Source organism: Callorhinus ursinus, unplaced genomic scaffold (genome assembly GCF_003265705.2).
Source record: "Callorhinus ursinus isolate GAN/ISIS: 27379988/994484 unplaced genomic scaffold, GSC_fseal_2.0 scaffold62, whole genome shotgun sequence".
NCBI lineage: Eukaryota > Metazoa > Chordata > Mammalia > Carnivora > Otariidae > Callorhinus > Callorhinus ursinus.
In genome coordinates this window covers 7579480-7701964 of record NW_027397124.1, presented here as the reverse complement: position 1 = coordinate 7701964, position 122485 = coordinate 7579480, and the positions used below count along the sequence as shown (strand labels likewise).

The 122485-nt window shown below is 38.5% G+C and overlaps 1 protein-coding gene across 7 annotated transcripts; it reads left to right on the top strand.

Moving 5' to 3' along the window:
- Positions 1–7802: 7802 nt before the first annotated feature.
- Positions 7803–92464, top strand: WAC (WW domain containing adaptor with coiled-coil). 7 transcript variants are annotated; one of them, XM_025885874.2, is made up of 14 exons: positions 7803–7825; positions 9509–9545; positions 11164–11359; positions 56013–56119; positions 62331–62446; positions 63035–63147; positions 67760–68068; positions 80583–80828; positions 82174–82296; positions 83186–83334; positions 86181–86299; positions 87772–87958; positions 88985–89112; positions 91002–92464. In XM_025885874.2, exons 3-14 carry the CDS (start codon positions 11221–11223, stop codon positions 91069–91071), a joined length of 1806 nt encoding a protein of 601 aa, XP_025741659.1. In that variant the 5' UTR covers positions 7803–7825; positions 9509–9545; positions 11164–11220; the 3' UTR covers positions 91072–92464. The 7 variants fall into 7 exon arrangements, with proteins under 7 accessions (XP_025741659.1, XP_025741657.1, XP_025741655.1 ...); XM_025885872.2 differs by lacking the exon at positions 7803–7825 and adding an exon at positions 8356–8489; XM_025885870.2 differs by lacking the exon at positions 7803–7825 and adding an exon at positions 8959–9097.
- Positions 92465–122485: the final 30021 nt, after the last annotated feature.

Below are 122485 nucleotides of genomic sequence, written 5' to 3'. Positions count from 1 at the left end.
AGACTATCCTACAGATTGCAGTATGTTAGGTATCCCTGACCTCTGACAACTAATCACCAGTAGCACCCTTGACCCTTAAGTCATAACCAGAAATATACAAATCAAAACCAAAAAGTACTGCCACATATCTCAAAATGTCCCCTGGAGAATTAGCACTATCTCTTGAAGAACCACTACTTTAGGAATCTCTATTTTGGTGATATTAAAGGGGCAGATGTCAGATGATAGTAACATGGAATATGAATAAAGGGGTGAACAATGAAACCAGTGAGATGCCAGAGACGAGGCTTACTGGAAATTTGGCTGAAGTGAGGAATGTGACAGGGCAGCAAATGGGGTCAAGGAAGTGTTTTTTTGACATAGGATTCAGATCTGTTTAAAAATAATGGATATGATCCAGGTTAAAGGGAGAGTTTATACAAAGAAAGGGATACTTGTTAGTCTAAAGTAACTCAAGAGTGGGAGGAAAGTATATGTTAAGGAAGTGGCCTTAAAGAGGAAGTTTAACTCCTGTTTTTGAAACAGTGACCTTAGGACAATGCAGTAGCATCCTAGGTAGTTTCCCTGCTTCCTTCCTTACCATATAGACTATTCTTAACACAGTAGCCAGCATCACTTTTCTGCTTTTAACTCTCCAATGGCTTCTCATCTCACTTAGAATAAAAGCCAAACTTCTTACAATGGCCTATTAGATCCTTCATGATCTGCCCCTTCATTCCCTCCTTTAACCTATTTGATCTCATTTCCTGAAACTTTTCCCCTCAGTGACATTTCACCCCACAGCTTTCCTTATTATTCTTACACACTGGGCACATTCCTGCCTCTAGACATTTGCTCTTGCTGTTCCCTTTGCTAGGAATACTCCCCTCCAAACACCCATACAGCTTGCTCTCTCACCACCTTCAAGTGTTTGCTCAAATGTCATCTGCTCAATGACTACTCTATTTAAAATATTACTCCTTAATCCCGCTCCTTCCCATAACCTTTCATTCTTCTCCATAGTACTTCCTACTTTCTAGATCATCATATCACTTATTTTATTCCTGTCTTTCCCCACTAAAATATAAGCTCAAAGCCCAGGGGGAAGTAAAGATTTTTCTTTGTATGGTTCATTGATGTATCCCCAGCACATAGTGGGTACTCTATACATTGTTGAGTAAATAGGGAGAAGGATGACTGTAGGTAGATTTGCATATTTGGAAGCAGGAAGAAATTTCCCTTTGGTGGCTTCAGTTTGGGAGGAAAGTGGTGATGTTATCTGCTGAGAGTAAAGGGGAGGTAGTAAAGTGAGGGGGACAGATTTGAGGAGAGTGGAAGTTTGAAAACCTTGTTAAAGTGGCGAGATAGTTGAAGAGAGAAATAAAAGATTGCCTAGATGTACTGGGGGTTCATTTGATTTTGGTGATCATGAGATTTTAGTGGAATCAGTCTACTGTACTGTCCAATAGTCTTCAGCAGTGTGCAATTGCTCAGAGGCATTGAGAAAGTGAATGATTGGGTTAATTCAGGCTGCAGTTTTGCCAGACAGAGGCAAAGGGTTTAGGGTATAGTTCTCCATCTTGGCTGTACTTTACTATCTATCAGTTGGTAGGACTTTAAAAAGTAGCCAATTTGGGGGGGGAAAAAAGTGGCCAGTTTGTAAATCCAGAGCTTACCTCTACTGCCTCTACATGAGTAAATAAGGAACTCTGGATCTGTCAACTATTTACATTGTTATCTCTGCTTAAAAAGATACATCATATACTGATATGGTGCTGTCCTGGAGATTTTTACTCCTCATTTCTAAATAGCAATTTTTGGGGCAGTTTTCCTATTTTTCCACATACTTGAATGAAAGCCTCACATCACAACTCTGAGAACTCAAATGATCTCCTTTTAAGTTATATATTAAAATATAAACTCCATAGAAGCAGAAACCAAGTGAATTTGCTTAATACTGTGTTCCCAAGACATGATACTGAGGTCAATAATGTTTTTTGAATGAATGAATGATAACCGCCGGCAGTGGGGGCATGTATGTGCCAGGTGCTGCACATTTACGTAAAGTGATTTCATTTACTTCTGACAAACAGCCCTATACCCTATCAAGCCAATTTTAGAGAGTAGGAAGTATAATCTCTGAAATTTCGGTAATTTGCCCAACATCACACTGCCTGTCAGTCAATAATGTAGTCAGAGCTCTACATTGTCATTCTGATTCCAAAAGCCGTGTTTTTAACCACTATACTATCCTGTTTGAGAGGAAGTCAAGGACAGAGAAAAAAGAGAAATGCAAAGATTAGGTAGAGATCCCTGGGTGGCTTAGATGGTTAAGCATCTGCCTTCAGCTCCAGTCAGGATCCCAGGGTCTTGGGATCAAGTCCCACATCAGAGCTCCTTGCTCAGCAGGGAGCCTGCTTCTCCCTCTGTCTGCTGCTCCCCCAGCTTGTGTGCACTCTCTCTGATAAATTAAATAAATAAAAGAGTAGGTAAAAATTTCAGAGAATACATTTATTATTTTGTGATCTTTTAGAAATTCTAGCAAAACCTCTTTTAACCCCTTTTACAACCAGAAACATGAGAACTTCACTTTTTGATTTGCCGTGAATAGGATCACATTAAAATCATGGTCACCTATAGTCTATGGGCTGATAGTTCTCCCCCTCTATTAGTTGATATGTGTTAATCTGTTGGTTGAAATATGGGTCTTTTGGGGTGCCTGGGTGGCTCAGTTGGTTAAGCAACTGCCTTCAGCTCAGGTCATGATCCTGGAGTCCCAGGATCGAGCCCCGCGTCGGGCTCCCTGCTCAGCAGGGAGTCTGCCTCTCCCTCTGACCCTCCTCCCTTTCATGCTGTCTCTCATTCTCTCTCTCAAATAAATAAATAAAATCTAAAAGAAAAAAAAGAAATATGGGTCTTTTGTGCACTTACAAAATTGTAACCTCTCAAAAGAGAGGAATGCTAATAGTTTAAGATTTGCTATACAGGCAGTTATGTAAATTTTCAAATGCTATCTAATACAGTATTTTATTGGTATTAGTTATAAGCCAGCTTTTCCTTATTTATGACAGCAGGACTGGATCTTATAACCACGTCTTTTCCTCTTAGGAATGAACAATATTTTTCTATTTTCTTTGTAATTTTGTAGGCAACAAAATTTGTATTATATGGCAAATAGTAAAATAAAAATAGAGCAGGATGAGAGATAGTAGTGGAGTACCATTTATATAGCGTTCTCAGAGGGAAGATCCTTCTGATGAGATTTAAGTAGAGACCTAAAGAAGTGATACAGTGTGAATCAAGTAGGACCAAAGGGGAAGAACATTCTAGGCAGGATAGTAGGGCAAAGGTCCTCAGACATGCTTGGTATATTGGAGAAAAAGGGAAGAGAGTGATGGGGGAAAAATGAGCAAGTAAAAAAGTCATTGGATATGAAACCAGAGGCAATATGGAGGGGGTAGTTCACTTATAGACCATGGTAAGAACTTTGCCTTTTATTCTGAGATGGGAAGCCATCGCTGGGTTTTAAGATAGAAATAATACTGACTTGTAAAGAGATCATTCTGACTGCTGTGTGAGCTAGTAAACCTAGGTATAGAAAGTAGGTGTAGAAGTAGGAGATGAGTTAGGAGGCCTTTGCTATGACCTAGGGATAAGATGGTGACTTGGACCAGAGTGAATGTGATGGAGGTAGTGAACAAAGATCAGACTCTGAGTATATTTTGAAGACAATACTTGTGGCATTTGCTGATGGAGTGGATCAGGTATGAAAGAATCAAGGACTCCAAAGACTCTAGTCTCAACTAGAAGAACGGAGTTACCATTTCATGAAATAGGGAAGACCTAATCAGAATTTATTTAGGGGTGGGGGGAATTAAGAGTTTGGTTGTGGGTATATTAGGTTTGTGATACCTGGACATTTGAGCAGTACTGTAGAGTAGGCAGGTGGTTGATTGTGAGCCTAGTGTTTAGGGGAAAGATACAGGCTAGAGATTCAAACGCGGGTTTCATTTAGCCAGACACATGGATAGGATTGCCTAGTGAGGGAGAGCAAAGATCAGAGAAGCAGTCCAAGTTGTGAGATTTGAATCTTGGGGCCCTCCAGCATTTTGAAGCTAGAAAATTAGGAGGAACCAGCAAGAAGACTAAGCAACAATCATTTAGGAAGAGAAGAGAAGACAGAATGGAATCCCGGCAGGCCAGATAAAGATCTTCAGGAAGAGAGTAATTCATCAGCTATGTCAAATGCTGCTGACAGGTGAAATGAGATGAAGATAAAGAAATAAAATTGGATTTGAGAACACAGAGGTTACTGATGATATTGAGCAGTTTCACAGTGGAGTGTGGAGATCAAGTCTGATTTGTGGATTTAAGAGACAGCAGCAGAAGTGGACAAGTTTGTACAGAAGAGCAAATCAAAGAGGTGGTGGGTATTTGGAGGGAGATACAGGTCGTTTTTTTTGTTTGTTTTTTAAATGATGGTAGCTATTAAGACATGTTTTTAAGTTGACAGAAGTGATCAAGTTGAGAGGAAAAAAAATTGTAAGGAAAGCATACAATTCCAAGAGTAAAATGGAACTCAAGGAAAAGGTGGCAACTTTGATCTTAGGAATTTTGACAGTTTATCCATAGTTACAGGAGTGTAGCAGTGTATTCAGATGTAGGAAGGTTGGTAGTTGCAAGGGTGAGTAGGAGGGAGCTGTTATTGATTTATAATTTTTTTCTATTTCCCTAGAGAGTTAAGAAGCAAGATAATGCCTTATTCAGAATGAGTGGGGGATGTCTTCCTAGTTTAAAAGATTTGTTAAACAGCCTTTTAGGGGCGCCTGGGTGGCTCAGTTGGTTAAGCGACTGCCTTTGGCTCAGGTCATGATCCTGGAGTCCTGGGATCGAGTCCTGCATCGGGCTCCCGGCTCAGCAGGGAGCCTGCTTCTTCCTCTGACCCTCTCCCCTCTCATGCTGTTTCTTTCTCTCTCTCTAATAAATAAATAAAACCTTTAAAAAAAATAAAAAATAAACAGCCTTTTAAGAGTGCTGGGTAAATGGATTAGGGAAATTAGCCTGGGGGGAGGGTGATGAATACAAGGAGCTCAATCCAGAGTTAGCATTGCTGTTTTTCTCCAGCCAAATTCAACTGGAAGCACACAGTGATAACCAGGATTGTGGTATAGACAGGTAAAATGGAGGAAGAGAGAAGAAAAGAATTGAAGGTATTTGTAAAGGATTTATAACAATGTGATAATGGAATTTAAAATAGGCGATGAGGGGCACCTGGGTGGCTCAGTCGTTAAGCGTTGGCCTTTGGCTCAGGTCATGATCCCAGGGTTCCGGGATCGAGCCCCGCATCAGGCTCCCTGCTCCGGAGCAGGAAGCCTGCTTATCCCTCTGCCTCTGCCCGCGCTTGTGTTCCCTCTCGCTGTGTCTGTCAAATAAGTAAATAAAATCTTAAAAAAAAAAAAAATAGGTGATGAGTTTTTTAAAATTGGGTATAACGTTTAGATGGGTCCTTTAGTAAGTAGTTGATTCTTATTTGAGGTAGTTCTTTTAAAGCTTTTATTTGACAGAGAGAGACACAGCAAGAGAGGGAACACAAGCAGGGGGAGTGGGAGAGGGAGAAGCAGCCTTCCCGCGGAGCAGGACCCTAGGATCATGACCTGAGTTGAAGGCAGATGCTTAACGACTGAGCCACCCAGGCGCCCCTAAGGTAGTTCTATTAAGTCACTGTGAACACTGACCCACTCCTATGGAAAACAGGGTTAGGTTCCTGAACGACTTAGGTCACATTTTCATCAATGTGTTTCTATTTAGACAGCTTATATATATATACTGTTGATTCCTTAACACTGAACTCATCATGGCCAAGGGCAGTAATAAGCCTGAAAGTTTATCTAGGACCTGTGTTTTCTCCACCAGGCACACCACATCTTGTGCTTAGGATTACTAGACAACACTTAAGCACTATGCTTGGAGGGGCATTTAAAAAAGCAAAACCACGTATAAGCATGAAAAGTGCAAAAACACTGAAAGTATTTATATTGTAAAAAGCACATCTATTTACAGTATGAGAGCAGAATTAACCAGTGCTGTCTTGTTAAATTCAGCTGGGAATGTTAAACTTTTCACCACTTTGGGGCGCCCGGGTGGCTCAGTTGGTTAAGCAACTGCCTTCGGCTCAGATCCTGGAGTCCCAGATCGAGTCCCGCATCGGGCTCCCTGCTCGGCAGGGAGTCTGCTTCTCCCTCTGACCTTCCCCCCTTCATGTATTCTCTCTCTCAAATAAATAAACAAAATCTTTAAGAAAAAAAACAAAAAAGTTTTCACCACTCTGTGCATGTCCATGACTGCTGTGCATACTGATTTGGCGATCTCAAATTTTAATGAGTAGGCAAATTTGCAAATATAGAATCTATGAATTGAGTAAGCAACTTTGCAAATATAGGATCTATGAATAATGAAGACTACACTGCCTTGAACAGTTTCCTCCAGTTTGCTGCTTTTCATCAAATGGTATTTATCAAAATTTCAGCACACCATTACCATCAAAAAATTAGTAATAAATTTTGCTGCCAGTTTTCAAAAAGTTTCTACATAAGAGATACTACTTTGTGTACTCTGCAAATCTATCTTCGGTCTTCAATGCTTCTGCCTTTGGCTCAGGTCATGATCCTAGGGTCCTGGGATCGAGCCCCGCATCGGGCTCCCTGCTCAGGGGGAAGCCTGCTTCTCCCTCTCCCACTCCCTCTGCTTGTGTTCCCTTTCTCACTTTGTCTCTGTCAAATAAATAAAATCTTAAAAAAAAAAAGTTCAACTCTTGGTTTCAGCTCTGGTAGTGACCTCAGGGTCATGGTATCCAGCCCTGGGTGGGGCTCCGAGCTCAGCTGGAATATGCTTGAGATTCTTTCCCCTTCCCTCTTCCTCCCCTTGCCCCATGCTCTCCCTAAAATAAATAATCTTTAAAAAAAAGAAATTGCACATAAGACTCCAGGTTTTTTAAAAGAATTTTTCCCCATTTCAGTCATTGGCAGTCTTTTTAATTACTGATAGCTTATGGGGCATCAAGTAGCTTTCACTGGTTCTGGAAAACAGCAATAATCCTGACACCTGGCAGGCATATGTGACGTGTAATCATTTCTTTCAATCAGTTGTGATTTCAGGGCCTCTTCCCCACATCATTCCTTCTCTTCATTAGGCCCAGCAGTAACGTTAACTTGTTAGATACCAAGTCAGTCAGTTACTTTTTGATACTGGTTTTTGGTGGGGCCTTATTTCTTCTCGTTTCCTCTTTTACCCTTTTCTTCTGTTGAAATATATATTTAGTTTATGTTTATTACAATCTTTTCGTTAAATTAATGCTGCCTTATAAGGAGTTTAGAGCAAGGGAAAAAAACCCCACCTGAGTATCAACCACTACCCTCAAGTAAAACTTAATTTTGGGGGGTATACTCGACTTTTCCCCCCTCCCAATATGCCAATGCTGGTATTGCGCCTGCAGCGGCCTATAAAATCCAATTCGTCGCAGCTTCATTCAGCACACCCTATGTCTTTATTCACATGCAGAACCTCCGAATGAATGAATGAATGTTCTCACACCAAAAAACTTCAGCGAGGAAGAGAAACTAGAAGAGAAAAATGGGAAATTAAAAAAAGGAGAGGCTGGGGAGGACACCGCGGGGGGGGGGGGCGGAAAACAGGAAACAAGGAAGAGGCGGTTCAACACTTTCCCCCAGTAACGCATTCCCGCTCTCTGTCAGCCTCGGTTTCCATTCACCGCCCAGAGCGGCGCTCCCTCCTCCAACTGGGCACGTCCACCTTACAGCCGCACCCGCGCACGGCTTTCCCGCATTCGGTACGACAGCCCTTAACTCCTGAGTCTTTCCTCGCTCGGCAAGCTCGCTTTCCTGCATGCTTCTGGGGGTGAGACTTACTTCTAACGTGCCAACCGGCAAGCTCCAGGCAGCCCCGGCCCACCGAAGGCCCGGCGCGCGCCGGGTCTGAGACAGGTGCCCAGGCCCGGGTTCCGGCTCCCGGGAGCGGGCCGCAGGGAGCAGCGGCACGCTCCCCACCTCCCCGAGGGCAGCTGCCGTCGCTGCCGACCGAGGAAGCCCCTTGGTAACCGCCCGCCAGCCGCCTAACGGTGGGGGGGGGGGGCGTTCCGACCACCCCGCCGGAGCCCGAAGGGGCGGGGGCCGGCGGCCAGAGAGCTCACCCAAGGGCACCCTCCCATCCCCGCGCCTCTGGGCGCACGCGCAGCAGCCGCAGCCTCCTTTATTTAGTCCGCGATGGCTCCTCTCGCGCCCCACCGTCCTCCTCCCGAAGGCGGCTCCCACCCCGCGCACCCCGGAGCCCCTGGGACCAGCCTCGAGCAGGTCCCCGAGCGGGACTGTCCCTAAACTGGAACGGCAGCGGCCGGACTTGCGCGTGAAGAAAAGAAGCGACAACCGGAAAGAGCTGACGGGTCGCGAGGAGGCGAGCCAGGCCTCAGAGGAAGAGGAAGGCCGGGGCGAGCCGAGGTTTGCCGAAGGCGGCGTTCCGGAGCCGCGCGGGGCGGGGAGGAAGACCGAGGGTGGGAAAGGAGGGGCGCGGCGGAAACTGCCGAGGTTTTCCGAAGGCCGCGGCGTCCGAGTTGCCCGGATGTAGTTGGTGGAGCGGCAGCGGCGGCACCAGCGGCGGCGGCGGCGGCGGCGGCGGCAGGAGGCGGAGAAGGACCAGGCAGCGGCGGCTACGGGGGGAGGAGGGGAGGAGGCGGCGGAGCAGGAGGAAGAGAAGGCGGAGGAGGCAGTAGGTCTCCGCGGGGCTGAGCCGGACGCGTCTTCTTGCCCCCCTCCCCCCGGTTCGCCGCTGCCGCCGTGTAGTTGGCGCGGCTGCCTGGGCTGAGAGTGAGCGTGGTGTCGGCGGAGGGAGATGGCCCGGGAACGCCGGCGCCAGTAACGGGGAGGTGCTGAGAGTCGCCGAGGGCGCGCCGGGCCCTGGTGCCGGTCCTGCCGCCCGCCCGCCGCCTGCGCGCCCGCCCGCCCGCCCGCCCGCTTCTCGCGGCCGCTCTCCCCCTCCCCCGACACACACTCACAGGCCGGGCATTGATGGTAATGTATGCGAGGAAACAGCAGAGACTCAGTGATGGGTAAATTGTCTTTTCGTTTCGGGCCGGGCCGCAGCGCGGGCGGGGGGCGGTGGCGGCGGCGGCGCGGGGAGGGGGGGGCTGTTCCTCCTTATCTGGTGCTGGCCGAGCCGCCATTTTTGTTGTTAACCCTGATCCGGATCGGGCTGGGAGGAGGAGCAGCCGCGCGAGCGGGCGAGGACGGAGTGAGTGTGGAGGCAGCGGAGGGCCGGGTTCTCGGCGTTTCGCCCTGGTTACCGCCTTTCAGCCGGGTGTGTGTGTGTGTGTGTGTGTGTTGTGTGTGTGTTGTGTGTGGGCTCATTGCCGGTAGGTTTGGTAGGTCTCCCGCGGGGAGAGGCGCTGGGGGGGGGGGACCCGTTTTCTTCCTCCCCCGCCGAGGTGTCTCATATCGCCGTCTCTCTTCCTGTTTTTCAGCTGTCACGACCGGAGGGGGGACTCGCAGCCTTACCAGGTACCAGCCGAGGCCGGGGTGGAGGGGTGGGTGGGGGGACGGAGGGGGGAAGGGAGGAACTGCTACTCGAGCGCAGGCTTCAGAAGTCGCTACAGGCCCTTCGGTGCAACAAATCTGAAACTAGCACCGCCGGTCCCCTTAAAATTTTGTGTTTGGTTCTATTAGCGCTCTCCAGCAACGTTTGGTGACTTATTTTGACAGGTGACTGGAAGAAGTTCAGGGTTTTGTTTTTGTTTTTTTTTTTAGGAAAAAAAAATCATTCCTAGCCAGGAAGAACCTAACTCGATTATTTCGGTGTGAAGGAATCGATGGGATGAGACGATAGGTGACTTCTGAGCCATATTTACTGTATTTGGGAACCAAAAGTTAACGTAATGATACTTGAATTAGATGGAAAGCTTGGGAAGAAACAACTAATTGATTTGCAACTTTTATGTGTGTCCTAAACTATCCCTTCCCCATTTTAATTGTTTTTGGTGCAAATAGTTGAGTTACTAGTGAAAGATAGTGCTTTTTCTCTTTGTAAGAATTGAGATCTTTGGATACTTGGATAATTCGTTCTATGGCCAGAAGTCTTTTTATGGATAATTCTAATATAGATGGTTCTAGGTATGTAGGTTCCTTTTTGTTATTGCGGTTTCTGCATGTAAAGGTTTTTTAAAATTGTGATAGAAGTGGGCCCTGTTTTGAGGGGGAGATCTCATACGTGGTTGGTAACTATCAGATGACACCAGAAATAAACACTTCCCACTTTCTATACTTAATCACTTAAAGGAGTTTCTAGGCTGATAGTACTGTTACTGGCTAGCATAAGTTGTTAAAGCTCAAGTTAAAAACTCTCGGTCCCTTGGTGTGTATAATCATTATCTTTGGATAGTCAAAAGATTAAACATAGTTGAATCTGCCCTTCTGAAACATACTAATTACACATAGTAAAAGACTGGTTTATTAATGGTTGTCTTAAGTGTGTGTTAAAATAAAACTAAACCATTGTGAGGGAGTTCCATTAAATTATGTTAGAAATATCCACCAACATTTTTATACCTTGAAATTATTTTCCATACCTGCAAGAGTAGGTAAGTTAGGTATGAAATGGTTTTTTTTGGATCAGAAAATTCGAGCAACTGATGCTTTCTTTTTTTGTGTTTGCAGAAACATGCTTATGTATACTTGTGTCTATGCATATCAGTTGTAGAACACAAGATTATTAAATTAGCACTCAAGATGAAATTAGTACACTAGTTTCTACTTTGGAGTAAATTTTGTAATTCCCAGAAAAATTTATTAAGGAATTAATGTACCGAGGTGTTTGATTTTTTGTAGTTACGAGATATTTAACAAAAAAAAAAATTTTTTTTAAACATGATTTGTACAAGAGTCTTAGGTAACTAGGTGTTGTCTGAATAACTTAAAGGCAGAATTGAATATAGAAATTTTAATTTAGGTACTTAGGTGTTGTCTGAATAACTTAAAGGCAGAATTGAAAATAGAAATTTTAATTTTATTGATATAAGTTCATAAACAAGTTAATATGCCAAATTTTATGATAAAATCATTTAAGAAGTTAAGTTTAAAGTTTCAATTCTTTCTTTCTTTTTTGGGGGGTGATGTTTTACAGGCACTTAAGTATTCATCGAAGAGTCACCCCAGTAGCGGTGATCACAGACATGAAAAAATGCGAGACGCCGCAGATCCTTCACCACCAAATAAAATGTTGCGGAGATCTGATAGTCCTGAAAACAAATATAGTGACAGCACAGGTCACAGTAAGGCCAAAAATGTGCATATTCACAGAGTTAGAGAGAGGGATGGTGGTGAGTAGCTTTTTTGATGAAACTTCCACATATACTTAACAATAGCTCTCTGTAAAACAATAGGTGGCAGTGATATTTCCAGCTTGGGGACATTACCATATGGTTATGTCATCAAAATATTTTATTTCTATTAATTTCCTTAATTCCTAAACAAGTCACTGTAGAAATAAGGTATTGAGCTGAGCATCTTAAAATGGATACCAGTGGCTTATAATAAGAGAATGTGTTTATGAATATGCTTTATTGAGAGAAATGCAGGACATTTTTCTAAGAAAAGAACTTTCACCTTTTCAAGTAAAGTCTTCAGTTTATTTGACTCAGTTTAAGATTCTTGTTGCTGCTTAAATTTATTTTTATAAGGAGTTCAAATGTGTTTCCTACTGATAAATTATGAATTTAAAAGCTTAATACAGTTTTTGAGATTGTTTACAAGTTAAAAAAAAACCACCTGTGATAAAAATTCTTTTGGGTTTTGGTTAGCATTTAAAAATACTATTTTCCAGATTCTCCAGGATTTTATTAATGTAATTTTTATACCGTTTTCATACAAATATTCAACTTTTTTAAAGTTAGCCTCATTTCTTTTGTACGGTGCTGATACCCTTCAGTTATAACCCTCCCTCAGGCTCTTTGTGGTAGGAGGCTAAGAAAAAGTAAATCCGTAACTATTTTCAGATTTAATTTGCCCAGATTTTACCAAAAAATCAGATTTCATGTTTAAAGCACGTATTGAGGCACAAACCATTTTCACTAGAGTAATTAAAACATCTGGTTTTTCCCACTGTAAGATCTTCTATTTAATAGATAACGTGTTTGAGATACATATATACAACAGTGATTGCGCTTTCAGAAGCTTCTAAGGAAACTCAAATGAGTGCCATGTGGCTTTCTGTCCATGAACTTCTCAATACTTTGCTCACTTTTTAAAAATATCCTTCATCTTCTGGTCTTCTTTTTCCGCCTCTTAGGGTGATCAGCTTTATTCAGTGTGATCAGATAATCAGAAACATGGGTGTTCTCTGTCCATAGTTACTGGGTTGAGGAAATTAATGGTTAGAAGATTGCATTGAAATGGAAGGATTTAGACACTGGATGAAAGGAGAATACAGTTCTGTTGAATATAGCTATAGCATTGTCCTACTTATGCAGATAAACTTTATTTTATTTGTATGTAACCAGTAGGAGGTGGGTTTCGTTATTAAGTGTTACAAGTCCTTTGATGGCAAAACTACTTAAACTATTAATATTTTTAATTTTGTGGGTCGATTTTCCAGTGTTAGATATGGTTTGAGATGATACTATTTTCGGTTACTCTTCTATAGTGGATTTCATTTTAAATGTTAGCTCTTGGAAGGCAGGTCTTATTTTGTGTTGTACTGTGCTTTATTATTAAAATTTCGGTGATTGTGACAAAATAGGATGTGGTACAGATGAGTATCTTAGATTTTCTTTTAGTGATTGTGGTCTGGTTAATGTATCCTCTATCTCCAAATCCAGGAAGAAGTCAGTTTAGGCACTCTGGGAAAGTTCTGTAAATGTTTTTGAACATTCACAGTTAACCATACCTGATAATTCCTTTATAGGTGAATTAATCCCAAGACCATTCTGTTGCTTATTCATTCAACAAACATGGGGCAACAGTTGTGTGGTATTCCTGGAAGTAAAGATAAAATGTGATCCTTGCCTTGAAAAACTAGTTTGAAAGGCTTTGACTTTTGGCAGCTAGTAGTGGTTGCAGCTGCTAACTTTATCTGTACTCCTTTTTTCTTCATTTCGATTTTAATTTTGCTTCTTATGTGAACTCCAGATACTTCTAGGGTTTTAGTTTTCTTTTTATTTGCATCTGGTTGCTGATGCTTCTTACGAAACTTCTAATTTTTCTCATCTAGTCATTTGCTAAGTTAAGCCCCACTTTCTGATTTGCTTTTTAGCTGTTTATCTGTCTTTTTCTGGTGCCTTTTAATTAATAAAATAGCTCCATTTCTATCTACCATTTCTAATATGCCTGGCTGCCATATTCCTTTATACTATATATGAATAATAATTATCATAAAATATGAGATCTCCATTCTGAAGTTCGGAATGTCTCTTTGATGTTAATTCTCTTAAAGATGTGAAGTGGTTGTTCTTTTCTCATTAATACTTAGATATTTAGTCCTTATACACTGACTGCTGGTATTTTATTGCTGATATGTGTTTGAAACTTGAGTTTTATAAAGTGCATAAGTATGATTTTTTTTTACAGCCATTTGTATTCTTTTAGATTTTTATTTTTAAGTAAATGTAAGTTATATATATGTAAGTATTCATAGATGTAAAGTCAAAACCATTTCCCAATGTTAACTGCAGTGATCTGTGCACCTGTGTAAGTAACTTAATTTAAGAACAGGTTAGGGGGCACCTGGGTGGCTAAGTTGGTTTAAGCATCTGACTCTTGATTTCAGCTCAGGTCATGATCTCAGGGTTGTGAGAGCCAGTCCCACATCTGGTTACACACTGGGTGTGGAGCCTGCTTAAGACTCTCTCCCTTCCCCCCTCCCTCCCTCCCCCTCTCCCTCCCTCCCCCTCTCCTTCTTAAAAAAAAAAAAAAACACTTTTAAGAACATGTTAGTATATTGTTTATTGATCTAATATTAGTATGTTATTTTCATTTTCATTTTAGGTTTTTAAAAAAAACATAGACTTTAATAAATATCTACTAACTTAAGAGCCTATGTGATATGATTTGTAATTTGCATTTTAGAAAGCAGGTTAAACAAATGTGGAACTTACAAAATCAAGGTTGGGCTTTACTGGCATCTGTCTACATCACAATGTATTTTTTACAGTGATTACTAGATTTCTTTTATGACACCTTGGATTTCCTTGGAAAGTGCCAGTTCGAAAGTAATGTATAAAAGGACTTTAAGTAATTTACTAGGAAAAGTAAAAGCAAGGAGAAGGATTGTCAGTTGTAGAAATCTAAAAAAGACTTACTGTAGCATAATATGTACAGTTAAGAGAGTTAGATTTTGTCCTTTTCGGATTTATTAAAGGGAGTGTAGATTATTGTAAATTAAGGGCCGTTGAGAGTATAATTAAAGATTCTTTAACTTGGTGAATCAAGTTATTTATATTCTGTGATTTATTTGCAAAACAGTCTTTTGTTTAAAAATAACCAAAAGCAAGAATCTTAAGGTACAGTCATTAGATTTGTTTTTATAACTTAAACATGTTTTGAAAAGTGCGGCTGACATCCAAACCGCAGAAGTATGAGCATACAGTACATGTTGAATTTGTATTTTCGTGGAATTGTAAAAACACTTTCTCTTTAGTTATTAAAGTATGTTTTTCTTGAGACTTGTTTTAAATGATTATTTTACCAATTAACCTCAAGAATGATAGTGCAGATGAGTATAGGATGAAAGGTATCTTAAGGATTCTGGAAAGATGTTCCATAAAACTTCAACCTCTTGGGGGTTGTCCTATTTTTCACATCCCTCTCAGAATTATTTGTAAGAAACTTATTAGAAGATATATTTGGAATACTTGTTAGAAACCTCTTTTTTGGGGATAGCTTAACTCAGTTGACTAATTGAAAAATATTCTTCATCGGTTTCCTGAGCATTTAGATATCTTTGAGTACAAAGTAAAGTTGCCTTTAGTGGTTTTGGTAACCATTGTTTCTAAAGATTTGAAAAACTTTTAGCTACATAGTGGCTATGTTGTTTTGTCATGTAGCCATGTTTGGAGATATTTGGAAATGTATATTCATTTAATTTTCAAACAAAGGATACTATAACATTTGAAGAAATTGTTCAGTAGGGACTATTTGGGGATAATTGGTGTTTTTATAGTTTTTTTAAAATATAATTTAGTAATGTTTGAATCTTTTCACATTGGCTGATAGACTGATACTTGGGTAACACGCACGGCCTTATGGTTATTCAGGTAACTATGTTTTAAATAAAATGTGCTTTGCATTTGTAATGCTAGAAACTTATAAAAGTGAACAGTCTCCTTTGATCCTCCTATTGCTCTTGGAAGGTAGAACAGATAGCATCCGTTTTACAGTTTTACAAATGAGAAAATTTACTTGTATAAAATTGAACAAATAGTGGCAGAGCTGACTCTAGAAATTGGTCCTCTCTATTCTGGTAAATTGTTTACACTGTCAGAGAGGAAACATTTAGGCATATTGATAGCTTATTTGGTGGGTGTTTACTATAGCACAAACTTAAATTTTTAAGTCATATCCTCTTGTGTCTTAAAGCTTTCACCCAGCGTCCTCAGTGGTTACACCTAATTTAGTCCTTATCAAAGCCACGGCATTGACATTGGCACAATATATGTGTGTAGTTCTAGACCAAGATAGCACATCAGTGTTTTACTTTTTAAAAGAGTTTTAACATGAAAGTTTGCCAAACTTTTCGTTTGGAAGCAGCCATTTTTCTCACGGCCTCATATTCAGGTACTTTGTTTCCAAAGCAACTTAGAAATTTCATACAGAATCTAAAGTTTACTAATAACTTGGATTTCAGTCCAGTGAAAGAGATAAATATTACCTATTTTTATTGATCCATGCTTTATAATAAGATAGTAAAGTAGGCAGGTATATTTGCATTGGATCTCCATAGGTCAGTTAAAAACCACAGGAAATAGGTATTCCATTTCAAGAGAAACAGAATAAGCTTGGCAGGTTAGTAGTCCTAATATTTCAGTTCTTCAGTGTTTTTTTTTTTTTTTAATTTTAGGAAATATATATACCCTAGACACGTGTGCATGTATTTGAACACATCCATGTCATTTGTCTTAAAACATCACTTTTTAACATTTCTGTTCTTAAAGGGATGGTTATATATTGTTAATGATATAATGGTATTTCTGTTTCACATCAAAAATATTTTGGAATGGTTCACTTTGATCTTTTTAAGGCAGTTTTAATTGAACTGTTCTTTAGTTGTGCAAGATGTAAAGTTTCTGGTACAGGATTTTTGGTCCATAATTCATAGAAAACTAGATTGTCTCTGTTAAGTGTCTGCTTATTGTCTTCTGTTGTGCTAGAATGGTTGTGGTGTATGTAGTTTATCATTTTGTTATGATGCTGGAAAGAGTGAAGGTAGCAGTGAGCTGGGGCATCTTTACAGGGCTTCTGTAAGTGGGACCACATCTGTAACTACTCTGCTTCTGGGACTCTGTACTTATCAGAGATACTATTTGTTAATCATTTCAAAAGCAGTTATTTAGGTGTTGCAAATGTCTCCTAAGAGAAGAGTCTTTTTTCTACTTATTTATCTGATACTTTATCATTTTGAAATCCCTTTTACACTGTTTCTCATCTGATCCCACAACCCTTTGAAATAGACTGATGAAGATTATTCCTGTTTAAGTGGGAATACTTGGGAATATAATATGAAGGTAGAGCTAGGGTGTTACATATAGCTAAGAGACTGGCTTTCCAGTTTTAAGAATTAATAGCTTAAATATTTCACTTGGATTGTAGTTATAACCACTTCCCAGTTCTTAAAATTCAACCATTATACTCCTGGCTACCACCTTCTCTTACCAGGACTCTGCAAAAGCCTCTGAATGGTGTTCTTTTTGCATCACACAATTATTTCCCACACAAGTGGTCCAGTTAAAATGCCACTCAGCTCACATCACTCTCTTTCTGAAAACCCTCCAGTGGCTCTCTGTTACTTAAAAGGCCTATAAAAGACCCTGTGTAATCTGGTGTCTGGGTATTTCTTCAGCTTCCTCACCTACCATTCTTGCCCTTGTTTGTGCTGCTCTGTCCATTCTGGCCTTACAGGAAGAAGTTTGTTCTTGTCTCAAGAGTACTGCATTTTATGCTCCTTTCTAGGATGTTCATCTTTGTGTGTGTCCTCCTGGTGCACTCTCCACTTAAGTAATGTGCTTAAATGTCACCATCTCCCCAAGGCCTTCCCTACCCTTCCCGATCACTCTGAAACCGCCATCCCCGTCATTGTCTATCCTTTTCACTGAGTGTTCTTCCTTGTACTTCACATAACTTGATGTTACTTACTTAGAGTCATTCTGCTATAACATGACTTGTGTGTCCCTGAAAGTTGTCATGCTATGCAAAATCCCACCACAGGATTTATGGGAAAAATGAAGTTAGGGGCACATTAAAGAGATAGGAACCCAACAAAAATCATAGCATGACATATTAAATGGTTAAGGAGTACATTAACAGTACAATAAATATGGTACTTTACCTTCATAAACACCTGAAATTAGCTTGTGGGAGGTGGGCATCTTTTGAAAGGGCTGCAGCTTGTGAGTTATTGTGAAGTGATGGAAGGAGGGTTATCTGAAATAACCCTCGGAAAGTTGTAACACTAATTGTGGATGGATATAATTCATAACTCATAGGTTGAATTGAGGTAGCTTGAAGATGTTTGGGGTGTGTGCTTTGTGAATTCCTGTGTAGCTTGGTTCATCTGGGTACAGCTAATGTTTTTCACAGGTGAAACTGCTCATAAGTGGGAAATTTGTGTTATGCTCAAATAATTTCTTGATTTGCCAATAGTGCTGGAACAAATGTGCATTTTCAAATACAAGTGTTAATAGCAGAACTAACTATATTATAGCTTTTCTTTGCTTGCCTTCTGTGGAATATATTCCACCAGAACAGGGAGTGAATTTTTGTTAACTTGTATTTCTCTTGCGTAGAACAGTGCCTGATACCTTGTAGCATTTCAGTAAATGGGTGGCTAGAATAATATTGGAATTGTTATTACATGTAAGGTAAATGAAATTGCAGTTTTCTGGAATAGTGCTTTTGAAACTTGAATGTGTATGGTAATACCTGGGGATCTTGGCTAAAATGCATATTCTGGTTAATGTGAGCCACAAACGCAAATTACATGTGTGGTTTTCTAGTAGTTCTGTTGAAGTAAAAGTAAAGTGAAATTAATTTTAGTATATTTTCTAACCTAGTCTGCCCAGAATATTACCATTTCAACATGTACTTGTTATTTTTATAGCTATTAATAAGATTCTTTACATTCCTGTTTCTGTGCGAAGTCTTTGAAATCCAGTATTTTACACTTTATAACACCTTTCAGTTTGGACTAGTCACATTTCATGTGCTTACTTGCCACATGAAGTGGCTATTGGACAGCAGAGTTCTGGAGGATATGATCATTCTGTTGGTCTGTCTAGCTTCACACATCTCTATTTCTCTAAAGAAATTTTTCATATGCCTGATTTCTGAAATACCATGTAAATGCAAGGTATGGTTAGAGTTAATGAATCCTTGACCTATAGAGTGCTCTTGTACTAAAATTTTTCTCTGTTAGGACACATCAGAAAAATTAGAGAAAGGAGGAAAATAAAATTGCCTTAAATCCTGTCATTTGGAGTTAATCAGTTTTTCATAGGACACATTCTTGTCCTAAAATATCAGAAGGATTTTACAAATAGCTTTTCCAGAATTTTTATTAAAATGGTTTCATATTCTGTTATGTCCTTTATTTTGGCTTGTATTTAATACTTGTGTAGTGGGTTCAGTGGACACTTCGTGTTGAGTATCAGTCTCAGAGGACTGACTAGGAATACTTTTTAGTTGGTTCTTAGAGAATATTAGTATTTCTTTTTATCTTTAATGTATCGAAGTCTTCTTTCAGTTAGTGTTTAAGTCTAGTGTCTGATACTTGTAGCTAGGTGATGTTAGGCACAGTACAAAATCCGAGTTTCTGTGCCCACTCCCTTAGGATTGTTGTGGAAATTATGTATTGAAAATGCTTTTAAAGCACATGGCTAAGTGCCTGGACTGTGACACCCTAAATAATTAGGTTCGCTCTTACTCCTTTGACTAAGTTAGTGTCAGATCAGCAGCTGTAGGTCTCAGACTATTCTCTTCTTTAGAGTTAGGAAGGAAAACAGTGGATATTTCAGTTGTCAAACTGAAGGCCTGACAAGTGAGAGCTACATGAAGGGGGCTCTGGGGTGACTAACTTGGTGCCTGCTCATGCCCAGGACTTTGCAGTTCACAGATTTTTAGATAGATGTAAGGATAATTTCTTCCAGATTTGGCTGCCTTATTAGAGTCACCTGAGAAGCTTTTAAAGCAGCAACGTCCTTGACTCCCTCTGAATTACCATGAGTCAAAGCAGTAGGGGATGTAGCCTAGAAAACTGAATTTTTAAATAAACATGATTTTTTTTAGATATTATAAACTGCAGGTCTAGGGAGAGTACATGGAAGAGGAGGAACTCTGAGTGGGATAGTAAAGAATTTTATCATTAGGAATCTGGAAGTCTGGAGTGGTTTATTTGCCAGATCATATGTTAATGTGTTATCTTCGTTTTAAAGAGTTTTCTTCTCTTTGACCTTCTTTCCTGATTTATAGATTATGCAGTTTGTGTGTAGTTTTACATTAAATAGCTAGCTTAGTTTCATGTGGCATGGACATCTAATGCCCCACAGTAGAACTAATGCTGGACAGTAGAGAAGTTTCTAACCAGTATCAGCAACTGGCAGGCAAGTGAGATATATTTGGGTAGTATCAGGAGCTACTGCTATTGCTTTTTAGATGAAACTGTCTTTGGCACTCGGGGTAGCCTCCTCCTCCCGCTACCCCCCAATCCCTGTGCCTGCCTTTTGTCTTGAGACTGTTGAGTGGTAAACTTCATTTAAGTAACTGATTTGTGAAGAATAATTTTGCAGACTCTTACAACTTCATAAAAATGTGTGCTGGTTGATCCTGAAAACGTTGATTATAATAGGAAAAAGCTAGCAAGTTGGAACACAGTATGATAGGCTGTAAAAAGTAGTGTTTTCCGGTGCCTGGGTGGCTCATTTGGTTGGGTCTCTGCCTTCAGCTTGGGTCATGATCCCAGGGTCCTTGGGATTGAGTCCTGCATTGGGCTCCCTGCTTCGTGGGGAGTCTGCCTCTCCTTCTACGCCCCACCCCCGCTTGTATGTGCTCTCTCTTCTCTCAAATAAATAAAATCTCGCCCCCCCAAAAAAGTATTCTCTACTGCCCGTGGCCTTCTCTGTGGTGGTATGGGCCAGTTTCTGTTCCTGCTGTTTTTTGTCTCCTTACTAGGGTTTTAAAGCCTTTGTATTTAATACTGTATGCATAAATACCTCTATCATGGGACATTTAAATTATAAAAAATATTAAGGGTTAAGTCACAAAGCTGTACCTAATAAAACTGTAGACTAACCTTAATTTTATAGTTTTGTGTAATTATGATAGTTCCTTTTTTATATAACTGTTGAATGTCAGTGCTGATTATTTTGGAAAACAGGACAAAGTGCTTAGCCTTTAAAATCTCCCCTTTGATTTGGGCCAGTTTTTTATTACCTTGACAAGGAGTGGGTGAGTTCCAGACACTGACTCATATGTAGGGATGTTCTTCATTTCTTGGGAAGAACAGATTTCAAAATGTAGCTCTCATTTTAGTATTTCGATGTTTAAACTATTACTTTCAGTACAGACATTAGGAGGTGGAAATCTTACCTTACTGTTTGTTTAATTTAGTGTATTAGTTGATTTTCATTTTCATCGTAACTATAAAAATAGCTCACGGAAAGACTTAAAATAAGTATGGTCAGTCTTGAGCAGGAGAACTACTGGGAGCTGTTATGCTGTTTAATTGACTTTGTCAGCACATGTTATTAGCATAGTTAGGGAATTATACACTGTTCACTACTTTTTCCCCCGTTATGTCCTTGCACGTTGGCACATCATACATTTAGGATTTGAAATTGTCCTTTTATGTGATGATTTTGGGCACATTAGCTAACTTTTGGTTATATAAAGCCATATGTTACTAGCATTGCTTGTAATTAGGATTTGGATTAAGATAGAAGTAGAATTTAGTTTTTATTTTTTTAAAGATTTTATTTATTTATATGACAGACACAGCGAGAGAGGGAACACTAAGCAGCGGGGAGTCGGAGAGGGAGGAGCAGGGAGCCTGATGCGGGGCTCGATCCCAGGACCATGGGATCATGGGACCATGACCTGAGCCGAAGGCAGACATTTAACGACTGAGCCACCCAGGCACTGCTAGAAGTAGAATTTAAAGAGAATTACAGTTGATATGAATACTTTGGCATCAGAATGATAGAAACGTTAAGGAAGAGCTCAAGCTTGAACCTGATACACTGGGAGAATCCAGGAGATAATAACGGGGCATGGGGGCCTAGAAAGTTAGATATAATCTTGTTTAGAATTTTGCTATATGGGAACCATATCAAAATTTCACTAATGTGGATACTTCTCATTTCTACTTTGATAATGTAGAATGGGTTGTGTTAAAAACATCTTATGTTACCTATTTTGAAACAAAAAGGTTTATTTAATTTTTATAAAATCAGTATTTTATAAAACCAAAGAGCAGTTACAACAATGAAAGCACGGTCAAGGTAGTCATTATATGTAGTTCCTGCTAATTACATGTTCTATTTCTTCATTAAAATTAGAACAGCCGGTCATCTGGATGGCTCAATTGGTTAAGTGTCTCTGTCTTTGGCTCAAGTCTTTGTCCTGGGCTTCTGGGGTCAGGGAGTATGCTTCACCCTCTGCATCTGCCCCACCCCCCGGGACCCCCTCCCAGCCCAGCTTGTGCTCACACTCTTTATCTCAAATAAAAAAAAAATTAGAACAGCAGTGTTGATGAAAGGTAGAATATACAGTTCTTCTGCAGCCCTTCACTGTAGTTCTATATGAGGTTAAATCATACGATATTGCTATTTCTGTAAGTAAAAAAAATGATACTTAGTTTCATGTGGTTCCACCTAAATTATAACAGATTTGTAGCATATTCTGCTTCCTGTTAGGGCAGTCCCCTTGTTTTTCAAAAACATCTAGGTTGTACTTAAATATATTTTCCTGCCTCAATAATCTTTTTAAATGTTTATTGCCAAAAATGGGCATCCATATAATGTTCATTGTGTTGGTAATGAACATCCTTGTTCCTGACTTTAATGGGCATACTTCTATGGTTTCACCTTTAAGAATGTTTCTTTTAGTTTTTTTGGTAGGTATTTTACCAAGTAAGACATTTTCCTTTTCCTAGTTTGCCAAGAGTATTTATCAGGAATGTATCTTGAATCTCATGCTTTTTCTGCAACTGTTAAGAAAGATTATCATATCATAAACTTTTTCAGGTTATTAATATAATAAATTACAGTAGGTTTCTTAATGTTGAAGCACCTTTTCTTGGTCATGGGATTCATGACTTTGATGTGCTAATTTTTATTTTATTTTTTAATTTTTGCCTTTATGTCCACAAATGAGAAGCACTGTTGAAAATGGATGAGAAACATTTGTCTTTTTCTGTGCCCTGAAGCAGCTTAAATAATAGCAGAATTAATGGTTTCTGAAAACTGTGGTTGAATTCTGCTATAAAACTCTGCTGTTATTGCCTTAATGAGTGGTAGAACTTTAGCTCTTTTCACATTTTTTGTATGGTTATTGACTCTTTCCCTACAGCTTTAATATTTTACTAGAAAATGTATTGATATAAAGTTTAAAATTTATATCTATCAACAGTTTGACTCTTTTCTTGTATTAATATCGTTACTCTCCTATACTTGTTAAGAATCAGACTTAACCAAAGATTCATTTCTTGTATTGGTATTTTTAAACAAGCTACAGAGGGGCACTTGGGTGGCTTAGTTGGTTAAGCATCTGCCATTGGCTGCGGTTCTCCTTGCTCAGCGGGGAGCCTGCTTCTCCTGCCTGCCGTTCCCCTGCCTGCGCTTGCTCTCTGTCTGTCTCTCTCTCTCGCTCTCTGTGTGTCAAATAAAATCTTTGAGGGAAAAAAAAACTACAGAGAAACAACTCTGTTTTCTACTTTTAATTTCATTTCTTCTTGGATTCTTCTTTGGCTATAATTTCTTCAGTTGAATAGTTTATTTTGATTTTTTTGTTTATTGAAAACATTTAAACATGTAAATTTTCTAAATTTCACTGCTTTGTTCATACTGCATAGATTTTGATGCAGTTACAGAGTGATTGCATTTTTATTCAAATCTAGATGTGATTCCAGTTTTGTTTTTTCTCTCTTTTAGCCCAGGAGTATTTGGAAGTACGTTTTTAAAAAAAAAATTTTTTGAAGATTTTATGTATTTATATTGGAATGAGAGCATGTGCACACAGGCACATGGAGGTGGGGGGCAGAGGGAGAAGAAGAGAGAGCATCCTAATCAGACTCCCCCTTGAGCAGGGAGCCCAATGTGTGGCTCCATCTCATGACCCCGAGATCACAACCTGAGCTGAAATCAAGAGTTGGAGGCTTAACCGACTGAGCCACCCAGGCGCCCCTTACAATTTTTAATGAATTTTATAAGCCAGTGTTTTAATAATTACTACTACTTGACTTTCTGTTAAATTCTAGTTTTATTGGCCTGTTCGAATTAAGATTTTTTTTCCTTATCAGAATAATTATTGTAAGTATTTTGTGGATATTTGAAAATAATGCATTTCTTTATGGTACAGAGGATTCTGTCAGATCAAGTTCTTTATGTAGCATAACTATATAATATAAATCTTCCGTAATCTTAATTTTTACTTGATCTGTTTTCTGACAGGTGAGAAAGTTTTCCATTGTGGTAGTGGATTTCACTTCTCATTCTTTAAAACATTTTTTGCCTCACGTGTTTTATCTGTTTGCATGAAGATTTAGAACTAATATTTTTTATGAGTGGTAATCTGAAGTTTTGCATGCCCCAACATGTCTTCATTTTGTCCTTATACAAGAAGAATGATCTTTTGGCTAGATTAAAAGATATGAATCCTCCCCCCCTTTTCTGAAGATACTTCTAAATTGGTGATTACTGTTGTTGTTGCAGGTGAGAAGTCAGATCTCAAACCTGGTCTTTTTATAGATAGCTCTCCATTATGATGTATGTCTCTTAATTTAATTCTCCCACCCCCTACCTGGAGAGCTTTTAGGATTTTTATTTTTCTTTATCCTAAGATGTAAAATTTCACCAGTATCTCTTTGTAACTGGGGTCTTTTCATACCTCTCCTTATGGCTGTTTTCATCAAAAGAGAGCCCTTAGAGTTGTTCCCTCCTCCTCCTCCTCCTCCTCCTACCCTCCCCCTCTTTAAAAAATTTTTTATTTATTTATTTTTATTTATTTATTTTTTAAAATTTATTTATTTGACAGAGAGACACAGCAAGAGAGGGAACACAAGCAGAGGGAGTGGGAGAGGGAGAAGCAGGCTTCCCGTGGAGCAGGGAGCCCGATGCGAGGCCCGATCCCAGGACCCTGGGATCATGACCCGAGCCGAAGGTGGATGCTTAACCGACTGAGCCACCTTTTTTAAAGATTTTATTTATTTGAGAGCGAGCTAGTGTGGGAGCATAAGAGCACAAGTGGGGAGGAGAAGCAGAGGAATAGGCAGAGGGAGAAACAGGGAGCCCCATGCCGGGCTCTATCCCAGGACCCCTGAGATTATGACCTGAGATGAAGGCAGACACTTAACTGACCGAGTCACCCAGGCGCCCCTTAAAATTATTTTTGACTCTTCACCTTTTGGAACTTTTGTTAGATGTCTTTTGGTTATATTCTACTTAACCTCTTTCCTGGTAAACAGTAGATACTTGGATACTTTTTGAGAGTGAGAATACGTTGTACTCTGGAGACAATCCGTTGGCATATTTCTTCCAGCATTCTAATTAGATTTAAAGATGTGTTCATTTCATTCATCTATTGAAAGTTTTATTTTGGACAGTCTACTTCTAATTTTTTTATAGGCTATAATTTTATGAATCTGATTCAGTAGAAATACTCTGGGAATTTACATTATTTTTAGTTTTTTCCATGTCAAATATGTTTCCTCAGAAGGTTTTCTGTTTGAGTTTTGTGCTTCTCTTCCACATTATTGGGTTCCACGGATATTTGCTCTTTGTAGTTGACTGTTCACATTTGGGAATGAGAGTTTAGGTTAGCCACTGTCCAATAGAACTTCTATGTGGTTGAAAATGTTCAAGGTCTGAGCTGTCCATATGGTAGCCACTAGCCACATGTGCTCATTGAACATTTGAAATGTGGCTAGTAGAACTATGAAATTCAGGTTTTAAAGTTACTTATTTAAGCCCATTGCCATTATGCTGCTTCTCACTTGAGCTGCTGCTTTTTTTTTATTATGTTAATCACTATAGATTACATCATTAGTTTTTGATGTAGTGTTCCATGATTCATTGTTTGCGTATAACAACCAGTGCCCCATGCAGAATGTGCCCTCCTTAACACCCATCACCAGGCTAACCCCTCCCCCCACCCCCCTCCCCCCTAGAACCCTCAGTTTGTTTTTCAGAGTCCATAGTCTCTCAAGGTTCATTCCCCCCCTTCATTCTTCCCTTCCTGCTATCTTCTTCTTTTTTTTTTTTAAGATTTTATTTTTTTGAGAGAGAGAGAGCATGAGAGAGGGGAGGGGCAGAGGGAGAAACAGACTTCCTGCTGAGCAGGAAGCCTGACTTAGGACTTGATCCTGCGACTCAAGGATCATGACCTGAGCCGAAGGGAGTCGCTTAACCAACTGAGCCACCCAGGCGCCCCCCCCCCTTTTTTTTAAACATATAATGTATTATTACTTGTTTCAGAGATACAGGTCTGTGATTCAACAGTCTTGCACAATTCACAGCGCTCACCATAGCACATACCCTCCCCAGTGTCCATCACCCAGGTACCCCATCCCTCCCACCCCCCACCACTCCAGCAACCCTTAGTTTGTTTCCTGAGATTAAGAATTCCTCATATCAGTGAGGTCATATGATACATGTCTTTTTCTGACTGACTTATTTTGTTGAGCTTTTTTTTGCAACTGCTAATGATTTCTTGGTTAACAAGTCCACTGAAAAACCTTTCAATTCATAAGTTGTTTGAAGTGATTTTTCCTTCTTTTATTGATAGATATTTTATGATGCTGGTTTTCTTTTCTGTGCTGTTTTCATCTCACTACCTGCACTGAACAGTTAGTATTTCCTGAGGTGTTCTGCCCGGGGTGCTGCTTGTTCTATAAATCCTACCCTTTGGTTTCCAGGGCCACCTGTCTTTTTGATTATTAAGCATGTTTCATATGGTTTCCTCATAGATAACTTTCCTAAAATCTTTTCCTAAATTGATTATTCCCTGGTTAATGCTTTCTTTTTTTCTGTCTTTAGAGGGGAATTCTAGACCTCACTGTCCTCTTAACTATTGCAGCATCATTTTAACAGATCTTTTGTTTCATTCCTTATGCATTGCTGTCTGAATAAAAATTTTAGGCTAAGCATATTATTCTCTTCATTGACCCTTAAAGTCTTCATTGATAATGTATTGACAACATAATTGTCTAAATATATGACTTTTCCTCCTTCCTTGTGTACTTATCTGGGAAATACTCCTGTCTGGTGTACATAAAGAACACAAATGAAAAGGGAACACCTTTATGTTCACGCCGGAAATCTGGCATCTCAGAATAGATTTTTTGCTTGTAAATACAGCTTGAAGATTTGAAGAATTTAAAATCTTCTGAGTCATCCTTGCCAGGAGTCCAAACTTCTTTTCTCAACCCACCCTCCCTCTCTCTGTACTACAGTCATGTAACTCTACCTACCCAGTCCTAGAACATCAAATTGCTGTTGTCTTTATGTTTTCACAGCTAAAACTGTCCTCTCTCCAATCCTACCACATTTTTTTTCTCTTGGCAAGCCTCTTAATCCTTCAAGATCTCAGTTCTTTATTGTATGAAGACTTCCTTGAACCTTTTTCTCTCACAGTTCTTTTATAGGGAATTGTAATTTTTTGCATATGTGGTTTGTCTCGTGTACTATAAGCTCCGAGAAGGCAGAGACTATTTTAATTTTTCCTGTATCAGGACCTGGCATATAAATGTAGGTGTTCAATAATGTTAAATGTCTTATATGCCATTTGACATGTCTGGTGCATGTCAGAAATAAGTGAGTGGTAGTAACCTTTAGGGAATTAATTGGTTTCAAGTTAAAGTTAATTCTTCAGGTGCAGTTAAGAGTAAAATAATAAGAATTTACTATTTCAGAATTCCTAAAGTGTGATTGAACTTGGTTTTTGTACTATTTATGAAGGACGCACATAGTTTATTCAGACCTTTAGGAAAACACATAAAGTTTTAGTTAATAAACTTAAAATTGTGTACGTAATCAGTAAGTTAATTCCACCACATTATTACTAATCCCTTAAGTGGCTCTGATTTTTAGACTAATATCAGTAGCTTTATTATAATCATATATATGATATTCTAAATTCTACAGACTTTTTACTAGTTTTAACTGTTCCTTTCCTAAATTATTGTTTCTCAAACCCTCTTAAGTTCATGCCCCACTATAGAGTTTTACTTTCTGTAGTATATTAGGCAGAAAAATGGGTTGGATTTTTTTGTTTTTTAATTGTTGTTAGTCGATTTTCCAACTATAACCCTGTATTTGAATATTCCGTAGGTTTTTCAAGCTTATTGAAATGAAGAATTTCCCTAGAAATTCTCATATGTAGTGCTCCATTTCTCAAGGGTAAGCCCTTGAGAATTGCTGCTCTAATTATTCTTAATTAGTGATTCATTGTGTTGTGTTTTATTCCTAAAAGTGACTAAAATGTTAACTGAAGATCATTTTGAATCAGGGAAAAAAAGGAATGCAACTATAACATGGCATACTTTAGCTCTTGAACTTGTGCATTTTGACAGTAAAACTGATTTTTAAAAAGCAAACTCTTTGAGGGGCACGTAGGTGGCTCAGTCCATTATGCATCCTATTCTTGATCTCAGCTCAGGTCTTGCTATCGCAAGAGTCGTGGGTTCAAGCCCTGTGTTGGGCTCCACACCTATTTAAAAAAAAAAAAAAAAAAGGTTAACTCTCTGAAGGTGTATAAGCTACTCCTACCCAGCAATGGCTAAGTTGGAAGTCTTTTGGGATTGAATTCACATTTTGTTGAAAATCCAGAGCCACAAGTAGCAGATCATTCTTAATTTCTCTTTATTTTTTTTAAAATAAATTATTTATTTTTAAATAAATTATTTAAAAAAATAAATTTTTTTAAGATTTTATTTATTTATTTATTTATTAGAGAGAGAGAGAATGAGAGAGAGCACATGAAAGGGGGAAGGGTCGGAGGGAGAAGCAGACTCCCTGCTGAGCAGGGAACCTAATGCGGGACTCGATCCTGAGACTCCAGGATCATGACCTGAGCCCAAAGCAGTCACTTAACCAACTGAGCCACCCAGGCGCCCACTTAATTTCTCTTCTCATTTTGTTTTTGATATGAAACATTAGCCAACGTTTCTTCTACTGTATTTACCAGTATTTTCATTGAAATTACTCATTGTCTTTAATACCCAAACCCATCTTCAGTGATTAAAGAATTAGCTTAAGATATTTGAGTGAGGGGCGCCTGGGTGGCTCAGTTGGTTAAGCCTCTGCTTTTGGCTCCCGTCATGGTCCTGGGATCGAACCCCATGGGCCCCTTGCTCATGGGAGCCTGCTTCTTCCTCTTCCTGTTCCCCTGTTTGTATTCTCTTTTCCTCTGTCAAATAAATAAATAAAATCTTAAAAGGAAAAAGAAGATAATTGAGTGAATGTATTATAGGTTCAGAAATGGTTTCTCAAGGAGGAGTAATAATTGAGAATTGACATCAGAGAGTCTTAGGGTGAATACTTTGAAAGTTCCTAATTACTTTTTTGGTATGTGAGTATTCTAATGTTTTGTTTTTTTTAAATCACATTGTCACTTTTCCAATTTTTTCTTTGTGTTTATTTTGAAGGATATATGTGGTTTTTAAAAGCTATCTCCTGGCTTTGAAAAGCACTAATTTATGTTTTTATAGCTGTTGGAATGGTGTATCATAAGATTTTCCCTCTAGGCTTGGAATTGATCAAATAAGTGGAGAAAGTCATTTTGTTGGGCAGAGTGGTATTTAAGCTTTGGTTTGTTAGCCCTGTCTTTTTTTTTTTTTTTAACATTGTAATCCTTTCAACATCATTAAGATTAGTATCAATGGAGGAAGGCAGGGAACCATATAGAGAGCTTTCATTTTGTGTGGTGTTATTTCAGAAGAACCTTATTGGTTGGTCTTTGAGTTACTAATATACATGTCAAAGCATCATGTTAAGGAACTATTACCAAGTAAAATTTAAAACATCAGCAAAGAAAATATTGAGTCATAGAGCCAGAACTTTTTGAATATTGACTGGATTCTTTTGTCTGTAAGGAAGTTCTTTGGAGTTTGGATATAATGTGTCTTTCAGGATGCTATGCTGCTAGAGGTAGATCAGTTAACTTGATAAGAATTAAGATGAAAACATGTAAAGTGGAAAGAGTACCAATCTTGAGATGTGGATATTACAGTTTTTGCTTTGCTGGTTATGAGCTTTTTAACCGTGGGCAAATATTCATGTTACTTCTTGGCTACTGATTTTGTTTTCCTTTCCCTTTTTTCAACAAGTTGGATTGATAATCTCCAAGGTCCTTTCCAAATAAATAGCTTGAGATGTGTACATGAGAACCTTCTGATTTTTGTGATTTAATTATGATTTCTGATATTTGCTGTGTGTCCTGCCATTCCATGCTAACTAAAATACTTTTCCTGCCAGAAGTATAATAAATTTGTGTAACTTCTTTTGTTTGTGTGAGGACCTTTGGAATATTTTCCACCAGTGTTTATTTGGTATTCTCACTACTCTATAGAGAAAGGTAGAACAGCATGATAGTTTTCTTGCATTTTTTAAGTTTAAGTTGAGAAACAAGGTTTATATTTTTGAAGACCCTTATAAACAGAAACCCTCTTAGAAGTTTTTACTGTATATAATGTAGAAATGAGATTTTGTTTATATAAAAAGTGGTTTAGTTTTTTAACCTTATCAGTACAAGTTTCCAGTTTATTAAGTCTTAAGTTTCCCACCAAATACAGAACTCATGTTTTGCTTTAAGTCAGGATATACTCATTTTGACTCTCCAAATAGAGAGTATTAAACATTTTAAAGTTAATCTACTCAGTTTCTTGTGGGTTTACTTTTAAAAAAATGAAAGAGATACTAATTTCATATTTTAGAAATTCTTTTGTATTCTTTGTATTTTAAATGGAGAGCCTTTTCTGGTTTTTACTTGATGGATGAGATACGGGAATTATAAAACAGGCATTATGCAGTTACGTAGTGCCATTTAACACTGGGGAGAGTCCTTACAGGTTTTATGTTTAAAGTGTGTAAGTGAAGCGTAAATGTTAATACCTAAATTTGACAATTTGTTTTTGGTGAAAATTGATTTTTCCAAATGCAAATATCTGGCATGAGTAAATACTTGTAATATTGTATAGGTTTATGTAGCTGCGGAATACAATGAGCACTGAGGAAACATCCTGGTTGTGCATTTATCAGTTGTATGAGCTTCAGTTCTCTTTGCATCTTGGTTTCCTTTCCTTAGCATTTGACACTCTTAATGCCATTATCCTCCCTTATCCACAGTATCCGCTTATTGAGTCTCTTAGATCTTGCCTCTGAAATAGCTTTTGAATTCATTCATTTTTTCTAACTCAAACCCTGATCCTCTTTTGCTTGAATTAAAGCAGTGGCATACTGCCCCTTCCCTCCCCCACAGTTCATTCTCCGCACCACAGCCAGAATCACCTTTTAAGGAAAGTACATTTGCTCATTCTTTACGTAAAAATCTTTCAGTGTCTTCCCACTGTCCTTAAGATAAAGTACAAATGTTTCACTGAACAGCTTCCCACATCTCTTTCTGATTTTCTAGCCCTCCTATATGCTTCAATTCTTTGAAGATAATGAGTTCTGTCACACCTGGGTAGTACTTCACACATGCTGGTTCCTTTTAGAAAATGATCTCTCCTCCAGGCGCTTTTGCCTCGTTAATACCGTCTTGTTTTTTAGGCTTTGATTAGACAAGTTAACTTCCTCTAACCTCGCAGTCGCCAGTCCAGGTTGGTTAGGACATCTGTTACCACATTTAACACTTTATTTATGGTGATTATATGGTAGTGCCCAAAACTTAGCTTCTCATTTTCCCCTCTCAAACCTGCTTTTCCCAGTTTTCTGTATTTTGTTAAATAGAAAATGTAGCCTCTCAGTTGCTCAGGCCAATAATCTTGAGCCTCCTAAACCGATCCTGCTTTCCTACCTTCTAACTCTTCAGTTTATTCTCCATGCAGCAATCATATCAAGTTGCTCCTCTACTCAAAACCTTCTCAGATGTCCTTACAGTGACCCACAGGCCCAGTGTGATTCGTTCCTTTCCCCATTGTTACATCTCTGACTTTGTGTTATTTTACTTCTCTCTTGCTCAGCTTTAACCATACTGACATCCTTGTAATTCCTTGAGCATTTCACGCACATTCCTCCCTCACAGTCTGTCTTTGCTTTTCCTCCTTATTGAATATCTCTGATATCTTCTATCGCTTAGGTAGTTTGAAAATGATATATAAAATGTGTGATTAAGAGTAATTATTAGAGAGTAATAATGAACTGAATGAATTGAATGGAATAATCAAAAGGATTACAGCGACATCTGTGGTTCTGTGGTTCTTACCCAGGACAGCAACAGAGTGTTCAAATGCTTGGTTTCTCATCAATCTTTTTTTCTCCTACCAGAGGACTAAATCTTAAAAGAGTAAATCCAATGCAGTAATTTAGTCTGTATTTTTTTCTTTTTAATAGAAGTTGAACATACACTGTGAAATATACTACCAGTAACTTTAGTCTACCAGTTTTTTTCAGTGTTCTTCAGAGCATACTTTATTTCAGAGAAATCTGTATTTATTACAGTTTTAGAGAAACATTCTGACTTTTTTCCCCCCCTTATGCTCAAAAGCATGTGCAGGTATGGTTCATGGACCAGTTGTCCCAGAATCCTTGGGGTGTTTAAAAATGCCACCCAGTTCTACTCAACAGCCAACTGAATCAGAACCTCTGGGTGATGAAACCTGGATGTCTCATATTTAACATGCTCCCAGAAGTCATGTTGGTGCACATAAAGTTTGACAACCATTGCTTTGTGCTACATGAATGATAGAATTAGAATTAATAATGGAATAGAGGAACTAAGAATTCCATGCCATGACTGATTAGTGCCAGAAAGTTTGGGATAGACTTTAATTTAAAATTTAACATTTAATTTAAATATATTTAAAACTTTGAAAAAATTTTAAGTTTATAATTCTGATGCTGAGAGAACATGGGTTCTTTAAGAGTGCAGAAGTACCCTTCCTTTTTTTCTGGAGGCAAGTATGAAACATTTTGGATTGATCCAGGATCCAGGAGGAGTTGTTGATACTTACATGCCTTCTAATTCTTAATGACATTTTGTTACTTGGGGATTACACTAGAGAACCTTAGGAATACTCTGTGATTCAAACCATAGAAACATAATGTAGAGTATTGTAAAGAGTCTACAACCCCTTCTTTTTAGGGAAATGCCTTTTTTATCTTGGTGCTTTGGTTGCATCAACAAATTTTAGATGTTTGTTAGAGTATTTGTGAACTGTTTTACATTAGCACTCAGTTTTTAGCCTGAATGTGAATGGGTTATTTTGGGTTGAGGACAGCTATTTTTTTCCTACCTTCTCACAGCTTTGTTAAGTAAAAACTTTGCTGCATTTAAAATCCATTTAGTGTATAACAGTTATAAGTAGGAGATTGTCCTAAACATTTGGGACTGGCACTTGGATACTTTGGTTATGTTTCTGAAAAGGCTGCTTAAAGTCAAAATTATTTAACGTGAAACAGTCTTTTTTTAGTAAAAAGAGGTGGTTATGCCCTGAGGTGTTTAGGAATTAGCTTTGAGTACCTGTGTAATTGCCGTATAAGCTGGTGGGCATAATGTAATGCATTTGCAATGCCAGTATAAATCATTGAGGCAGTATAACAACAGCAGTATGAGACTGTATTAATGACATACAGTATTATCATTAGCTATATAAGGTATGAGATTTAGCATGCTCAGTCTTGAGAGATAAAACTTTACCACTGTGAAATTATTTTTCATTTTTTTTCCCTGCTGTCACTTTACTTTGTTCTCCAATGTTATATGCAGCAGTCTACTTTTTTCTTTTCTTTTTTTTTATCCTGTGCGAGGCTTGAATTCTTACGACCCAGAGATCAAGACCTAAGCTCAGATCGGGAGTCCAGCGCTTAACTGACTGAGCCACCTGGCACCCCAGCAATCCACTTTTATAAAAATAAATTACAAAGTTTATGTGAGCAGACCGACCTGTGTAAATTTGGTAATTCTTCTCCTTGATCCTCATTATTGCACTCTGTTGTGTCAAAGACTACAGTTATTTTAATGAAAGCAAGTAAAAAAAAAAAATAATTTGCTTCAGAATCAGTAAAAGCTGGTGCATTCAAGAAGTTCAAGGAATCCCAAGGTAGGATGGTCCTGGGGCTTAAAGACACTGTAAAGAGTGGAGCAAAATTTTTATACACTGTAGCCTTTTTAGTTGATGCAGTTGGCAGGCACCTAGAAGCCAAAGGTTGACTAGAAACAAAAATGAGAAGATAGCAAGGAATTGTAAAATGAATCTGTAGTTGTGCCGTTGGTACAGATCAACCAACATGAATTTGTTACTGTAACAAATGGAATATGTAAGGTAAGAAAACATAAGGAAAAGTGTGACTTTTTTTTTTTTAAAGATTTATTTATTTGACAGATAGAGGGAACGCAAGCAGGGGAGTGGGAGAGGGAGAAGCAGGCTTCTCGCGGAGCAGGGAGCCCGATGCGGGGCTCGATCCCAGGACCTTGGGATCAATACCTGAGCCAAAGGCAGACACTTCACGACTGAGCCACCCAGGCACCCCAAAGCATGAAATTTTTCATAAGATGTTGATGTAGGACATAAAAATAGATTGGGCATCTACCATGTGCCAGGCATTCTGGATATTGCAGAGAACAAGATAGTTAAATCTGCTCTTAAGAAACTGACATTCACAGAGATAATAAACTTAAAAATATGTGAGTTAGAGAAAAGTGCTGCCTCATAGAAAAATAAAGCTGAATAAGAGGAAATAAAACAATCTAGGGAAGTAGGGGTTGTTACAAAGAAATGTTGGAAGTAAGGGTTGCTATAAAGAAATGAGGAAGGTAGGCATATGACTATGGGGTGAAGAAAGTTTGTTCCAGGCAGAGAACAGTAAATGGCAAGGGCTTCACGTGAGAGCATGTTTGATGTGTTGGAACAAGATAGCCATGGATGTTTTTAAGGTGAGGAAGTGATAGAAGGTGATGAGCTCAAGAGAAGTGAGGCAAGGGAGCTCAAGAGAGGCAAGCAGGGCCATGTAGGCTTTTGAAAGGATTTGGGCTTTATTTTGAGTAAGATAAAAAACCATTGGAGGATATTGAATGACTTAATCTATATGAGTAAGAGAAGCAGCGAGGTCACTTAGGACACTATTGCATTAGTCGAAAGAGACAGTATTGGCTTGAATTAGGATGATAAAAGTGGTATGATTCTGGATGTATTTTGAAAGAATCAGCAGATAAACTAGAAGTGAAGAAAGATTCCCAAGAGTTTTCACCCAAGCATTTCTAAGCTGGAACTGTCATTGAGATGGAGAAGACTATACAACAAAAGGTTTGGGGTGTGGGTAGGGTTGTTTTACATTGGAGAATCCTGTTCAGACATCAAAGGGAGATGTGGAATAGGCAGATGACTGGGTCTGGAATTTAAGGAGGAGATTGGGCTGAAGGCATCGGCATAGAGAGTAAATTTAAAACCATGAGACTAGATTTCACCCAGACTATGAATAAAGATGAGGGGTCTGCAGCCCTTCTTCTCTGTAAAGGACCTAGATAAGTAAATCGTTTCATCTTTGCAGCCAAAAGGTTACCCACAAATAATAAGCTTAACCAATGTAGTGCGGTGGAACCATGGCATTTTGTAAAGGAATGAGTGTGGTCAGATTCGACCAGCAAGGCATTTGCACACCTCTGCTGTCAAGAGATTACCGCAGATTTATCTGGTAGTACCAGATGTTTGGAAGTCAGGGACTTGAGTGACTAACAAAGGAGATTGGGAAGGAGCAGCCAGTAGAGTAGAAGAGAACCTTAGAGTTATCTCCTGGAAGCCAAGTGAACAAAGTGTTCCAAGATGTGTGTGATGACTTATGTCTAGGTCTGCCAGTAGGTTGGGTAATGTGAGAACTGGCACCCTTGAGGGTTTTGACTTTGATGGCAGTTTCCTTGGACTCGAGGGAATGAAGACCTGATTGGGGTGGGGAGAGAGGTGAAGACGTTGACTGACACAGAGGAGTTTTGCTATAAAAGGAACAAAAGTATGGTGGCGTAGGATGTGGGTTAAAGGAAAGGGTTCTTTTTCTTTTTTGTTTCTCTTTCCTTTTCTTTTTTTTTTTTTTTTCTTTTCCTTTTCGCTTGATGAGAGCCATATACTGATGGAACTGCTCCAGTAGAGAGGGAGAATTTGCAAAGGGCTAATTGCTGGAGCAGTGTTGAGATTTAGTATACAAAATAGAAGGTTGGCCTTAGATTGGAGCGTTAACAGTTCAGTGATAATAAGTAAGAGGGCAGTTTATTACTATTACAGTGTATATACTGATTATTCTTTGTCAGTTATAGCTGGAGAGATCACTGTTACACCGTTTTTTAAAGGAAGATTTATTTGAAACGAGTTGCTGAATTGGTGTCCTTCATGCTTCCAAACTGCAACCTTTGGTGCTGTTGGTGTTCTGCAAAAGTACCTTGCTTTGTTTTAGATAGCTGTTCTGGGTAAGATTTTGTTTTGGAAAGAGATTCTTTAGGCTTTGAAAACCATTTGTCAAAATATATTCTGTTAATATGAAGTGATAGATGTCAAACTTAACAGTAATGCAAGGTGATGATCTGTAGCTCTTTAGAACTGTATGCTCCCCACTTAATTGAAGAAATACATCATTACAAATAAAGGAAGCCTCTTGTGTACTACCGTTTCTCAGTCATATTATCCTTCGGACACCCCACCCTCAGCCCCATCCCTTTCCTAGAATTACCCTGATTTTGGTGTTTGTTGTTCCCATGAATTTGACTTTATTGTTTAGATTTTGTGTTTTAACATTAGATTTTACATTTCTAAAATATACTTTTATAGATTTTCTTTTGACAAAAATTCAACCAGAAATGAAAAGTTTACTTTTAAATGGTGTTTTTAAAAACAACAGTTTAAAACAATTGACATTTCGGTGTGTGGATGTGTGTTTTAATGGGGTTTTGACCCTAAGGGGTAGGTGGGATGGTGAGTGAAATAATGGCTTCCTCTTCTATTTTATCAGAATCTTTTCTGGGGTGGGGGTGGTTGGGGAAGGGTTAACTTGAGAGGATCGGGGAACAGAGAACGAAGAACTAATCGTGATACATGATATGTCACAGACCTTTGAGATGAGTTGTTTCCTAATAGATAATCTAAGTGTCGCCCCCCTCCCCCCGCCCCGAGCTCCTTTAGGGCAGTGACATTAATTGAAAATCTGATTCATATAGAGTGCACCATTTACAGCATGCTTTCTGGAATGTGTTGTCCTTACACATAATAAATGCCGAATAATACGGTGATTTAATGAGAAAATAATGTTATGGTTAATAGTTTCTGAGTTTGAATATCTTTTAATACACTTTTAGGAGATGAGAAAGGTAACAAAAGTTAATAAAATTGACAGTATTTAGGCATTTTCTAGTCCTTTATTTTTTTTTATTTTTTAAGATTTTATTTATTTATTCATGAGAGACAGAGGGAGAGAGAGAGGGAGAGAGAGAGAGAGAAGCAGAGGGAGAAGCAGGCTCCCAAGGAGCAGGGAGCCCGATGCGGGACTCGATCCCAGGACCCCGGGATCATGACCTGAGCCGAAGGCAGACGCTTAACCATCTGAGCCACCCAGGCGCCCTCTAGTCCTTTTTTGAAGGGGTCAGACGAATTGAATATTGGTTTTCCTTTACCATATGTCAGTTATGTAAATAGTGTGATGCATAAGTGGCATTGTGGTACAGTGAAGATAACAAAATTAACAGTAGGGCAAAGGACACTAACCCATGTTTGTCTTCCATTTATTAACTCTGTAGCCTTGGGCTCATTATTTAAAAATTTTCTCTAAACTTTGAACTGTAAAATAGGGTTTAAAAAAATGGTTAGAGAGAGAGAGAGCGTGAGAGAGCGAGAACGTATGTGTGTGCAGAGAGGGAGAGGGGAGAGAATCTCAAGCAGACTGGATGGAGCCTTTGGACGCAGGGCTCAATCTCCCCACCCTGAGATCATGACCTGAGCTGAAACCGAGTCAGATGCTTAACTGGCTGAGCCATCCAGGTGCCCCTAAAATACGTATTTTTACTACTCTCCCCTCAAAGATTTGCTTGATGATTAAATGAAATAATTATCTGAAATCTGTATCAATCCCTAACGTGTTCAAGGTAATCAAGATTTTATTTTGTTTCTGTTTTATGATACTTTCTGTTTTGAGTAAAAATCTGTTTGATTTAGGCACAAAGCAATATTATTCTTTGAGCATTACTCTTCTCAAGTAAACTCTTTTTCTCCATACTTGGGATGTTTAGTAATACCTAATATTTCAGTCTTTATTTTGTCTTAGAGCCAAGCTTAGCAATTGTGTTTTAGAAGGTAGAACACGTGAGATTTTGGATTTAAAAATAACACAAAAAGGGGAAATGTTAAATGTGTCACTGTTTTTTCTTTTATTGAAAATATTTCTTAGATTTTAACTCTTAAAATGCTATATTTTATAGCACTGATCAGTTAGATTTGGGAATTTTACAGTGTGCTTGACCTGAACTGTCTTAAGTCTTTATGAATACTTCGAACTTTTAAAAATTTATGGCAGTTTTAATGATAGTGACACAGGAGATTACTCTGTTTTTAAGAATTATAGTAAAACATCTGGATAAAGTCTTTCTGAAATGTCATCAAATCTAGAAGTGTAAAAAAAAAGAAAAATCAAGAAGAAAGAACAATGTGGAAAGGATAGTGTGGAGTTCATTGGTGTGATTGGCTGATACTGGTGTTGTCTCTACAAGGCAAAATGACTTCTGTGAAGGTGATAGAATGAGAGAATGTGGAGTTTAGACGAGTGAGCAGGGTGATTAAACATAAAACATACTTCGTGGAGATGAGGAGCTTCAGTGGGGATAGTGAGGAGCAATGATGAAAGTGCCCTTCCAGCAGAAATACTACAGAGAGGTTCTGTATACTTTTTATCTATTGCCTGTATGTAAACAACATGTTGGCATAACTATAGTATACTATCAAAACCAGGAATGTGACATTTACAGTTGTAGGTGTGGAAAAATTTTTGTTTCCTTTCTGAGGTTCTTTGACATAAGTTAATAGGAGAAAAACAAGTGCTCCAAACATGAGACTCAAGGGCGTGTTGAGGCACTTGTGACAACATCCTGAGCTAAGGAATGGGATGGGGCCTGGGGGCTTCATAGGGGAGGAGGGCAACTCAGAGCATGAGAAGAAGAGTGGATGTTTGTAATTATAAGTTGGTCCTGCCATACAAATACGTCTTTTATTTTTTTATTTTTTTTTTAAAGATTTTATTTATTTGAGAGAGCACAAGAGGGGGGAGCGGGAGAAGGAGAAGCAGACTTCCCGCTAAGCGGGGAACCCAGTGTGGGACTCTATCCCAAGACTCCAGGATCATGACCTGAGCCGAAAGCAGTTGCTTAACCAACTGAGCCACCCAGGTGCCCCCAAATACGTATGTCTTTTAGTTTAAAAAGTTACCTCAGGTAATTAGTCTTTTTCTGGTTCAAGCTTCCTATCTAAATTCTTTTAGGTAGTGGGAGAGGGAGAAGTTTTTCCTGAGTCTGTTGGGTCTTGATTGCCTTCAGCTCAAAATGATCCGCATGGCAGAGTGGCATATTTTGGGGTGACATCCTGTTCTCCTCCACAATCCACTGGCCCTATTCAGATTTTTACCAATTTTACATGCAAGGTGTGTTTGGTATGTTTCATGCAATTTTATCCCATGAATTGATTAACATGACTACTGCCACAGTCAAGATACAGAACAGCTCATCACAGTAATTTTCTTGTGCTACTCTTTATAGCCATAGCCATCTCTCTCCTTCCAGTCTTCCCTCACCTCTAGCAGGCAAGCTGCTTTCAGTCATTACAGTTTTGTCATTTCAATAATGTTATGTAAATGGAAGCACAGTGTGTGACCTTTTGAGATTTTTTTTCCGCTCAGCATAATTCCCTAGAGGACCAAAGGGGGTGTGTGTCAATGATGCATTTCTCTTGTATTGCTGAGTAGTAGTCTGTGGTATGATACACCTCAGTTTGTTTAACCATTCACCTGTTGAAGGACAGTTGGGTGGTTTGCAGTTTTGGACTCTTAACCAACATAGCCATGCATTCATATACAAATTTTTGTGTGAAATAGCTTTTCTTTGTTAGCTGCTTAACTTTTTAATGACAGTTATTTGTAGGGAAATCTTCACTTGCTGTACCCAGTCATCAAACTCTTATTACTGTTGCCAGAATTTAATCCTCATCCATGGTTCTCTCTCTTAATCACATTCTTCTTTAAGTCATTACACCAATACCTGAATTTTTTTTTAAGGAAAGGCTTGATTACTGGATGTCAATTTAATATTTCAATATTTGTATCTAATGTAGAGTGATGGTAAATGTATCTGATTTTCTTTCTGCTTTGCTCAGAAAATAGTATAAGCAACTCTTCTGAATAACCTGTATTTTCATATTTGGTCAATATATTCCTTGGAACAAGTATACTGTTCGTTTAACCTAGCAAACTCTTGCACTGTTATATTTTCACAGAAGTAATCTTGCTACTGTATTTTTAAGAGATTTAAAAATTGTGTTCAAAAAGCAGTGTCACAATCTAGAATCTGACATTTGTAGCAGAGTGCCAATACCTACTAAACTGCAATTGTCAAAAAACTTGAAATAGGATAAAATACAGGCAACAGTAAAATTACTGGATGTTATTTAATCTGCCTTTGAAGATTTAGGAGACTTGAAGAGGTTGCAGTATATGTTGTAGCTTTGGCAGGTATCTGTCAGTCACCTGGGAAGTTCAGACAAACCAACCAACCTGAAAATTTTCCTTATTAAAAGTGGTGGTATGGGACCAGGAATCTTAACCGTTGAAAAAGCACCTCAGTTTCTGTTGATACACATAATTAAGTTTGGGAAACTAAAACTCCAGGGAAGAATGATTTCTGTTTGATTCTGTTAGAGTCTTGTACCATCCTGGGCATTTGCTGTTTAGTATTTGTCAAGTGAGTATTCTTATGTTGTTCGGGGGTGGGGTGGGGTAAGTCACTGTTACTGAGTGCTTTTATGAAATGAAATTACTAAAGGAAAAATTTCAAGAGTATATTTTGAGGAAATTAGTATTTATACCATCAGTCATTTGGCATAAAAGTTTTTGAAGTAAACAGTAATCATAAGTGGCTGTTGATTCCAGATACTAAGCAGGTGAGTTTATGTGCATTTAGTGCATACTCTTGTCTTAGAAGTTATAGCTTCTCTCCATTTGCAGATTTCTTATTTTGCTTTTTCTTATGATTGTTTTTCTGTGTTAATCTACTAAGCCCGCCCCCAAGTTATGAGTGCTTTGATTTTTGAATTCTTAAATATTTGATAATGTTCTCTTATTGTTGCCTGGTTGGAAAAATAATTTTCTGGGTCACATCCATTTTTTTCTCTTAGCTAAGACATTACTACTTTGTATTGTAGCATTTAGGATTTCTTTGGAGAAGTCTGAGGTTAGCCCTTTTTTGTTTGTTGTATAAGTGACATGCTTCTGCTGCCTGGATGTTTTAAGAATTTTTTATGTTTAAAATTCAGCTTCATCAGACTATGAAGAAATGTTTCAGTTTTTATCGGTTCTTAAATTTTTCCTGGTACAGGGTAACCCCCTTCAGTCTCCAGATTGAGATCTTCCTATATTTCAGGAAAGCTTTTTTTTTTTTAAATACTCTTGAGTGTCCTGTTTTCTATTCTCTTCTTCAGTATCTCCAGTTTTACATATGTTGACTTCATTTTTCATTTGTGGCATTTTTATCTCTAACTGCTTATCTCTGTCCTTTTATGTTTTATGATATTTTTCATGTCGGTGTTCCTCCTTATGGTTGACATTGCTTTCAGCACTGTTGATTCTTATATTACTTCAAATGTAGTATTTGCTTCTTTGATGATTTCAACTTTAAGTTCTTCCTCTTATTTCTTCCAGCTCCCCCACCCCTTTATTTGTTTTGTTTCATAGAATTCCTGTTACAACAGAGATACAACAGAATTTGAAAGTTACTGGTTTCCTGATATTTATTTCAAAGTATTATTAATAATTCTATATTAATGTTAATATACTATCACTTTGGTCTCTGCACAGGCTGTGTAGGGTGGTTTCTATGTATGTACTTGTGTTGAGTGAATTTGAATATATACATGTGTATATGTGTAAAGTGATTCAGTTCTCTTTGATGCTGTTTCTTATTCTCCTGACACTACATTAATTGTGTCCTTAAAAGATGGTTGCTTATTATCTGCCTAGAGATCAGAGAGAGGTATGGGAGATGTCTCTTGGGAGGAGTGATAATATGGGAAAGAGCAGTTCATTCATTCTGTTTTTTTCTCAACTCACACCTTATATGATTAACTCTCCTCAGAGCTCACTCTTGGGGTCCAGACAAAGGTTTAGAATGGCAGGGCCCTCCCTCCCCTGTTTCAGGTAGTTCTCTCCTTAATTGAGCCAAAAAGTCAACTTAATGGGCCAAGCGACCTTTCTCTCCCAGCTCTTCTGCCTGCTGTAGTTTTAAATTTTTTGAGATTTTATTTACTTATTTGACACAGAGAGAACCAGAGAGAGAGAGAGAGAGCAAGCACAAGCAGGGGGAATGGCAAGCAGGGGAGAAATAGGCTCCCTGCTGAGCAAGGAGGCCAACGTGGGCCTCGAGCCACGCAGGTGCCCCCCCTTTTTTAAGATTTTATTTATTTATTTGACAGAGAGAGAGAGAGAGAATAGGGTCACAAGCAGGAGGAGTGGGAGAGGGAGAAGCAGGCTTTCCTGCTGAGCAGGGAGCCTGATGCGGGGCTCCATCCCAGGACCCTAGGATCATGACCTGAGCCGAAGGCAAACGTTTAACAACTGAGCCACCCAGGCACCCCTGCCATAGTTTTTAAAATAATGTATCCTGACAGACTTTAAAGGAATTGGGTGTTGGTCTTTAGTAATTTTCCTGTACTGAGTATGAATTTTAATTTTCTCTTGAAACCATTTTTCAGTACAAGTTTGTTGGATTGTAACTATTCATTAGTTGGATTTGATTAAATTTTTTTATGCCTAATTTTGATAGGTTTGATAGAGGGCAAATACAGAAACATGCTCATGCTGTCATCTTTCTGGAAGCCTGCTTTTAATGTAATTTTTATTACCAAATTGTGCTGTGTGAGTCATTTAATTGTTGGAGTATATTTATTATTTGAATCATTGAATTATAGGCTTTTAAAATTAGTTCAGAAGTAGTCTCTTAACATGACTCTTCCATGGTTCTTTTCAATGGTAGATACTGCTGACTCCATTTTCGTATGGGTTGGGAATTCCAACACCTAGATACATGGTAACTAGAGAACATAAATGTTTCTCAGATTCACATATTGTGTTATAATGCATGCAATGTGGAGTACAATGTTGCCATTAAAAATGATGATGTAGTAGAACGACTTTTATTGATGAGTGAAAATGTTCCAGGATATTAAGTAGGAAAATCTGCACATTAAAGTAGTATGATTCTATTTTGGATATTAAAGGTACATGTAGGAAAAAAGCCTGAGGATAGAGTTTGTTTTCCTGACATTTTTATAGATTCTGAGTATAATATTAATACCTTTTCTTTATTTTAGAAAGATAAGTTACTGCAGTTTCCAATGGCAATTTCCAAAAAAAGTGGTATTTAAAAAAAAAAAGACTTGATTGGGGATGTTCTTGGTATTACTTGGTGATAAATAATCACTGTAAAGATCATCCCTTTTTGAAATTTCTCTTTTTCGTATTAAGGAAACATCTACTTATTCCTACGTTAGTTGGTAATTTGTTAAAAGTCTGCTTAAATTTTATCAAATGCTTTCTCAGTATCTGTTTTTTTAAAATTAGCATTCAAGGGCTGCCTGGATGGCTCAGTCAGTTAAGCTTCTAACTCTTGATTTTGGCTCTGGTCAAGATCTCAGGGTTGTGAGAGGGAGCCCCACATTGGGCTCCCTCCCTCTGCTCATGTGCATACTCTCTCTCTCTCATTTTTTAAGATTTATTTATCTGAGAGAGTGACCACAAGCAGGGGGAGGGGCGGAAGGAGAGGGAAGAGAAGGCTCTTCACTGAGCAGAGAGCTGAACATGGGGCTCTATCCCAGGACCCTGAGATCATGACCTGAGCCGAAGGCAGATGCACCCCTCTTTCTTTCTAAAATCTTAAGTAATAACATTCAAGATTTATATTCATGCAGATCTTTCAGTATTCAACTTTAGTGCATTCCTCTCTTGAGGTGTATATGTAGTTGTGAATTCTCTTAATTCTGTATTGACCTGTGGTTATCTTTGTCAGAATTTTGTAGTTGTTTCTTTTAGGATTGAATCTGTTTCTGAAACAGATACATGATAGGAACTACTTTTTCCTTGAAAGTTTGAAACAATTCTTAAATAAACCTATATAATCTAAGTCCGGCTAGGGCTGTGATTGGACAGGGAAAGTGGTGAGAAATGGAAAGATGGGATTGAAGGGACAGTGAAGAGATATGTATATAGTATTTGTCCAAAGAATGTTGCCGTAAAATTGATATGTCGGTTAAACATTATCAGCAAATGTGATCGCTCGAGCTTCTCTAATTACTGAGCTTCTGTTTCTGATTTTTAAAATACCTCATAGTAAGCAACATTTGCATCTGCTGCTTGATGTGTATAAAATTGACTTAGACAATGTGGCAATGTTTACTTTTCCTTTTAATAGACAGTCATTTCACGGAACACCTAGACACAGTGTGTCCAGTGTTAGATTACCAGTAGCTGTATCCAAAACTGCAGCCGTGACTGTCTCGACACAAAAGCAGGATGACTAAGCAGCAGAGACAGATGGGAGTTTTTGGATAAATGTTGTTGTGTGCATGTATCTCTAATAAGACAGACACAAGAGCAGTATTTAAAATTCTAAAAATTTAAAAAGTATTAAAAATACTGAAAAAATAAGGGAAAACCCCATGTTTTCTTTGAGGTAACTGCTGTAATATGCTGCCCTTTTCCTTCTAATAACCTCATGATTTTGGGAAAAGCATTTTTCCAATTTATATTAATGGGTACAGGTAAAAGGGGAGGAGAGTAATTTTTTTTTACTAATATGTATTAGTAATACAGTCAGTGGGTGTTAACAAGTAATGTCTTCTTAACACTTTTTTGCTGTGTTAATATTAGTTACATTTAACAGGTGAAGTTTATATACTTGCATGTAACATAGGATTTGTTACTACTACCCAGCTTTTTGACAGCTAATTGGTAGAGATGATATCATTCCTTTTTAAATGATGCTATATGGAGGCTAGAGGTTCCAAGAATGGAACTGAGCATGTTGATCCTCAATCCCCCATTACCCTTATTGCAGTAAGAGTGGCTCCTGTTTTAAGTATTCCATTCATGCATTTGTTTTATTTTAGTCTTCTGACAGACTCAAGCATTGTTGTAATTACAGGGATTATAGCCAGGACATGACAGGCAAGGTCCCTGTGTTCAAGGAGTTTTTCTGTCCTATAGAAGAGATGGACAATATGGAATAGGCAGACAGGATTATTTTGTAATTGTGATTTGTGCCATAAAGGAAATAGTGTTTTGAAATGGTAATGGCACGTGGTAGGAGGTGGTTGGGCGAAAAGCTGTGTTAGAGGGTAACTTGTGAATTGATACCTGCAGAATGAGCAGCCAGCCATGTAAGGAAAGAATTCTGTGGCTTAAAGTTGGGGGAAAATACTAGACAGCCATTTCCTTGAAAAAATTTTCTTTAGTCTTCGTGTCATCCTTAAAGATGCGTACTTTTCCCCCCCTTAAAGATACACACTTTATTTATTTTTAAAGATTTTATTTATTTATTTGACAGAGACACAGCGAGAGAGGGAACACAAGCAGGGGGAGTAGGAGAGGGAAAAGCAGACTCCCCGCTGAGCAGGGAGCCGATGCAGGGCAAAGATACACACTTTAAAGTCTCCCTATTTCATGATGCACCCAGTACTGTTCAAAAGCATTGAAAAAACCCAAAATACTCAAACAGTTCTTAATTGTTTATTTAGAGAGTTTTTTGTCCAAAAGATAGAATCTGTTTTTTCCTTAGCTTGGCTTCCAAGCCCGTTTAGTAGTCTTTGGCTTAAGTTTAGCTTTACACCCCTTTTAGCTCATCTATAGGAACTTTGTGTTCCTGTCAGACTTATTTTACTCCTTGCCCTCTGAACCCTTATCATCCTATTCTTAAGCTATTTCTCCTGTCGTTTTTCTTGATTGAAGTTTATTCTTCACTTCATTGTACCCAGTTAAATCTCTTTTCTTTAGATGATTTTTGTAATTACCTTTATTAATATAACTGAGAATTATAATTATGTGAAACATATGAGAGCATAGCACATACCGGAAGATTCCTTTGTCTTCATTTTTCACCCGTTTTTAGTTTGAGGGGTACCATGAGGTTTCCAAAGTTGAAATTGTCTTGCTCAGTTGATTACAGTCCGGAGGTAAAATTACCTGGAGAGACATATAGGCATGACGGGACCTGCCTCTCTTTCTCCTTGTTTGCTGTACGGCTCTCTAAAGGCATCAGCTTGGGAAAGGGTAATACTCAGTTTGCAACTTCATTATTGCCTATCCACCCTTTCAGAATCTTATGATAATTTGAGACATTTTCTTAAAACTTACTTTTTTCATGTTAACTTTTTCTTTCAAAGGAGTGCTTTCCTTTCTTTGACTAGCCCCAAAGTTAATACAAAAACAAGGAAACAGAGGAGATAGAGGTGAAGATAAAGAACGTGTGAAGGATCTGGGATAGGAAAGAACTGGGCATGTATTTAAAGAACTGAAAGTGGCCAGGATAGCTAAGGTGTAGTGAGCAAGGTGTGGTGGGTGCTGCAGAATGAGGCTGGGAGGGTAAGTAGGACCATGAAGTTGAATGTCTTCCCTCTGTACCCATTAAAATTCAAGACACATGTTGTGCTCAGAGGCAGGCTTGAAAGATTACTTTGACTGCTCTGTGAAGACTGTTTTGAAACGAAGACAAGAATGAAAGTGGGAGAGCATTGAGAATATTATGGTGAACCCAGTGAATTTCAACTGGAGTCAGTAAGAATGAGATCCTTAATCCAAGATTAATTCTACATAGCCCTGTAATGCCAATTATTTGTTCTGTGTAGTACTGAATCAAATGCTTGAGATCACTGAAGAGTCAAGAGTCCCGTGTTGATAATTTTTCTAAACAAATGGAAGTAATTCTACACACTGTCCAACCAGTATCTTATTTGACAATGAAGATAACCATAGAAGTTAGGAGACCTCCTCACTTTTATTTAGTGAGGTAGAGGCAAAATCTGGACTGAAGCCCAGATTACCTGACCAAGTGCTCTTTTCATTAACTGAGTGGTTCTCATTTCACATATTTATTTTTAAAAGTAGAGGTATAATTCACATACCACACAATTATCACCACCACCACCCCACCGAAAGCCTATTAGTAGTCACTCCTGTCCCCAACCATTGATCTACTTTCTATCTTGATAGAGTTTGCTGTTTTGGATATTTCATATAAATGGATTACATACGTTCTTTGTGACTGATTTCTTTCACTTAATACAGTGTTTTTTGTGGTTCATATATTTTGTATCATGTATCAGTACTTAATTCTTTCTTTTTTCCAGGTTAAAGTTTCTTTACTTCAGTAATTCTTTTAAAGTACAGTTAAAATTTTCTATAAGAGAATATCATACACAACTTTTTCCAGACTTACATGGCTGTGTGACATTTTTTTGTTCAAAGCATCTCGTAGGATTAGTTTTGAGAAATGATGAATTAGGGATCTCTAAGTTATACATGTCAAAGTCACACGTAAGGTATGGTAGATAATTTTTTTTGGTAACAGTTTTGTTGATGTGTAATTCATCTCCTACAGTTCACCATTTTGAGGTGTGCAGTTCAGTGTTTTTTTAATGTATTCCCAGTTGTGCAGCCATCACCACAATTAATTTTAGAACAATTTCATCACCCAAAAAGAAACCCTATGCCTATCACCTTGCCCCCAGACCTAGAAAAACTCCTGTCTATAGATTTACCTATTGTGGATGTTTCATATAAGTGGAATCCTACAATATGTAGTCTTTTGTGACTGAGTTATAGGACTTAGCATAACATTTTCAGGATTCATCCATGTTATACCTTGTGGCAGTATTTGATCATTTTTATTTTTGAATAATTCATATTTATTTGTTAATCAGTTAGACATTTGGTTTGTTTCCAACTTCTGGCTGTTAAGAATATAATGTGCTATGAACATGTGTGGACACATGTTTTCACTGCTCTTGGATATATACCTAGAATTACTGGGTCATATGATAAATCTGTGTTTAACCTTTTAAGGCAATGCCATACTATTTCCCAAAGCAGCTGAGTATTTTGTATTTGCAACAGTAGTGTATATGAGGGTTTCAGTTTCTCTGCATCCTCCTCAACACTTGTCTTTTTGACTATAGCTATCCTAATGGATGTGAGTGGTTTCTCATGGCAGATTTGATTGGCATTTCCCTAATGACTAACATTGATGAGCATCATTCCGTGTGCTTTCTGGTCATTTATATGTCTTCTTTGAAGAGATGTTTGTTATCTTTCAGTCATTTAAATTTGTGTAATTTATTCTTTATTGAGTTGTAAGCGTTCCTACTAGAACTAGATAAAAGTCTTTTGCATAGGATTTGCAAGTATGTTTTCCTATTCCATGGATTGACTTCTCACTTTCTTGATGGTATCCTTTGAAGCACAAAAGCTTTAAATTTTGACAAAGTCTTAATTTATATTTTTTCTTTTTTCACTTGAAGTTTGGTGATGAAATAAGCCTATGTTTTCTTTATAAGAGTTTTAGTTTCAGCTCTTATATTTGGGTGTGATTCATTTTATAGTAGTTTTTGTGTATAGTGTGAGGAAAGGTCCAACTCAACTTGATTCTTTTGCATGTGCACCATCCCTTAAAAGTATTTTGTAAAATTCCATTTCTAGGCTTTAGATAAATAATATATGTTACCTACATGTGTAAGAGTAGGAAAGATGTGAGTAGTTCCAAAGGAAATACTAACACATACTTTGCACAAAGTAGTTTGTATCACTGTGCAAAAAGATATGTAGCATATTCATTTGGGGTAAACATAAAGGATAGCAGTATTATTTATTTTTTAGTTTTTTAAAGATTTATTTGAGAGAAGGTGTGCTTACATGAGCCAGGGCGAGGGGTTTGGGAGGTAAAGGGGGAGAATCTCAAGCACACACTTTGCTGAGCACTGAGCCAGACGTGGGGCTTGAGATATGACCTGAGCTGAAATCACAGTCAGACACAACCAAATGAGCCATCCAGGCGCCCCAGCAGTACTGTTTTTAAAACAAGCTTTATTAATGAAATTCAGTGAAAGCTGCATCTTTCCTTTATCTCTGCTAGTTTAATAATTTTTGGTCCTTACTCTCTTAACAAAGGAATCTCCTTCATATTATTTGTTCATGATAGATAGAAGTGCAGATGTATATAGTATAATTGTTGATGAAATTTTTCCAAGTGGTGAACATCCTGGTAAAAGTTTGAAACAAAACTAAGTACTCTGCAGTACAATTTGCACAGCATTTATGTTCCCTAGAAAATGTAGCATATGGTGTTAAGCAGGTTCTGGGCTCAGCTAATTAGAAGCTGATTTTTTGGATGGGATAGGTCTTTGAGAAATGTCCTCTGCCTCATAGGCATCTCTGGCCCCCTTCCACTAATTGTCAGTGGATGCCTTCATCTAGAGTAGTGCTGTCCAGTGATCCATGTGTGCAATTTTAAATTTTCTAGCCAACATCTGGAGTTAATTTTAATTTTAATATTTAATATATCGAAAATAGTTCATCATGTAATCAATATAAAATATTAATGTGCTATTTTACGTTCTTTTTGTATTCGGTCTTTGAATCTAGTGTGTGTTTTACACATGCAGCAAATTTCAATTTAGAGTGGGCTATCACTTGGATAATACCGATCTAGAGGGAGTAACTCAACTATAGGGCACTGTCAAATGCAAGCCTGTGGTTGACACATTATCTGAATCATTTCTACCCTTACCAGGAGACATAGTCTGGTTAGCTACATTTTGCTTTTCCACCACCATTTAGCTCATACACAATTAGTAAATTGGAGAATGACATTAATAAACTGAAGCTGTATTGGTTCATATGTGAAATTTTTTTTCCTAGGCAAGGAGAATCAGAATAGCAGGAGTAGGGTTATAACCTTCCAATAGAAAGGAAAAAGCTGCTGCATAGGCAAGACCCCTAAAGAAAATTCAAGTCTCCTCCCCCAGCCTTGCATGGCTCTGTCTGTGGCAAGTTGCACTTTCTTCTCTGTCCTTTTTAACTGTAGCCTCAGAACTTCACTTCTATGTTCTCAGCCCCAGCAAGCCTCATTTCTACCCAAATGTGGGGTTTTTTTTGCATTTTTAATATCCCCTGAAACAATGTATAACCATGCTGAGCTGTTTGCCTTGTGTTGGTTATAATAAAGTTGCATAATTTTGAGTGATTTACTCCTACTCTATTTTTCCCATAAGACTTACTTTTAGTCTGATTTTGCAGAATTTAAGGTTTGTCAGGAAAACATTTATCATGTTATGGTAAAAATACTCATTATAGATGTGGCTTTCTTTGTAAAATCTCTTTGTTTTTAACTGTTTGTGGTCTCTTGTTTTGGACTGATGAGAGGAAGACCAAAGACAGTGGAAGGCAGTAGAGCACTTAAAGTGTGGCCCAGATACTGGCCATATCAAAACCATGTTATTAAAAATTTACATCCTGGGCGCCTGGGTGGCTCAGTTGGTTAAGCGACTGCCTTCGGCTCAGGTCATGATCCTGGAATTCCGGGATCGAGTCCCGCATCGGGCTCCCTGCTCGGCAGGGAGTCTGCTTCTCCCTCTGACCCTCCCCCCTCTCATGCTTTCTCTCTCTCTCTCATTCTCTCTCTCAAATAAATAAATAAAATCTTTAAAAAAAAATTTACATCCTGGGGCGTCCCATCCCATATACTGTGAATCAGAATCTCTGTGAGATTCAGCCTTGAAATCTACATTTTTTTAAATAAACTGAAGTTTGAGATCTACTGTGGACCTTTATTCAGTCATACCTACTGTCTGCTTTTATTAGTTTGAATAGCAGTTTAGGGTGGTAGATGTCCTTGAAATCTTTCATTTAGTATTCTAGGTATGCCTTACCCATTCTTTTCAGTGATTTGTAGATGGCATTAAGACTTAATTTCTAAGTCTGAGGATCTGGTAGTGAATTCTAGTCGTTGTCATGTTCTGAATAAGGACACAAATGCCATAATATTTATCCCTGAATAGAATGAAAACTGTTGTTTCACTTTTTGAAAAGCTGGTTGCATTTCCCAGCTTTGTTTGCTCATATAGAAGTATATATTCTTTTTGTTTTCCCTCTAATATCCAAGTTCCTTTTTCTAAATGGAAGTGCAGTGTTACTGCTTAATTTCTAGCTGAATCAGGTGCATTTTGCTACATTTTTTGACCCATTTCCCAGAGTACTCTCCTAGGGCTCCATCTTTATGAGTCTGGAGGTTCTAGCCTTCGCACCCTTTAAGATCTAGCTTCTGAAGTTACAGAGGATGCCAAATAGGGATTATTTTGCCTTTTAAATATTGAAGATTCTGTCAGGGAGGTCCATATATTGCATTACGTTAAATTAATTGCTTATTTTAGATTAATGTCTAATCCAGGAATCAGCAAAGTTTTCTTAAAAGGCTGGATAATATTTTAGTCTCGTGGGTCCCACAGTCACTGTCACAATTAAAAGAAAAAAGTAGCCATAGGTAATACTTAAATGATTGGCTGTTGCTATGTTTTGATAAAACTTTATTAACGAAAACATGCATCCAGCAGATTGTAATTTGCTGATTCTTGGATTCTAGTCTGACATTAGCATCCAATCAAGTTAAAGCATCTCTGTTTTATATCTGCCTTTGGTTAAGCACTGGATGAGAGAATTTTGCCCAAGCATAAACATATAACCGCTTTATTTCACCTCCCCCACCCCAAACCCAAGTAATTCTCAATAGTATCCTTTCTTTAGAAATCCTTAAGACTTGCTTCGTTAGTCCTGTCATTTAAGGTCAGTTGTCTCCCACTTAATCCATAGATACTACTTTCCTCAAATAGATTTTTTTTTTAAGTATGAGCCCCTATTTGGTAATATGCAGAGAGCATATGGCACCAGACCATATAAACAGCTTTTGCTCCCATTACTTTCTTGGGCCAAATAGCGTCCATGAGACTATCTCTTACAGCATATATGTTATATCATCCTTTGTGCACTTGAATAATCACTGATTTAGTATTAAAATTCTGAGTTCAAGTTTTATGCATGGCTCTTCTCTTCTTTGGATATATTGGCATCCACAGATCACTTGTTCTTTCTCTGAGTCTTAGACCTACATCATACTGTTAATAAAAAAAAACAAAAAAGGGCGCCTGGGTGGCTCAGTCGTTAAGCGTCTGCCTTCGGCTCAGGTCATGATCTCAGGGTCCTGGGATCGAGTCCCACATCGGGCTCCTTGCTCTGCAGGAAGCCTGCTTCTCCCTCTCCCACTCCCCCTGCTTGTGTTCCTGCTCTCGCTGTCTCTCTCTCTGTCAAATAAATAAATAAAATCTTTAAAAAAAAAAAACAAAAAAAAAACAAAACCAAACTGTGTTCTTATCCTTAAACATACAAACTCATTTTAGGGTAGGAAATAAAAACTCACGTGAATTTTTGAGATAAAAAGGAGATTTCAAAGAAATTTTGTGTTGTAGCACTTTGTATATTAGGTATGGAAAATGTAGCTCTGGAAAATCCTAACCACCATCATCATTAATCTGATGCTGGCTGGGTAGGGTGTGTATAATCACTTTGCTTTTCAACTTGTTAACTTCAGTTTGGAAAGAACTACATGGAGGAATTAAAAGGTTCAAATGAGATACCTCCCAAAAATACTTTGGAAGATAATATAAATTGTAGCTTTTATTAAGGAGAGTTAGCTGTAACTTAGTATGATCATGTTATTTAGGGGCTAATCTGCCCTGTATTCAGTTCTTAAGCACATCCTTCTGGCTGGAATCTAAAGATTTATTGGCTACCATACCATACCATGCTTTCTTTAAAACCTCTTTTACTTAGTTTTGGATCCTATTTAAGAACGTCAGTTTATTCTTAGTCCCTTACTAAAATAATCTGTATCTTAATCTTGCTTCTCACTTCTTTTTTAAGTGTCAGTTGTTAGTTTTGCTAAGTGGTCTATAGATAAATCTATTTCACAGGATGTAGACTCTATAATCCCTATTCAAAAAGCTTCTGTCTCTGAAAATGTCTTCCCTCTTAACAGCTGATTGAGTTTTCTCTTGTCTCTAAAGTCTTAGGCTAGGGTGCCTCAATACTTGCATTTTTTTCAGTATGTTATGCCCTCTGAAAAAACATCTGCTAGGCCTAAAAGCTGTCTGATACCATCTGTCAGACTGGTGGAGTATACACTGTTTCTTCAGAGGTAAGAGCTTAACTAATTGGGTGCTTGTCACTTTCTGAATTTTCATTGATAGTAAGAATAACACTAGAGTAGAGTAGATTCCTGGATCTTAACCTAGAGATCAGTAGACCTCATTCCTAATATACCTTATGTTTATAGGGTACTTCAGTTCTCGTGTCTTTTAACAAATCTTTAATGTGGCACTTTATGTCAGGGCATCTAACCCAAGCTTCTTAAAGGCTTATTCTAGGATTCATTTCAGTCTATAGAATTGGCCTTTTCTTCATTATTGCCGACATGTTTTGGAAATTTCAATGGGAATCTCAACTCTCCTAGGGATGGATAAATACGACATTCTTTGTATAACTCAGTTTCTTATCTGTATTGTCCTGTAAACCTGATTTTTTTTTTAAATGAGTTACATCTGAAAAGTGCAAATTTTGGCATAGGTTTAAGATTTTCTTAAAAACTTGGGAGTATTAATTTTTCTTTGTAAATGCGTGTGTTGGAGTTTGGTGATTCTCTAAGAGGGTTACAGGACCCAGTGTACAGTCATTATCATGGCTATGAGTTACTACTGTGAAAAGATACAAAGCGGAGTCAGCTAAGGGAAAAGGTATGCAGAGCAAAGCCTGGAGGAAACCAGATGCAGGCTTCCAAGAGTCTTCTCCCAGTAGAATCACACAAGACATATTTCATTCCTTCAGCAATGAATTGTTGACCATATTTGTGAAATGTTGACTAATAAAGGAGGCTTATTAGAGATTTAGTTCCCAAAATTTTTATTGGATTTAGTTTGTTACATAGGCACCTCTACCTAGCATGTACCAAAAATCTGGATTCCCATAGGAAAGTATATATTAAGCATAAACCATATTGTATGCACAAACATCTTAGGCACAGTGAACAACTGTTAGCTCTTAAGGGAACGCTCCAGAAATCTAGGTTCCCACATGTCAGCCAAGGGCCAACTGTGCAAGTGGGCCTTTCTAAGGATAGAGGTCTTAGGCCAGCAGTGTTAACTTTTCTTTCTTTTTTTTTTTTTTTAAAGATTTTATTTATTCATGAGAGACGGAGAGAGAGAGAGAAGCAGAGGGAGAAGCAGGCTCCCAAGGAGCAGGGACCCCGATGCAGGACTCGATCCCAGGACCCTGGGATCATGACCTGAGTCGAAGGCAGACGCTTAACCATCTGAGCCCCCCAGGCGTCCTGTGTTAACTTTTTTGCCCACTGAGTTTTTCTTGACTCATTTCTTTTTGATTGTGTTTATTCTTAAAATGTTTACTGAAGAATATTTTCCCTGCTGTATTAAAGTTAAGGGTGTTTTTATATAACACATGCCATACAGCAAGATAAAATTAAAAACAAGTAGATGAAGTCATCAAGCAGTTTGCTTGTTGAGAAATGTCCTCTGTTATACCACCTACATGATGCCACGTTCTTCAATAACCCTCTACTGTCTTTTGTCACATCACTAGTGTTTTTGGGTCTTTGAATCTGCTTCTAGCTTCCCTTATAAACTGGCCCTAATCCAAGGTTAGGTATTGGCCATTGCCTTTTCTCTTGCCATAGTCTTACTTCATTCCAAGCTCATAGTGCTTGTTGATACTATGCAAGGCAAAGTCCCCTGCCTTTCACTTACAATGGAGGAGACTTCCAGATCACTTCTGAATTCCTAGTGCTCTGTAGGTCTGCTGACATTTCCACTTGGATGTCTGAAACTTTATAGTCATCATCTGTCTGTCCCAGTTCACTTTTCTTATCTACTTAGTTTCCCTTGCTGATTGAAATAGTTAATTCTTAAATGATTACTACTTGAAACAACTCTGGTTCTAACTGGTGACTAATTGCTAGACCACTCAACCATTTATATTACTCATGCCACTTTTTGTTCACTATAATGTAGCCTTCATACCATTGCCAGTGTAGTTTAAGTTGAATTATGGTACGTTGTTGCTGGGAAAAAAAGTAATGAAGTTGAAATACAATTAGAAATTGTAATAGCAATTACACTTTTATGGTGAACCTTTTTGTATCTTTAATCAGTGTTTTTGCAAGTCTTTGTTTTTATACCTTGGCTTTTCTTAAGACAGTAAATACTATCATCCCTGATGGTCTTTGAGATGTGTGGATTATTTATAGAACTCATGAATTACTTTTAAGCAGTTCTTAGAGTTGGTCCTCTTATTAGGAGACTTGATATCATCATCATCTTGAAAGAGAGTACCTTCCATAAGATTTAACCTTCTTAATAATGTTTTAGTTGAAAAATTGGCAAAACTATTTAAAATCAAGTTGCAGAGGCTATTTAGGAAATTGAAAAATAATTGCAAAAACATATTGGATATTTATAACTTTTAGTTCTGTATCACTGAATTTTTGTGCCTTTTTTCTTTATGTTGTGTTTCTGTCTTTCCCTAATAAAACTTTTATTTTAAAAAAAAGGGGACGCCTGGGTGGCTCAGTTGGTTAAGCGTCTGCCTTTGGCTCAGGTGTTCTGGGATCAAGTCCCGCATCAGGCTCCTTGCTCTGCGGGGAGCCTGCTTCTCCCTCTCCTACCCACTTGTGCTCTCTCTCACTATCTCTGTCTCTCTCTCAAATAAATAAATAAAATCTAAAAAAAAATTTAAAAAGTTGCTAGAAATGGTATTGATGAGGTTTTGCTCATCTAATTATACATAACAGGCTATCAGCCATGTAAGCTATATGCTCTTCAAGCTACATCTTTAGTATGCTTACAAATACTTTATGTGTAAGAAGTATGAATATGTACATATTCCAGATGCTTATGTAAAATGATTTAGGGATATACAGTGATCTATAGTATGATAGAAACCAGTTGAAATTAAACATGAAATACAACTTATAATTCACTTTGGTCTTTATTCTTTTAAGGGACCAGTTACTCTCCACAAGAAAATTCACACAACCACAGTGCTCTTCATAGTTCAAATTCACATTCTTCTAATCCAAGCAATAATCCAAGCAAAACTTCAGATACAGTAAGTATATAAACGTGCCCAATTTTGGTTTGGGGGTTTCGTGTGTGTGTGTGTGTGTGTGTGTGTGTGTGTGTGTGTGTTTAATTTATTACCCCCCTCAAAAGAAAACCCCAAAAACTCCTCCACCAAGTCTTGTTAAATCTAAAGGTGACCTTTTTAAAATATATTTGAAGTAATGAGCTGACCTTCTTAGTAGAACTGAGAATAGTCAGGAAATATCATTTGGTATTATTTCATCACTTTTCCTATACAGAGCAAAATTTTACCATTGCAATGTCTGAGATACAAAGAACTATAGATTATGAAACTTCTCTAGTTACTTAAAGTGGTTTACCTTGAGCTTATTCTTACTCTGTAATATATACACTTCTTAAAACATATATTCAGACATCTGTGTATTATACACCCTACTAAATACTAGTGATGTAAAGATTCTTGTCCTCAAGGCAATGAAAGTCAGGAATTTTAGGTATTTCTAAACTGAAGTAACTCAGCTTGGATTTTTTTAAAGTCAGGGTTCAAATGGAAGTTTTAATACATTCATTCAACAAAAGCTTAATAAGTTTTCAGTTTGCCAAGCATATGCTAGGTTGTAGATATATAGTACTAAGAAAATGTGGCCCATCTTAAAGGAACTTTTGGACTTGGGGTGAAGACTGCAGAGTAAAGTTAAAACAGTGCATGTTAAAGTTGCTTTGGGAACATTCAAAAGGGGAACTCCAAACTTGGATGAGAGGAAGGTATTAAAGAACAAGTAACACTCCGCAGCGGATTGAATATAACAGCTAGTTGAAGAGGTCTGGAATTTGTGTGGTATGCAAAGGGAATAGCATCTACAAAGACATAGAAGTGTGAAATAACAGAATATTTGGAGAACTGCAAGGATTTTGAAAGTGTGGAAGAATGGCAAGAGCTCAGGTTACAGAGATAAGTGGGAGCTAGATCACAAAAAATTGTGTATCTTACCAAGGAATATGAATTTTATATAAAGGGAGTGCAGAACTATTGAAGGATATAATTGGTGAAGGAACCTCATAGTTGAAATTAAAAAATTCATCAGGTAGTAGTGTGGAAAATACAAGAAGGAAAGAACAACTAGAAGGCTATAGAAGTGCAGGTTGAATCCAACAGATTTTGCCTTGGATATTTGGGTGATCATCATACCTTAACACTGAAAGGTCCTTGGGATTAGATTTTCTTAGCCCTTATTGAAGCTGTGTGGATAGTACATTTCCAAAGAAAATCAAGACATAAATGATAGCATTTTCATAAAGATAAACTTAGATAAATATTGTATCACTCAGGGTCTAGGTAGGAAAACAAAACATGCTAGTTATTTTAGCACAGAAAATTTGATAGCACAGAATTTTATGTACAGGATTGGCTAAGCAGATACTGCATGTTCTCGAGGACTGAAAAAAACAAAAAGGAACACCAAGGTAATACACATAGAGTATATAGTATTCATCCTTAGGGCTGGAGTACAATAGGAAGAGGTTGTGGTTATTAGAACCTAATAGCTTAGAGGAGGAGCCCTACGGAACTGGTAATAGTACTTGTGAATGGTATGAAGAAGCTAGTTCTGGTTTGGGGCATATAGCAGAGAGCTGGAAGTTGGAGACAGCTGTGGCTGTTAGGCTTCTCGTGCCTTTCAGTCTTAACTTCGGTGCCTACTATTGGCAGAATCTAACAGGTGGCCTGCTGACTAAACAATGTAATTTGCCCTAGCGTCACAGAACAGTATAGAAGAGGGTGGTGGTGGTGGTGGTGGTGGTGAGACTGAGACAACAGCTTGGTAAACCTTAACAGGTGTTATCATCAAACTACTTCTGATGAGTTATTTCCAGTAAGGTGTATCATCATCAGGATTTTAGAATGAGTCTGTTTTTGTGGTAAGTGGCCCCATTAATTTACAAAGTAACAAACACTAAAGTTGCGTTTATCACTGACAATTCCAATTTGGTATTTGTCTGCTGATAGTTACAGTGGCAGGCCATGTGGACATTGTTTTGGCTTAAAAAAAATCTTAGTTCAGGAAAAACTAATTCTGGTTGTTTTGATTTCTAAGACATGGATTAAACATGAAATCAGAAAGAATAAATAATGGGCAGATAAGCTTGATCGACCCAAATCATAAATGGAGTCAGAGGATTTAATTTTGTGGGTGGAAGCTGAAGACTGTTACCTGAATGGATTAAGTGTTAACATGTTTTAAGAATCAGGATTTCCCTTTCTGTAAATTTCAACTATAGGTATATAATTAATCTCCAAGTAGTCTTTTTTATTATAATATGCCCAGTGGGCATGAAACATATATTATTTATACAAATTTAATCTTACCTGAGAAGTTAGCTTTTGAACCTTTCTGCAGGTTACTTATAAACTTTTTGTTTGTAATCACTTCTAATGGAATTTTTTGAGTAGTAAGTAAAACAATTTAAAAAGTAGTTCTTTTTTCTCTGAAGTTTTCAGGTTTTAAATCTGTCTTTGAAAATCAGTAACAATATTATCTAGTTATCTACACAGACATTTGGTTGTATGGGTGATTTATATTTATCAACTGTTGATAGTCGAGTTGAAGTTGCCTTATTTTTTCAGTATTAGATTAAGATATTCACATGTAGTTCCCTAAGTCCTGTGATGAACATTTATAGTGGTTTAACACAGAGCCTAGCCCATGATAACTGTTTAGGAAAAGCTTTTTGAATGCCTCATCCTTCCTAATCTAAATCATAATAGGACTTACAGACCTCATGTAGCTTGTTTTAAGATTAGTTATGCTTATTTGTGATTTTTAAGAGGCCTCTGAATCGCTTCATTTAGAAAAAAAAAAATTCCCACTTAAACACATAATTGATATCTTCTACGTATCCACCAATCATGATTTGCTGGGAAATACTTTACATTCAGTCACAGGTGACTTTGCATTTATATTCCAGCTCCACTTGTTATCATGTAAATTATCTTCTGCATTTTTTGGAGCTTTTCAGCTTGAGGCTCTCAAGTTTATTTTCTGTAACCAGTCTTTGCCTGAAGATACTCTACTTAATTTTTAAAAATTAGAAATTTATCAGAACTCTTAGGACTCCATGAAATTCTTTATAGTAAATGCTGTTTTTGATGTTGTTATTCAGTGAAAGGCTCCTTACTAAAAATTCGTAAGTTAATTCCAGGATTAACCATTTCTTTTCCATCGTTTTACTTGGGGAAGAAGTAGTAGGATTCTGTATTTTAAGAGAGAGAGCAGAAAGAGATAGCTTTTTTAAGAAAAGCACACTTAAAAGACATTTTGAATTGAGGGAGAGCTTTTTATCAATATTTACCATATTTAAAAATTAAAACTTGATAAATATGAGGGCCGCATAGGTGGCTCAGTTGGTTAAGTGTGTGCCTTCGGCTCAGGTTAGGATCCCAGGGTCCTGGGATGGAGCCCCACGTCGTGCTCACTGCTCGACGGGGAGCCTGCTTCTCCCTCTGCCCCTCCCCCTACTGTGTGTGGGTGTGTGGGTGTGTGGGTGCTCGTGCTCTCACTGTCTCACTTACTCAAAATCTTTATTAAAAAAACATAATTTTAAACTCAGTTGATTGTAAACCCTTTACATGTTAGCATATATACTGTTTTTATGAAAAATAACTTTGTAAAACGAATAGTATCTCTTTAATGCCTGTCTTAATAGGAGATACCTAGAACTTCACATGTGCTCTGCATTCAATCTTTCGTGATAACAAATCTCTTTCCACAGCATCTGGGGAAATTCCACTCTGTTCTTGTGATAGAATGAGGAAGAAAAAGACAAAATCATTTTAGTATTATTATGAAAATAGTTTTGATCTTTTGAAATGATTTTTGGGGTCCTTCAAGGGTTTCTGGACAACACTGGGAAAACTGCTGCCTTAGTGCTTGTGTTGGCAAGTACATCAAGCCTAATTCAGAATATTTGAAATGTTTGCAGGCCTTTTTGGGGTTTAGTTCTTAGTTGTAGATACTCTGTTTTTCCTAATCAAATTTAATAACTTAAGATCTAATGTTTAATATGGTGATCATAGTTGATAACACTATACCGTGTAATTGAAACTGGCTGAGAGTGAAGACTTAAATGTTTTCACAAAATCTGTGAGGTGATGGATGTGTTAATGAACCAGATAGGCGAAATTCTTTACAGTGTCAAATCATCACAGCATACACTAAGTATCTTCCAGTTTTGTCAGTTATAATTCAATAAAGTTGAAAATATATAAGAAAAGCAGTAACACCTGTTGCACATCAGCATTTTAAAAATTCCTCATTACTAAAAGGGTTCCCCGCCCCCTTAACCTTTTTTTGAGGATGGAAGTGGGGTGAGAAAATTAGTTACTGCTATGTTACTATAATGCTCTACCCTGAAACTCATTTTGTTAAGTAAGACATTAACTTGTACTAATCTAAGATTGGGTGGGCGCAATCAGAACAGTGTTAATAGACTCAGACTCTTCAAGGTTCTGGTCTGTGAACTTTTAACTGTCCTGGAGGTTATGCCAGGATGTAAATTTAACTGTCATTAAATAGTATACTGTTTACTTGAGCTGAATTTTTTTTTTTCTTAAAGTGAGACTCTTGACGAGGGAAAGAGTATGTCAATATATATTTTGATGCCTGCTCCTTACCTTCTTCAGAAAATTCACAAAACCATCACTTTGAAGAGCACTGATGTGTAGACCACTCTGCCATACTCTGATGTCCTCTATCCACCTGCCTCAAATCTTAATCTACTTCTTCAGATCAAACTAGTAATCAATCCCATATAACCACTTCCCCAGGAAACCAAATCTTCCAGATATCCATAGAAGTGTTCAGTTTGTATAAAAATTGAGGTACAAGGAGTGGTGAATGTTGAAAGAGAACTTTTTGAATTTGGCCTTCTGTGATTGGGTTTCTGCAACTTGGTTGTAGCCTACTTCTGAAAACGAGGGTTGAGAATTAACTTCCCCCTGGTATGAGAGTTTTGGAGGCACAGGGCTGATTGCCAATCACTTCATTATTTTGAGGCATAATCCCAAGAGCATAAATGTGGCAGAATCTGCAATATTTTTTCATGTACCTTCAAAGTTATTGCAGGATTTTGAGAATTGGACCTGATTTGTTGGAAATAATGGGCATCCTGAAACCTAGGATTTGATCCTTTCTTCCATCACCAGTTAGTTTTGTGACCTGTAGACAACTTGTACGTTCTCTAGGCTTGTTTTCTAGTTGGTAAAATTAAAGCTGAGTCAGCAGGGCATGAGAATTCGTTTCTTTCCTCAGACTTTAAAATTGTGTCACTGTACACTGGTGAACCCAGAAGAAGTGTAGACTGCCAAAGTATAACATCATTTCAAGCTCCTTTAACAAAATAGGCAAGAAATTCATCTCAAGTGTACTTGGGATTCTACCAGATTTCCTGGGCCCAGTGCACTTAAACTTTACACTTTTTATATCACTACCACGGAAAATTGGGCCTCCTTTCAGATTTTTCTAATTTCTTTATAATTTTACAGTACTTATAAAATACCTAAAGAGAATGTATCTGAGAGTTTTTGAAAGGCTGGTTTTTGTTACAGGGAAATGAGTGATGCTGCTGACCCATATATTATGTGAGACAAGGTTTAGCTAACACCACATCTCATGGATTTTAACAGTGAAACAGATAATAATTTGCTTTGTGTTTATGTTTTATTAAATGTTTTTTTTTCCACTAAGTAACAGTAAATACAGGCAGATTGTTCTCTGTTAATAGTATATGTGAGTACTGTCGTGCATAATGAGTTTAGAACCTGATGGCTGTCATATCATCGAATCAGTCAGTTGACTGTGGGTTTTTTAAACTGCCCCCCCATGTGACTGGATTTCAGCAAATAAAATTATAATAATGGGGAACTTTGGTAATGCTTTTCTAAAGTCAAGATGTTAATTTTGCATTTCTCATTTTGTGCCTAATAAACTAATGTCTGTCAATCTCTTTAATTTCATATTTTGCAGGATTTTCCATTGTTATTTTTTAAGGTGTTCATAGACTAAAGTTGTCCTAAGATATATATACACAGATAATTATATTTTAGATCTGGATGCTTTTATTTCATGGTCTTTTCCCTTTTCCCTTATATATGCTTTGAAAACCATTGACATTCTTGATGTTTCATAATAAGTGATTAAATAGTATTAATATTTTCTAATTTTTTAAAATGTATTTTTAAGCCTTATGATTCTGCAGATGACTGGTCTGAGCATATTAGCTCTTCTGGGAAAAAATACTACTACAATTGTCGAACAGAAGTCTCACAATGGGAAAAACCAAAAGAGTGGCTTGAAAGGTATTTGCTCTTACTCATTGAAAAATATTTCTTACTCTTGATTTTACAGCTTTACATCTTTAGAACATTCTGAGTGTAGGTTTCTTAGAGTGAAACTCATCATACCCCTCTTTAATTGTAGTTGGCCCATGTGTTTTCTGTAATTTCTCTTTAAAAAACAAAAAAGAAACTTTAAAAAAAAAAACTTGGACAGATAAGCAACTGTCCACAAGGACCTTGTAAACCATCAGTATATTTAAGATTTTATATCAACCTATACTTAATGCATCTTCCTTATAATTTGTAATAGAAATCTTCATAATTCTTAAAGTATAATAATATGTTCCCTTCATATTTGTAGAATTAATATTGGAGAGTTTGGCTGTAGGGTTAATGACATTATAAATAATTGCTGTAATATGACCATCATTGAGAAACATTACTGTTCTCTTAGCCCTATCTCATCTCTGACACCAGTTGATATTATGGCTGTGTTCAGTTCTTTTATTTTCCATATACCATTTTGTTGAGCATTTGACCAGAAGTGTTACATATAAACTCATTGTACTTGATATAATTTTTATGGGTTTATCTATGTTTTATTTTTAGAGAACAGAGGCAAAAAGAAGCAAACAAGATGGCAGTTAATAGCTTCCCAAAAGATAGGGATTACAGAAGGGAGGTGATGCAAGCAACAGCCACTAGTGGGTTTGCCAGTGGAAGTAAGTATTAATTTTTTTCTTTGAAGCAACATGATGTTTGATTCACTCCTATAGTTCATATATTTATATCTGTATGCATAGCTGTTTACATATGTAAACTAAAGTAATAGAAACATAGGTTTCTTTTATGTTAGATATGTCTTCCTAACCTTCACCATTTTGTTTCCTGAAAAGAAAAAGGGTGCTCAAAGGAATAGTGCACATATATATTCATCACTACTCATAATGGCTATAATGCAGTTGAATTGGTGGAAAACAAAATTTCATATTGTGGATTGACTTCTTTAAAACTGGAATTGTTTGGTTTTCCCCCCTTTCCTGAATTGTGTCCTATTAAACTGGACAGTGATATCCCTTCCAAAACTCATTGAGTCTTTCAATCTAATAATTGAATAATAGTCACACACAGATAGTGACATCAAAGTGTCTGTTGGTGTTTTATGTTTATCAGTGAGAAACTTTTTTATCCTTATATCTGGAAACTGATTTTATCATGATCATAGATCTAGGTAACATCTCCATACTGTGGGCATACCTTAATGTTTTTTGAGGTCAGATTTTGTCTTAAGTGGGACAATATGAGTAACATACATTTATTTCTTAATTTAAATTAAGTTTGTATTTGGAGCTTTTAGTAAAGGTATTCTATTACCAGTGACTTCCCTTGCCTAGAATAGAATTTAAATGCCACTATAGAATTCTTAGGCTCTTTATCACCGTTTGAAATTTTCAGAAAAATTTTTGAAAGATGTGTTCAGGGAGTTCTTGGACCTTTAGCATTTGAATTTTCCTCCTGTAACTTAAGTAGGGGTTGTATTTGGTCTCAGCAGGGGATACTGATTTTTTGACTGGAGAAATTTTAAGATGAAACAGATAGTAAAGTAACATAGTTCTTCACTGAATGTTTACGATATATTCCTTGGAACATTTAATTTTTTATATTAGTGAAATTGCACTTAATTCTTAGAAAATGATTTAAAGTACTGAAGTGAGGAAATTAAAACTATTAAATTTTGAGACAGAAGACTTGGGTTCTAGTTCCATTTTACTTAATATCTGTAACTGTGACTTCTGGCAAGCAGTTAGAAATGAGGTAAAGGTTTTCCTCTCCAGGAAAAAAAAAAAAAACAACATCCAGCTTATGGTCCTCCTGAACAAAACTGCAGAGGAATACAAGGGGGTATGGGGGAGGAGTGGCAAATGGGTATAAAAATAATCACTTTTTCTTAGATATTGGGCCAGGCCTCTCACTTAGTGGGTGAAGGTTCCCAGAGAGAAAAAAAGTAAGAGCCTAGTGTGTCTGCTTTATTCTTTCTAAAATACCCTATCATTCCTTCTCCCTTGAGGTGTAGAGTAAATGAAGGAAGTAATTAAAGATCTGATGGAAATATTGTTGGAAGTGAAAGTAGTAATTTTTTGTCTTTTTAGTAAACCATTTTTAAGGAAATAAAATCAGAGTTGTGTTTTTATTTTTACTTATTTTTTTTAAGATTTTATTTATTTATATGACAGAGAGCAAGAGAGGTAACAGAAGCCGGGGGGCTTCCTGCCGAGCAGGGAGCCTGAATGCGGGGCTTGATCCCAGGATCCTGGGATCATGACCAGAGCTGAAGGCAGACACTTAACAACTGAGCCACCCAGGCACCCCTAAAGTTGTGTTTTTAAATTGTGTGCATCTTTTTCTTTCAAAAATGAAGGGGTTCCTTTTCTTTTTTCTCCATAATTTCGAAAGTGAGGCATGTTTGTTATTAAAAAATAGTAAGGAACGTTTTTTAATTCTATGAGCCAGGAACATTTGGGGACGTATACTTTTTTTTCTGTGTATATAAATTTGTATAAAAACTACACATGTATATGTTTTACATCAAAAATGGGATTATATGTTACTGTTTCTAACCTTTTCTTTTCAGTAGTATTTCAAGGAAATGTTTCTGTGTCAGTTTAGAAATCAGTGTGTTAAATTGCTTGGTTTTCCTTCTTTATTTTATTTTTTTTGATGTGCCCTCATTTATAAATAATGCTCTGTCCCTGGATACTTATTAGGTGGTTTTTAGCCTTTTCCTATTGTCAGCAGTGCTGTGATTTCTGTCTTTGCCCACTTACTCCTTCTTTAGCCAAATTCCTAGAAGTGCACATAATGAGTCAGTAGGTTGATGTGTGTGTTGAACTATAGTCATGTGTCTCACTTTTTCAGTTTTAAGTAATATTTGAGAAAAACCTTAGCTATATTTCCTTTTATTTTTCCTTAATTGGTCAACTGATTTAAATACTTAAGTGTGGTAGTAATGAAGTCATTAAACCATTTAAGTGCTTAACTTTTTCTATGCAAAAAGTGTTGGCAGAGTTTTCCCATGTGTCCATTGGTGTTCATGCTGGGTAAGACCTAAAGATTTGTAGTTTGTAACTGCCAATAAAAGGGGGGAGGGGGGACTGAAAGACTTTATATGTTAAAAAGATAAAGGTAGAAAATAGATTTATTTTTTGCACTGTAGCAAATAATGTTATCCAGAACTTGACATTGAAAACTATGGATAAAACTTTTAATTTGGTATTACTGTTACTAGATTGTTTTCATGGTCTTTAATTTGTGCCTCATAGAATGATTGTGCTTAGGGAAACCTTAATTTGGGGTTTCTCAACAGTAGCACTAATGACATTTTGGGTTAGGTGATTCTTTGTTGTGGGATGCCGTCCTGTGTCATAGGATGTAGAGTACCGTACCTGGCCTCTATATGTTAGAGGCCAGTAGCACACCTCCTCTCTCCCTAGTCATGACAACCCAAAATGTCTCCATACATTTGCCAAATGTCTTTGTTGTGGGGGTGCGAGTAGAGTCACTGCATTAACTGTGTTTTGTCTAGAGTTGTGAATCCTAGAAAGCTGTTGCAGCTACAGCTTCCTTAGTTCCTGTAAAGTTGCTGCCATTTTTCTCCCCCAGAGCTTACAAGTGTTTGAAGAAATATCAGCTTTAATTTTCATCTGAGTACATTTGCTTGATATTCTTTGACTCGTCATAAGGAACTGAGAGGGATTTTTCTTGGTGTCCAGTTTTTGGTAGTCAAGTGACAGGATTGGTGGGAATTGGGCATGGTATTATTTCTGTTTTATCTGTCCCTAAAAGTTTCTATTGTAGCAGTATTCTTTTCAGGAAGAACTTGTAGAATAAAATTTCTTAAGTTTCTTGTGCATGCAAATTGATAGTTCACCAATGAGTTAATATACAACAGATGTTTGTATTCTACTGTGATAGCTCAATCTGTTTGTTTATTTTTTCTGTTAAGGTTAATATATGTGTAATTTATAACACTGAATTTCATTTTTAAGTCAAAAGACTTTTTTTTATTGATACAACTGAAACTTTTTGGCAGTGTCCAGTACATTTTGTTTAGTGTAACATGTAGGAGTTATGCACTGAAGGTTTGGAAACAGACTTGTAGTTTAAGCATACTTCCTTCTTTGTGCTGTCTTGGTCTCTAGACTAGGAGAAACCATGAATTGGAAAAAACTAAAATACTCAACAGGGAGGGCATCCTTTGGTAATATTATTATATATGTGCTTTTGAATCTTAAGATGTTTCTCTACTTTGAAAGTTGTTTAATTTTTAGTTACTGATTAGACTATTACAATTTTGGTTAGAGATTTTTCAATAAATATAAATTTTATTATGATTATTGAAATTTTCCTTATACTCTTTTTGGAAGCAGCAGTACTTCTGAGGTTTAAATATTTCTGTGACTTTAAATTGGAAGAGAATGTTTTTAGTATAACTGGTAATAGCAAGTAGATTTTTCCGACTCTGCTGCTGGATGTAGGCCTTCTATTTTCAGATAGTATTATCTATAACTTGAGTTTATAACTAACTGGTATTGTTAGCATTATCAAAAATATGAACTGATTTACTTATTGAATGCACAGTTCATCATAAATTCAGCCATCCCAAAATGATGTCATGTAAGCCCTAGCACAGACTACTTTAGAGACCACTAATGAGCTACTTTAGTATTCAGGAAAATTACGCTAATAAAGCTAATATTCTTTTGCTATTGAGCCACTGTGGGTAATTCAGTTCTTAGAACCCATGGCCAATATTTTAAAAGAATGGACCATTTGCTTTTCATATTTTTAAAATACTTAAAATTTTTCATTTGAGTAAAATGTTAGAACTCCACATATATTGATTTTTTTTAATGTTTTATTTGAACTGTGGTATGGTTCTAAAGAATCCCCAAAACTAGTAGCCCACTTGAAATATGAGTATAGATTACTTAGAGTTGAGCTAAAAATTCTCTTTCAGTATTTGGATTTTTTTTGTTTGTTTAAAGATTTTATTTATTAGAGAGAGAAAGTGCGCATGAGCAGGGGGAGGGGGAGAGGAAGAGGGAGAAGCAGACTCCCCACCACAGAGCAGGGAGCCCGACGTGGGGCTCGATCCCAGGACCCGGGGATCATGACCTGAGTTAAAACTGCAGACACTAACTGGGCTTGCAGTTCTATAACAAGATACAAGTATGTTGCTAAATTAGCTGATGTTAAAGACAGGATTCTAACGTAATCTTTTTTCTTCCCCCTTCCGTCATTCCTACATCTCTTTTTTCGAACTGTGAACTAAAGTGGAAGACAAGCATTCCAGTGATGCCAGTAGTTTGCTCCCACAGAATATTTTGTCTCAAACAAGCAGACACAATGACAGAGACTACAGACTGCCAAGAGCAGAGACTCACAGTAGTTCTACGCCAGTACAGCACCCCATCAAACCAGTGGTTCATCCAACTGCTACCCCAAGCACTCTTCCTTCTAGTCCATTTACGCTACAGTCTGATCACCAGCCAAAGAAATCATTTGATGCTAATGGAGCATCTACTTTATCAAAACTGCCTACACCCACATCTTCTGTCCCTGCACAGAAAACAGAAAGAAAAGGTATGCCATTATTACTAGATGCTGCACGTTGAACTGTAGTTTCTGAATTTTTGATTATATTACATTATCTCCATTAGCTTGAATAAGACTCTTAATTACAAATTCTTTTTAAAGTTTTTTAGAGTGTTACTGCGTAGATTTAGGTCTAGAGTTAGCCATATTTAGATTTTTTTCTTCTAATTTTTAATTATGAAGCCTTAGAACTGTTTTTTGCCTTTGACACTTTGAAGTCAAGTGCTTAATTTATAAGTTAGTAATGGCTTAACTAACTTAGCAGAGTCAAACGACTGTCCCTTCATATTTGTATAAAGTAGTTTTTGGTTTTTGTGATCATTGTCATGATGGTTTAGTTTAGGTATTGTCTCAATTTTCTGTTAATTAAAATTTGATCCGAATAGAGACATTTTAAAACTTGTTACTTCTGCATAACATGCAACTATTCGTTTCAGTTTGTGAATTAGAAAACTGTGTTCTGGGCCACAAGATAGAGTCTTAATGCCTCAACTAGAACTCAAATCTGAAGAGAAGATAACTTTATCACTCTAAAGTGTTTATCCAGCTCAGTGCTGATAACCATAGCTTGTCAAAAGAGAGAAAAATTGTGGCAACAACTACTTTAGGAGGTAACACATAACAGAAGCAGAGTGAGGAGATAAGTATATTTGCACAGACCACTCACAGTTCTAAACTTAACACGTTATAATGTGTTTTAAGAAGTTAAGGAAATTAAAAGACAATAAGTAAATAAATTATGGGCAGACCCATTAGCAGACTAATGAGCAGATTAGCATAAGTAAATATCGAGAAACTTTTAAATGTCCTGTGGGTTTAGGAGATGCTCCAGGGATCTGATGAGTCTTTAAGCTTTTAATCTATTGTCTGATTCATTATTTCACATTGATTTAATTTGCTGACAAAGAGTTCTCATAATTAGATTTCTTTTGCTTCTCGTTTCCTTTTATGCATGTTTGAATTTCTTCTGTAGTCTTCATTACATATTATAAGCCACATACTTTTATCGTATAGCGCTTAATACATTATAAACAGGTTGTTCCAAATGTTGTTAGATTCCCCTAAGATGGTTTGAACCAGAATTCATATGTATAAGTCATATTTACCCTGATGCAGATTAAATTAGTATTGTAAAGAGAATTCTTGAGAGATGAAATCTAAATTAATGCAGTAATTGTTAATGTAGTAGTACTTTCTAAAGGATGTTAATGGTTCTTCAGTTTTTAAAATTTTGATTATTTGGTCACAGAAATTTTATTTTAAAATCCTGGTCAGTTAAAAAAAATATCTGATGGCCTTTAAAATGTCTTTATCTCATTTTATCTCTTGTTCATTTAACTCTTCCTTTTTGAAATTTTTTTCCCTGGCTTCTGGGATACTGCTAGCCTTCTCCTAGTTCTCTTTTCACCCCTTAAATACCAGTATTGTTCAGCTTTTTACTGTGTTTTGTTCTTTTTTTCTTGCTCAGCATGTTCTCTTTTGCTGGGCAGTCTTGTCTACAAAAGTGACTGCCAAGTCTTTATTTCTAACTCTTAACATATATCTGCTTCCTTTCTGTAAGCACTTGGTGTGTCCCAGATTCCTCCCTTTCCCCACAACTTACTCGCAGGTTCTCAGTAAGTAAATACACTGTCCTCCCAACTCTTTCTTGTTCTTCAGCATTTGTCCCTACCTACCAATCAACAAATCTTGGATTCTGCCTTCTGTATCTTTACGTGTATATATCCTTTCTCTGGTTATTGCCACTACCATTATTGAAACTCGGGACATCTCTCTTGAAATAAAACTGTTTATAAATAACTGCTTCCTTCTACCCTGACTATTTACATATGGTGGCATCATTATAAAGTATAAATTGGATTGTGCTTTTTCCTTCTAATGGTTTTCCATTATCCACAGGGTAAAGTCCATGCTTCTTAGTGAGATTATAGCAAGTACTTGAGAGTCTGGTTGCAGCCTGTCTGACTAGCTTGATCGCCATCATTTCACTCTTAACATTCCTTATAATTCATCTTTTGCAGACTTACACATTTCTTAGCACATGTTATATTCTTTCTTGTTTTGAGCCTTTGCTGAAAAGGACATGTTCTTTCTTCCATTCTGTTGAACTCAGTACTCTTTCTTTAAGGCCAGCTCTAATGTCCTTGCGTTCTCAGTGTCAGTTAACCTCTCCCAGTCTTGTCCCAAACACTGGTGCTTATATTTGTTTATTAAACCACTTAACCACATTATAATTTTAGTTCATTTAATTAAGCTGTTTAGGGTTAGGTGTTAATTACATGTTGAACTTGTTCTCCCTCCATGCTTCAAGCACCATTCCTGACAAACTTTTTAAATATTAAAAATTAACTGTGTACCAGGCATGGTGCTAAGTATTTAATAAATATTTTAGTTGATTTCTTAAAACAACAGTGTAAGGGAAGTTGGTGTATCTCTTAGATAAGAACCTGAACGTTGCCACTGTTTAAGTACATGATGTGTTAGAGGCAGTTTCTCTAAATTTCGTGTTATCTCCATAAAACTGTAGGTAATAAAAGACACAATCAAATCTGTATTAATTTGGACTCCAATAATTCAAAATTCCTAACAAATGATAGATGAGTCAATTTTAATTCTACAAAGTATTTTGCTAATCACAAACTTTACCTAGAATTTCTGTATATAATAATTTTAAACTTAAACAGGAAAAGACTTGATTACCTTGCGATTGACTGTTGAAATAGGGAAAATTGTATAATCTTTCCAAGTACTCCTTACATATGAATGAAGGCAATATTGTTTTTTTTAAATTGTATAACAATTTGAATCTTTACAGATTGTTTACCAGTTAGTCTAAATTTGTAAAGTGTCCATTAATTTGAAATACATTTTTTTCCTCAATGGAGACATTCATGTTATTCAAGTTAAACTTCCTATTGACTCTTCTCATCAATATAGTGATTTCCTTGTTTGATTTTTCCTTAACAGATAATTTATATTAAAAGGTTGATGGTTGGGTAAGCTCAGACTCTTCAGACTTTTGGTTGTAAGTGCTAATAGTATAGCTAAGCTCTATCTGGGGGTCAGTGGTAGGATGCTGTAATAAATACGAGGGCAAGATCTTTGCCATTGTGAACCATTGTGAACTCTGTTCCTAGTTCTTGACAAAATAATAGGCAGTAAGTATTTACTGTAGATGGATAAATAACTGAAAGAATGGTAATGAGTGTGTTAAAGGTTGGGGAAGCACCTGCAGTGGTCATGGTTTTAAAAATGTATTTGGAGAAAAAGAAGAGTATTACATTTGTTGTGAATCTAATTAAAGGATACCAGCAATAGATTTAGATCTGTCTAATGCCAGTGTGCCTTTGAAGAAAAAGAACCTAAGATAAATTCAGTCTGTGCTTGCTTGAAGAGTGTGTGGAGAATCTGAAGCTGTGGTTTTTTGTAGGAAACAATCCTGGTGTTAGATAGAGTGAAACAAGGTTAGGTATCCTGTATTTGTTGTTAGGGTAACATTTGAACATCTTTTGGCAAGATTACTCAATATATTGGATAACCATAAAACAAAGTAATAGAGACAGTGGTGTGCTTAAAAATCTAAAACTTGATTTTTATCAGTTGGCATCCTGTTAACCAACCAACGTATCTTCCTTCCTTCCTCTCTCTCTTTCTTTCTCTCTTTCTTTCTCTTTCTTTCTTCCTTTCTTCCTTCCTTTCTTCCTTTCTTTCTTTCTTCCTTTCTTCCTTCCTTCCTTCCTTCCTTCCTTTCTTCCTTCCTTTCTTCCTTCCTTTCTTCCTTTCTTTCTTCCTTCCTTTCTTCCTTTCTTCCTTTCTTTCCTTTCTTTCCTTTCTTTTCTTTCTTTCAAGAGTGATTTAGAGAGCAAGAGAGGGAGTATGAGTGGGGGTGGGGGAGAGGGAGGGAGGGAGAATCTCTAGAAGACTTCCCGCATAGCTCAGAGCCTGACGAGGCACGTGATCTCTTGACCCTGAATCATGACCTGAGCCGAAACCAAGAGTCAGGAAGCTCAACGGACTGAGCCATCCAGGTGCCTCTGCCTTCCCTTATCCCCCCATTGACCATTCTAAATTGTTACTATTCTACCCTCCCTTCCAGATTCATGAAATGACAAAATAGGCAGGAGACCATTACTTTGGCCAAATGACTGCCAGAGTCAGAGAGTTTAATGACCTTAGTTATTAATGCAAGTTTATTTAGTAATTTATTAGCGTTATGATTTATTAGCATAGATAAACTTGAAAAGTAAAGCAAAATAACCAAAGCAGCAGACGTTTGCTAATCTTCTGAGGGCTAGCATGTATCTAAATATCTTAGTGGTTACATAGTTCCACACTCAATCTAATGGGAGGGGGGATTAGTCATTCATTAACATGAAGTGTGAGCTAATCACTTGGAATAAACTTCCCTTTTATGTTTTGATGGTATCTATACATTTAAATGAACCTGAAGACTTCGTATGCATTAAGGCAGTAGCCTTTTATAGCCAGTGTAGAAGGTCATTAACTAGCTTTAGTGGGCCATGTTCAGCTCTCCCTCTGTTGCTTTGCTTTATAATAATTTTTAGTATTACTAAGTATTCATGAAAATTAGGAAAACTGGCCACAGAGTTAGTGACTCAAATTTTGTTGAATAACTGAATACATTAGTGGAAGAATTTAGTCTGTTTTAGTCAAAAAGTTTAAAATTATGTTAGTCAACCTAAGATGGCACTTTGAACAATGAGACGGGAAATAGCTGTGATGAACGAATATTAGAAAATACTGTTTATAATTTGAGGGGTAGGGGAGGGCTTTTTTTTTTTTTTTTTAAGATCTTATTTATTTGACGGAGAGAGAAAGCAGGAGCAGGAAGGAGGGGCAGAAGCAGAGGGAGAAGCAGGCTCCAGGGAGCCCAATGTGGGGCTCGATCCCAGGACCCTGGGATCACGACCTGAGCCGAAGGCAGCCTCTTAACCAACTGAGCCACCCAGGTACCCAGGGGAGGGCTTTTTAAATCAAGACCCAAAGTGCATTTGCCTTTAAAAAAAATGTTGATAGATTTAAACACATAAGACATTTAAAACTCTCTGACAGAGATAAGGTTTGAAAGACACGTCTCAGATTGGGAGAACATACTTTTAACATATGTAACAGTATGTTACGGTTACATTAAGAATACATCAAAACAATAGGAAAAAGACAATCCAGTAGAAAAATGAGCAACAAATATGAATAAGCAGTTTATAGAAGAGGAATTTAAGATTGCCAGCCTTGGTTTACAGTTATAAAAGTTAGAATGAATCAAAGACCTAAACTTAGCTAAAACTCTCAAAGAAAACAGGTGAAAATTTTTATGACATTGGATTTGGTTGTGATTTCTTAGATGTGACACAAAAACCACAGGCAACAAAGGAAAAATAGGTGAACTGGACTTCATCAAAATTAAAAAAACTTTTGTGCATCAGAGGGCACTCTAGAGTGAAAAGACAACCCACAGAATGGGAGGAAGTAAATTGTAAATCATGTATGTATCTAATAAAGGATTAATACCCAAATATATGAAATCCTATAACTGAACAATTAAACAGCCTGGTTCAAAAATCTGCAAAGGACTTGAATAGACATGTTCTCCAGGGCCAGGCAGAGTAGTAAGCACATGAAAAGGGGTTTAACATTGGGGAAAGCATATCAAAACTACAATAATTAACATTTCACATCCTTAGGATGACTATTACAAAAACAGCAATGAAAATAAGTGTTTTTGAGGATGTTAGACCCCTTGTACATTGCTTGTAAGAGTGCAGAATGATGCAGCTCCTATGGAATACCATTTAGCAGTTCCTCAAAAAATGAAACATAGAATTACCTTAGGATCAAGCAATTTTTTGCCTAGGTATATAACCAAAAGAAAGGGAATCATACAGGTGTTATACACTGATGTTTGTACCGGTGTTATTTACAATAGCCCAAAGTTGGAAACAGTTCAAGTGTCCCATCAGCTGATGGACAGTAAATAAATAAAACATGTTATTACTCAGCCTTAAAAAGGAATGAGATTCTGACACATGTTGCTGCAACGTAGTGAACCTTGAAGACCTTAGTGTAAGTGAAGTAAGCCAGACAACAAAAGGACAAATGTTATTCCACTTAATATGCAGTACTTAGGATGGGCAGATTCGTAGAGACAAGTAGAACGAGTAGTGGCTACTAGGGAGTGGGATGGTACGGAGCGCCCTTGTGTAATTGGTTACAGAAATTGTTTGGAGAGACGAAAATATTTTGGAGATAGTTAGTGGTGATGTTTGCACAATAATGGGTAAATACTTAATGCCCCTGAGTTGTAAACCTAGAAATAGTTAAAATGGTAAGTTTTATGTTACATGGATTTTTTTTTAAGATTTTATTTATTTATTTGACAGAGAGACACAGCTAGAGAGGGAACACAAGCAGGGCGAGTGGGAGAGGGAGAAGCAGGCTTCCCGCTGAGCAGGGAGCAGGGAGCCTGATGCGGGGCTCGATCCCAGGACCCCGGGATCATGACCTGAGCCGAAGGCAGTCGCTTAACCAACTGAGCCACCCAGGTGCCCCTATGTTACATGTATTTTATCAGGGTAAAAATTTTCAAGAGAAAGATTATCAATGTATACTGGAAATTAAGATTAAAATAAGATTTTTCACCCTTAAGCTTAGTGACCGTTACCATTTGAATATGGGGAAGCACAGTTGGTGGGAGTAAGTTGGTTATTGCAGGAATCACTTTTTAATAAAGTATGTTAAAAGTTGCAAAATATGTTTATCCTTTTAAAGATTTCCTCGGTTGAACAAAAAGCAAGTTGCAAAAATAGATTTTTTTTAAGATTTTATTTTTTGACAGAGAGGGAGAGCGAGAGAGGGAACACAAGCAGGGGGAGTGGGAGAGGGAGAAGGCAGGCTCCCCACGGAGCGGGGAGCCTGATGCGGGGCTCGGTCCCAGGACTCTGGGATCATGACCTGAGCCGAAGGCAGACGCTTAACGACTGAGCCACCCAGGCGCCCTGCAGAAATATATCTTAATATATTTTACATTAGCACCATACTTACGTACCTTTGTAAATGCATAGTAAAGGTTTTGGGTGTATATATGATTTAACATATTCATGAATTGTCAAATTAAAAATAAATGAAAGTCACAGATTATATACCAGGTGCTGTCACCTAGCTACCTTATTACAGTTTTTTTTCTACTACATTTGAATACTTTGTTTCCTTTGTAACTTTTCCATGTCCTCATCTTCAGTATAACACCACTGCTACAAAATAGAACAAAACAGGCTGCCCTTGTTGCATCAGTGGTTTGAGCTTTGTTCACATGTCCCTTTGAATATTATTACAGCAGCTGTCTAAGCATCAGAGGAAATTGATTAGAAATGCAGTATAGTACTTTTTACTTTTTAAGTGCAGTGTGTCTTTAGATCTTATTGTAGATCTAAAAGGAATTATTCGGCAATCTTATTGTAGATCTAAAAGGAATTATTCAGCATACCAAAAAAATGTAGGTCAGAAATAAATTTTTGCTTTGGTTTATACTCTTGGATACTTTAAATAGGTGCCTACCATTAGAAGAGGTGAATATTACTTTAAATCTTTAAGAGTCAGGGTATAGTAACAGATTTCTATTTGATTTATATGTGGCGTTTAGTCTTTGGTAGGTTACGCCCCCTACTGGTAAGCATTGTAAATGTAAATGAATAATTCATATTCACAAGCATAAAGGGAAAGTTTTGTCAAAGCGTATACACAAAAAACTCAGAGGATAGCCTATTTTAAAGCTCATATTAAAGAGTTGGTTAGAAGTCTATAAGTCTTAGAAATGTCAAATGGGAAAGTGACTTAGTTTATTTTAAGTTTAAAATAGTTTAGGTAAGAGACTGAAAAATGCTCAAAGGAAGCTAGGTTTTTTAATGCTTGGGAAAGTTTGCATTTAAAGACTGAGACTGGAGGGTGATACTCTTTAAAAGTGGAAAAGCCTATAGAAATGGCTTTGTAATACAAAATACTACATTTATTCCCTTAAGCACATTTAATTCTGTCTTTTCAAAGATCCAAGTTTTTGTTTCTGTTTATTTAGTTTGATACAAATTTGTATAAGCACGTTGTTAAGTATATTAGCCTTACTTCGTAACAGATTCCAGATCAAAAGGTTTCAGGTAAATAGAATTGTTAATTAAAATTAAATATCTATATAGAAAAAAAGTATATTTGATGACTGTTTCCTTTCTGTGTTTTTTAAAAAAAAAGGAAAAGAGGTTTAGTATTTTACAAGATTATTTAAAATAAGCCTACATGAGTTAAATTTATCTCTAAGACTATATATAGTTACCTTTATGAAAATAGCATAACGTAAGCTGTTAATTGTCTGTTTTGTCAGTTATTTATGGATGGAAACCTTAGGCTTTCCTCCCCATTTTCCTAAGTTCTAAACCTAAAGTTTAAGAGGGAGAACACATGTACATGAACCTGGGCCTTTATTGCAGAATCAGGCACCCATTCAACAAGTACACGTTGATGCCATCTTGGTGCCAAGTCCTATTTTGTTACCAGGGCTACAGAGGTAAATACAACAAAATCCATCTCCTGAAGAAATTCAAGTTCTAATAGAAGGGAAAGATAATAAAAGAAGAAGTTGGGCAATATAATAGATCTGTGTTAGGGCACTCAGAACACAGAGGAGAGGTACCCAACCAATACCTTTCTTTTGTAATACTTCAATGGTAAAACTTAAGACTGCCTTTTAGCATTTTATATTTATATTAATTACTAAACTCAATACGTTTTTCTCAGTTATACATGTAGATTAAGGTAAGTAATAAGTAAAATGTTTAACATGTAACATGCTTTGGAAGGGCATTTGTATGGATGTGTCTTTTAGGGAGATGAGGTGAGTGGAGCCATTATTTAAAATAGTGTGGAAATACTTATGTGAACAATCTAAAAAACAAAACCAAGCTTACAGATACAGAGCACAGATTGGTAGTTGCCTGGGGAGAAATGAGTGAAGGAAGTTAGAAGGTGCAAACTTCCAGTTATGAAATAAAGCATGGGGATGTGATGTGCAGTGTGGCAACTATGCGGTTAATAATACTGTTGCATATTTGAAAATTGCTAAGAGACTAAATCTTGAAAGTTCTCATCACAAGAAAATTGTGTAGCTATGTTTGGTGATCATTTCACAGTATATACAGGTAACAGTGCTGAACACCTGAAACTAATAATGTTGTATGTCAGTTATACCTCAATAAGAAAATAGTATGCTGAAGACCTGTCTTGGAAAAAACATTTAGCACTTTGCTGTCTTGCATCTTACCTTAATTCCACTCACTCCTGTATGTTTGTGCTGTGCTGCTTTATTTTGTTTTAGTTTTGTTTCCTTTGGTTTTTAACGTTAAAAGCAACCTTGGAAGCTCTCTAATCTATTTTTTTCAAAAATCAGCAAGGGATGTCAGAATCACCCATAGAATTCTTAGAAGTTCAACATATGTGTGGACCTCCCAGGCTCATTAGGAGTGGAGGTCAGGTATCTGTTTTGTTTTGTTTATAGATGATTCTGGTATATATTCTGTTGAAAACTAACGCTCAGAATCAAACCTTTTAATAGAAAAATTTTAGCCTTGAGATACAGATGTTACCTGTTCAGGAGTCTCGTAGATAGTAAGTAGTACCAACTGGTTTCCATACTAATCATCAGTGATCTCTCAACAAAACTTCAAAAGAAACTTCTTACGGTTAACTTATTAGAACTAGGAGTTAAGGATATTTAGTTTTTGTTACTTTATTTCTTTGTAGTGATAAGTATTAGTTTTCTATTTTGGGGTGTTTCCTTTTCTTGGATTGAAGGGCAGCACTGAAGAGTTTTTAAGCTGTGCTAATTTTTCAAATCTGTGGGTAGATTTAGCAGCATCAAAATACATTTGAAAACAGTTAACACCTTCTCCAGCTCCTATCATTAAAAACAGAAGAAAGCCACAATAAAAGTAACAAAAAGATTAAGGATCATTTCAGAGGTATGTAAGTACTAATTTGATTGTTCATGCAGAAAGTAAAAATACAGAACTTGTTTCATTTTATGCATTAATCAAGAATGCCCCTAAGCTATCTATCCCCTAAGCTGACCCTTAGGGAATATGATCCTGGAGAAAACTGCTACTATCGTCTCTAATTACCCCATAAAATGCAGTAACTGACAGGTTTACACAGGGAAAATCTTATTTCATTCAAGTTCTGTATACTTGTTTATAAATCCAGAACCACAAAGTTGAACATATTAGCAGACTGAATAAACCCTCCTTTAAAATGTGTGCCATCCAAAAATTCAGATGTCTTACACTTTTTAAGTTTTGATCATAATTGATCCCATGAAATATATTTTAAAGCAGCTGTGAGGTCCATACTTCAGAGACCTATTGCCCCTAGTTCTTTTGACTATTACAGTGGTGGTATAAAAAGGCTGATAGAGGAGTCCCTTTTTAGTAAGTTTGCTTGTAATTCTCAGCTTCTGTGGGGACGTGATGACTAATGAATGTTTAGTTGTTAGAATTGGAATTGAGGATTTACAGTTATTAGGTAGCAGTGTAATACTCAAATGTACTGTGCCTGGAACTTTTATACATCATAATAGCAGTCTTAATTTGGGTTATATAATGTATATATGAATTTGAAAATCTTCAAGAAATGGGTGTATATGAGAAATTAAAGATACGTTAGCAAATCTTCATCATATTTAGTCTTTGGGCCAATATTGTAAGAATATATGTGAACATCTTGAATAGTTGAGTCTTATGTTTTTACCCAGAGGTTCTCTGTTTCTCTCTTTTTTTCTTCCATGAAAGTTACTGTATTAGTAAAACTCCATGGTATGAAAATACTGTTCGTGTGCATCTTTCTGTTGGTGGACATTTAGTTTGTTTTTTGTTTTGTGCTAAAATAAAAACAAGCGTAGTATTATAAAAATTGTTGAATGTTTCTCCCAATTTACATATATCATAGTTTCTCTAAGGGTATTATACCTAAGGGGAATTACTGGGTCATCAAGTGTGTGCATCTCCAAATTTCTTAGACAATGCCAAATTTTTCTGCCATGTGGTTATATCACTTTAGTCTCCACCAGAAATGTTAAGTTCCTGCTACACGTAAAGTTTTTGTCATTCTGGTGAGCATAAAAGGATATCCTGTTGATTCAAATTCGCATGTTTCTGATTATCAGTGAGGTTGATCATCTTTAGCTTTTTCTGAAACCATTCAGTTTACTTCTGTGAAATGTCTTTATTTCATGTCTTCATTTTTCTGTCGTGTGGGTTGTCTTTTCTGATTTATAGAAGTTCCTTGGAAGTACTTTGGTTATCAATGCTTTGAATGTAATTGGTTTGCTTTTTGTAATTTTCTGCATCTAGATGTCAAAGATACCTTCCGGTTTTTGTCTACTAGTTGTAAAGATTTTAAACGTACATATAGAAGTTTAATCTACCTTAAATTGGTTTTGTTTTAAATATAAGTTTTTATACTGGCAAGACACATTTCACTAGCTGTGTTCTTTTTCTTCATGAATTTTATGGCTATACTAGCCCTTAACCTTTTTCAAATAAATTAATAGAATCAACTTGTCAAATGATGACAAAAATGCTCTTGGGGTTTTCATCACAATTGCATTGACTCTATGTACATAATTTGCAATGACAGCTTTCAAATAATTTTCCATGCAAGTTTTATACTTTAAAAAAAATTTTTTTTGAATATAGGGTATTATGGGTGAGGTTGCTATTTAAAAAGGATCCTTTTTAGTGCTAGTAATTTTTAAATGCTACAAACAGAGCTAGGTGCTTTATATATTTAATTACAAAAGGAAAGTACGTAATCTGGAAACTCAGTTGTTAAGTATAAACAGAGTCTCATTTATCTGCTCCCCTTAGCCCATTTCTGGAGGTGCTCACCATGGTGCCAATCCTGATTCCTTTTCAAACCATTGTCATGTTTGGGAGGGTGAAATACTTGAAATACTGTGGTCATAAACATTTTCACCTTAAATTAAGTCCAGGAGAATTGTATTATCCCTTTATCCTATTAGAAGCTTATCTGAACGTGTAGTTAATATGTAACTGTGTTTGAAACAGTATTGCTAGTAAACAGAACATGGTACTTTTACAATCAGACACGAATATGGTTGAATCACTGCTTTATCAGGTTTTGTGATTTCAAGCAAGTTACATATTCTTGTATGAAACTGGGATATAAAAATGCCTACCTTATTATTCTAATCAGGCAAATATTTACTGAGAACTTTTCTCACCTATGAAATTGGGATATAAAAATGCCTACCTCGTTATTCTAATCAGGCAAATATTTACTGAGCCCCCTCTGTGCTACCTTGGTAAAATTAAATGGGGTCACTTGAATTAGGTGTTTGGCACGTGAAAGTTGACTTTTTGGTGTTGGTTCCGGTTTCCTCTATTCGAGTAATTTTTTTCAGCCTTGTTACCTCCTTTTTACTTAGAGTCAACACCAGGAGACAAATCTGTATCACATTCTTGCACAACTCCTTCCACATCTTCTGCCTCTGGACTGAATCCCACATCTGCACCTCCAACATCTGCTTCAGCAGTCCCTGTTTCTCCTGTTCCACAGTCACCGATACCTCCATTACTTCAGGACCCAAACCTTCTTAGACAGCTGCTTCCTGCTTTGCAAGCCACCCTGCAACTTAATAATTCTAATGTGGACATATCCAAAATAAATGAAGGTAAATTTTCATAGTAACAATTTTTTTAATTCATTTGCATTGTGCAGAATTCTGTGATTAGTAAAATCCCCAGCTTAGGAATGGTCTTTGTTTCATTTTGAAATTCACATTTGAGCTTCATTCTTTTACATTTATATCCCCCATTGTTTAAGGCCTTTGGTATTGTAATTGAGTTAGCAATACTTGGATTTTTCTGTATTTTTTTAAGACTTGGCTTTGTACCTGGTAGTTACTGGAAATAAGCTGTTCTGTCTGTGTAATATGTATGGTAAATTTTTTTTAAGTTAAACAAAGAGCATTTCCCAAAACTGATATAAAAACACTTGAATTCTAGCATATTTCAAAAAACCTTTTGTAAATCATTATTTGGACTATTAAAAATAGGCTAATTACTCAAAGTAGGAATTCAGGTAGTTCCTTAGAATACTTGAAAAAAAATTGGAGATGGGAGGTAATGGGTAACATTTTTCTGTTTTTCCTAGTTAATTGCATTGTTAATTCCAACTTTGCTTTTCAGTATGCTGCTAAATTACTTACGGAGCCACCTCAAAGAAGTCTGAATAAAAGTGCATGTAGTTTTAATTCACAAGCCATTCAAATAGTCCTAAGAGCATTGCAAAATTTTGACTTGTGTACATTGTCACATAATATATTTAAGAGTAGTGTTAAGTGGTTAAGTTCTTCCCTTATCTTAAAAATGGAGCTATTTCAGGCTAGTTGGTCAATAATTCTGGGGTTTTTTGTACTTTTCTGCATTTTGGTTTTATTCTTTTAAGGTAACTATGCCATTGTCCTACATGATAGGTACATGTTTTACTAGGGAAAGTGGGGCTTTTAAACAGTTTATAAAGAAATGATAGCATAAGAAATGTCAATAATAAAAGATCTTGTGCTCTGAAAATACATGATGTTCTTAAATTACCCAGCTTTTTAATGTCTGTTTTTAAAAGGTGGTTGTTGCTGGGTTTGAGTGGTCAGCTTGTCTAATAAAGCATTCGCATGAAATAGCTACCATTTATCCAGTGAATTCCATGTAACCTAAACCCTTTTAGGTATCAGTGAATAGGTTTCAGGTATAATCAGGAGTTACAGGGGGTTCCTGGGTGGCTCAGTCATTGGGCATCTGCCTTTGGCTCAGGTCATGATCCCAGAGTGCTGCAGTTGAGTCCCACATCGGGCTCCCTGCTCAGCCATTTTATTACTCTTATCTTCTAGATTTCTTTTTTGAGAGTTCTAGTTTGAAACACTGCAGTTTCCCCTGGGGGGTTTTTGAGTTTTCAAGTTGTTACTAATGCCGTAATATGCTACTCTTGTGTTTTTATCTTAATTTAAGATATGTTTTTAGTTCTTACAGCAGCTGTGACACAAGCCTCATTGCAGTCTATAATTCATAAGTTTCTTACTGCTGGACCATCTGCTTTCAACATAACTTCTTTGATTTCTCAAGCTGCTCAGCTCTCTACACAAGGTATTCATTTTCTTAGGTATCGCTAGAATTATATATTGATTTGGAGGGGGAGTCATAGCAAATTTTTTTTTAGTCTTTGAAGAGATTAGCTATAATGATTTGATGTTTGGTTTTTTTTTTTTTAACACCAGTATTTACAGTATTTTTGGGGGGGGGATGAGGCAAGCATTGACATTTATCTTGCAGTATTGCCATTAAATCTGTAATATATGTTTAATTCAGAATTTGTCAGTGAAATAGTTTACTCCATAAACTGGTATGTCCTCAATCTTTGTGAAACATTGAATATATTTTAAGAGTTGAAGTTTGGTTCAGGCTTGATGTTTGGTAGTTTTTGACCAGAGGATACAGAAATGCTCAAGTCCTTTCTTAAATTAGCTATTTTCTCTTTTTCTTTGAAAGCATCCAATGGAAAGAGACATACATGGGAACAAAGGAGAAATGAAAGGGTCACTTGGACTTGTCCCCCAACCCAGTTCAGAAAACTGATAAACTTAGCCAGGAACACTTGTTCTAAAATTGAAATATAATAGTGAAAAAGACTCAACAACCCTCTGGTGAACCTCATGAGACAGGAGATAAAGGCCTAAATGTAGAATGAAAAAGAAAATAAGAGTGGTGACGATGCCTTCCATGTGAGAATAGGTTCAGGCTTACCTTCTTGCTTCAGCCTAAGAAAGGGGTAAGGGGAGGCAAACATTGGGTGTGCTTGGTTCTGATCCACAGCTCATTTAGTCTTTGTGGCCCCAGTGAGTATTTCAGATTCTGACTTGCTCAGATAAGTGTTCTCTTTGGGGTTCAGGCGGCATGTGGAGAGATGGAAAGACTTTTGCACATATATTACAGAAGTTTTGGGTTCTTTGAAATTAATTGCTTCACTTTTTCACAGCCCAGCCATCTAATCAGTCTCCAATGTCTTTAACTTCTGATGCGTCATCCCCAAGATCGTATGTGTCTCCAAGAATAAGCACACCTCAAACTAACACAGTCCCTATCAAACCTTTGATTAGTACTCCTCCTGTTTCATCACAGCCAAAGGTATGTTTCCTTTGAGGGAAATTTGGAAAAGAAAGCACTCACTTTTGGAAAAACAAGAAAAAAAAGCCCTTGTCGAGAATGTAGTAGTGGTGGAATGAATGATGGGTGAGAATAGATGCAGGTTAGCTTCTCAGTAAATTGAGGGGGGCTAGAGGAGGGAATTGCATCTGCCACTTATTATTATTAAAGATTATATTTATTTGAGAGCGAGAGAGAGAGAAAGCAGAGCAGGGTGGGGAGTGTGTGGTAGAGGGACAAGCAGACTTCCCACTGAGCCAGGAGCCAGACATGGGGCTGGATCCCAGGACCCTGAGATCATGACCTGAGCCAGAGTCAGATGCTTAACCGATTGAGCCACCCAGGTGTCCCATCATCTGTGCTACTTTTACACGCTGATTGTTTTCTCTTACTGGCTTTGGGATTTGTGATATGGAGAGTGGGATAAAGAAGGGTATACTAATTGTCTTACTATTTGTAGAATTTTTTAGCTCTAAAAGATAGGAGAGAACAGGTTTTCCAGGGGCTTTTCCTCCCATACTTTTATTTTAGAAATGAGTCCGTTTCTGTGCTAAGAGCTTTATAGGTATTACATTTAACTTCACATCATGAGAATCAACTACTGTTTGCTTCATTTAATAGACAAGAAAATGAAGCCTGCAGTTAAATCTAGTTTTTGTGGTGGACTCAGGTTTTGAGGCCTCCGTCTTCCTGAATACAGAACCCATTTTACTAAGCTGTACTTACCTGTGTTTATCCAAGCAGAATCTTGCATGGATGGCTCCCCAGAGCACAGTTCAAAATTGTTGGTCTGTTCTTACTGGACTATAAACAGGACCTTAACAATGCTGCACTCAGATTTTGTACTACATCATTTGAGTCTTGCCCACAAATTCGTAAGCAAATCCCAGTTACACTCATTCCTTGCTCTGTATACTACAAGCAAAAACATTAAAAGATTTGGAAGTTAGTATATGCAAGTTGCAATTGTTTTTTTTCTTAATTGTAAATTTAGGAAATTCTTTTTAATAAAAAGTGGGCTATTTAAATCTTTTATGCCAAAGAATTTTTTTTTTTTAAGATTTTATTTTTAAGCAATCTCTACTCAGTGTGGGGCTCAAACTCACAACCCTGAAATCAAGAGTCGAATGCTCTACCTACTCAGCCAGCCAGGCATCCTGCCAAAAATTTTATATTGAAATAAAATCATACACAGAAGCCTTAAAATAAAAATGCATTGAAACATAACTTGAAATTGATGGTAGGGCCAGGTCTTCCTGTTGGCTCATCCCTTCCCTATTTAAGTCATTTACCTAAGCATGTTTTAGGGTCAATCTGGATTGGTTTTTTTTTTTTAATTCTGTGTTAAACGTATTAGTTTATTACACAGTTTCTTACTGTTTGCCTGCATTTTGATGGGAGAAGAATAAAAATGTGAGTTTCAGCAATAGAAACCTTATTACTAGAGCTTAAAAACTCATCCTCAGGGTGGTATCTTAAGAGTACAATTAAATGATGACTAAAAGTGAAGTGCTAATGTTAGTTTTACAGTTATTTATAAAATTAGCATTTCAAGTCCCTTAAGCATATGGCTGTCAATTTTTTGCATATGAAAATTTTTCCAAGTTTTTTTTTTTTGTAAAGCGGGCATTCAGTGATACGATGTAAACCTTATAAAAATGTTCTTTATAAAAGAACATGTTCTTTTATGTTCAAGTGTAAAAAAAGAAAAAATCTATCCAGAGTTTTTGGGGAGAATACTAATTTAAAAAAATGAAAAAATGAAGGGGCACCTGGGTGGCTCAGTTGATCAAGCATCTTCCTTCAGCTCAGGTCATGACCTCAGGGTCTTGGAATTGAGCTCAGCAGGGAGTCTGCTTCTCTCTGCCCACCCCCTGCCATGTTCTCTCTCTCTCTCTCTCAAATCTTTAAAAAAAATTTTTTTAAAACTGCTATTGGAGGATATGACTTATGGCTCTCTGCCTTAATTTGGGGCTTATATTTAAAACTACTTGTTTTCTCTCTCTGTGGCGTCTAAATATATATAGTATATATATCCCCACTTGATAATCATGGGCCTCTTGTTCCACTTTTGTAGGGTACCATCTCTTTGAAGACCCCTCCAGTTGAATTTTGTATGGCCCGTAGCTCATTCTCTAATAACCAGTCTATACATTCTCTGCATTATGTGGTTGAAATTTGAGCAGCTGTATTTTTAGGATGTGGTAACATTAGTTTTTATTGATATAAAAGTAACAGTAAATCAAAAGAGGTATTTTGGTGTATGGGAAAGAAAACTGGGCTCAACATTAGAAGTAGTTTCTTGTGCTTTTCTGCTGCTAAGAAAGTAATCGTTACGACCTTGGGCCATTTTATGAAGAAATTAGATCTTAGTCTCAAAACTAGACTCTCTTCTAACTACATGAACTTCATTTGATTCTAATTCTTTAAATCTCTAGATTTTTTAGAGTTTTAAGATTATCCAGCTAGATTTGGAGGTGTGTGTGGATTTGGGAACTTAAATGACCATGATTTACATAATCAGTAGTCTATATCACTAATGTTAATTTTATTATGAAACAATTCAGACAACTCATGTTATCTTAAAAATTACTAAAGAATAAAAGTGCTATGGTGAGCGCTGTGAATTGTCTAAGACTGATGAATCACAGACCTGTACCCCTGAAACAAATAATATATGTTAATTTAAAAACATTAAAAGCAAAAATAAATTACTAAAGAATAGAAATAATAGGAACTTTTCATTGGTAGTACTTTTGCTTTTATCTAGTTTCCATGGTATTTATCTATGTGATAGAAGCCTATCTCACCAGATTTTGACATTTCAGGTTAATACTCCAGTAGTTAAGCAAGGACCGGTTTCACAATCGGCCACACAACAGCCTGTAACTGCTGACAAGCAGCAAGGTCATGAACCTGTCTCTCCTCGAAGTCTTCAACGCTCAAAGTAAGTTGATATGTGTTGAAACATTTTTTTCCTTAATATTGCATGCTGCATTGTTTGAATATTATAAAAATATATGTATAATAGAACGTGATCTTGGAAGAATCCATGGATAGCCTAAGTTTTATGTATTAAAAGACTTACAAAGGCAAATCTTATCTACAAGTAGGTTGTTGTCTCTAGTTAGGGAAGCCAGGTTATTTTTGAAGAAAGTGATTCTTTAGAATTTTACTTAGAATGTGATAGGAGTAATAATATGTGATACTTGTACAAAGAGGGCACCTGATTCTGTAATACTTCACTTGTTGGAAATGACCTCATTTTTAACCTCCTCATAGCAGCTTTAGATTTGAGTGTATTGATGAAGCCAAAAATGTTAAATTTAAAACATAGGCTTATATTTCCCAACTGGTATGTGTCAGGTTTTCCTAGTAGCTTCAGCTCTGACCCCCTGTGTGGATTGCTTGTCAGATAGGGCTGTATTGTGTTGTCACGTTTCTTTGTTAATTAACAAATACAACTTTAAAATGATTTTCATTTGATTGATTTTCCTATATTTATTTCTTGCTATGAGGTGGCAAAATAATTCAACTGTTGTTTTTATTGTTTTCTAAACAAGCATTTCAGAACTTATACATCCAAATGAGAGTTGTTCCCTTCAAAATAATCACCTTGGGAAGCTGTCTACTTACTCCAGCAATGTTGCCATTGCTCAGAACATTTTTGGGAAATTCTTCTTTTAAATTGTCTTTAGAGGCTGCAGTATTATTTTAAATATCCTCAGTGTTGAAAACTCTTCATCCTTTGGGAGATTTAGTTTTTGGAAATAACTGAAATTCATTCAGAGCCAAGTCTGGTGAAGCAGGTAGGAAATCAACTTGGGTGATTAAATTTTTGGTTCTCACCACCATATCCCCAAACCCTAGCCCAAACCATTCAGTTTTAGAAGAAGGCAACCAATCTCAGAGTGTTACATTTTTGGTCTTATTTTGCCACTAAACTCATTCATTGCTGTCCAATAAAATGCCTGTATTTTGCTTCACGTTATCTGCCCTCTGATTCAATACTTAAACAAAGGCAATAGATTTTTTCCCCTCATCTACATGTATTTAAGATAGACTGTTCAGTTGTGCCTTATATTTACAAGTGTTAAAATGTGACCATTTCTTAGTTACATTCTTACTAGTGTTTCTGGTATACAAAATCAACAGGTCCTGCTGTGGAATTTGGAAAGCACTCTTAGTTTAAATTTAACTAACATTAGTGTTACTAAAAGGGCTCTTTTCCCCCCCCCAAAAGTGTGTTAGAGGAATATGTGATATAAATACACTTTGGATTTTAAATTCTGTTTATTTGATGTTAATATAACAAATTTTTCTTAGGAATTTGGATATCTTTAATAGAAGGTATTGACAATTTCTAGGATACCGACTTTTTAAAACATAGTGCACATTCAATTCTGTTTCCTCTTCCAGTAGCCAGAGAAGTCCATCGCCTGGTCCAAATCATACTTCTAGTAGTAATGCATCAAATGCAACAGTTGTACCACAGAATTCATCTGCCCGACCTACATGTTCATTAACACCTACGCTAGCAGCACACTTTAATGAAAATCTCATAAAACATGTTCAAGGATGGCCTGCAGATCATGCAGAGAAGCAGGTATGTTACATGACTCACAGCAGATGTTTTACGTGTGGATGAGTGACAAAATATAACTTCTACTTCTAGAAAATCTAATCTAGGTCACTGAATTTAAGCTACATTTGAAATAACTAATTTCTAATTAGATTGCTTATAGTTACCCTATAAAATATTTGGTAAATACTTATTTTAAGGTATTTATGAGATAATATTTTATGGTTTCACATAAAATATTTTAATATAATTATTGTAGCTACCATTATCAAATACTCAGCATTTAGCATGGTGCTGAGTGCTTAATTTTTTCCACTTCTCAAAACTGTTAACCAGGACAGTTAATGAGTTCTCCCATTTTACCGATGAGGCCCTTAGGACCAAATAAATTACATATCAAGGTCACCCAGTTAAAACAATGATGGGGCTCAAAGCCAGTGTGCTTTTTCCACTCAGCCAGCCGCTCTCATAGTTTTAGAACTTCTTCATACAACTACTCTTCTATCTCTCCAGTAGACTAGCACCTAGAAGTTAGGAAACAGTTTTGCTTTGGAATGAGGGACCTTTGGACATTCTAATTACTGCCATTGGCTTCTTCTCTCTTTTAGCGGTTTACTGTCTGCAATTTTCTCTTAAGTTCACAGAGATAATGTTATGTATCTTAACGACCCAAGAATACAGTGAAGGTTCTTTTATCCGTGTTACTCCTGAACTTTACTCTGGCTGACTCAGCATCTTTTATTAACTACAAATCATGAGTTCTTCTATCCTAGTGCTGTGCAGTACTGAAATTGGAAATACTATTTTCTCCAGAAGTTGAAGGGGGAAATTTTGAAAAGTACCTTCCACCATTAGAGACAGTTTTTTTGGTTTTTGTTTTGGCTTTTTGTAAGAAAATCATTTTCCCCCTTAGATTCACTATCATTTTTGTGGATTTAAAGGGGAAGAATTATTCTGTAATCTTGGTATAAAGTTGTACTCAGAAATTTAATTTTTTTTGTATGTGATTGTGATTTATATTTTATGTGATCTTTATTTATCTAACTATAGGCATCAAGATTGCGAGAAGAAGCCCATAATATGGGAAGTGTTCACATGTCAGAAATTTGTACTGAATTAAAAAATTTAAGATCTTTAGTCCGAGTATGTGAAATTCAAGCAACTTTGCGAGAGCAAAGGTAAGTTTTTCATGGACAAAGTTTTTGTCTTAGCATTATAGATCTTAAATCAGACTGAAGAATATAAATCAAATTCATTTCTGAATGTAAAGTTCTCTTTGATATGTCATGTTCCATAACACTGTAACTGCATTACAAAAAATGTATATATTTTAGAGTTGGGGGCAGGGGGAGAGAATCTTCAAGCAGACTCCCTGCTGAGTGCGGAGCCTGACACGGGGCTCTTGTCTCAAGACCCATGAGATCATGACCTGAGCCGAAACCAAGAGTTGGATGCTCAACCGACTAAGCCACCCAGGCACCCCACACTATGACTACATTTTTATAATTTAACTAATATTCCTGGTAAATGGTAATGGCATCTAGATTTTAGTTCTCTAACGCATGGTAAATGCTTCATTAGACTTTATTCTTAAAAGTCTGTAAGGTACAGTAATACTTGAAAAGTGAAATGTTAGAACACTGTATGTTAACTATTTTGTAATCTTTTAAAAAATAAGAATATTTTGAAAAAAATTGTTGGTGGTCCTCTATTGCTGAGCGTACTTATTTCAGTTGAAATTTCAAATCACTATTTACATTGTCTTTGGATCACCTATAGATCCCTTAGAAATTTAGTTGTCTAGCAAGTATATCTATTTTCTCAATTGTTTTCACCTAAACTCTTAACTGTCTCACACTTCTTAGACTAGTATCCTACTCAAGTAAGGCTATCTACATCCCAGTAAATAGTATAGAACCTTTTTAATGCATCTTACAAAATCAAGGACAAACTTTTAATGGCCTCTCACATCCTGTCTATTTAAGTCACTGGGTCACAAGTAGAGTTAGTCTTAATATGAAACCACAAATATTTAATAAATACCAAGTTGGAATTTATAGTAAACTTGGAAAAGTAAGTTTTTACCTAATCTTTCAATTACTAAACTGTCTGGAGTTATATTGTGAATATCAACTGGGATTTGTTTACTCTAGGATTGCTCTGAAAATACTTCAAACATGCATAAAACTTGACAACATTTTGGCTTAATAAGACAGATGATTTGACTTTTAGGAAATTATTTGCAGCCTCAACTATTGACACAGTGTACACTGGTAAATACCAAGCCACTTTATGATTATGCCTAATTCACTGGTACAGGCAGTAAGTATCATACTTTACAGAAGAGAGAGGTCAGAAGGGGAACAGTTTTATGAAGTTCATGAAAATCTAGTTTGTTTTAAATATGCATGTCAGTTGGACTTTGACTCAGCTCTTTTTTTCTGAGCCTATGTTTATATTGAGAATTGTTTTTCAATATGATTAAGCTTCTTGCACCTAGTTAATTCTAGGCTTACTCTGTTGTGGCCTAGAAAACATATGCAGTATAAGTTTGTCTCATATTTAATACCTGCTGCTGTGTCTGTGTGTGTGTCTGTCATACAGCAAACAAACCATATTTTAAATCAATCTTTATAGTCAAATTACTGAGAAATTGTTAGAAAACTAGGAAACATTCTAACTTTTGTTGTCCTAATTCTTTAATAACATCATACATTCACTGGTCATTTTAACTCTAGGCTAATCCATATGTATTCATTTTTAAAGATTTAATTATTTGGGAGGGCAGGAGAGGGAGAGAGAATTTCAAGCCGACTCCCTGCTGTGCACAAGAGCCCTCTGGGGCTTGATCTCACGACCCTGAGATCAGGACCTGGGCTGAAACCAAGAGTCAGGACACCTAACTGAGCCACCCAGGTGCCCTTAGATTAATCCATTTTTAATTACTTAGTTTTAATTGTAGTTTACTCATCTTTTTAAAGATATTTTTGTAGTTAAAGTTTTGTTTGGTTTTTCTGTAACATTTATATGAACCACACAAGTTCTAATGCCTTCTTTTATTTTTCAGGATACTATTTTTGAGACAACAAATTAAAGAACTCGAAAAGCTAAAAAATCAGAATTCCTTCATGGTGTGAAGATGTGAATAATTGCACATGGTTTTGCATACAGGAACTGTAAATCTTACTGCCCATTCTTAACATTTTTGAGCTGCATTTAAGTAGACTTTGGACCGTTAAGCTGGGCAAAGGAAATGACAAGGGGACGGGGTCTGTGAGAGTCAATTCAGGGGAAAGATACAAGATTGATTTGTAAAACCCTTGAAATGTAGATTTCTTGTAGATGTATTCTTCACGTTGTAAATATGTTTTGTAGAGTGAAGCCATGGGAAGCCATGTGTAACAGAGCTTAGACATCCAAAACTAATCAATGCTGAGGTGGCTAAATACCTAGCCTTTTACATGTAAACCTGTCTGCAAAATTAGCTTTTTTAAAAAAAAAAATTTGGGGGGTTAATTTATCATTCAGAAATCTTGCATTTTCAAAAATTCAGTGCAAGCGCCAGGCGATCTGTGTCTAAGGATACGATTTTTGAACCATATGGGCAGTGTACAAAATATCATGAAACAACTGTTTCCACACTTGCACCTGATCAAGAGCAGTGCTTCTCCATTTGTTTTGCAGAGAAATGTTTTTCATTTCCCGTGTGTTCCATTTCCCTCTGAAATCCTTGATCTGATTTTATCCATTTTTTTAAGGCTCCTCTTTTTCTCCTTTCTTAAGGCACTGTTGCTATGGCACTTTTCTATAACCTTTTCATTCCTGTGTACAGTAGCTTAAAATTGCAGTGATTGAGCATAACCCACTTGTTTGTATAAATTATTGAAATCCATTTGCACCCTGTAAGAATGGACTTAAAGTACTGCTGGGCATGTGTGCTGAAAGTACATTGATTGCTCAAATATAAGGAAATGGCCCAATGAACATGGTTGTGGGAGGGGAAAGAGGAAACAAAGCTAGTCAGATGTGAATTGTATCTGTTGTAATAAACATGTTAAAACAAACAAAAAATTGTTATTTTTCTTTTCCTTCGGTCAATGCATATTAGAATTTGAACTACCTGGGGATTCTTTATCAGAACTATTCTTGTTGAATATTTATACTTAATTGAAATAATTCCTTAAGGGAGGTTTTGTTTAAAGCATATTAACAGGGAATTGTGTATAAGATATTTAATGAAATATGAAATTCAACAAGAATGATTAAGTCATTTCCCAAGTGGTTGTCATTTGTTATAAACCCTGGTTTAACTTGTCTTGCTATTATGACATTTCATTTTGAAGGATGTTTGTGTTGTAGCTAACTGTTCAAGTCTGGTGCTGACTGCTGTTCTTAGCCATCACAAAACGCTAAATTTGTGTAATTGGAGCTTCCTTCTGTTATCTGGAAATGGTGGGAAAGCTCAGCTTTGTATATTGTTTCCTAAAGTATATTAAAATAAAAAAAGAAACTATTGCTACTATAAAATTACCTTGGCTTTTTTTTTCTTTTCTAAAATATTGGTCACATGGCCTTAGCATGACACTGCCAGTATTATATCAAATCACAAGGGTTTCTTTATGCAGAAAATTTAATTTTAATTTCAAAATCTTACCCGATCTAGAGACTTTTTTTTTTTCCTGTTGAAGCAGATGTATTTATGTGCTTTCAGAACTGCCAGCACCAAGGGCTTACTTTGTGATGTTAGACGTTAATGTTACTGCATTTTTGGATATGAAAATTCCAAAATTGCTCTTGTGCTTTAAGCATATTTAAAGTATAGATGATAATGCTCAGACCTTTCAATAAACTTTAAAAAGTAAAATGTAAGTGATAGTATGAATGATACTTTCTACAATACAAAAAATGTTCCAGTGTAATTAAGAGGAATTAAAATCTTATACTGGAAACTGGGTTTTTTTTTAATTGTAACTTGAGCATACTTCTAAAATGTAAGAAAAGACAAATGTCAAATCATATCATGAAATGTTCATACCTGTAAGATTGTTAACATTTGCTGGGCTTGATTAGTGCATGTAAATGAAACTCCAAAGATCAATGTTAAGCTAGAACTCTCACTGATGGAGTCCTGTATCTTTCCTGGAAAGAAGTGAGCAATTGTGATGTAATAGGCAAATGTTTCCTGATCAGATGGCAACTTGACTTGTGATTTAAGGTAAATTTGAATTTTATTTGCTAATAGTTTATTGATCTGTGTCACCTTATTCCTTTGCTTTAAAAATTGTTTACATCCCTAAATGAGTTGCTCACATATATATAGAAGATGCCTAATATGATATTTCTTGGTGAATTTTTAAACAAAATTTTTGTGGAAATATTTTTACAATATTTGATTCACTTATTCTGTAGTAAATTATTTTAAGTATTGCACTTTAATACATTGTGTCCAGCTACTAACCTTGAGATAACCAGGGAATATTTATTAGAATAGGCATAATATCCAAGAATATTCTTTATATAGTTGGCCTGTTGCCATGGCTTTGAACATGTATCCCGTTTTGATTTGCACCATGATTCAGATAATTTGGAAATAGAAATACAAAGAGCCCCTAGGAAACCTCAGGGTTTTTATTTTTAAAAGGACATTAGTAGTCTTATATTCAAACCTTAAAAATGATACTGTAATAAAATGTATTTTGTGAAGGTGGGTCTATAAGAAAATCTTTCCTCTTAGGAACCAGCTTTCCTACCTTTTTTTCCTTTATTTTCTGTTTAACTAGTTTGACTAACTTTTAATTTTAAAACTTGGACTATAACTCCAGATTTTAAGCACACTGAAAAACTCCATGCTTCAACTCTTCTTAAAGACATGATGCTGCTTTTAATAGCCCAGATGTGAATGGTTTTATCTTCTAAGTTTTATATGTTTCACACTCATAAAACCTTGGAAAGGAGGTGCTTAAAACTTTGCAAAGATGAATTGTTACCCCATTTCAAACAATCTATTGTTGAAACCCAACTAGCTGTAAGGGATTATTTCGGGGGTGGGGGTGTCATGAAGTAATTTACTCTGCAAACTGGAACTACTGTAGTTCAGGACTTAAAGCTACTGTATTTAGATGTGGGGTTTGAATATACGGATTTCTTTTCAATACCTGTAAATATGGCTATATTCTTGTATTTGTACTGGAGTGTACAAAATGACACTTAAAGTAATAAATATGTTTTGACTATATTGTGCAGTTATTTCAGAACAGTCTTTTGAAAGTCTTAGAATGCATAATTTGCATTTGAGTAAGAAAATGCCAAATTACTCCTAAAATTTTAGTGTTTCAGAAGTTTCAACATAATTTCTTTGCACTATCTTAATGAAAATTTTGACTTAAAGATCTTATCTTCAGATTCTCTTCTAGTTTGCTGTACCCCTTTTTCCTGATCTCTGAATTTTGGGAGTGCCCTCAAGTGGTTTGCCTAGGTGATCTCATCCAGGCCCTTGGCTATAAGAGTCTTCACTGTTAGGTCAATTTCATCCAAATTGTCTTTATTAAACTCTTTCTTGAGCTCTGAACAGGAGTCAGTTTAGATACTTGCCTTAACATGGCAAGTTCTCTAAAAAGAACTCTTGTACTTAAGACTTTATTCTCCAGTGTCCCCATTTCCAGTAACTGACACCATCATTCCCCGTTGCTTGAGACCCAGAGGAGGCATCCTTTATTTCTCTAACACTCTATATATTTAATCCATCATTAAGACCCACAAGCTCTCTCCAAGATGTATTTTGGATCTGAGAGCTCAATCTCTCTGTTTACCACTCTATTTCAATCCACAGTCATCTTATGAACCAGACTACTGTCACAACCTCCTAGCCTTTCTCTCTGCTTGTCACCACCACCGCACATGCCAGTCTGTTCCCCAGACTGCTCTCATACCAGAGTGGAAAAAAAAAATCATTCTGTTCATAATCTTAAATAAAAATCAATGATTTCACATAAAACAAAATTGAAATCTCTTACTGTGGCTTGTGTTCGAGCCCCTGCATACTACCACAGTCTTATCCACTAGATTCTCCCTCACTCACTGCAATCTCACCTCAGGACTTTTGTATTTTCTGTCTGGAAAATTCCATTTTTAGAGAGTTGCAGAGGTAGCTGCCCACTCAGTCTCTTTTCAAAGGACACCTCAAGCCCGTTCTGACCTCCCATCTAAAAGAACCCGTCAGTCTTCCTTCACTCGTTTTCTTCAAAAGAGTGGTGTCTGATACATAGTAAGTACTCCAGATATATATGTTGAATGAATCAAGAAAAGGGGCTATGGAAACAATTCAAAATTTGTAAAGGTTACTGATACTTCTTTCTTTTGACTTGGTTCTTTCCTTGGGAGATAGGAAAGAAACAGCAACTAGTTTCTTGGTTTTGGGGTTTGTTTTTTGTTCTTGTTTTTTTTTAAGAAATTACTGCAATTTACTAATGGTTACCAAAGCCTAGGTCCAAACCTGTTTTAATCATTACCATTATGAAATGTGGTTTCTCTAAGCAATTTAATCAACTGAACCAGTACTAATTAGAGTGCTCTTACGGTAGGATACCTTGATAGGCCCATTTGGTTCAGATGCCTTCACATCCAAATCAGACCCTTCTGACTTTTTAGGATGGGTATAAGGCAAGAAACATTCAAGTCAACATTCTAAGATGTGTCACTAATAGAACATCTGCACTACATATAAAACCCTACAGGAAAATGGGATGTGGGAATTCCCTGCTTTTGTGATGGGTGGGAAGTTTTAAGATTTAACAGGCCTTTGATACCATTGTATGTCCTTCATAAACAGGATCGTTTTTATTTTCTAAAGTGCCTAGTGTTAATCGCTTAATTTGATCAGCCTATGTGGCTGCATTAGGGTCAAAAGTTTTCTTATCTCTTTTGGGTAGTTACAGGTTTATTACCTTGGATGAGAAAGGCAGAATGCAAGAACAAAATTGTTTCTTGTGTATCTCCCAGACCTAGAAAAATCACACAGTAGGTGCTCAAGATGTTTGCATGAATGAGTGAATGAAATACATACTTTAAATGTTTGCCCTGTTAAGTTTGCTGAAGTTTGTATTTAATCTTTAAGCATAATGTTTTAAAAAATATTTTTAAAGTTTATTATTAGGGGCACCTGGCTGGCTCAGTCGGTGGAGCATGTGACTCGATCTCAGGATTGTAAATTCAAGCCCCATGTTGGGGCTTTCAACAAGTCTCTTGCTTAAATGTCACTTTTTTTTTTCATTTTGATGCCTTGACATTTATTTTGTTATCTTTATGAACTAAAACTTAAAATGATAAAATATTACCATGGTTGGCAAGAGCTCTGATTTTTAAAATGCCAGTTCAGTCCTGGTCTACATCTCCATATACCTGTTTCAGAAGCCCAGGGGCTCCAAAGATACCGTGTAAAATACTGGTAATGGAATTGCAGGATAAGCTAGCTGATGAATATCACCCAATGCTTAACAAAAGTACTTTAAAGCGCCAAAATATTTCTCCACAAACATCAAAACAATGAAAGAAACATGAAACTTATATAATCTTTGAAAGGTGATGGATGGAAAGAAAGGAAGATAGAAAATTTTGGCATAATTTAGCACATTTAATCCTCCCAAATTAGAGTTCAGTCAGAAAATAGAAACCACCTTAGGTATTTCAAAAGGAGAGAATTTGAAACTGGTGGAGAATTAGACCAAGGCAGGCCTTTTTGAAGGAAATTAACAAAGAGCTGGGAATCTAGACGGGCAGTATGAAGGGAGCTGGATCCAAGGAAAAGACAGCTGCTGCTGCTGAAGATGACTTCTGAAGCAGGGTGAGGCAGAAACCCAGGCTTCCCCCTCTAGTCCTCTAGTTCTGCCTACACTGGCAGAACTTACTCAGAAGCAAGAGGGCAAGAGAGTTTGGGACAGCCTCTGCAATGCTGAGAAGGGTAGAGAAAAGGGAGAAAAATGAATCTGAGAGCAAACAACCAGCATAACCTCTGACCCTACCAGTAGAGAAAAGGAAGAGCGAAAGTATGCCAATTTGAGCCACAGTTCTTGATATTAGGTAATGGAACCTTGTTTATGAAGTTCTAGGAAATGTGTAAGAAAATGTATTGTGTCCCAAATATTTAGCAAATTGCTGAAATATAAAAGCAACAGTGACTCCCAAATGTAAAAGCGTCAGAGACTATTATTGCACTCATGAGACCTTGGAGAAAACAGTAACAAAAGCTAACCAAGAGGTGAATGGAGAATGGTGATAAAAGCATTGTTGGTGACATGGAAACAATTTACACATGCAACTACAGAATGATGGGAAATGTGGTATATGAATGTAGTAAAATGTGGCAAAATGAGATAAAATGGGAGATGGTGAGAAGATGGGAGGAAATATAAGTGCATTCATTTTTGTCTTAGGGGGTAAGTCCAAACGTGACTGATCAAGAAATAAAAGGGTACTATGTACTAGTAGACCAGGTTCTCACTCTAGTTGAAGCTTCCATTTAAGTAAAGGAAAAAGCAAATGCACACACAAAAAAATCAGAATTCAATACATAATGCATGATAAATACAGAAATAATTGTGAAGAATATAAAGGTGATAAATTAGAGACTCACAAGGGAGTATTAGCGATTTTAGATCATGTATTTAGGAAAAACCTGAAAAGACATGGCTTTTGAGCTGAGATCTGAGGAATGAGCGCACGATAGTCATGTAGAACTAATATCGTGCTTAATGACAAAACACTAGAAGCAGTTCCATAATAAAAGACTTTTACTTTTAATACTCTGGGAAATACTAGCCAATGCAATTAGACAGGAAAAAGAGATGAGCTGTAAATATGGAAAGGAGGAAGACAATGATTATTTTCAGTGATATATATACAGAAAATAGAAAGCTATTAAAGAATTTAGTAGGAGGGCTAATTCAGTAGCTTTGTTACATAGAAAATAAAATATAAGTATAGATTTAATTTACTATAGCAATAAAATTACATTAATTTTAGGAACATCTCCAATAAATAGCATTGGGAAAACCATATTCACATGCAAAATAATGGGCTATTTTATACCACTTATAAAAAATTAACTTGAAATAGATTAAAAACTTAAATGTAAGACCTGCAACTGTAAAAATCCTAGAAGAAAACATAAAAAAAAAAAAATTCCCTTGACATTGGTCTTGCCTGGTTTTTTGAATATGACATCAAAAGCCCAAGCAACAAAAACAAAAATCCAGTGGAACTAGGGGCACTTGGGTGGCTCAGTTAGGTAAGTGTCTGACTCATGATTTCAGCTCAGGTCATGATCTCATGGGTCGTGACATCAAGCCCCTCACTGGGCTCTGCACTCAGCAGGGAGTTGGCTTGAGATTCTCTCCTTCTCAGTCTGTCCCCCCACTCTCTCTCTCAAAAAAATAAATCTTTAAAACAAAAATCAAGTGGAACAACACTAAGCTAAGAAGCTTCTGCATAGCAAAAGAAACAAAAAGGCAATCTATGGAACAGGAGAAAATGTTTGCAAATTACACATCTCACAAGAAGTTAATATCAAAACTCCTACAACTTAATAGCAAAAAAACAATTCCATTAAAAAATGGGCAAAGGACCTGAACAGAAACTTTTCCAAGGAAGACATATAAATGGCCAACAGATACATGGAAAAGTGCTCATCATCACTAATCATCAGGAAAATGCTAATCAAAACTACAGTGAGATGTCCCCTCACACCTGTTTGAATGGCTATTTATCAACAAGACAAGAGATAACAAGTATTGGTGAGGATGTGGAAAAAAAAGGGAATGCTTGTATACTGTTGGTAGGAGAGTAAATTGGTGCAGCCACTATGGAAAACAGTATGGATGCTTCTTCAAAAAATTAAAAATAGAGCCACCATATGATCCGGTGATCTTACTTCTGAGTATATATCTGAAGGAAATGTTATCATTATCTCAAAAGAGATGTCTGACTCTCATGTTCATTGAAGCATTATTCACAATAGCCAAGATATGGAAACAACCTAAGTGTCCATCAATGGATGAGTGGACAAAGAAAATATATTTATAAAACGGAATATTATTCAACCATACGAAAGAAGGAAATCTGCCATTTGCAACAATGTGGGTGAAACTTGAGGGCATTATGCTAAGTGAATAGGTCAGAGAAAGACAAATATTGAAATGTTTCACTTTTATGTGGAATCTAAAAAAGCTGAACCTATAGAAATAAAGATTGGTGATTGCCAGGGGCTGAGTGGTGAGGAAAATAGGGAGTTGTTGATCAAAGGGTACGAACTTGGGATTAGAAGATAAGTTCTAGGCATCTAATGTATAATATGGTGACTATGGTTAATATTGTAGTGTATACTTGAAAGTTTCTAAAAGATTAAATGTTCTAACTATAAAAAAACCAAAATCATGTGAGGTGATAGGTTAACTAATCTTATGATAATTATTGTGTAATATATACATGTATCAAATCATCATGTTGTACACCTTAAACTTACACAATATTTTATGTCAATTATTTCTCAATAAAACGGGGGTAGAGGAAAATATGTATAGGTCTGTGTGAAAAAATCTTTAAAGCTTTTCTGTGGGATACAGAATATAGCTCAAATAGCAAACATGCATGTTCTTGATAGGAAAACTCAATATTGAAAAAAGTCAAAATCCTCAATATGTTCAGTGTAATTTCAATAAAATACCACTTTTTGGTGAGAATTTGTTAGAATGATACCTATGTTCACCTGGAAAAATAAATGTACAGATTATTGGGGAAAAAATTCTTAAAGGCCTCTCAGGATGGCAGTTCAAGATGGTGACATAGGAAGATCCTGAACTCACCTCCTCCCATGGCAACATTGAATCTATAGCTACAAATGGAACAAGAGGAAATTCTAAAAAAAAAAACCATTTTAAAAAACCCTAAAGACTGGCCTTAGGGACAACTACACCTCGGGCAACAAGAAGAAAATCACTTCAAAATGGGTAAGAGAGGCTAGGACACAATCTCACCATAAATCCCACCCTCGGTGTGGCATCCCACAATGCAGGGAACTTAATCCAAAGCTTCTCCTTGAGGGGCAAGGCATTTGGACCCCACATTGGGCATCCCAACTTTTGGGACATACACTTGAAAGATGAGCCCCCAAAGCATCTCACTTTGAAAACCACCAGGGCTTGTGTCCTGAGCCCCGTAAGTGTCTAGTGATTTGGAAAGCTGCTCTTAAAAGGCTTGTGCTCTTGGAGTCCTCTGCCCCTGAGCCTAGCCCAGAGGCAGTCTGTCTCACCCAGACTTAAAGTAAAGGAGGCCCACCTGCTTATATTAAAGTCAGCCTGAGGGGCAGGTGTCTAATTTAACACACACATCCAGGAACCTGCTGGAACACTTGGGGATGGAGACTGATACCATCTTTAAACTCTCCCTTTGCTGTGCTCCGGTGTTTTTGGAGGTAGGCTTTTGACATGTCTGGTGCCCCAATTTTTGTGACTGCCGCCAAGGGACACCTCTATGTCTACTGGCTCTAGTGGTTGGTGGGGCTTATGCTCGTGGGTCCCCCAGGACTGTAATCAATGGAGAAAGAGCTCTTCAACAGCTACCAGGTTGCAGCGGAGGCAACAGGCCCAAGAGCTCACTGTTTCTGTGAAGGAGGCCTATTAGCTGATGGTCATGATCGTGGCCGGGGTGGGCTTCTGATTAGGTATGAATCTGGGGACTGACTGCAATCCTTTCCAGAGACTCTGGAGAGCAGGCTCTTCTCATGCTCACCTTCCACCATGCTCCAGAGTGCCAGTGTCTTCTGGAGGAAGGCTTTAAAGATGGCTGGTGCCTTGGTTTCTGTTTCTGTTTCCCATTTTTTTTGTGGTTGCTGGCCAGGAGACGCCCTTGATTGCTTGGCTCTAGTGGCCGAAGTAGGGCTTGGACTCCTGGGTTCCATGAGGCTATGCAATCAGAGAGACAGTTCTTGGCAGCCCGCCACCCTCAGAACGCTGTGCAGACCGTGAACAGAGGCACATTCCCGGGACTTCCTGTGAAGGAGACCTCTTCACATGTCCTGGAGCTTCCGCCTGACAAGCAGCTGTAGTTTGGCACATGTGTAGGGGCCTCTATAGAAACAGTCTGTGGAAGCCATCTTGGTGCTCTCTCTCTCTCTGTCCTGCTCCAGTTCGCAGGTAGCACCCAGAAGAAAGCATATACACTTGTCTGGCACCCTGATTTCTGTGAGTGCCATTCAGGGGAAACCTCCAGATCTCCCGGCTCTGCTGGTCAGCAGGGGTGATGCTTGCAGTTCCACGGGACTGTATATATTGGCATATTTTTAAAAGCTGATGCCTGAAGGTCTGGCTTCCAGTCACCCTGAATCTAGGTGTGGAGACGTTCCCTTTGGGGACACTGACAGGTGTTGGCACATCCTCAACTATTGGAGCTATTAAAATATTATAGTCTGCCTGGACGAACATGGAGGTTTGAAAGACAACCAGAAGCTGAGGCAGGATTATTTGAATGACAAGGTTCATCTCCTATGTGAGGTCACTGCTTCTGGATTAAGAGAATTGGTCGTTTCACCTACCATGTGGAAACCAACACAGAGAGTCAACAAGCAAAATGAAAAAACAGAGGAGTGTACTCCAAGTGAAAGAACAAGAGAAAAACTCGGGGGGTTGGGGGTGGGGAGGGAAGAACCTTAATAAAATGGAGATAAGTAATTTACCTGATGACAAGTTCAAAGTAAATCTCCTAAAGATGCTCACAAAACTGGGGAGAAGAATGGATGAGCCCAGTGAGAACTTCAGCAAAGAGATGGAAAATATAAGAAAGTTCCAAATTGAAGTCACAGAGCTGAAGAATATAGTAACTACACTGAAAAAATACACTGCTGTTCAACAGCAGATAGATGGAGCATAAGAATCAGTCAACGTGAAGACAAGACAGTGGAGCCATCAAAAGAAAAAAAAAAAAAAGAAAAAATATAAAGATTCCAGAGTCAGGAGGTTCTGGGTGGGAGAAATGGGTGAACTGTTTTTTCGTTTGCTTAAATAAATCAAATTTAAAACATTAAAAAGAAAAAAAACAATACTTATAAGACACGGAAACTTGAATACTAATTGTATTTGATAATATTAAGCAATTAATGCTAACATTTTTAGGTCTTATTATGACATTTGGGCTCTTTTTTAAAGAAGAGTTATTACTTTTGGATTATGCATACTAAAATATTTATGAATAGGATTAAATGATAGCAAGGACTTATAAATAATAAATAACCTGATAGGAGGTGGTAGTGGGTAGCTATAGATGAGAAAGATAAACATGAGTTGCAAATTGTTGAAACTGGGCAACAGAAGCAGAGATTTATTATATAATTCTACTTTTGTAAATGTTAAACTTTTTCCAAAAAGAATGTTTTTAAAACCAGGGGAGAAAAACCTCAGAAGCATGGGATAAAACATCCTTTCTTTGCTAAATGTGTGTCTGCTGTGATGGCAGGAACTCCACAGCCTTTTTGTGACACTCACTGAGAATGGCAGAACAAGATGGAAAGTGCCTGCCTATATTCTTGATGTCACTTGAGCTGAGTTAACCAGTCCTAGAAATAGCTCATTTTCTATCCTTGTCATGTGAGATAGTAAGGTTTCCAGATTTTTGGTTGGGTGTTCTGTGACTTACAGGTAAAAACATCCTAACTGATACAGGGAATAATAAGACATTTGAACAATAACAAAAGGGGCTAATGGGATGTATCTTAAACATACATGAAAACATATTACTCTAATGTTTTACATACTATATACATTAACACTACATAAAATCCACAACTTGTACAAATCTAGCAGACAAGAATAGGTAGCCCAGAAAAGATTAAAAATATAGATATGAAGTTAGGATGTGATAAAAAGTAACATTTCAAATTGGTATGGAAATAGTAAATATTTGAAACTGGGAAGAACTGGCCCAAGAATATTAAAAGCTATAAATCTGGATCTGAATCTTTTTGTTGATGAATCAAACATTTAATTTAAATGTAAAAACTGTAGAAGAAATCATGGGTTGATTTATTGATAATCTTGGATGGGGAAGGTATTTCTGAGCCAGAGACAAAACCCAGATGCCATAAGGTTATTTTTATTTATTTATTTATTTATTTTTAAGATTTTATTTTTTGACAGAGAGTTAGAGAGCAAACAAGAGGGAGAGCGCACAAGCAGGGGGAGCAGCGGAGGGAGAGAGAGAAGCAGGCTCTCTGCTGAGCAGGGAGCCTGATGCAGGGCTCGATCCCAGGACCCTGGGACCATGACCTGAGCTGAAAAAGTTATTTTTATTACATAGGAACAAAAACTTCGCTATTGGAAAGACAAAGTTTAAAAATCCTAAACAAACCCAACATAACAAACAAACAAGTGAGCGAAACTGGCAATGCATGAAAAATTGGAGAGGTCCTCACAAAGAGTATCTACAAATCTGAAAAAGGACTAGGAACAAACCAAGAAAAATGCAGGAGGATATAAAATAGGCAGTTCCCCAAAGAAGAAGTATAAATAGCTCATAAAATCTATGAGAATATGGTTTACTGCACTACCAATTGGGCCTTTTACAATACATCAGAGTGTAATAAGTACTTGTGGAACAGGTGACTGAATGAAATGCAGATTAAAGCAATAAGACATCAACTTCCAACTGTTAGGTTTACAAAAATCGTAAAATTTGACAAAATCCACTATTTTGATAAACACATGAGAAACAGGAACTCATTTGGTAATATCTTTAAATTTTTGAAGGCACATGCCACAAGATCCAGTAAGTTCACTGCAACATGGATATGTTCACACAAATAGATCAAGATATGAGCAAGAATGACCATTGCAGCATTGTTTATATTAGTAACAATAAAAAAGAAATAAATATCTATCAGTAGGGATCTTGTACTTAATATTGATTGGTACCTCCACACAAGGGAATGCTGTGCAGCCATTATACAGGATGTTGTAGATCTGTACGTACCGTTAAAAACAGGACAACAGTCCAAAATGGAGTCACTTATGATAAGCTCTGAATCAAGAATTGATTATAGTTTCAGCCTCTCCCAGAAATGGAATCTTAAACCAGCTAGTCAGGATTCACCTGATGAGCAGTACTGAAGTAGCCTGTCTGATAGACCCCTGCCATCCCCTAAAGGAAAGTGACCTTGGCACAACCAAGTCTACTTTTTGCTAGGATAAGTTCCTTGCTCCCGCTCCCATCTGCCTATAAAAGTCTTTCATTTTGTACTGGTCTTCAAAGCTCCTTTCTATTTCCTAGATCAGTTGCTGACTGACTTATGAATCATTGAATAAAGCCAATAAGATCTGGGCGCCTGGGTGGCTCAGTTGGTTAAGCGACTGCCTTCGGCTCAGGTCATGATCCTGGAGTCCCTGGATCGAGTCCCGCATCGGGCTCCCTGCTCGGCAGGGAGTCTGCTTCTCCCTCTGACCCTCTCCCCTCTCATGCTCTCTATCTCTCATTCTCTCTCTCTCAAATAAATAAATAAAATCTTTAAAAAAAATTAAAAAAAGAAGCCAATAAGATCTTTCAAATGCATTGAGCTGAATTTTGTTTTTCAACATCACTCATAAAGGAAGATCTCTAGGATTTTTATTAAGTGAAAGATTCAAGATACAAAATAATAAGTAGAGTATGAGTTTGAGCAATTACTTAAAAAACAGATGTGCAAAGGTATGCACGTATCTAGAGAGAGGCATATGCATAAAATGTATTTTGAGCATATACATGAGGAACCAGTATTAGTGGCTAACTTTGAAGAGAATGCAAGGGGGCAAAGGAAGACAGACTTATTTTCATTTAATATGATTCCACATACTCTGCATTTTCAACTCTGGTTTTCAGGGGTGCACTGGAGTCAAGCTCAAGAGTATAGATTGTGTCTTTGTGCACATTTATTCCCCAACTCTGCTTAGTGACCTCATGTTGGCAGCTTGAAATTGGCCATGGTGGTAACATTTACACCATGGAAATGGGCTAACCCTCAAATCAGGGCTTCACTTCCCAAAAACTGTTGTTCAATATTTATCAACATAACCCTGCGTATCCTGCTAGTATGATCACACTAAAATGTTTAGTTAATAAAAATGTAGACAGATCCTCAGGTCACAATCTCCCATGTGTACTTGAGGTAGACATGACCAAAAGGAAGGAGCGTAGGCAGGTGCACTCTGCCAGATCCTTTTTCAACCAGGACCAGACTCACTGAGGAAGTGAAGAGGCTATGCCCTGCAATATATGACTTCCAAATATTTTTCCCTAGGGATCCTCCTTTAAAATGTAAAACCTTTTCCAGTTTTGGACACAATATAAATTCCCTTCGAGAAATCTCACGGCATGCCTGTGAGGAAAAGGGTATAAATCAGGAGAGAGAGGCTTGCTTACAATATAGTGTTTCCCTGCCTTTGTGTCCCTCAGTGGTATATCCAATTATGTGAGGACGTTGCAAAAAATCTGCAAACATTTACTTTAGCTAAATATATGTTCACAACAAGAGTTTGTCAGGTGACGGAAGTGATTACCTTCAGAAGTGATGGCCATCTCTGGGTCACATGGCCCCATCAGCGTGGTCAGGCTCTTCCCATTCTCCTTGCACGGGCACCCATGCCCCTCTGCCCCAGCCCCCACAGGAAGAGGTATCAACTTACACTTTGGGGACCTTAATTCAGTCTCTTAATCTATTGTTCTTTTCCATTTTGTTTTTGATTCCTTTTGCTAAGATCCAGCATTTCCTGGTTTAGCATAAAAATGGCCAAGTATAAGTATCAGCAGTTATTGAGGACCTAAAGTGAAAGCCTATGGGAACATCTGGGAATAGAGCTGCCCTGTGTAATAGCTGGAAAAGAGAGGAACTGCTCATAGACCGACCAACTCAAACCCCAGAGCAAACTCCAAGCCCTTGCTGTGGGCCCATGGCAATGTCTCAGCAGCCACCCAACACAAAGACCCTTTTCTCTGCATTCTCTCTGCTTCCATGGAATCATGTATGTTAATGTAGGGAGGAAAACATTTTCCCTCTTCCTTTCTGGATTCTTCGGCCGGTCGATTTATTAAGTTGGTATGAGACAGATTAACAGGAGAAAAACAAATTTTAATTTTGTAAGTATAGATATGATCCCCAAAGGGCAGCCAGGTCATGGAGGCTTATATAACATTCTGAGCTAAGGAAAGGGGTGGGGGGGGGTCCAAGGATATAAAGGGAAGGAAGGCCATTCACAGGAAAGTGAGATGTTTGGAAAACAAAGGTTGCCCTGTGGTGCAGACAAGTTTCTTAAGTAAAGAGATATCCTCTGGTAATGGCTCTCTTCCTGGTTACAGGCCTCCTTTACAATGTAGATTTAGGTAGCTCAGGGAAGCGAAAGAGCTCTAGCTGGACCTGCTGGTTTTTGATTACCTTTAGCTCAAAATAATCCTCTGGCCAAAGAGACATATTTTGGGGCCGCAAATTTTGCTCCTCTTCATTGAGCATAGTATGCAGCTCTTCTATATAATGCTGTGTCAGATTTACTATATTTTGTTTGGTTGGAACTACTGAGTTTATCAAGCAGAGGAAAATTACTTATGTCCAAGAAGGTTTGGTGCTACCCTTGAGGTTGTAGGCTGGAATCCAGTCCCACATGACTCAATTGGCCCATAAGAAATACCCAGCCCCGAGAAGTTCTATTCATGGGGAAGGACACAAATGGCCACATTCCTAAGCTTGGATATTAACATTTGAACCATGCCTACCCTCTCTCCTCACACATCCCAGTGATGCTTGTGACTTTCTTTGGACAATCAAACATACATAAAGTTGAAAGAACTGTACAATGAACATCTAGATTCAATCCTACCACCTGCCTCTCTTTTTTTCCTCGTGAACCACTTACAAGCCAGTTGCATTGTGGCTCTTACCCCGACATACTTTGGAGTGACTCTCCTAAGAGTGAGGCTATCATCCTACATAACAATAACACTGTTATCACAGTGTTAAGAACAGGTACAATTGATGGTACTTGGGGTTAAGAAAAATTAGGGAAATACCCATTTGGAGGTCAAAGCAGGGCTGATTTGGCTTTCCACTATGTAAGTAAACTTTTAGAATCGTTCTTCACAAGCAGACTCGCAAGTGTTACAATGAGCATGTTCTTTTGTAGTCAGAAAAACAAAACAAAATAAAGAGGTGTTGGAAGCTGAGTCAGGACCAGTAGGTCTCCGTGTTGTGTGGCCAGTTGGCTCTTGGTGGGCCTGGATGATCCTGCCGCCGACACTAGGTGGCAGTGTTGGGCTACATTCAGCTGGATCATCCAAACTGGTGAACTGGCTCCCCAAGAAACTTTAGGGATGGAGCAAGAGAATGGTTATGGTTTCAAAGTAAATGTTAGAACAGCAAGCAGACCCCAAAGAGAGGGGAAGGGGCAAAATGACCAGAGAACTTATTTTAATGAACACACTTCTTTGGGGGGTTATATAGAGCATTGTCTCGGGAGTCTGACCTACTGAATTCAAACCCAGGTTCTGTCACTTCGGGGTTGACTTGCCGTGGACAATCAGCTTGACCCAGAGAAGGCCTGGTTTTATCCTACCTAGGACTGCGGGGAGGGGTTAATGTGACAAAGCTTGGAAATACCTTAGCACAGAGTGGGACATAAAGCAAGGACACATGCCATGTTGGCAGAGTTGATGTTGGCTTTATCCTCTTGAAAACCACTTCTGCCTCTGCTCTGGCCAACTGGGTTTCCAGAGCTATCTGTGGACGGTGGATTCTTCCTCAGGGTTAGGTAGGTGGGCAGCACGCATGTGTTCAGAAGCGGGATAGCGCACCCCAAGCCGCGTAGAGCCTATCCTGTAAATATAAGAGAGCTGACAGACAAAGTTCCTGAATTGGGGTTCAGAAAACAGTGGCACAAAACCACCTGGAACAAACTGTGGCTGGAGACATTTGAGCCCTCTGCCTTCTTAACCAAGCCCCCTTCTGAGCGCCCTCACCAACTGCTTTGCCCCAGGTGTGCAAGTCAGCTTCACCCAGACGGTGGAGTGGAAAGGACTCCAAGGTCGCTGGGTGGCTCATCCCAGCCTGCATGCTGTCCCAGAGGCCCCCCAGGCCCCCCACCCCCCCGTACCAGCTCACGCGCCTGTCCACCTCAACCCCGCTTTCCCGCCTATTTGTCCCAACCTCACCACCCTTCCTCTGGCTTTCGGCTGGGGCTGGGGGTGTCCTCCTCTCTCTCCATATGTTCGCCACTTCTTACCCAAAATCCACTCTGCTCTCTCTAGTTGTTTCCTCTGCCTGGAATTGTTCCCTTCCAGATTCTCAGGCTGCTGGTCCTTCTCACCATCTAGCTCCTCAATGGCACCTTCTCGAGGAGCCTTCCCTTACAAGTCGCTCATTACTCCACCCCTCTGGATACTTTCCTCACGGCGTTTATCACTCTCTAAGTTTACAATAATTCATCTGGAGGCCTCAGAAAAAGTTATCTCATTTTATTTTCTCTGTGTTTGGGACGTCCCTCTCATGACTTGAGTCATGAGCTTTGCAAGGGCAGAAAGGGTGTCTATCTTGTTTGTTTACTGTTTGGTGCTCACTACCACTCTCAAATGTGAACCTTCCGAGTGCCCGTCCTGGGCATAGCAGTTCCTTGGTTGTTGGTAGCTATTTCTTTGGCTGCAGGTTTATCATTTGGTGTCTAGATTATACAGGTAGAGTTTTTGGAGCTGGAAAACATCCTTGAGGTCTCTATTCTGATGACGCTGTGAACAAACCACTCAGATGTGCACTTGGAGATGAGCAGTCTAGGGCAGTTCCTAGGACATAGGAAAAAAACAGAGTAAATTGTTGGAGCCACACTGGACCCGCAGAAAGAATGTGCTGGGCTGTTGCAGAAAGCTGTCTGCCTGCCCTCTTCCAGCCACTCTGAAGAATCCAAAGGCTTATAGCCAGCATAGACCAACTAACCACCACTCTCATCATGCAAAGAGGCTTGACGGAAGAATGTGCTGGTACTGACATTCCATAGACTGGCTTGGAAGAGAAAGAAATTGGCTAGTTGGGAGGACGAGAAGGGTACCTGGGGAAAAGTGGCCCATCTGATGAGTGTGCCGTTGGCCAGTGGTTGGACATGGCCAAGGGTCCAGGTGGATGATAGCCCAGGTGGACAGTGATCCAGATCTATGGGAAGACACCAACTAGCAGCCAATAGCGGGACTGGTCCTGTGGGGTGGGGGCCTGGATAGACCCGGAAAAATGACTGGATCATGTGCAAGGAGACTGAGGTCTGGTTCAGCAACCTGGCCTACACTAGGGCCTGACTTGCAAGAAGCTCCCGGTGTCGTTTAGGGCAGGGTTCTCTTTTCAATTGGGTCTGGGTGGGAAGGCAGAGAAACACGAAAGGGTACCGGGACAAGCTGGACTGTGGTGCCTGCGCTTTCTCTCCGTGCTGGGTTTCTAGTACGGAGCAAGATGGCCTTAGTCTTCAATGAACTGTCAGCCAGGACAGTCAGTGAAAACCACGGCAGGTGGACCTGGGTTCGAATCTCAACTCTGTTGATTTCTAGCTGCGGGACTTGGGGCAAATCACCTCTGAGAGTAAAGCACCTCGTCCAGGGTGTTTGGCACATAGAAGGTATTAAATAGATGGCATTTATGATCTACATAATTCGGTGAGAAGCAGGCATTACTAAGATAGTGAGCTTTATGTTTCTCCGGAGCTGGAAATTAAAAGGGGGAAAGGAACACTTGAGGAGACTGATGGCATTGGTAGGGGCCTGCTTAGTTCTGACCTTTGGCTTTGGGGAACAAAAGGAAGCAGAATTTGGGGGGGCGTGGGGCGGGGAACCAAATCTGACAGAGACAGCATTCCTCTCTCTTCTAAAGAGGGAGGCTAGTGAGTTGAACACTAGCGAGTGGCTTCTCTCTTTGCAAAGCTGCTCTAAAAATAAAGCTTGGGATTTTTTTCTTTAACCTGGACGAGGAAGAAAATTGAAAACTTTTCCTGAAAGGAAAAAGAATATGAGTTAGATTTAGCAGTTAAGCCTCAAAGATGTTCGACGTGAACCGGGAATGTGTGTCTGTGGGCTTTACTCTGTGTTGGATCTTCATTTATGCCGTTCTAACTTCTCTAGTGAGAAAGCATGGGGAGAACTGGCACAACTAGCCAGCCGGTTCTTTTTATAAGTGACTGCTTCACGAACGACATTTCTCTTACCTTTCAGCTCTCCATTCCGGGCCAGTTCAGATGACACAACCAACACTATGAGGCCTTATGCACACGGGGCTGCTACCTACGGGCCCTTACCTACCTACAGACAGCAGTAATGAGCCTTGGAAATGCGGAACCGACTTATAAAGGCAAACACAGCCATGCTTCTGGGGCTAAAAAGGCAGATACTGAAGGGGCACCTGGGCGGCTCAGTGGGTGAAGCGCCTGACTCTTGATTTTGGCTCAGGTCGTGATATCAGGGTCCTGGCATCGAGCCCCGCATGGGGCTCCTCGCGGAGTCGGCTTGAGATTCTCCCCTCCTCTCTCTCTCTCTAAAATAAAAATAAATCAATCTTTTTTTTTTTTTTTTTTAAGGCAGATACTGAAGTTCAATCATTTATCAGGTACCTACCATATTAGGCTATTGCACAAAATCATCTGTATAACCAACGGAACAACCCTGTGGGTGGATGTCATTCACTTGTCCAGGCAGTGGGCGAGGGTGGGGGTTTAACCCAGGGCTTTGAACCGCCCCCCCACCCCCACGGCACTAGGCTTTCTCTGATGTGGAGCCACAGTGAAGAGGCTGCCCCCAGGGCGTTCTCCTGGCCTTTTCTCTTATTTGCTTCCACCTCTGACTTAAACCAGTGATGCCAGTTCAGCCGGTTATGTAGCATCTTGGGGATTCAGACAGACCTATGAAGCAGCAGGAAGGGACCCTGCGAGTCACCGGAGCAGGGTGGCTTCAGTGCCCCAGTGAGAAGCCGTGACCTCTCTTAGTAAAGAGAACCATTCTTCCGCCCTTGCTTGCAACACATAGTTGAGCATCTACTCATGTGCCAGAAAATGGCCTAGGTACTTGGGGTACGTCGGTGAACAAAACATCGCCTGCCCCCATGGAGCAGGTATGCTTGCCCCGGGGAGACAGACAATAAATGGCAAACATAACAGAGAAGTAAATTCTCGGGTGAGTTAGGAGGTGATAGGTGATAGGAATGGAGAGAAAGCAGAAACAGGGTAAGAAAATCCAGAGGCGTTGGTGGTGGCTGAACAGACAGCCATTTTAAGTAGAGTGGGCAGGGTCGAAGGTCGAGAGGCGACATGGACGACAAGATTGCAAGGAAATGGGCCAGCTGTGGCCGTATCAGGGGACATCAAGAAGAGGAACAGCAGGAGCAAAGGCCCTGAGGCCAGCGCATGTGTGGTGTGTGGGGGGCGGAGTGAGCAGCGCGGGGACTGGCAGGAGATGAATTTGGATCTGTATCCGGGTACCCATTTAAGAACTTGGGCTTTTACTCTGAGGGAAATGGGCCCATGGGAGGGTTTGGGTCAGCGCAGTGATGTGACTCGACTTACAACTTAAAGGGCTGTGTGTTGAGAATAGACGGCACAGGGGTGGTGCGGGGGTGTGTGTGTGTGGAGGGGGAAGGAAGAGGACCCTTTCGGAGGCTAGTGCCACCATCCAGGTGTGAGATGCTGGGGGCCCGGAGCCGAGCATGGCAGTGGTGGGAGTGACAAGAGGTAGGAGTCTGGGAAGACTGGGGAGACAGCCCAGTGGCACTGCCTGGTGAACGGGATGTGTGGTGTGAGAGGGAGACAGGTCCAGGATGGCCCCAAGGGCTTCGGAAGAATCAAGGTGCCAGCGAGGGAGGTTCTTCACAGGACACGGCACACCTGGTGCATTGAAGGCCGTGAACGACCGTGTCACTCTGGGTGGCTTGCGGCACTGGGAGTCCGGGGAGGCAATGTCCATGAAGGGACCCATCGATCCAGTAGAAGGACCCCATTTCCACCGCCTAGTCCCAGTGGCCCTCAAGTGGCTCAGAGAAGAAGCGAGAGTCTGTCCTTTAGAAAGTGACGGGGTGAGGGTCCAAGCAGGGGTCCTGCCTTGTGCAGGTGAGGGCAGGCAGCAAGGCCGTTCCAGGAATGACCCTAGAAGCTGCCTCATCTGCGTCTCCAGGCCCCCGAGAACTGAGGGCTTTCGCCATGTAAGGGTGCAGCAGGGGTTTTCAGTCCTGGTGTGCCGAAGATTGCTCTGGACAGGGGTTCCCAGGTATCTGCCAAACCTCAAAACAAGGTTTGTCAAATAAGATAAAATACAAACCTATCTTTGTTCTTGTGAGCTCTCAATCAGCCCCTTGCTCTTAGATCCTAAAACCCTTACTGAATCCAGCTGCGTTGATTGCTTTTCTTTCTCCAGAATTCCTAAGTAGGGCAGAACAGGTGGGATTGTACTTCTTCGGGTGCTAGCCACTGTCCTTCCCTGTGCCATGGACCCAGTGTTCCCCCTATTTCAGCTTGAAAGTCATCCACATCCTGGGGAGGGTGACCACACTTCGGGGCTGTCTAGGCCAGGCAGCTTGGTTCATAACTGTTGTCTTGGCACCTCCAGTAACCCCAACTTTCCACGTTCAAGAGTGTTCCAGTTTGGGGGCGCCTGGGTGGCTCAGTCGTTAAGCGTCTGCCTTCGGCTCAGGTCATGATCCCGGGGTCCTGGGGGATCGAGCCCCGCATCGGGCTCCCTGCTCAGCGGGAAGCCTGCTTCTCCCTCTCCCACTCCCCCTGCTTGTGTTCCCTCTCTCACTGTCTCTCCCTCTGTCAAATAAATAAATAAAACCTTGAAAAAAAAGTTTAAAATAAAGAGCGTTCCAGTTTGGAAGATAGTTTATACGGCCACTATTGGGGTACCGAGTGCTACTGGCCTGGTGGGACCCTGGGTTACCAGGCCAGACAGACATTTCGTAACCCATCAGACTGCTGGTGTGATCAGACACCCTCTCGGCTGATTGGGAAAAGGTCTGAATCAAGCTCATCTTGTCCTTGCTTCCAGTGGAGTTCATTAGTTTAATAATGAGATAGAGTAAATTTTTTCTCTCGCATCTTCTGCCCCAGTGACTTAAGTTAGAGTCAAACTAGCTGATTGTTTCTCAAGTTGAACCAAGACAACCTTTCAGAAAGGTCAGAGGGGCATTGGGGGGGGGGGGGGAAGGGGGGGATTCCGGGGGGCAAGGCTCTTCTGGAGGGGTTGTGGGCCAGGGGGGTGAGTCACGTGCGGCTTCTGCATATGGAAGCCCATCTATGCCCAGAACAGGGTCAGAAGTGTAAGAGGGAGGCTGTGGGGCAGAGCACGCGGAGGCTGGGGGGGGGGGGACGACTCTGACACCTGCCACAGCCCCCTCTCTCCTGTCTGCTCTCTGGCCCACTCAGCTCCCTCCTTCTTCTCCTTACTAATGTGTTTGCATCAACTGGTGAGGTGACCATTCAAGCAATTAGCACGTCAGTGTGAAAACTGATGCCATTTTTATAACCCGAAAGCATAGAATGCTCTGGGGAACTATTGTGAACTCAGCGCTTTGTGTTTGTTCCTTTCTATAGGAAGCCGACTTTTCCAGCAACTTACCTCTAGCTGTTGGGCTGAGGAGCTGGGTATCTGGCAGGAGTACTGCTTCTTCTGGGACAGGGCACCCCTTCAGTGGTCCCAGGGTGCTCCCTGGCGGAGTTTGGGGTGGTGGGATGAGGGAGGGGGGCCTCCCTTGGCTCTTCCTGGCTCTGGGGGGTGACGAGTTCCCCTGCACGGGCCCCTCTTGCTGCAAACGTTGGTGGGTGAAAGCTCCTCAGCCATGGGGCTGGGGGTGCCGGGCAGGTGTGTTCTCCTCGTGCAGAGTGGCCAGGGCCGAGGGGGTATGGACGAAACTGGACAAGCCGTCCGTCCTGCTTCATCCTTCTAGCTCCCGCCCATCGCTCTGGAGATTCCACCTGACACCTGAGGCTAATGGCCCCCCAACTATCTCTGCAGCTGGGGCGCTGCTTTCTCACCTCTCCGAGGAGTAGAAGAGGCCGTTTCTGGGGTGGATAGGATGCAGGGAGTTTTTCACACAAAAGTTAAGGTCTGGTCATCCAAGCCTGGCAGAAAAGGGACCGAGGCAGCTAGCTGCTGGGGACTTCTCACCCCATCTGGTGCCAAGAAGGAAAACAGATGGAATTCGTGTCGTTCCCAGTGCGCTTGACTTCCCTCTTCCCCTGCGCCTGGTCTCCCAACCTTTGCCACACGTTCTGCCCCTCATAGCTCTGCAAAACCAGACACACCAAGGCAGGTGGCACGGGGAGAAAGAACAGTAGCCCGCACACCAGGAGCTCAGAATTGCTCAGAGGAAGGCAGGACTGACAGTTCAGCTGTGGGTCGCCAGTTTTCCATGTGGGTCAGATCCTTACCAGACAGAATGGCACACAGCACTGAACTTTGCAAGAAGGGCATGACACCCAGACCTGGAGGAGAGGTCATGGGACAGGTGCAGTGGCACCTAGCTTTGGCAAGGAGCTGGAATGATTAACGCAATGACAAGGGCCAGGCCACATCTCACAATGGTCTTCACATACACGGAGGGGGTCTCATTGGAGGGATGGCGCTCCATTGTCCTTTGTCTTAACTAAGGATGATCCAACAGGAAATGTAATTTTAAAATTAAATTTAAGGGCGCCTGGGTGGCTCAGATGGTTAAGCGTCTGCCTTCGGCTCCGGTCATGATCCCAGGGTCCTGGGATCGAGTCCCGCATTGGGCTCCCTGCTCCTTGGGAGCCTGCTTCTCCCTCTGCCTCTCTCTCTCTCTCTCTCTCTCTGTCTCTCATGAATAAATAAATAAAGTCTTTAAAAAATTAAAAAAAATAAAATTAAATTTAAAACACTAACTCGGGCCTCAGTTGTGAAGGCCTTACTCTGGCAGACCTCCCGTTGACGTCAGATAAGGTCCTGCTCGAGCAGAGCTCCAGAGGCAGGTCTTGGGAGGGTTTATTTATCTAGAAAACTAATCAGAGTTGGACCTAAAACCAAGAAACTGGGCCGTATCTAGACCAGAGCCGGGAGAACAAATCCTTCTCGTTTTCAGAACCTTATTGTGGCATCTCCTCACTTAGGGTTTACTGAGCGTGGTGACAGCCACTCCATCCAGCCTTCTGAAACTTACTGTTTGCAGAGTGTATCTTTTTCCATCCATCTGCTTTCTGCTAATATGTGTTTGTATATTTAAACTGCATTTGTAGGGGCGCCTGGCTGGCTCAGTCAGGAGGAGCATGTGACTCTTGATGTTGGGGTCATGAGTTTGAGCCCCACGTTGGGAGTAAGGGTTACTTAAATAAAAACTTGAAAAAAATAAACTGCATTTCTAGATAGTTAACAACACAGACACACACACACACACATATATATATACACACATCTTATATATATGTAATATGTACTCCTAAAATCTCTGACAAAGCTTGCCTTTATTTGGAGTGTTTAATTCATTAATAGTTAATGTAATTATTGATACATTTGGATTTGGATCTACTATTGTATTACTTTTCTCTTGGTCTGCTCTATTGTTCTTTTTTCTTTTGTAAGGTTTGATTGATTGATTTAACAGAGAGAGAGCATAAGCAGGGGGAGCGGCGGGCAGACGGAGAGGGAGCAGGGAGCCTGACTCAGGGCTTGGTCCCAGGACCCCGGGATCATGACCTGAGCCGACGGCAGAGCTTAACCGACGGAGCCGCCCAGGCGCCCCAGAAGGGTTCTTTTTAAAGCCAAGGTAAGCCACTTCACTCCTCCGTGAAAAGTCTGCAATGACTCTCATTTTCTTAGAGTAAAAGCCAACAGGTTTCTAATCACCTGGAAGACTGCTCCCTATTATTTTTCTGTCCTTCTCTCCCTTACTTCCCTTGTTCCCTCCATTCTAGCCGCCTTTCCTCTTCTAACTCAGTGTATCTCAACTTGTTTTCACTAGTGCCCCCACCAGGGGCAAAAGGGAAATGCCTTTTGAGACTTTTTTCTTAATCGACCCTACCTTCACCCCATGAAATTTTAATACCAAGGATCTAGTGGCATACCTTGTATTATTGTGCTTTGCAGATATTGCATTTTTTTTTTTTTTTTTTTTTTTTTTTACAAATTGAAGGTCTGTGGCCACCCTGCGTTGAGCCAGTCTATGGTATCATTTTTCCAACAGCATTTGTTCACTTCATGACTTCATGTCTCTGTGTCACATTTTAGTAATTCTCACAATATTGTAAACTGTTGCATTGTTATTATATTTGTTATGATGATCTGTGATAATGACTCCCTGAAAGTTCAGATGATGGTTAGCATTCTTTAGCAATAAACTATTTTTAAATTAAGGCATGTGGATTGTTTTTTAGACACAATGCTATTGCATATTTCATAGACCACAGAATACTGTAAACATAACTTTTATAATCCCTGAGAAATGAAAAAATTCATTTGACTCACTTTATTGTGATAAACATTCGCTTTATTGTGGTTGGTCTGGAACTGAACCCACAATATCTCTGAAGTGTGCCTGCACTATATGTATGTTTACCTACTGTCTCTGTATCTAACCTTTTATTTATTTATTTATTTACTTCTTTTTATTTTTTTATTTTTTTTAAATATTTCATTTATTTATTTGAGAGAGAGAATGAGAGAGAGAGCACGAGAGGGGGGAGGGTCAGAGGGAGAAGCAGACTCCCCGCTGAGCAGGGAGCCCGATGCAGGACTCGATCCCGGGACTCCAGGATCACGATCTGAGCCGAAGGCAGTCGCTTAACCAACTGAGCCACCCAGGCACCTTATTTACTTCTTTTTAAAGATTTTATTTTCTTAAGTAATCTCTACACCCAGCATGGGACTCAAATTTATAACCCTGAGATCGAGGGTATCATGCTCTACCAGTGGAACCAGCCAGGTGCCCCTGTATCCGAGCGTTACACATTAAAAGATTAAGATTTTCTTCAGCCTCCAAGAATGAATTTTCATCCCCTTAGGAGGATGTTTCCCCTTTCACTATTTGCATGGAATTCTACCTCAGGGCCTTTCCACTTACTGTACCTTCTGCCCAGAAAACTCCTCTAGGCCTTACTAAGACAATCACTTTATGAAAAAGGCATCCCTTGGTCACTTGATTTTTTTATTTTTAGAGAGAGAGCATGAGTGGAGAGGGGTAGAGGGAGAAGGAGAGACAGAATCTCAAGCAGACTTCCCACTCAATGTGGAGCCTGACACGGGGTTTGATCTCATGACCCTGAGATCATGAACTGAGCTGAAATCAAGAGTTGGACACTTAGCCGACTGAGCCACCCAGGTGCCCCTCTTGGTCACTTGATTTTTATTTATTTATTATTTTTTAAGATTTATTTATTTATTTGTCAGAGAGAGAGCACAAGCAGGGGGGAGTGGCAAGCAGAGGGAGAAGCAGGCTCCCCGCTGAGCAAGGAGCCTGACGTGGGACTCGATCCCAGGACCCCGGGATCATGACCTGAGCCGAAGGCAGACGCCTAACGACTGAGCCACCCAGGCACCGAGAATCTCAGTTCCAGGAGATATGTGTGCTCCCTGAGGCATCCAGATCCAGCCTTCCCTGGCACACAGAGCGTGAACTATTCACGTTTGTTGAGTGCACGAGTGTGGCGCTCAGCTGTGTGGCCCACCTTCGCCTGGGTGGCTCGGTCTGCTGGCGTGCCCTTTTTTCTCCTTCGTATCAATCAAGTCCCATCCTTGCTTTAAACCTCAAATCAAGTCCCAACTTCTCCCTGGCTGCTTTTCTGGTTTTATGTCTTGAAGAATTTTATGAAGTTCTTACACCCCACACTCCTGGCAGGAGTTACAGAATTAGAATTAATTATTGAAGGCTGAACTTCTTTCTCTTTGGTCTAATCTGCCTCAAAACGATTCAGGAACCTCCTTCGGCACTCACTATTAACACTACCTTTTAGCTTCCAGAGGCACTTGGTTATTCCTAAATTTATATATGTTTATATGCCATCAGAAGATGGGGGGCGGGGAGAAGGGCGCTTGTGAGTTGAACGCGTGGCCACAAAGAAAGGAGAGAAAACCATTTAGTCTTTAGGCTGATTAACACTTTTTAAGTATGCCTTGGGTAGATTCAATTGGCCTTGTGCTACTGGAAATAAAGAATATATTTTTTTGCTGGTTTTCATTGCATTAGATCATGTTGTTTTAACCCAAGGGCCTCAGGAAGTGCATAGTAAATTGGAACACTCAATCAAATAAAACAAGTATGCTTAAACTGAGTTATAGTTGGTTGTGCCACAAATGCTAAAGTTCAAGTTGACATTCCAGCCTGAGCTCATAATGTTATTAGCAAGAAGCCCGTAGCAGGGGGGAGGAACAGAGAGGGTATCAGACTTCAACACACACGTTGTGACTTTTTTACTTTAAAAGAAAATGAACTTTGTGATAACCTAACTCCTTTGTGTTTATTCATTTTCTCGCATGTTCAAAGGTCAATTCTGGGTAGGACAGCAAGTGTCCATATGTTTCGCCAAATAGACCATATTTGTTTGGTGGGCCTCCTCTGATGGGATAGAAATGTCTTAGGGAAAATCACTCTCCAACCCTGCTGCCCCCCATCTCAGCTCTCCAGTGCTGATGGACTGAGGTGCCAACGGATTGGCCTGCAGTGGGAACGGGGCCTGCAGCCTAGTACCCTTGTACCCCATCTGCGGGCCGCATTTGGCATTATCTGTATGTTGTTGGTCAGCAACCCAGGGAACATGAGCAGTGAGTCTGGAGCATCTCAATTTAAACAGTAAGCAAAACGAGGGGCACCTGGCTGCTCAGTTGGTAGAGTGTGTGACTCTTCTTCTTGGGGTCATGAGTTCAAGTCCCAGGTTGGCACGGAGATTACTTAAAAAACAAAAAACAAAAAACAAAAAACAAGAGCAAGTAATATTAAAATGTTGCCTCTAGGGGCGCCTAGGTGGCTCAGTCGGTTGGGTGTCTGCCTTCGGCTCAGGTCATGATCCCAGGGTCCTGGGATTGAGCCCCGCATTGGGCTCCCTGCTCAGCGGGGAGCCTGCTTCTCCCTCTCCCTCTGTGCTCCCCTGCGTGTGCTCTCTCTCTCTCTCTCTCTCTCTCAAATAAATAAGTAAAACCTTAAAAAAATAAAAATAAATAAAATGTTGCCTCTGGAACAAAATGAATCCCAGCAATAGAACCATGTTCGAGTGGCTGGACCCTTCAGGCGGCTGTGGCAGCCTTTGGGCGTAATTACGAGGAGAAGTCTGTACACAGTGTCTTCCCAGGTGTTCTTCCTTCATCCTCATTCTCCTGTACCTGGTCTACCCTCAGACATCAGTCCCTTAGAATACTAGTCATTAATCTTCACAGCTTACAAAACAGTGTCTCTGGTGATATTTTAGCTAATCCTCACAACACTCCTTGGACGTAGGATAGACTACCATCACGACCTCCGTTTGGTAGGTGAGGAAACGGAGGGGCGTGGACAAGGCATTTAGGCAGGGAGCATATTTTGGCATCATTTCTTACATCATATAACCTGGACAACACGTAGATTCTGGCCAAGGTTTTGGTTGTAAGACCAGAAAGCCCAACTCAGTGCCGTGGTGGTTGGGGGCTCCCCATGGGTCAGCATCTACTCCCTGTGTCCCAGCCCCACCTCTCAGCATCACTGACAAGGGGTGCAGGACTCTGATCTGGGCTGAGGCTCTCAGGGTAAATGAGCAAGGTTTTTAATCTCTTTTGCAAAAGCTCAATTCCGAGAGTTACTGTTTCACAATAAAACAAGCGCAGTTGAATCACTGTAACAGTCCATTTGTCCTCCAGTGGAAACATTGAACATGATCGGTGATTTTTTTGTTGTTGTTGTTCCTTTATCCCAAAAGTAGGCCCAAATTCCCTAGAGCTGCGCTGGAGTGTTCAGGAGGAAAGACTCTTCTCAGTCAGGGCTCCCAGAAGGGGTGATGGAGGGCAAGCCCGACATACCACTTCCATCACACTATTTGGGAAATTCATCATTGTGGATGATGACGGGCTGCCTACAGAGGAGAGTGGCCTCATTCTATCTGCTTGCAGCCATCACTTTATATTCCTGGTCTGCCAACAATCTCCAAGGACTTGCTGTTAACTCCATTAACTGAAGCCAGAAAGGAATCGAGAAAGTAATCAGAGACTTTAAAAATCAAAACTGAGAGCTAAGCATTGGAAGTTACCTTTTGATGATGTTATCCAGGGAGTCCTTGTCTAGGACATCGGGCTGGGCAGAAGAATTACGTGGTACTTCTAACGCAGATGACTGAAATGCAATGCAAATTCACTCACTGATGCACTCGACTGTTGGGAAGCCACACTCTAGTGCAAGAGTAAGGGCTTCTGGCTAAGGGTTCTATTGTGTTATGACAATGGAGCGCGAGAAAACAGCTTTCTGAATAATATGCCTTTACATGCATTAAGATGATACCTAATTAGAACTTCAAGGAAATAATTACTTGGTTAGAAACAGTGCTCCCATTACCAGGAAGAGTATACTCAAGGCCAGCTTGGCAAAGTACGAAGGACACAGAAGACTCGAAACCTCTGGGTGAACTGTTGTCCTGGCAGAGCAGGTTTATCTCTCTGGGCCATACGTCGGCGTGTCTTCTGGAGCCTGGGTCCTCGATGCTCCTGGATGGCGCTAGGTCAGAGGTTCTCGAACTGTGGTCTCCCATCAGCAGCATCAATGCCACCTGGGAACGTAGTAGAAATGCAAATTCTCAGTCCCTACCTCAGAACTCCTGAGTCAGGCACTCTGGGGGAGGAGCCCATTAATCTGTTTTAACAAGCCTTCCAGATGATTCTGACGCTTGCTTAAGTTGGAGAACCACTGAACGAGGGCTTGGAGCCTCTGTAGAAACCAAGAACAAGGGCCCCTTTAACAGCCTATTATTCATCCTTCACAATATGAGCAGGCAATACAAAGCAGGCTTAGAATTCTAGAGCCAGGATGAACTTGAGAAGCCATTTTTCCTGTGGCCGAGGATTCTGTAGCCCCAAGGCGTCAAGTGAAATCTGACCACAAACCAGGCCAAGAGTTGGTGTCAGGATGACTCAGTCCTCCGTCCCACTGCTCTCTCGCATCCAGATCACAAATACCATGCAGTTGCTACTCGAAGAAGGGGGTACAGCACGGAGGAGCAAGATCAGGTGAAGAAGCTGGGCTTGGTTAGACCCCTGCGCCTCTAGCCCAGAGTGCAGCGCTCCTGGGGAAATCACAGCTACCTTTCTTGTTCTTGGTTTGGAAGATGATGTTCTCTCTCCAGGTTCTCCGTGATCGGTGGGTCATCCATCCATTGTCCTCAAAACAGACATTGGATATGGATTTCAGGAGCCCTGAGGTGTCTCTTCCACGCAAGCCACTTCCCTGATTGGTGTGAACATTCTGGTTAGTGTGAAGGCTGTGATTCCTCATTGTTTCTGCTTCTACACCTAATGAGCACTGAGGGTCAGGGGCAGGGAACTCCCATAGCTCATTTCCACAGGGGAAGGCCAAGGTCTGAGCAGAAGGAGCCCGCAGATAGAATCAGGCATCAGGGCAAACACTCAGTGACAGTTGTCTGGGCAGGTTGCTTCCTGTAACAAAGACGGCCATCCAAGAATGACCCCAAAACTCATTCCCAGCAATCCTGACTTCGGGATCATCGGGACCCAGAGAGCTTTGGGAGTGGCAGGGATTCGACCCACTCATCAACTGCCCTTGTTCTCAGCAGTAAAATCTCTCTCTCTCTCTCTCTCTCTCTCCTCCTTTTTTCTTTCTCCCTCAAATTACTCCATTTGTCAAGAGGTAATTTTACCTTATAATGTTGCCAACCCGTTTCTAAGGAACCTGTAGCTCAGAACACTAACAATTTCTTTCCATATTTTTGTTCAAGGAGAAACCAACCGACCGTGGTTTACAATGGCCCACCATACCTTCCCACCTTCCCACTGGGCCAGAAGGTGAGCGCCCTGAACTCAGAGTGTCAGTGCCTCTGGTGTGACACCTGGAGAGCTGTCAACACCGGAAGTGATTATTTCCACGATTTAATTTAAAAAAGTGGCTGACGTGGCCTCACCTAGCTCTTAGGACACAGAGGAACTGTTTGATTAATTTGATCAGTCTAGACTGGCAACTCATGTGGAGTTGGAGGTGGAATTATCCTTTTAGTCTTTTGGCTTTGATCTTGACCTGAACGAGAGTCAGATTTTCATGCCACATGGCAGGAGGAGGGGGGGAACGGAGTTCCAGAGGAACTTCATACAATACTGCCATGCGTGGTTCTGGGGGGAATGTCAGTTGCCCATCTTCTGGTGTTATGTGGATCAGGAAAGGAGGGGATCTTTGTTTGACTCCTCTGTGTGGAGGTTTTCTGTTTGTTTGCTTTGTAAAGTTGAAACTGGCCCCAAACAGTCTGTGGATTTGGAGAAACTATGCACACATTTAGACTTTAGGGATTAGGGGTAATTCTCTGTGGTGGTTCTGTTCAGTTAACACATTTCCACTCAAAAATGCTAAAA

What these genes read in the sequence shown, in the direction of transcription:
- WAC (XM_073885489.1), top strand. Translation starts at nt 9,057, where the DNA reads ATGGTAATGTATGCGAGGAAACAGCAGAGACTCAGTGATGG. An exon ending in CTGTTTCATCACAGCCAAAG is followed by an intron (nt 83,335 to 86,180) that starts GTATGTTTCCTT and finishes TTGACATTTCAG; the next exon opens with GTTAATACTCCAGTAGTTAA. An exon ending in CAGATCATGCAGAGAAGCAG is followed by an intron (nt 87,959 to 88,984) that starts GTATGTTACATG and finishes ATCTAACTATAG; the next exon opens with GCATCAAGATTGCGAGAAGA.